The sequence below is a fragment of the Mus caroli genome, chromosome 2 (genome assembly GCF_900094665.2).
Source record: "Mus caroli chromosome 2, CAROLI_EIJ_v1.1, whole genome shotgun sequence".
NCBI lineage: Eukaryota > Metazoa > Chordata > Mammalia > Rodentia > Muridae > Mus > Mus caroli.
The window spans coordinates 87,478,092-87,612,093 of NC_034571.1; the positions used below are offsets into that span (position 1 = coordinate 87,478,092).

At 50.4% G+C, this 134,002-nt stretch overlaps 1 protein-coding gene and 1 long non-coding RNA gene across 2 annotated transcripts; one reads left to right on the forward strand and one right to left on the reverse strand.

Annotated features, from left to right (window-relative positions):
* Positions 1-55,673: 55,673 nt before the first annotated feature.
* Positions 55,674-69,704, forward strand: LOC110307949. The gene is made up of 6 exons (XR_002379487.1): positions 55,674-55,788; positions 55,973-56,159; positions 61,895-61,954; positions 67,677-68,359; positions 69,313-69,462; positions 69,590-69,704. It is a non-coding gene; the product is annotated as an uncharacterized LOC110307949 (long non-coding RNA).
* Positions 69,705-70,958: 1,254 nt separating this feature from the next.
* On the reverse strand, positions 70,959-113,330 carry Cd82 (CD82 molecule). Its single transcript, XM_021184861.2, has 10 exons — positions 113,165-113,330; positions 94,093-94,168; positions 87,999-88,081; positions 84,499-84,571; positions 80,728-80,852; positions 80,542-80,616; positions 73,668-73,769; positions 72,409-72,609; positions 72,096-72,179; positions 70,959-71,797 (listed from the first exon to the last, which is right to left on the reverse strand). The coding sequence occupies exons 3-10, from the start codon at positions 88,059-88,061 to the stop codon at positions 71,720-71,722; spliced, it is 801 nt and encodes a 266-aa protein (XP_021040520.1). The 5' UTR covers positions 88,062-88,081; positions 94,093-94,168; positions 113,165-113,330; the 3' UTR covers positions 70,959-71,719.
* Positions 113,331-134,002: the final 20,672 nt, after the last annotated feature.

Here is a 134,002-nt window from a genome sequence, read left to right on the forward strand (position 1 = left end):
TGAGCCAAGGCATGCAAGCCAAGGTATGTTAAGACACTAGCTTTTATTGCCACCCAGCAACAGTAGTCCATACAGGGTGATGTGTTTAGACTGTCTATTGTTTAGAGGGTGAGACCTATGTCTGGGTGAGAGTAAATGAGTCTCTCTCTCTCTCTCTCTCTCTCTCTCTCTCTTCCCCCTGCCCCATGCCATCTGGATCAGGTCCAAGTCTCCATGTATGCTAACCAATAAATCTATACCACAGAACCATATACCCAGCCCACACAGAGGTTTCTCGATAGAACGCTTTCTCATTAATCAATCCCTCTCTCCGGTGAAGGAGAATCTAAACTTCCTGAACTTGGCCAGGGTGAGGCTGGGGGTTTGTTAAGATCCCAAGCTTAGAAGGGCTAGGCTGAGCACTTGGTTCTGAGGGGATGTTCCTGTCTCCCAGGGTCTCCCACTCACCTTATGTCCTACTGTGTGACGTTTGGTTCATTTTATGTTGCTATACTAGAATGCCTGAAGTTGGGTCATGAGATCAGAGATTGATTTCTTAGGCTGGGGGGGGAGTGTCCAAAGTCAAGATGTGATGAAGACCTCCGTGTTGGGGGGGGGGGGGAAAAGAGAGAATGAGAGAGAGAGAGAGAGAGAGAGAGAGAGAGAGAGAGAGAGAGAGAGAGAGAGAATGAGAATGGAGGGCTTGCACAAGTACACAGGCCAACCTCGTCTTTTGTCAGGACTCCATGTCTCTGAGCTGTAACCCACTCCCACAGTACCTGTGTTAATCCAAGCTCCAGGGCAGACTCATTGTACCTGATCAGTCCACTATGTTTCAGAAATGACATGTCCCCACAAGCTCATGTGTTGAGCATTTTGTCCCCTGAGGGTAGAATTACTTTTAGAGATGGTGAGGACTTGGTGAGATAAGACTGTTATCCAACTTTGGGGGGTCACAACCCGTGTCCAGAGTCAGATCTGACTACCTGTCCTCAATAAGCCAATAAAAAGAGCCAAATTCAAAGTGGGAAGCACCACAAGGAGATTTAGTCAGTGTGGACATGGTGAGAAGAGGGACAAAGAGAGCCAGTGACCTGCTCCAGTCCATTTCCAGGGTTCTGAGGTTAAATCAACGTTTAAATAAAGGGCTCAGAGCACACACATCCAGGTAGGTGATCCTAGTTAAGATGTGGTTTTGACCTCCCCCCCACCCCCTTATCTGGGCTTCAGTCTCATTTTGTAAGATAGCCAATTCAACTTATTTCAGGGAAATAAGTGTCCCTTAAGAATATCTTCACTCCTGGCAGGCTAGTTTCAAGACCTCACAGGAGGAAGTGGGTCACTGCCTTTGTAGACACTGTCAGATACCTTCTTCAATCTCTGTTCCCTATCTACCCTGTGAAGGAACTCTTCAACCCTCTTCTACTGTGCTAGGTCAGAGCGCCAGGAGACCACAGCCTGGACTCTAAAGCTGTGAGCTTTCTAGGGAATTTTATCCCACCCAGTTCCCCAAAAGTCCCCCTGAGGTTAATTCTCCTCTCTCTGAGAACTGAGCTTGCAGACAGCAAAGGGCCCACAAACCAAGGTGAACTTCTACTTGTCTCACGGGAATAACAGTCCGATGGGAAGGAGGGAGAGTCTGAGGCCCCCAGTTACGGCAGGGTGCCACCCGACAGAAGTTTCTAGGACAGCCCCATGTACTCCAGGGGTTTCAGGGTAGAGCAAATGTTGCAGTCTCCTGCAGAATAAGGGTTCAGAAAGCAGGTCACCAACAAGGGTGACAGGAAGCAGCGGCTTCCCTGGCAAGTCTGGAAGGCCAAGGCAGGAATGGCGGATCTCAGAAATGGAGCAACAACTCTCAGGGCAGGAGCAGCAGGAGCTGAGGAAGGGAGTCTGGTGAGTCTCGGGAGCAGCTCTCTAATGGACAGAGCTGGCCGAGAGCTGGACCCTGGCTGCTATCCAGACTGACAAAAATGTTGTGTGCTCCCACATTATATAGAGCCCAGTGGGCTCTGATTGGCTGGGCGTGTGTGCATGCAAATAAGTAGAACGGGATGAATACAAGAGAGATGTCAAAACTGGACAAGAGAAAGCCTCCCAAAACCTGTTTCTTTTCTTTAAAAAAAAAAACATTTTGAACATATAATTATCTTTTTGTTTGTATGTAGGTGTGTGGTGTGATGTGGTGTGGTGTGGTGTGGTTGGTGTGTGTGTGTGTGTAAATGTACACACATTGGATGTGTACACATGTGTGAGGCATCACAGGAAGCTAAAGGGACTAAGTTTCCTGGAACAGGAATTATGGACAGTTGTGAGGTTCCTGGGAACAGAACTCAGGTCCTCTGGAAGAGCGGCACACACACTCTTAACCAATGAGCCATCTCATCAGCCCCTCCCCTACACAACCTGTGCTTTTAGTTAGAGCCACTGCTATCCCAGTGACCTCTCTGACCTTGCAGCAGAAGAGAGGAAAGTGTGAGGAACCCCACATTTCCCTGCTTTCCAACTCCAATTGCCACTGGACAAAGTAGTCTGCTGTCCCGGGACGTGTGGGCTTGGTTTTGGCTGCAAGGACCGACATCATGGCTACCCTGCAGTAGGCTAAGTGCAGCCTACTCCTGCTACCCTGCTTCTACTCTGAGGTTCCCATTGCCTGCTATGGCTCTTCAGGCTGCTGTTGGAAACTCTCTTGCTACTGCCATCAGCCAGGATGACCATTGGGGACCCCCTCTTAGCTTTTTCACCACCTCTTAAGATGCCGAATTTGAGGGCTAAGTTTTGAACTCACGGATTTTAGAGCCTCCAGTTAAGCACAGGAATGACCTTGGGCCAGTTGCATCCCAACTGCACACACAAAGAGACCCTGACAAGGTTTATCCTTGACTTCCCCTCTTTCTGGTCACTCCTCTAGGCTACCCTCCCTCATTTGAGTCACCAGAGGCTCTTGGTGGCTGGCTGGACCACTCCTGTGCACAGCCTGTCTGTGACCATGCTGTCTGTGCCATGCCTGTCTGTGCCCATGCTATCTGTGCTGAGGTGCCCATACTGCCTGTGGTGCCTGATCTTGGAGCCAGATCTGTGTCCAGCACCTTGCCTGCTTGACCCCATTCCCATACCAGTCATGAGTCATCCTTCACAGAAGCCTGTGAGCCGGTGCTCTGGAGGATGCCAGGAGTCAGCTGCCCGCCTTAGGTCTGTCCACTGTCTCAGAGGCAGGATGTGCCTCCTCAAATGCTTCCCGGGTACATATGGGGACAGAGTGTCTCGCCCTCTGTCTGTGACACCTGGTCTCTTCCTCTTCCCTCTGGTTGTGCTCTCTCCTGAGCCCCTCCCCCTTGTCAGGACATGGCTTTAGCTCCATTCTCTCTGCACCGACTCCCATGGTTCCTAGGACATCGGCTTCTCCCACTTCTCAGCCTCCTGCTTTCCTGCTGTGTGGCTGCCCCAGCACCTCTAACCACCTATCCCTCCAAGCTGAAAGCCTATACTCTCACTTTCCAGAAGATTCTTAGCCTGTGTGCTCCTACCCGGCCTCTGCTCCCCACACAGGTAGTGGCAGGCCAAGCTCTGGCAGGTGTTGGATGGGGTGACAACGAGGGCAGAGATACAAAGCAGACCAGATAAGAAAGCCATTTCCAGATGAGGTCACTGAGCACAAACTGTGGGCCAGGCCTGGATCTGGAACATCAGTTTCCAAGGGCAAGGGAGGGCATGAGAATAGGAAGCAGACACTACAGCCAACATTATAGACAGGCAAGGGCTGTGGCCTCCTGACATTGAATCTGAGAGTCAAACAGCTCCCAGGAGTGTTGGCTCTGCTCAATGACCTGAGGAGAGTCAGTGAGAAGACAGGGAAAGGCGTGTTGTGGGAGGCAAGAACAGAGACCGTGAGGAGGTACCGTGGCTATGAAGAGCAGGAACAGTCACTGTGGGCAGATGGTCACTACAGACAAGCGTGTTCTCTATGAGCAGAAATAGACATCATGATCAGGAACACTTGTCATGGGCAGGAACAGTCACCGTGTGCAGGAACAGTCACCATGGGCAGGAACAGTCACTGTGGGCAGGAACACTTGCCATGGGCAGGAACAGTTGCTCTGGGTAGGAACAGTCACAGTGAATAGCGACAGTCTGTGGTTGGAAACACCCATTGTGGGCAGGAATAGTCACCATGGACAAGAACAGTCAGTGTACGCAGGAACAGACACTTTGGGCAGTTCTAGTCAGTGTGGGCAACTAGTTACAGTCAGCGTGCATAGGAAGAGTCATTGTGAACAAGAACCATGAGCATGGGCAGGAATAGTTGGCGTAAACATAAACAGTGTGTGCAGTTAGTTACAGTCAGTGTGGGCAGAAACAGTCACTGTGGGCAGAGACAGTCACTGTAGAAGGATGAGCAGGAACTGTCACATCAGCAGAAACAGTGACTGTGAGCAGGAACAGTTCTTACAAGGAACAGTTGCTGTTAGGGAAACAGTGGAAGTAATCAGAAAACAGCTGTCATGGGCAGGGATGGGCAATGTGGGCAGGGACGGGCACTGTGGGCAAGAAGAGTCGCTGAATTAGAATTAGTCTCTGAGTTCAGGGGTCATCCCTGTGGGCTCAAGAACAGCCCTAGGCAGGGACAGTCAGCATCACAGTAGGCAAGAACTGTTGCTGTGAGCTGCAGGGACAGGTACTTGGGTGGAAGCCTCCCTGTGGGCTGCAGGCACCGTGGCTGTAGGAAGCATCCCTGTTAGAACAGTCATGGGCAGGAACAAACACAGTAGACAGAAGGAACAGCCCCCCATGGAAGCAGAGTACAGCCACTGTGGGCAGGAACAACCACTACAGGCAGTGACAGTTGTTCTTCATGGCCCAAACTATCCGTGTGGGTGGCAGGAATGGCCTTGTGGGGAAGCAGGTAGTCACCAGGGGCATAGAGGCACCAGGGAGGTGGGTTTGGGAGTGACAGAATGAAGAGGACCACGGTTGAGGTATTCAAGGATCTGTGGACGGAGAGACATGACCTGCTTGGTCAACTACAGCCCACAGTTTGAGACCCCATGAGTGCTGCCCCCACCTCACAGAAAGACCCGGTGGCGTCAGGCAGGCCTCCCTGTCTCCAAAAGAGATAGGCCTGTTATTTAGCACCCACAGCCTCCTACTCACAGGTGCAGGCCCTGGCCTCTTCCTGCTTCCTTCTATTCTTCTGGCCTGTCCACACTGCAGCTGCGGCGAGGCTGGAGGCTCAGAGAGTCTGCCCCAGCCTCCCAGCTCCCTTATCTCTCTCCGGCAGCATTTCCTGCTTAGGGAGATAGGGAGAGAAGGTGGGCCCTACCAATGGGGGTGGGGGAAAAGGCATTGGGAACTTGCTCCCTCTGCCACTGTGGAGTGTCCAGGTATGGGGGCGGGGGGGCTGAATAGATATGGTGATGTGAAGATGTGCCTAGCTCTATAGCTCTTACCCTGCTCCACCCATGAAAATGGGACAATGATGGTATTAATCGGAGTTCTTTTGAGGAACTGAACTGACTATAGATAGATAGGTGATAGATAGATAGATAGATAGATAGATAGATAGATAGATAGATAACTGCTTTTGCAGAGGATATGCTGCATGTGCACATGTGTGTGTGTGCGTACGTGTGCGTGCTCGTGCGTGTGTGTAGGGGGAAGGCCAGAGAGAGATAGGGGATTTATTAGAATGGTGTACAGGCTGTGCTGTCTACCAAAAGGAGGTCTAACCTTAGTTGACAACCATGAATAGCCATCACAGTGCCATCACCCAGGGATAGTGGACGTCATAGCCTAACCAAGAGTGACAGATCAGGAGGTGGGCAAGGTCGCAGCAAAGGAAGGCATGGAGGGGCCACCCTCTACTGAGCTCATGCCAGCCACCACAGCAGGATTTCTTGGGAAATTTGTTTCTGGCATCCTGGTGCCTTGGACTTCCAGAAGGATCTGGGCTCTGAGTTCTAAGCTTAAATCCCCCTGAATACACAGGGACAAGGGAACTTCTGTAGAGAAAGGCACAGAAACCTCACAGTCTCTGCCCAAGGCTTTTTGAAGCCTGAAATGTCCCTTCCTAACCAGGTCTCAATGGGGCATGCTAGAGTCTCTTCCCATGACTTTAAAGCGAATCAGCAGGAATGACATCAAGAGGGAGGGGTGGTGGCAAGGGGCCTTTCTGAGTCATCACGGGATAGTTCCTTGATGCATGTACTATCTTATTCAATGAACAGTTTTCAAGCACCAATGTGTGACAAATACAGTTTGAGAGGGCACCGTAGAAAGGAAGGGCCCTGACTGTTAGAGACAATAAAGCCAGCTGGGCAAGATTAATGTGGTTACTGTTTGTGATGGAGGCCACAGAGCTCTGGGAAGGATGGAAGACTAGCTACTCTGAGCAAGGGACCAGGCCGGGGAATGATTGCATGGGAGCACTGTCCTCACATTTGTGTAAAAGATTTACTTTTAGTATCTTCATGTGCTGTGCACATGTGTGCATGACAGCATGTGTGCTCATGTGTGTGTGCATGTGCGTGCGTGCGTGAGTGCGTGCGTGTGTGTGCATGTGTATGTGTGTGTGCGTGTGTGCATGTGTGTATGTGTGTGTGTGTATGTGTGTGAATGTGTATGTGTGCGTGTGTGTGTGTGTATGTGTGTGTGTGCGTGCGTGCGTGCGTGCACAATTTTAAAACAATTTATCATCTTTAGAATCAATATTAGAAACATTACTATCATGTTATGAAGTTTAGCTGCGTGTGTGTGTGAGTGTGCACGCACAGAGGACAAGAGGGCACCAGATCCCTTGAAGCTGGAGTTATAGGTGATTGTGAGCTGCCCTCCATGGATGCTGAGAAAAGAACTCTGCAAGAGCTGCAAACACACTTAACTACTGAGTATCTATCTTTGAATTTTCTGATAACTGTGGTGACTGGTGGCTCAAAAGTCCTCCCATGGCTTCCCATGACCTGCTCAGGGCAAACCACATAGCATCACTGGGCCTTAAGGACACAACAGAACCTACTGCCAGGCCTGTGTCTCCTCCTCCTCTTGCTGAGGTCTCTCGTAGCATTAAACACATCATGCATCACATGGCCTGTCCTCTGCACGCTGGCTCATGCAGTGCCCCCTCCCCCGTCCCCTTCCTCACGCCCCTACATAATGACTATAACGTTACAGTTATCCCTCCACTATGTCCCCAGCACTCTGCCCACTTCTCCGTCCGGGTCCTTGATGTATGGAGATGGGTGCAAGGCCCTGTTGTCCTCAGTGCCAACCAGGTCCGACAGGCAGAAGGAAAGGCAGAGTGGCGGGCTGAATAGGCATCTACTTCAGATTCATTTCTTCTCTTTCTTTAATCGCTTTTCTCTTGTAAGTAACTCGTGATTGTTGTCAAAAGAGCTGCGTATGCACTGGAGCTTGGAATTTCCCGTTCTCTCCCCTGTCTTACATCCAGAGGTAGTATGGCATTGTTAATGACTTTGACTGTGTCTAGCTCTGTGCTTTTGCTCAATGCTGAGCCCACTCACTTTAAATTTTTTTTCCCTCTCTCTCTTTACAAAATCCAGAACACACTGTGTTTGTTCCTGCAAGGTCTGTTTTGACGGTGCGTGGGGCTCAGGGACCGCCTGCCAGCAAGTAGGCTCTTTGAACGGTGCTTTCTCTGTGCATGCACCTTTGTTAATTTGTCTTTAAATGGTTTCATTAAACTGGTTTTTTTTTCTCGTGGAATGAACACATGCATATGGTGAAGACTTAATAAGATGCTAATTTCTCTCTAGCTGCTCAGACGGCCCATGTTCGTTTCTTATTTTTCCAAGTGAAAGTTAGAAAACAAAACAAACAAACAAAAAAAACCTTCCTATGTTTCTGTTTTTGCACTTGAATCAGCGACTCCTGGGGAGTCCTCAAAGGAGGAGAGCTTTGGGCAGTCCCCCATGTTTGTTGCATAGGTGATTTTACTTTAGAGAGCAAAGATTGAGAGCAGCCGCATTTCCTTGTATTGTTACAACAGTAACTGGCTAACACTCAAGAGGCAGAGGCAGACAGATAATGATAAGTTCAAGGCCAGCCTGGTCTACAGAGCAAGTTCCAGGACAGCTAGGGCTACATGAAGAAAACCTGTCTGGGGGAAGGAAAAAATAAGAACCAAACCAAACAACAACAACAAAAAAGAACAGGAAAAAAGAGAAAGTGGATGACAGTTGGTGAAGCACACATCAGCACCAAGCACACCTCAGCACCGCTCAAAGCTCCACACACACCAAGAGACACAGATAGCATCTTGCTTAGTCCTCAGAACGATTCCAGAAAGTGATCCCAGCAGTGACTGTCCTGTTTTACACACCAGGAAACTGAGGCACAGAAAAGGAGAGGAATAAGGTAGTGTGAGGGCTCAGTGAGTGAAGGTGTTGACCGCCAAGCCTGATGGCCTGAGTTCAAGTCCCAAGAACCACATCGTGAAAGGAGAGACCTGACTCCTGCCAGACCCCTGACGACACACACACAGCATGGCATGTGCATGAGCCCCTCTGACAAGATATAATTCAAACAGCAAAGAAAAAAAGCAGGGGCTGGAGAGATGGCTCAGCGGTTAAGAGCACTGATTCCAGAGGTCCTGAGTTCAACTCCCAGCAACCACATGATGGCTCACAACTATCTTCAATGGGATCTGATGCTCCCTCCCTCTTATGGTGTGTCTGAAGACACCTACAGTGTACTCATACAATCAATCAATCAATCAATAAATAAATAAATAGATAATAGATAAATAAATAAGTAAATAGATTTTTTAAAGTGCAAAGGTGTTTACAGGAGAAAGCTTAGCTAATATGTAGCATGGTGGGGACTGGACCCTGGCTGGTCCCATGTTTCTGAACCATTACCCAGGACACATCCTCCATAGCTTGTGCTGTGGGATCCTGGGAGCTTCCCTCCTGTCTGTGTCACCCCGGGAAGTCCCCAGGCCTACCTTACAACCTCTTGACAGCTCTCATTGGTTCAGGAGTCATCACCTGTACTCAGCCTCACTATGAACTGCTTCTCAGCTACTCTCCTCTGCCCAGAGCCTGTGTGTATAGGCAGAAGAGTGCCTGGGCTGGGCTGGGCTCGGCTTGGCTGGGCTGGGCTGGGCTGGGCTGGGCCACTTGCTTTACAACCTGTTCTTTTCTCTCTCCTCTAGGTCTCCCTGCAGGGTGTCCCTGGGCCTTTGTTGCAGGACTCTTGTCTCTGCCTGACTCATTTTCCCTTTGCTTCTCTGAACCTCTGCTGCACTAGCAGCAGAAGACGGATACTGTTGCCCCTCCCACACAGATAAAGAGGAATAAGTGATGAATTCCCGTGGGTCTGGTTAAGAGTGAAGGTGGTGAGCCGGGCATGGTGGCACATGCGCTCGGGAGGCAAAGGCAGGTGGATTTCTGAGTTCGAGGCCAGCCTGGTCTACCGAGTGAGCTCCAGGACAGCCAGGAATACACAGAGAAACCCTGTCTCAAAAAACCAAAAAAAAAAAAAAAAAACAAAAAAACAGTGAAGGTGGTGAGGAGCAGGAAGAAGTGCTGGGGAGGAGTGAGGAGTAGTGGGGAGGAGCAGGGAGGAGTGGGGAAGAGCGCAGATTTGGTGTGAGAAGCTGACCTTCAGATGGGGAAGAGGCTCAGAGGAGTTTAGCTAAATATGTGGCCCTTGTGTTCCTGGGTGTTAGTTCTTACAATTAAGCAGAGAGGAGACCCTGGTTCATGAGCCTCTAGTGAGAAGACATGGTAAACAAGAGTCATCATGGGCACCAAGGACCAAACTAGAGAGAAAGAAAACCACGACTGACCCCTGCTGAGACTGGGGAAAGGGAAGTTGTACTGTCTGAGCTACAGTTAAGACAAGAGTCAGGTGTGGAATGCCTGACCTCCTGAGAAACTAAACAGAGAGATGGCCAGAGGCCAGAACTGAGCCTCAGAGCTCCTGGACCCAGCTGTACCTGAAGCCTGACATGCTGACATTTCCATAGAGCCACCAGGTTTCAGTGGGTGTGTCATAGAGTTGTATCTGTTGCAGAACTGTGGGTGTGTCTATTTGCAGAGCATCCAGGACAGACAGACCTCTAGTGCAGAGGCAGCCTAGGCTGAGTGTGTGGAAGGATAAGGATAAACTGGTCAGTGCATGCAGGTAGAATGGGGCACTTCAGAGGCCAGGGGCGCTGAAGAGGCACGAAGCAACAAGAGGCTAGTCATGTGGGACTTCCTGCAGGTTGCCTGGAAGCAGGTATGACTGGGTCAAGGTAGAGAGCCACAGGGGTGAGAATTAGGGGACTCATCTCCCTATATAATTAGACTTTACCTGGGAGTCCAGGAGTCTATGCCCAATGCTGCAGGTTCCATATAGGGGACTGATCTGAGGATGATCACACAAAAAACGAGAACAAAAGCCCTTCAGAAGAAAAGCAGACAATACACCCTGTGGCTTGGGTCAAGGTCAGTGTCTGAACAAGCAAGGTCCTTGTGTGGTGCGATGAGTCCCTCATGCTGACTCTGAAGAAGACATGTACGTGTGTGGGTTTTTCCCAGCTGGTGTTGGGGAACTTTGTCCAGACCAGAGGCAGGAGAATGACCAGGCTGACCACAGAGGGCCATGGAGTCTTTGGTAGCCACACCAGCCCAGAGCCAGTCACTGGATCGTGGCTAATGCACTAGAAACTCTTACTCTCACTGGGCATTAACTCATTCCTCCAGGTAGTTTATGAGAGGTTTTTGATAGTTTTTACATTTGGCATATGTGGGTGGATATATATATGTGTGTGTATATATACATATATGTATATGTGTGTATGTATATACATATATATACATATATGCATGTGTATGTGTATATGTATATGTATGAGTGTGTGCACTAGCAGGTATGGAGACCATTAGTCAATGTTGTGCATCTTCCCCAAAGTGTCTCCATCTTTCTTTTCTTCTTTTACACTTACTTATTGTGTCTAAGAGTATGAGATGTGCATGCGTGTCCATGCTCTATAGTGAGCCTATGGAGGTCAGAGGACAACTTACAGGAGTCAGCTCTCTCCTGTGACCATGTTGGTCCCGGGAATAGAACTCGGGTCCTCATGGTTGCACAGCACATACTTTGCCTGCTGAGCTTTCTCTCCAACCTGTTTTGTTTTTTACCATGCTCATTGGGTACCGCTATCAGAGAGAGAGAGAGGGAGGGAGGGAGGGAGGGAGGGAGGGAGGGAGGGAAGGGCGGGCCATGGGTGTTTCACCCAGCCTGGCAATGATGCTTCCAGAACCTGGAATATGGGCTTTTATAAGACCCTATTGCACATAGGGAAGCTGGGGTCCAGTGAGATGGGGTGTGCTCTGGCAGCAGGGCTGGATGTGTTCTGTTCCTGGCCCAACTTTCTTGATGTACACATATTGCAAGAGCCAGGGTGCCTGAGCTCCCTGGCAGCCTTGGTGCACACTCAGCACTCAAGAGGATGTCTGCTGTCTGCAACTGGCAACCCCAGGCCCTTGGCTGGAGAGAGAGGGAGGCAACCAATGGGGTCAGGCTTGTCTGTTCTTCTCCATTTGGGTCACCTCATCCCGGTGTGGCTTGGTATTCACTGCTTGCTGTCCCAGCACAAAGAGCATTCCCTGAGCTGCTAGCCAGCCAGCGGGAACCCCACTCTCCACCCTGGCTCCTGCAGTCCCACAACCCCTCTTCAGCCTCTCAATCACCAAGGTAGAACCGACTGCTTTTCCCTCGCCCAGAGGCAGCATGAGAGGTGGTCTTGATGGGGGAAGCAGAGTCTACTGACAAGACTCTAGGGAGGAAGGTGTTGAGTGTGAGGCGTGGCCAGCAGAGTTAATGGCATTAGCAGGCCCCAAGGTAGACAGGGTAAGCTCTTACTCTGGGGCTCAAGGAGGAAACATGTGGGACTAGACGCTGGTCCATAGGCCCCATGGGTTTCTGTCCCTGTCACTCAAGCCACCCAGTATCCTGGGGCAGCAGGGGTGCCTGAGATAGATAGTCCCAAGAGTGTTCACTGCTATCTGATAATGTCACCAGCCTGGTGGCCTCAGACTTTACAGGGACACTCTGATGGAGACAATATGCTGTGTTCATTGTGTCTCCATGGGACCAGGGAGGTCATTTGCCTAAAATCACATAGCATCTCACCAAGGTCTGGGGAATTCCCCAGCTCACTCCTTTAATCTCAGTGGCTATGCAACTCTCCAAGCTCAGCACTGAAGAATTCATTTGTGGTCCTGAAAAAAATGCTTGTTCTTGGCCTGGCCTTGGCCCTCAGAACCATGCTGCAGACAGAGTATGACACAGTGAGGCTCTGGGAGAAGAGGTTTTGACAAGCACCCAGGTCATCCTCATTCTGAGCCTATGCTGTCAGAAGGATCCACTCAGAGCTCTGGAAAGTTCCAAGCTGTGGTTTGTGAATAGTGGGAAGTAGGGGATCTCTATGATGTGAGATTGGGAGAGGAAAACCATCACCCCCACTCCTTTCCCTACACACTCTTTGTCCTGGACCCCCAAAGCAGGCAGGTTCTCAGGGCCCAGTGGATAAAAAGAAGATGTCTGTCAACCCTGTGGATGGAGGTGACAAATGAACCTAAGACTGGGCTACCATGTTTTGGGCTCATTGTTCTCTGCTCCTGTGTGCCCCTTATGGCCCTGACCCTTCCACTCCCCGCTGCCTGGCTCTTCTCGGCAGGACACAGTCCCACCATTCTGATAGACACCAAGTACTCAGTAGCTTCAGGCAGTCGGGAGGGCAGGAGAGCTGCACTATCCCAGGGCCTCCTGCCCTGTAGAGTCTAGTCACACATTGACATAGACTGTCCCAAGGGGGAGCTATCCCCAGTTTGTGGTGGTTTGAATAGGAATGACACCCAGAGACTCAATGCTTCGTCTATAGGGAGTAGCTGTGGCCTTGTTGGGGTCAGAGTGGCACTGTCGGAGTGGGTTTGGCAGTCTCAGAAACTCAAACCAGTCTTCTTCCTTCACCGTCAGATACAGATGTAGAGTTCTCAGCTACCTCTCCAGCACCATGTCTGCCTGATGCTGCCATGCTTCCCGCCATGATGATAGTAGGTTAAACCTCTGAACTGTAAACCAGCTCCAAGTTAAGGTTTTTCTTTTATGAGAGTTGCTGTGATTGAGGTGTCTCTTCACAGCAATAGAAATCCTAAGACACGGTTGCTCCTGGGTGATGGGTGGAGGAACTAATTCAGACTGCAGAGGAGGGAAGGGATAGCCAGGGTCACATGGCTTTCATGCCATGCTAAGTTGACAGGTTCTCAAAACTGGTCCATCAAATACTTGTTCCAAATAATATCATGTGAAGAATATACTACTACTACTACTACTACTATCTGAACACTTTCTAGCAAACCCCTTACCTGAATCATCTGATTTAAACCAGAAAATAATCCTATGAATTCGTAACTTTTATCACAATATTATCATTACCTTAAGGATGCAAAACTATAGCACAACAAATACCAAAATGCTGCTGCCTGGCTCTGGCTCCAGAGGCTACTTGGAACATGGTTTGAAGACCACTAAACTGACCACTAAACGCTGTATTTGCACTCAGATCAGGAAATATCAAGACTCTGGGTCTCACTGTTTAGCCAAGGACAGTTCTTCTTGGGCCTAAGGTTTTCTAGAATTGACCATCTTCCCTCACCCCAAAGTTGCCTCCCCAGCCCACCCTGTAGTCCTACTGAAGAACTGAACCCACCTAGCCTTGACTGGCTTGGGCTGTCCCCACGGTTTTCTGGTGATCCCACCCTCTCCCAAGCTGTCTCTACCTGGTGGCTTCCAGGACCTTGGCTCCACCCTGAGGTCACTGTTTTGGAAGCCCAGTTACTGATCCTAGATGGTTAATTGGCTTCTTTGTCAGGTTTCTCAATCTGGAAAGGAGGAAGGGTCTCTACCTAGTGGTGGTGAGGTGGAGCAGGAGCACAGGCAGTCAGTCTCTCACTAGCGTCCAGGAAGGGAAGGGAAGATGGCCTGCATGAAGAACAGAGATCTGTGCTCATATACCCAGGCTTTCCCAAGCTCAGCTGTTTACTCTTGATGTTGTCCTGGCCAAGGCTGCTCATTTCAATTGCTCTCTAGAAAAGGAGGAAAATCAATCAGTCAACCAATCAGCCAATCAATCAGAGAAGAATAAAGCTACTTGACCAATTGTCTCCTGAAAATTCTTATTTCCTTCTCTCTCTCTTGGCAGTGGCTGTGGTGGTCAGCCAGGCTTCACTGCTTTGGCACAGCACATAGGATGGCAGAGGTTTTGTGGGACTTAGTGGGGTGCCTGGGAAAGGAACCTCATGTTCAAATGGCATGTGAGTCAGGACCTGTGAGGAGTTGCACATCGAGACCCACAATGTCCTGCCTCATACATATTCAATTGTGTGGTCTTGTTTCCCATTGGAGAGAGAGAAGAATGCTGTGTTACACCTACATACCTGTTTCTCCCTTTTTTAAAACAAGGGAGCTTGTATCTTGGTCCATAACAATGGTGACATCTTCCAGCATCCCTTGCAGCTAGGTGTGCTCATGTAGCCAAGTTCTACTCTACAATGTGGGTGGTCCTTGCATCCTCTGTGGTTGTACTCATGAAGGCAGGAGTATGTCTTCCCTTTTCTCTCTCCTCTGGATGACTGGCACACTCACAATGATTTTCTAGCTCCTTTCTTGTGAGTGAGGACAGCAAGATAGAGAGACATTGTCCTGATACCACTGGGCTCCCCTGTTAACAGGCAACTGGCCTTGAGATGGAAAGAGAGGAAAATAAATGTCAGTATTTATCAATCCCACTACTGTTTTGATTTCTGTAACAACAGCTATGTCAGTGTCTGATACAGAGACTTTTATCTTTCTGCTTTAGACCTCACTATGGTGTCTGGAGCTGTAGCAGCCATCTTAAGATTATGAGGGGGAAGCCAAGAGGTAAACTGAAAAGCCAACTAAGAGTCCTCCTTCACTGGGCTCCTGAATTTGCCAACTTGGGACCCATTATTAGGTTATCAGTCATTTTTTGTTGCTGTGATAAGACAAACATCATGATTATAAGCAACTTACAGAAGAAAGAATTTATTTTAGCTTAAAGCTCCAGGAAGGGGGTCCATGATGGCAGAGGACGCCCAGCAGCAGGAGGATGAAGCAAGAAACAGAGAGACCATATCTTCTGCTGCAAAAATGAAGCAGAAAGTGAACTGAAGGCACTGGACGTGGGACAAGGCTATAAATTCCCAAAGCCCTCCCTGAGTGGCATAGCTCCAGCAAAGGCTGCACCCCTAAAAGTTGCAGAACATTCCCAGCCAGGTACTAAGTATTCAAAGACTTAAGCCTTTGGAGACATTCCACATTCAAACCATGCTACACAAGATGATGCCTTTCTCCTTCATCAGGGTTTTCTCACTCGTTTTCTAGTGCTTGCAGACAAGGAGACCGACGAAAGTTTACTCTCAGTCCCATGGACAAGTTGTCTGACGTCACTCAGCAGGGAGAGACAGTGGAACACTATGGCTCTATGGGGAGCTCTGTGGCTGGGGCCCTTGTTCCCTTGTGAGGGTCCTTCAATCAAGCAGCAAGTTCAGGATCAGCTCTGTCCAAAGAGGAGGTCTGTAGTGTATCTTGGCATCTCTGGACTTCCTAACTTGGGCTTCTGTTTCTGCCTATGCTTGCATGTCTGCATGTCTGGGAGGCCAGGGATCCCCTGGGTCAGTTCAGGGTCTGGTGAGGAAGCAGAAGCCCTTTAGCTCAGAGCTTGAGCATAACACAGTGAAAAGGCCACAGACAGGGGAGACTGAGGCACAGTATACAGGCATCAGCACAACAGTGGGAAGCCACAAAGCTCCCAGGTCTGCAAGCACCAGGGGAGCAGTCAGCTAAAGTAGAAAGGCTTGCCCTTTGTCCCCTCTCCTCTCTGGGTCCAGCAGGTAACTCCCAGTCCCCAAACCTAATCTTAATCCTTACAAGTCAACCTCTTGGACAAAAAGGGCAAAGCAAGAAGAGGGTGGGTCTCTAGGTCTGTACCACAGCAGCTCTGGTAACAATGCAGAAGTCAGAAAGCAGCAGCTGGCAATGGGCTGCCCTCCAGGAAAAGTAGGCTTCCCAGGGAGAAGGGAGCTTGGAGCTGCTCCATGCCAGACGCACTCCAAAGGGGTTCACAAGAAGAGCCCATGCAAATCAATGGCAAATGATGCAAAATGCAGACAGATAAATAACTTAAAAGACCAGGCTTGCTGGGAAGGGCTTCTGATCTCAGCCTGGTTGCTGGGCACTGGGGCACACAAGCTCTATTTTTAATGAAGGCCAGTTGGGTGAAACCAGCCAGGTCCTTCAGTAACTTTGAAAGGAGATCCGGCCTCCTGTTTCCTTGCTGAGTTGCCTTACCCTGCCCTGGGGAATCACACTCCAGCATGAGAAATGTCACCAGGAGCCCCTGCTAGGAGGCAGAGGAGACAAGACTCCGGGTTCTAGTCCCTGCTGTCTCGGCCATATGGGAAGCAGTTGCAGGATGTCTACAAACCTGTTACCTCACCTGTGAGATGGGGTACCAGCAAGCCCTGCCCCCACAGTGGGTACTGATGACCTGCAGTCCTTAGCTCAAACTCCTGGCAGGAGAGCGAGGAAGCCGAGCTGAAATTCTAGGGCAGGAAGCCAGACACTCTGATCTGCATGCCGCTTTACCCCTCTAAAAGCCGGTTACCTTGTGGGCAAAATGTATTGACCATGCCCACCACCACAGCGAATGTGATCCAGAAAAATGTCACTCTTGTAGCATTAGCTACGGGGGTGGGGGTGGGGGTGGGGGAAGCTGTGTGGTTACTATTAATTTTTTTCCCACAAGAAGATTGGGAGGAAAGAACAAATAATAGGAGGTCACCACCACAGTGCAACCTTGGGCTAGATCTCTGCCATCTCAATCTCTTATCTGTGGTGGAATAAAGAGTAGAAGAGGAAGACGCCCTCCCCACTCACAAAATACAGTGACAGAGACACTGGCCAGTGGGCATCATGCAGAGCAGTCTGGCCTCGTCTGTCCCCACTGCAGAGTGGTCTCATCCAGTCACCTCTCTGACCCTTGGTGTCTCATTCTGCTCCCCCACACAAGAGCGGCAGAGGATGTGAAGCACTTTACTCTTAATAAGGGATGCTCGTCCATATAGAACCTATCCTTTGGGCAGGATCAAGGTCCCTGGTACCCTGGAGGAAGGGAGCTGAGCAGTTCCACTTCAGTGAAGGCGAAGACATAAGCATGTGATATTCCTACCCAGTGAAAGAGAAATGTTAGATGCGAGGACAGGGTGAGACCAGAACTATGAGACCTTCTGCTTCCTTAGACAGCACTTCCTGGTGGACATCACCACAAGGGGCCCTCTGAATGTTTGGTGCCACTCCCCTGTGGACTCTCCTGGGGTGGAGTATTGAGTCGCTCTTCCCCTCCCCAACCTTAGCCCAACCATGGAGCGGCACATATACAGTTAGTTGTTCTGTCTTCAAACACGGCCACTCCTGTGAGGCACACTCAGGTCAGGACTGCTCCTACCTCCTTATGTCATATTCACATATCACAGTCACAAGAAAGCTGTTCCCAGGTTCAGAGCTAGGACAAGCTAGGCACACTCCACTATGCCTTGGCTCCCAGCTGTCCCTCTGTGATGATGGGGAGGGTTGTGTGATAAATATTTTGAGGGCTTTTCTTGTTCTTGCCTTTATTTGGGGAACCTGTGCTGTGTACGTGGACCCTACCACCAAAATTTCACCCAGTCCTTGAGGCTGGCTGGCTGGCTGGCTGTGGCTGGGACTCACTCTACATACCAGGTTCAAACTCACAGGGATCCACCTGTCTCTGCCACCCAAGTGCTGGGATTAAATGCATTAGCCGCCATGCCAGGGCTCTCCTGGGGAAGCTTTGAAGTGTGACTCCCCCTGATGCAGAGACACACCTTTGGCCACAGAGTCACTAGAACAGAGCGAAGTGACTACAGCGACTGCTTCTCCCACTTCAGAGCTGCACTTCCAGGCCACACTCTACTTCCCATGTTCTTTCCTAGCTCCAAAGCTGAGTTGGGGACCAGGAAACCCATCCTCTGCCAGGATACCAACAACAGTTTCCCTGTCATCCCCCTCCAGTCCTTCCTCCTTTCACCAGACAAAACCAGACAGAAAGAACAGAAAAGGGTGGACACAAGGAAGTGACATCACATAACAGGGACACTGGAACTTGTAGGTCTGTCATGTTCTAGGGGCCCTGCTCCCAGCTGGCTTGAAGCAGCCTTTAGATGTAATTCCACAAAATTTGATCTGACATCAGAATTTCTATATGGAATAGAAAATAGCATTTCTATTCACATGGTACTTACACATAACATAACCACAGCTTATTCATTTTAATTAAGGATCCAAAGGGACCATGCATAGCTAGGACCTGATGTGCAGGTCCTGCAGAACAGGGGCCCTGAGGACTCTTGGCATTCTGGAGAACCCGTGTTTGGTAGCATCACGGTGATAGCAGCTTGTAGCATAGGGAACACAGGATTGTTACTTGGAGTCAGAGTTATGAAAGAGATTAATGAATGGGAGAGCCAAGACTCTGCTTACACTTGCTCATTGCCTTCTTAGGTTTTCAATGTTTTTCTCTATATTGTAGTTTCAAAGAGAAATGGCAGATGGAACAGGGGCACAGCTCACAGGAAGCAGGGGTGTCATGGGGTAAACTTGGTCAAGCAACGGCCTAAGGACCCATCTAGCCTGGTACAAATTCAAAGTCCCCACAGATTAGTGACATGCAAGCCACTTCTTCAGCATGACAGGGAGCCACAGTCAGGGTTTTGCTGACAGCAGGTCTCCTCCATCAGGGCCAAGGCTTCTTCATCTTGGACTCCACCAATGGACAAGGCAACAGGACATTTGCAGCCAAGACCTTAATGCCTCTCTTTCCCAGACTCTCCTTGAGGCCAGCTTTGTACTCCTGCCTGGCCAAATGCATAAAGGCTTGTTAATAATGAATAGGGCCCTGTCTGCCTTACTTAACACTGAAGGTCTGAGCAGATGCGCAGCCCTTTCGAAATGATCCGGTCCAGCTGATGAGGCCCCTTGGGGTGCGTTCCTACAGCCAGCCTCTTGTTCCTCCTAATGGAATCATAATGTTAATGTGATTTCAATTAGGGCTGCGTTACAGAACACAGGTGCTGGAGTGAGCCTGCAGCAGGAAGGCTCCTTGGAGACTCTTTTTTCCTGGGAAAGGTGCCTGTGTTTCCAAAATCGCCTTCAATCCCAAGCAAGAGGCAGCCACTGGGCTGAGTGAGAATTGTGAGGTGCATGCATGCCCCTTCAGAGTCCTGACTTTTGTTTCCCACTCAAACCTGAACAGCAGACCCCACCCCCTTACAGCTGGTAGTATGTCTTAGGGACTCCTGAGGTCAGAAAACCCCATTATGAAAAAATAGTAGCCCAAAAAGTGAACAAAAATCTTACCCTAGGCAACTGTGTTTCTAAAGTGGCAAAGTAGAGTGTTTTTTCAAATGTCCACAGCTTCTCTTTCTCTCTCTCTTTTAAAAATGTATTCTTATTTTATTTTTGAGTATTGGTGTTTTGCCTGCATTGATGTCTATGCACTATTTGTGTATCTGGTGCCCTTGGAGGTCAGAAGAGAGCCTCGAATTCCCCTGGAATTCACTGAGATTACAGATGGTTGTAGGCCACCATGTACATACTGGGAATTGAACCTGGGTCCTCTGGAAAATAATAGTCAGTGCATTTAACTGTTAAGCCATTAATCCAGCCCCCAGCATTTCTTTCTTAAGAAAAAGAAAATTTAAAACCCACGTGTATGTGTGAGCTGTAGCTGCCAGATGCGATCTGAATGCTTACATGAATACATTCATTCCTCAAATTTTATCAAAATGAATGCATGTAAGCATTTGGGGGTAATTTTCAGAGAATGCAAGAGCCTGCAAGAACATACTGCCAGACACCCCACACAAACCCTGAGAAACCTCAGCCTAGGGCTGCAAGGCCAGCTGGGACCCTGGGGGAACGCTGGCCATCTGCTGTTCTACAGATGAGGAAGTCAGAGCCAGACACAGGAAGGGCCTTGCCAAAGGCTGCTGGCAAATCAGGGACCCCAGCGAGATCAGAACTCAGGTTCCTGTCTTCCAGCCCAGCTCCCTTCTCCTCAGATCACTGAAGAGAAATCAGCAGGACAAAGGAAAAGTCACCTCAAATTCCACTACCCAGAAAGCTCTATGGCTATTGTTCTAGAATACTGTTCCAGTCCCCTGTCTATAAACATACATAATGGCAAATAGCTTGGTAATCTAGTACCTTTTTCATTTAAGTATAGCATGGTAGGAACATAGCCCTGGCTATGTATTTGTGAGACGTGTGACATCCCAGTAACCCCACTGGCTGAAGACTGTTTTCTTGAAAGAGATTCCCACAATACCTCCATTCAAGCAGCAGAAATGATTTGACTTCTCAGTCCACACCTGTATGCCGTTGTCTTTGCTGTGACTTCTGCCTCTCAAGCTCTTCTCTGCCTAGCAACTGACTACTCAACACCAATGGCATGTCTGTAGCCAAGCCTTCCCATACAGCTACCCCCACATCACAGCCGGAACCTCCCCCCTCACCCCTCCCCCAAGTACCATTACTAAATTTTGTAAATGATCATGGAATGGATCTTGTAATCTTGCCTATCTATTGTATAGAGTATCTTTTTAAGAAAGTCTAGAAATGCAAGCTAATACACACGATGCTGTCCAGAATATGCTCAATGCATCATATATGTTTATTACTTTTATGCTACCCTCTGTGCTTCTACATGTGATGAATGCTGTGTGCTTTCACAAATCAGTGCACAGAAAGCACACGTTCTCTCTCTCCCCACAGTGAGCACAGAAAGCCAAAGAAATTATGTCAGCTACATATTTTCTCCCCTAGGGAAGTGTTTTGATGGTGCTTTATCTCAGGGTCCTCATCTGTGACATGGGATGTTTTGGATAGACACACACCAGATGAGATTATGCAAACAATCTGCACAAGCTTTCAGGAAATACCGGCTGCTGTAGTTTGTACTCAGATTATCGCTATAATGGTTATTAAGCCTGTGGGTTCTGAAGAAGGGATGTATAGAGTGATGGAAGGTTGACTGAATGAATTGATGATGGATGAATGGGTGATGGGGATATGGGCAGATGATGGATAATGAATGGAAGGCTAAAAGTATGAATGGTGATAAGAAGGGAGTGATGACTAAAGGATGGATGGATGATCTCAGGATAGGTGGATGCATGAATGGATAAGTAGGTATATGATGGGTGGATGATAGATAAATGAGTAAGTAGGTGAGAGAGTGAGTGAGTGTATGAATGCAGGGCATATGTATGTATGAATGATGGATGAATTATAGATGAGTAGATAAGAAGATGGGTGTGCAGTTGTATGGATGGATGGATAGGTAAGTAGATAGGCAAGTGGATGAATGAGAGGGTGGTGGATGGACAGGTAAGTGCATAGATGAAGATGGGTGGATGATAGATGGATGAATGATGAATGTATGGGTGGATGGATGGATAGATGGATGGATGGATGGATGGATGGATGGATGGATGGATGGATGGAGAATAGGTGGGTAGGTGGATGGATGAGGTCCACACATGGGTGGATGGTAAATAGATAAGTGTGCTGCATCCTTGAACGGCTCTAGGGATTGGCTTGACTGGGGCAGTGAAGGAATGAAGAAAAAGCAGACACACAGAGGGACTGGAAATGGATGAACTGGGTTCTCTGATGGAGAAGCTGCAGCACTCCAGAACATCAGACATGCTGATTATATACATGAACAAGGAGAAGGGGTTATTTCATAGCACTAAGTAGGGAGGAAGGGTTTACATTTTAGAGCTGAACAAGAAGGCAGGTGTAGTTCATCTCCGTAGGAACAGTCTCTTCTCTACTAATCTCAGTAGGAGCAGTCTTCTAAATGTGAACAACTGGGGAGAGAAAGCTATGGTGGACATCTTCTATCAACATCTTCTACACTCTATCAACAGACTAGAAGAAGGTTTTGCTATCTCTCTGAGCCTCAACCAGGGAGAAAGCTTCACCAATTTCCTATGGGTCTGAGGCTTTGGTCTTTGATATGTCTAGTTCATATCAGCAACATTCACCCACTCAGGACTTGACACTCTCAAGGCTTCAACAAGGCTCCCAACATCAAGCGACTGGGTAGATGGATATGTAGGTGGATAATGGGCATTGGATAATAAGTGTTTGTGTAGATAGATGTGAGTGGATATATAGGTAAATGGATGGATGCATAGATAGATGGATGAGGTATAAATGGGTTGGTAGATAATAGTATACTTGAGACTGAGTACAGAGATGGGTAGAGTCTCATTGGATAGGCACTGTTTTCTATTCAGTGGCTGCTGGACAGATCCACAAGGGGACTTCAGGAATCTGGAGAAAGCAGCATACCATTATGACACCCAGGAAAGTACCCAGGACATTGAGAGCCTCTCCAGATCTCAATTTCCAGCCTCAGGCCCCATGGCTACTGGAAGAGAGTCTGGCCAAGTCTACCTCTGTCTTTAAGGCCCTGGTTATTATTCCAGGGTCCCTGGCCTAAGGAGGGAACATTTTGTGACTGTAGACTTGAAGGAGCACACAAAATGCCTAGTGGAGATTCATGAAAAGCTGAGGATCCCACACTCCTCTGGTGTGCACAGCATCAAGCTATGCAAAGTTGCTTCCTTCCTTCCATCTCATGGCTCAAAGAAAGAACAGGGACAGGGAAGCTGGAGAAAAAAAAGACCGAGTAGAGACTGGAACATTCTGCATCCCAGGAGGATGGGAATAGGATATCCTCAGTACATAGGATCTACCTGAGGTTGTGTCACCTTCCTCTGAAGATCCATGAATACAAGAATCAGTCTGGAGGGAAGTGCTTTAGGTTTCATAAAGCACTGCTGGGCGACAGTGTATGGGCCTCCTGTGTGGAGGACAGTGTGTGCTTCGGTCTACAGCTCACAGATATCTGAGACAGAGCAGAGACAGCTCCACACCCAAGAGAGCCCAGGTTTGGAGGAGCCTGGCTGATGTCATCTCTCCCTCCCTGGCTCCGGAAATTAGGGAAAGTGAAGCAGAAGAGGCAGGCAGCAAGTTCATCCAGGAGCTCAGCATCCTAGATGGTGACCTTCAGGTCAGCACTCCAGGATGCAGTCCTGGAGCCGGTGGGGGAGGGGGAGGATGCAGTCCTGGAGCCAGCGGGTGTGGGGTGGGGTGGGGTGGGGCTCTGAGGGAAAGGAAGAAGAGGTTTAGAATCAGCATGTTGGAGGGCACCAACCCCCATTCCTCTCTGGATTCCCACACTGTCTCCTTTATGGTCACCCCACAGCAATGGCTGGCCTGGTTCCAAGATGAGTAATCCTCTCTCTCTCTCTCTCTCTCTCTCTCTCTCTCTCTCTCTCACACACACACACACACACACACACACACACACACACACACACACCAAGGACTGGAAGAGAGGCAGGGGAATGGTAGTTGAAGTACAGAACAAGGTACTCCCATGGACAGGACACAAAGAGATGACAGTTGGTCTAACCTCCTTGGTGACCTAACAGATGTGCGGGGTCCATAAGGCGCAGCTAAGATGATATGGGAGGGAAAGCCTGTCACCAGCAATCTAGAAACAAAGGGAAGCAGAAAGAGATGTTTTGAAATGAATGACACATTGAAAATAGAAAATGGTAAGCCTGGAGAGGTGGGTCAATGGGGGAGTATGCTTGCCACCAAACCAAGCCTGAGGACCAGAGTTTGAACTTGGTAACCCACACAGTGGAAGGAGAGAGCCAGCTCCCACAAGCTGTTCTCTGACTACCACATGTGTGCCATGGCACGCGTGTGCGCACACACACACACACACACACTAATGTAATGAAAACTAAACGTAATAAAACAATAAAAAGGCTGGAGAGATGACTCAGTGGTTAAGAGCTCTGGTTGCTCTTCCAAAGGATCCAGGTTCAATTCCCAGCATCCACATGGCAGCTCATTGTTGGTAACTCCAGCTCCAGGATATCTGGTGCCCTCACAAGAACATATATGCAGGCAAACATCAACGCACATAAAAATAAATAAATCTATGAGAGAGAGAGAGAGAGAGAGAGAGAGAGAGAGAGAGAGAGAGAGAGAGAGAGAGACTGACCAGCAAGCCGCAGAGATCTTCTGGTTCCATCCCACCTGAACCCAGTGCTAGGATTCTCAGTGCACACCACTATACCTGGCATTTTCGTGTGAGTTCTAGGGGCTGAACTCTGGTACTCAGACTTCTGGCATCAAGTGCTTTATTGACGGAGCCATCTCCTAACATCTCAAATAGAGATGAGTGTGGCAGTAAGACACAGACTCCAGATCATCAGGATTTAGCACCACATTCTAATGAATATGAGATTGAGGCTAAAGGAGGAATTAGTGAGAGTGCCATGGTAAAACTCAAGTCCCAGGACTGGGGACTCGGGGCTGTGTGTTTTTTTTCTAGAAGCCTATGGTTTGGGGATAATGGGCTACACAAGGCCCAAAGGATAAAAAAAAATGTGAACTAAGAAATTGACCAGATGTGTTCCTTTCAGAGAGACAGGAAACAGGCAATGTTCTAGTTTTGTTTCTGTTGCTGGGATCAAATACCTCAACAAAAAGCAACTCAGAGGATAAGGGTTTATTTCAGCTCACAATTCCAGGTTACAGCCTATCATTGTGGGAGAAGTCAAGGCAGGAATTTTAAACAGTCACATCATACATACAGTCATACATACATACATACATACATACATACATACATACATACACACAAACACATACATATAGTCAAGAGCAAATGAAATAAATGCATACATGCTCACTTGCTTATTTATGCTCACCTCAATCTCTCCACTCATCTGCAGTTCAAGACCCCTTGCCTAGGGGATGGTTCCCCTCACAGTTGGCTGGATCTTCCCACATAAATCATCTTAAGACAACACCCCATAGATATGTTCATGGGCCAATTCAATGGAGACAATTCTTCATCGAGATTCTCTTCTCAGGTGATTCTAGGTTGTGTCAAGTTGATAATTAAAGCTGCCACCATCACAGGCAGATGTGCCCATGAATGAAAATTGTGGGGAAGAAGTGGCACTTTGTCTTTTCACGAACAAATACTATTGAGCAAGAAAATTAAGTTGGCAATGGAATTCGTCAGAACAAATGGTAGAGAATGGGGGAGCTGGGTAACTAACAGTCATAAGTTCAACTTCATCAAATACAGAAGTGACACTGTGAATTTGGTATTTATAACACACCACTAATGTTATAAACATCAACACTGAAAGTCATAGGGGATGTGGTGACTAAGACCCAGGAGACAGATGAGAGGCAAGATACAGTGTGAACCTGCTTATTTCCCTGTTCCTCACAGTGACAGTCTAGCAAAATGATGTCAAGTTGGGAAACATCATGCTGAAAATAACACAATAATTATAATCTCCTAATTCCAATTTTAAGTATTAAATTTCTTAGCTTTAAGGGGCCTGGTAGGAAGTCATGTTGCTTGTGGTGAAAGACTTCTTTTATCAAGTATTTATGTGAAATTTAGCAATTTCTTCCATTAATTTTTTTCTTATGCTTTTGATTCTGAAATAATTTTATTATTGAAGGGCTAAGGAGATGTCTCCATGAGTTAAGTCACTCACTTGCCACTAAGCCTGATGACATGTGTTCAATCCCCGGGGCCCACATGGTAGACATAGAGAACCTATTCAAGTTGTCCTCTGACCTCCAGACAGGTGCTGTGACATACAGTTACCATAATGTAATAATAAAAACCAGTTTAAAAAGAAACACTGAAAATACACCCTGAGCTTGGCTTCCTTAGCCAACCCACTGAAGAGGCTGGTTTTATTGATATTATTGATGAAATCACCACCTTAATTCAGATTTTTCCCTGATCTCCAGTGTGTCGAATCTGGGATGCCACCATATAGTGGGACTTTCGGGACCCACCAGTAATTAAATAAAGACACAGAGACTTATTAATAGTTATCATAGCTTAGGCCCAACCAAATCCACATCCCACTGGTGAATTTCACCTCTCAATTTTCCTCCAGAGTCCTAGTCTCTGCCTGGGAGTTCTGCCCTCCCTTCCTGCTTCAGCTATTAGCCACCCGATTTTTATTATAGAGTCAGCAGGCAAGGAAGAATGAATGTTTACAAAATCTGAGGCCAGTAATGGGTCATAGGAATAACGATACCAAGATCTGACTAGTACTTAGCTCTCTGTTGGTACAGCAATTGACAATTGACAATACAGAAACACACCTTCATACAATGTACCCCAACACCTCGATGCCTTGGAAGTCAAGTCTCCTGAATCTCTTCCAATCTAAGACGGTCTTTTGGTGTCTCCTTGTCTTTTGATGACCTTGGTTTTCTTGAGGACCCCTGGGCAGACATTCTGTAGACTGTCCTGATATTCTCTATGGACTAGAACGAGGTGGGTAGGGAGGAAAACAGTGCAAAGGCAGAAGAGCCCTTCTTGTATCTTATCAGGAGAGACGTGATGTCCATGTGGCCTCTGTGGATGCCTTTAGTCCCTGATCACTTGGTTGTCCTGTAAGATCACTATCTTTCCTCCTCAACACAAACCACATTCTTTAGCTATCTGTCTGTCCTCTCAGCCCCGAATATCTGTAGGTTCTACACTCATGGACTTAACGAAACAGGGATCAAAGATACTCAGAAAGAAGAAATTTGTCTGTATAGATACTTTTCTCTCTTTTTAAAAATGTAGGCTTTTATTTCCCAATTGTTGAGACCTAGGCTTGGCAGACACCACACAGAACTTGGGGTCGGAAGGGCCCACACAGGAGACAGCTCCCAACTTTGTGTGCTTGGTCATATATTGGTTTTAGGGAGAGTTTACTCAGGGATGGTAACACCAAGAGCCAAGTCAAATCTATCAGAGTAGTCAGATGGCTGTCTGGGTGAGACCAATGGATTTCTCTCTCTCTCTTTCTCTCTTTCTCTTTCTTTCTCTCTCTCTCTCTCTCTCTCTCTCTCTCTCTCTCTGGGGATGAAGGCTCTAAGCGCTACCCAGAGAATACAGAGGAGTAAAGTTCCTTATTCTGCCTCCTACAAGGGGCTGAACGCACTGAGTTTTGGCCATTGGTCCCTTCTCTAGCTACTGGAGCCAACTCCAAGCCTGGCCACCAAGAGTTGAGGGACTACACAGGCCTGCAGGCCGGCAACAGCAGCACACCTCAGATCTCCTGGGGTTAGCAGGATGGGGACAGCAGACAAGACAAAGACAGGAAAGCTAAGAGTCAGTGAAGGTCCCTGGTACACGTTCCAAACGTGTTAAAGAGTCATGGTTAGACAGTGACTGATAGAGGCAGAGAGCCTGGCTTAGGGAACAATGGAGCTGGAGGATGACCCAACCTTGGCCTCCCACTGTGCAACCTAACTCAGCCAGGGCAGAGACCAGGTAAGTTGAGCAACCCAAACAGTGTTCCACTCTCATCTAGAAGCTAGGGACCAGCCAGGGCCTGAGGGAGGGAAGGCAGAGGGGCATCAGGACCTGGAGAGACACAGAGTAGGATAGAGGCCTGGGTTGGAACACACCTTTATTCCCCCACACACACCTTTATTTTTCCTCCTCCTCCTCCTCCTCCTCCTCCTCCTCCCCCTCCCCCCCCCCCCCCCCCCCCCCCCCCCCCCCCCCCCCCCCCCCCCCTCCTCCTCTCTCTCTCTCTCTCTCTCTCTCTCTCTCTCTCTCTCTCCATGCATGTTCACGTGGAGGCCAGAGGCTGGCACCAGGTGTCTTCCCGTTGCCCTCCTACTTTCTGAGACATGGTCTCTCACTGAAACTGTGGCTCCCTAATCCAGTAACGCTATCTGCCCACCTCTATCTCCCCAGTACTGAGATTACACCATGCCCAGCTTTTTATCTGGGTGCTAGGGATCCAAACTGAGATTCCCAGGCTTGTTCAGCAGGTCCTTTACCCACTAAACCCTTTTCCTGGCCCCTGTTTTCTTTTGGGGGGCTGGAGAGAGAGAGCACTGTCTACTTTTCCAGAGGACCTACGCTCGATTTCCAGCACTACACAGCAGCTTATAACTCTGTGTAACTCCAGTTCCAGGGACTCTGATGCCCTCTTCTGGTCTCTACAGGCAGCAGGCATGAAAGTGGTGCACAGATATACATTCAGGAAAAGCACCCATACACATAAAATTAGAAATAAGTACACCCATTTAAATTTCTAATTACATCTATGTCTTGTGTGTGTGTGCACATTAATGCACATGTGAGTCCATTGTCAGAGGACAGCTAGTCCCTTCCCTCCTTCGACCAGAGGTCCTGGGATTGAACTCAGGTGGTGAGGCTTCACCTGCTGAGCCATCTCACTGGCCCTCTCAGTGTTTCCTAAACACAGTAATCTAACCAGGATTTATGAGGCACTTGCATTGCATTAGGCGTTAGTAGCATCCTAGGGATAATCCTGCAGGGGGGGTGTGGCTGGTGTGCGGGTTATGTGCAGATGTCAGGGGGTTTTTACAAGGAGCTTCAGTTGAGCATCTGTAGATTTTGGAGCCTGAAGGTTTTTGTATCCGTGACAGGTCCTTGGACTGTTCTCCCAGGGGACAAGAGTGCATTAAAACAGACATGACTTCATCGTGTGCTCATCTAGTGTTCCCGAATTCACCGCAGCTCCGCGCTTACTCGCCGATAGCTTCTTGCTGAGAGAAGCCTGGCTCTCGTTACCCACCATATGGGGACTTATTTGTTCAACCTAGCAGACAAATAGAGTCATTTCAAGATTCCTAACCTGGGCCGGCTGAGAAATGAATTCACGAGCTCAGTGTTTGTGCCTGGTTCTCTTCTTCTTCTTCAGCTTTTTCTGTATCCAGGCAACGCTGCCGACTGGTTTTCAAAGTTCCTTACTTCAGCTCTTTTTCCTCCTCCAGACTGGGTTTTCATGCAGTTTAGAAAGACAGTAAAGGGCTGGCAAGATGGCACAGCAGGCAAAAGTGCTTGCTGCCAAGCTTGACTACCTGGGCTTGATCTCAGGGACCCACAGGATAGAAGGAGGGACTGACACCTCCAAATTAGCTTCTGACATTCACATGTGTGCAGTGTAGTATGAATAGGCCGGCTTAAACTTCCATACACAATGCAAAACATTAAAAATCAATGAAGTTCAATGCAATTATCTCAGTTTTCCACAGGCTATTGTTAGCCCATAATATTATGGCCCAACCCTCTATTTTTCCTACTGTCTGTCTGCCTTTCTTTCTGTACATCTGCCTAAAGCTATATTTAGAAGGGCATCAGTCAAGCATTAGCTGTAGTTCTCCTAGATGAGGAACTTTGGTAAATTACATTGTTCAGGTCCATAGATTATCATTCATTTTGATAACAAACGTATATTTTTACAGAAAACAATACAGCGATTGTTCTCTGTAGAAAGGGAGGAAGTGGCTGGCAGGTGGGAGACTGCTGGGGATTAGAGCAGCTATTGGTCTGAGTGGTGTAGGGGTCATCTTTGGAGCCTGATGGAGCCAGACTGTCCCCTTAAGGGCAGTGGCTAGGGTGGGTACCTCCCCAGGAGTCACAGCATCTTGTCTTTTTTTCTTTTAATGAAATACTGGGCATTTAATCTGGAGCCATAAACGTGCTAGGGATGCTCTCTGCCACAGAGCTATGGCCTCTGCCCTCTTCTTACTTTACATGTGTGGGGGGACACAGACATGTCTCTGTGGAGGGCAGAAATCAGCACTGAGTGTCCATCAGTAGAAAGTGTCTCTCTGAACCCCAAACTCACTGATTTCACTAGACTGGGCAGCCTGCCCTGGGGATGCTTCTGTCTCTGCTCCTCTGGCGCTGAGACTGCAGATGGAACATGCTGCACACCCTGCTTTTTATGCAGGTTCTGGAGAGATTCAAATGCAGATCACATGTTTTGCAAGGCGAGCACTTTACAAGCTGAGTCCTCTCTCTCTCTCTCTCTCTCTCTCTCTCTCTCTCTCTCTCTCTCTCTCTCTCTCCTTTCTTTCCTTTTTCCTTTGAGACAAGGCCTCACAAACTTACCCGACCTGGCCTTGAACTTGCGGTCCTCCTGCCTCTGGCCTCCTGATTTCCTAAGATCCCACACAGCATCTCATTTTGTTCATTCCATCTCACCTCAGCCTTCCCAGAAGTCTGGGAATCACTCAGAGCCTGTTCCAAATGTTTCAGTTTGTTGCTTTTTTACCAAGCCCCCAGATAACACTGGGGCTTCAAGACCTCAGAGGGTACTGAGCAAACCAGAGCTGACTAGTTCCTGCTTGGCTGTGCTGGGAGAAGGCGAGGGCTGCAGCCAAATGGTTCTGTTTTCTTTCAGTGACATACTGGGCATTGACTCTAGGGCCTTGAACATGCTAGACAAGCTCTTCGCCACATTGGGGTTCAATTATCCTTATCATTGTTTGTCTTTTCTGTGTACCTAATAATATATAAGCAGAGAGAGAGAGCGAGAGAGAGCGAGAGAGAGAGAGAGAGAGACAGAGACAGAGACAGAGACAGAGAGAGAGAGAAAACAAACGGAAGAAACATACCATGCTTGGGTAGAGAATTTTAACAGACATCTCCCAGTAACTTACTAAGTACTCCCCTTGCCTCAGTATACACCTCCACCATGCCTGACTTGGCTCCTGCAAGCCCTACTGGGTGACGGTCCCCGAATGGTGTCTTACTTCTGCCTTCCTGGTGTGGCTAAAAGAACCCACACATTTAGGACTGGAATCTAAAATGCAAATGCAAAGGAAGAAAGAGAGGAACTCAGGAAAGTGGGGGTGACCTGAGAGAGGGAGGACAAGTGGAGAAAGAGACCCCCCACCCCTGCCTCACAGAGGGCACTTGGAGCCCAGGGAAACTGTCCTGATTACAAGGTGGCAGCAGCCAGATGCTGGCTGAGAGGGGGGCCTTGGTGACACCAGTGGTCAGGGCCCACTTAAGCTTCGAGGGCTTCCCTGTTACAGAGGGCTGACTGTCTCGGGTCTCAGGGTCAACCCTCCTTGCTCCCCACAACCAGGAAAACAAAATGGGGGACACCCCATGTCAAGAACCTTGTGGCTCAATTCTATTGTCTTTTCCATGTCTGGTTTATTATCCCCTTCCTGCTGACACACACACACACACACACACACACACAATTTGGCCATCTGGCTATGTCTCCAACACCTTGTTAGGCCATTCTGAGAATGAAAGAACTAACCTGTAGATGCTGGAAAGGATGGAGGAGAGGCAAAGGGATCAGAGGATGGGTGGGTGGGTGGGGTCTCAGAGTGTAAAGCCAGGTCCTCCACTCTCCCAGCCTGGCCATTTCTTTTTTTTTTTTTTTGGTTTTTCGAGACAGGGTTTCTCTGTGTAGTCCTGGCTGTCCTGGAACTCACTTTGTAGACCAGGCTGGCCTCGAACTCAGAAATCCACCTGCCTCTGCCTCCCAAGTGCTGGGATTAAAGGCATTCGCCACCATGCCCGGCTGGCCATTTCTGACTAGCCCACCACAAGGGAAACTAACAGGCCAGAGAGATCAGAAAACCAGCCCAGGGCCACACAACAGATCAACCCTAGGGACTGCATCTTCAAAAAGATCAAGGAAGAGAAAATGGAATGGCTGGGAGGAAGCCCTGTACCTAGTTCCTGCAGTGGGTGGGTCAGATGGGTAGGTGGGGCAGGGGAATACTCCGGAACATTTGGTAGCCTGTTAATTTAATCCTCACCAGGATGGGGGCTGGCCTGTCACCTAGTTTCCCATTTCCCTTTCCTGACCAACCTTTCTAGGCTCTGGGGAAACAGCTGGGCAGGCCCAGCTGTGTTTTCCTCCTTTCTCTCTGCCCCGCCCCCACCCCAGCAAGGAAAAGGAAGAGGACAATTAAGAGGAAATCCAGGGAAGGCAGTTTTACAAAGCCAGATCAGGGGCAGCCCTGAGAGTGGGAGATGAGAGGAAGTCCTACAAGAGGGATGTTTATTTTAATGAGAGGTTGAAGAGACCAAGTGAGGCTTGGGAGTGGGTGGGCAGACATGAGGGGTACTATGAGGTCTGTGCTCACCTGTTAGGGTTACCGTTGCCAGTGAGACGTTTTCAAGACCAGGATGTACAAGGCACAGGCTTGGTACTGAGGCAGCCATCTGAAAATGTGATGGCAGGGGACCACGGCTGTGTAGGTTGCCAGAGAACCAGGGCCAACACCCCAGTGCGCATACATACAACAGTTGCATCTACCCACCTGGCCAGATGGCCTATTCACTCGCTCATGAAAGTATTCACTCACTCACTCACTCACTCACTCACTCACTCACTCACTCATGTATTCATTCATTCACTCATTCATTATTCATTCATTCATCCATTCATTCATTAATTCATTCATTCATCTGACCACCTATTTACCCACCCACATTGTCTTCCTAACTCTTCACCCAGCTGACCCTTTACCCTTTAACCTACAAAGCCCCTGAATCCTAGATACCCATTCAGCCAGGCAAGCAATGATTAAGCAGCCTACTCCCTTCCCAGGGAAACAACACAAGGCTCAGCTGCTCAGACACATGGAACTCTGCTCTCAGACCCTCTGTCCTTTCCTGAATCTGGTTCAGGGGTTCTTGCCACCCTTGGTAGAAGTGGGAACTCTCTTCATAAGCAGCCAGAGCTAGACACACTTGAAGGAAACACACATTCATCCTCCTTTCAATTAACCCACTGCCCCTCATGGACCCTGGAGGCCAGCTCTAAGGTGAAAGCCAAGCTGCTACAATCCCTCCCTCACTGGTTGCTTTTTTCATTCATTCAACAAACTCACAGTTTCTCCTGTGTTGGACACTGTGCTAGCTACTGTGCCAGGTCCTGGGGATTTGTAGTGAGCAAGAGCATGGGAAACCTTCTTCCCAGGAATGTGCACAGAGAGATGAGGACAGGAATTGAGTGTGACGTGGCTCAGTTGGCAGACTGCCTGCCTAGCATGCACAAAGCTGTGGGTTTGATCCCCAGACCTATAGAAACTGAATGTAATCCTAGCGCCCTGGAGATGGAGGCAGGAAGATCAGAAGTTCAAGGTCATCCTAGGCTACATAGTAGGTTTGATGCCATCCTTGAATATATGAGAGCTGGTCCTGAAGCTCACAGTGTCACACTAACAGGCTATTGGGAAGAAGGAGGCTGGGGGAGCTGAGGGGACAGTCCCAGCAATCTTACTCGTACTAAACCTTATTGAGTGGTGCACCAGATGCCAGCCTCCCACAGGTTTGCCCCTACTTTAGCTTGCTGGTCACCTTAAGCTGGCTCTATGGCCCCTCCAGCTCTGTGGATTACAACAAAAGGGCCATCTAAAGAAGAGCCATACTTGCCAACAATGACAAGCCAGTCGGAGTACAGCCAAAGCTCAGGCTCCACCTACCAAGGAAAGAAGTTTCCCCTGCCACCAGGAACCACCCATGAGTCCCTGCCTCAATTCTGACCCTTGCTGATTGAAGCCTTGTCTTAGGAGGGCTCCAAGATTGCCCTTGTTCCAGGCTTCTTGCTGTGTGCTCAGGAGAAAATACACTGCATGGTGACCAAAAAGTGAGACTCCGGGCTCCACCCTGCCCAAGTGGATAGGTGAGGATGCTGACGGTCACCTCTTAGCCTCTTACCCTCCCTAACCCTGGGGGTTAGTCAAGGCAATCCCCATAGCCCCTGAGTGTTTATAGCACAGTGTCCCGTCAACATGGGATATCCTGGGGACAGCAGACGATGGTGGCTTCTCCTGGAAGAGAGAACAGCGAAGTGGACACTCTCCTGAGGCTGTCCTCGGACTTACACACACACACACACACACACACACACACACACGCACACACACCTGCATGCATTCACACATCTAATCCCTTCCACATTTCCTTTAGTTCCATGAATCTGCTTAGTAAGTCTGAGATGCCTCTCTTGATCTGGAGCCTGTCACACTGGTGACAAGGGCTCAGGGCCTGGTGTGTACTCCAGTGAATGTTCCCCCAACCTGCTTCCAGCAGGTTCTGTGGAGCATAGAGGACTCTTCTAGATTCATTCAGAGAGCCCTCACCCAACCCTAGGTGCATAGACAGGCATTCACATAAACACACATGTGTGTACACACAGAGAGATGGACACAAACAGAAATTCACAGACAAACACACAGGCACACACCCTCATCCTCTGGGGCACATTACGAATCCCTTAGCCAGCGATTAGGACATATTTGCTAAATAATAAATGAATTTAAACTCTCATATCCAGGAAACCAGAGAGCAGGGCTGGGGTCTGTCTGTCTGCAGTGGCCCTGCTACCCAGGCTGCCTACTGTCAGCTCCGGGGTTGTGGGTGTGTGTGGGGGGCAGCTGAGTCCAGCTGGAACAGGGGAAACTGCTGAGCTGGCCCAGCTCCCATGGGGTGTGGGTATTTCTCTGCAAGTTGCTGAGAATGGCTGGTCTTAGAGAAGGGGGACTAGAAGGAAGCCCCTGAGGTGATAAGCTGGCCTGGCCTGGGAAGCCTCTGTCCCATATATCACCCTCCAAGGGGCTCTACATGTGTCTTTTGGGCCTACAGGGCCTCAGTAGATGGAAGGGTGTTCCCAATCAGTCTTCCACATGTGTGAACATTCTCAGCTGTTAGTCTTGTCTTCTGTGGCCTGACCCACCCATCCCAGTGGAGTCTGAACTTAAGCTTGAGTCTCTCCAGACACTGAAGGCTCCCAGAACCCATTGGCAGCCCATGCTGTCTTGTATGGAGCTCCCTGGGGTATCCTTATGTGGCTGGCTGAAAGATCCCTGAGAAAGTAGACATTGTTAGTTGAGCTGAGGACAGAGGAAAGACAGATCATCAAATGCAGGTTGAGGCACTGCTTGTGGGGCAAGGGACCATCCTGGGCCTGAGAGGACTCTGCCTGCACCCACATCCTTAGGGTACAGATACCTCTTGGGACAGTGAGTAAACCCAAGAAGGACACAGTAGCCACCAGGTTTCCATCAGAGATGTGGGGAGGGAAAGGAGTCTGGGCTCCGCCTAAGACAGGGACTTCTACCTCTCTCTGAAAGGCCTTTTAGAATTGGCTTGTATAGGACTTCATAAACTTAGGTTCTTTGTACCAGTCACAATTTACAAAAAGAGAGCAGGAGAGCAAGCTCAGTGGGCAGCATGCTTGCCACACAAGCATAAAGATCTGTAGCTTCCATGTAACAAGCTAGACATGGCAGCGTGGATCTGAAATCCTAGCATTAGGAAGGCAGAGACAGAAGGATCCCAGAGCCTTGCCAGACAGCCAGGACAGCCAAATCCGGACACTTCAGGTTCAGTGAGAGACTTAGTCTCAAAATAATAATAATAATAATAATAATAATAATAATAATTAATAATAATGTGAAGAGTTGATGGCTCAGCAGGTAACAAAGCTTGCTGCTACCAACTTGGAAACCTGAGTTCAATTCCTGGAACCCACTTATCAGAGAGAGAGAGAGAATTGATTTCCCAAAGTTGACCCCTGACCTTTATATTATGGTGCATTGTGCCCACTACCATAATCAATAACTAAATATTTTTAAAAGTAAGATGGAGAAAAATTGATGAAGATGTCTGAACTCGACCTCTGACTTCAACATGCATGTGTGTATGTGTGCACACACAAATTAACGTAGACACAGAGAGAGAGAGAGAGAGAGAGAGAGAGAGAGAGAGAGAGAGAGAACCATCTTCCAGCCATCCCCTTTCACAGAAGCACAGAGCACTGGCTGTTTAGAGCATCAGTCCTGCAAGAGGAGAGCAGTGGTCCACACTGAGCACCTTGGCTTTCTGGGCTGTCTAATGTTCCATGCCTGGTGCTGTGCTAAGAACCTCACTACCATCAGCTTTCCCGGGCAGCATAGTAGTTGGAACAATATGGAAACTGCAGAAGGCCTGGAAAGAAGAAGGCTTTGGAGGCTGCATAGCATAGCCGTGGTAACTAGGGATGAGGGTCAGATCTCTGCACCCCAAATCATCTTTCTTTTCCTTGGGCTTGATGAGGGAGCTAGTGGGAAAGAGGACCCTGTAAGTGATAAAAACCTGACCCTGCTGGTGGTCCCGGGACTCTGTCATTCCCCAGTCACTTTGGTGACTGGGCTGAGGGCATCCTAGTGATGTTTGGCTTAGCCCACAGCCCTGTGGACAGACAAGCCTAGACCCCTTTTCTTCTCAGCTCAGCTTCCTGCATGCCCCACCCTACAGCCAGGCTCCAGGCTGTCACTTCAATGCTGCCTTCTGCCTGCCTGCCTGCCAGTTCCCTCTGGGAACGCTCTGTGCCCTCAGCTGCCAGCATCTCCGGCACGACAATTCTCTGATGCCAGAAAGAGAGGGTCACATGTTCCCCATATGCCACTGGGATGGAAAGTTTGGACCAAACAGCTGAGCTGGCCTCTCCTCCTCCTCCCCAGATGGAAACCCCCCTACTCTTCTCTTTGTCTTTCCCAAGAGACCTTCTACTCTGACCAAGCAGGAGACACAATGTGGGATTGGGTCATGGCACACGCCATGCTGGCTAGCACTGGTTTCAGTCAATAGCTGTGCTCAGGAATCACGCTAAGCATCAGGCACCTCCAGTCAGAACTGGTGGGCCAGGGGATGCTGCTCTGAGGGGTGGGAGTTAGCAATTTTCTCTCTCTGGGCTATACCCACCTACCCATCTTTCACTGTTAGCCCTTCTCATGGATTTCTTCATCTGTCTTCCCCCCAGCATCCTGCCTCCTCTCTCTGCCTCTCCATCTTTCCCCAGGTTCTCCATTGGCTTTGTCTGATTGTGCCCTCTGACATCAAGTTCCTGTGTTGGGGACTCTATCCCCAAGACTGTTAGTATTGGGAAGTGGTTAGGTGGGAGCTCCGGAGAGCTGTCATGGATGGGCCGATGTGAACTCACTGTAAAGGATGGCCAGCGTCTCTTGCTCTCTCTTGCCTTGTGAACTCCCTTCCCTGTTAGGACACATCAGGAAGGCCCTGCCTGGACATCTTCTCCATATTAAGTCAAATACATATCCTATCTGCTCATTATAAATGAGCAGCCATTTCTTACAGCAGCATGAACTGACTTCACTCTGCACCCTCTATCCGCCTCTCAATATCTTAATCTGTCCATCTTTCTTAATCTCTCTTTCTGTCCTTCCAACCACTGCTTCCTCAAGCCTCTACCCATTATCGTAACCATTATCCAGCCACAAGCTTTCCCTCCAGCACCCCATATTACAACCATGCAATCAACCATCCACCCACTTGACCATCCATCCATGGATGTCCATAGCTTCATCTCTCCCTGAACCTCTCTATCCCTCTATTAGCCCACCCAGCTTCTACCCTGCCCTGTCTTCATTCACCTCTCTTGTTCCATCCACCCCTCTCTCCATTCCTCCCTCTTTCCATATTTTTCATTTTCCTTCCACCTCTCTCTCTCCATCCCTTTACCTTTCATGCAGCAAGTAAGCTGTGTGACCATCACCTCTGTCTCTCATCACCCTCATCTCTCATACACAACAGAAGCAACTGAAGGGAGGAAAGATCTAAGGGAGTTCATGGTTTCAGGTGATTTCAGTGCAACATGGCAGGTGAGGTGTGGTGGAATGGCTCTCCATCTGTGCTTCAGAAACACATGGCTGGGCTCCTTGCATGGTGACTGGGCTAGGAAGCAGAGAGCTAGACTAGAACCAGAGGCAGGAATAACCTTCCCACCCACCCACCTCCCCCCATGTCTCTGTCCACTTAACGAGAGTTCTTCCTGGCCTCGAATCAGCATTGTCTCTTCTCAGACCAGCAAGCTTCACACAGTGGTGTGTCATCGTGTTTCTCTGATTGGACTCCATGGTGCTGCGGCCTCCCAGAGCTTCTGCAGCAGGGAGAGTTCAGCCTGCTGGCGAGTTCGGCGTCACCAGTTAGAATAGGGCCTGTGCTTGGGGAGCAGCTGGACAGCAGAGAAATACCAGGGTGCAGACCCAGCTGCTGTGAGCACATACAAGGAACTGGATGTCTCACCCAGCTCTGCCTTTCCCTGTGAAGCTGTAAGGAAACTCTGGTTTGTTCCATTTAGTCACTGAAGTACAAGAGCAGAGGCCCTGGCATGGTGGGGGGTATGTGAGTGGGCCTCTGCCCTCCCAGAGCCCCACTCAGAACAGATTTTTGTCAGTTACTATGCTAGTGTCTCAGACAATACACCTGACATCCTTACGAGGGCACTTATTCAGCCCCCCCACATTTCTGAAGGCTTTGCATGAGAGGATGGCTGTCTACCTTACCAAGGAAGCCCATGGCAGGGCTTCTCACATGGTGAATAGGCCAGGAAGCAGTGAGTGACATCGGAACCCCCCAAGTTGCACCCTAGTGGGTCACATCTACAGCTAAGCTTAATATGCCAAGGGTTTCATAGCCTCCCAGTATAGCACAGACCAAGTGTTTAAGCACGAGAATGTTTAAAGTCAAAGCGTACAGGGGTTCTAACAAATGAAGTCGCTAGTTTCACCTTTGACCTCTCCTCCAGCAAACAGCCCTGCCTGCACCTATGTCTCCCACCACTTCCCCCAATCTGAAGTGCCCCAGTCTTCTCCAGCACACCTCTCTAGAGACTCTGTCCCTGAGTTCTCCTCAGATTGCTCACCCCTGTCAACTCCAGAAAGGGCCCCTTATTTTGAGAACTCATACAGTGTGTTTAACTTCCCTCATACATGGCTCCTTCTCTGTCTTACCTGCAGATATATTAAGTGAGAATATATGGTCTCTTTCTAAGCAACACCAACAGGGTGTGGCTTCTCTGTCAACCACCAGTCCCCTCACATATGCAGTCTGGAGCCAGAATGTACTAGTGGACAAAACAATGACAAATACAGTGAGCTAGATTTATAGCTGGGAGGGTATTAACAATGTCTACCAGCCAGCAAAGCATGGACCAGGAAGGACATGGAGAAAGGGCCAGATGGACAGTGTCCCTGACTGCGAGTCTCCCATCCAAATACTAACCCATCCTGACTCTGCTTAGCTTCTACTACCAAGACCCAAGCCTGCTTAGCTTCTGAGATCAGATAAGATCAGGCTTGTTTAGGGCAGTGTGACCATAGATCCTGTCTGCAATTCTCAAAGTGCACCAAGCTTGCTCCCAGCCCCTCCTGACCTGACACCTGCTCACTGTATAGGTATTTCCTCTGAAATTCCATTAAGGCTCAGGATCAAACCAAACTTCTGTTATCTGAAACTTCAAAGATTCCCAAGACCCCCTCCCAAAAGTTGTAATAAGTAGTAAGGGCTGCTGGGGAGAGGGGCCTCCGAGGAGCTGCTAAAAGTCATCTAGGAGACCCAAGTTTGCTGCTTTGTAAGTCTCTATGCTGGGGTGTATAGTGTACTATCAGTATACTGGCTTTGGCTCCTAGCACTGGCTGAGCTCCCAGGCACCTGCCCAGGAGCTCTTTGGATTCTTGAATGAAAGACACACACACACACACCACACCATATACACACACACCACACACACACCATATACACATACACCACACACACACCATATACACACACCCCACACATGTCAATTTTTGACATACTGTGACTAGCTCAAAGGTTGGGTACTCCTAAACCTTTCCCCTGCTAGCAAATGCTCCCCTCTGGTACCCCTGTGATTCCTAAACTTTCCCCTGCTACCCCAGGCCCAGTTGGGGAAGTGGCCACTTACCCGAATTCTTGCCTGACTGGTTGGCTTTCTCTCCAGCATCTCTTATGTCCTATTCTTCTCCCCTGAGTCACAGTGATTCTCTCTCCTTCCTCTCTTCACAGTTCCTACTCTGAGCAAATCTAAAGGACCCGCCTCAGTCTACCTGCCCAGCCATTGGTTGTTGACTCTATTGATCAATCAAAAACCAATTAGGAACAAGGACCTTCAGCGTTTGGACACACAGATCCTTGATTTTGGAGAGCAGATTAATTCAAAGCATTAGAACCAATTCCCCAACAGGGGTGTGAGAGAGTGATGCAGCTGTCTTTGAGTGTCCCATGTTCCTGTTAGTGACCCTTCACTTCCTGTGAATCACCTCTCACCATGTTCTGATTATCAACCACTCACCCGAACACCTGTATATAACCTTCTCCTCCACTCCTATAAGTAACCCCAATAAATTCACTGGCTCACTGAGCTAGGCTTAGGTGAAATCACTTCTTCATCTCTATTTCACATCTCCAGTACAGCTGGTGGTTTTTCGTATCTGGGGAGGTCAACAACTGAGTGGCCACATTATCCTGGCTCTGAACTTGATCTGACCATCTCAGCCTTTCTTGTCTTGTCTTTCTTACCCCTGCCCAGCTCTGTCCAAACTCAGGAGCAGTCTGGAGAAGGGTGTAGGGAACCCAGAAACCATATGATGAGCTGATGTCAAGTCAGGGGTCAAGTGTGCCCTCAATGTGGAGATGACCTGACCCGTATAAGTCCCATGCTGCAGATGAGGAAAGTGGAGTCTAAGATGAAAGGATTTCCCAAGACTCCCTAGCCAGTACAAGGTCAGGACTGGAATGTGTAGATTCTCAGGATAAGCAGCAGCCAGCCACACCCCACGCACACTTTATTCTTGAAAGAACCTTCCTAACCCTAAGCGATGGGTGTGGCCTCCTGGAGCTGGGTGCCAGGCACAGGGTGATCGATCACTCCTGGTTGTGGAGTTTGTGGGAGCTGAGATGGCTAAGGCTGTTTGGAGAAGAAGCCCTTGTAGTTTGCAGAGCCTGACCTTGACAACAGTGGGCCAATGATGGCATCACTTCCCTCCCCTGCCCCCGTTTCTGACTGTAAGGTAGGTGTAATGATATTTTCACTTGTTGAGAGGATAGTGTGTGACCAAGCTCTTGCTGGGACATAGAAGGATCACAATGACCCCAACCCTTGGCCTTCTGCCTCCTGGGCAGCCAGGCTGGGTGGACAACTGAAGCTGTAAATCCGACTTCAGTCCAGTGTGCCTAGCAAGGTAACCTCACCCTGTGAGGTCCTTGGTTGGCTGGAAGGGGCAGAGACAGCAACAATCCACTGTGTCCTAGATTAGGTGATGGGCAATGTGTTGCCCCTGGTGCCTGGAAGGCAGCTTTCCTCAGGGGCCTGGTACATGGTACATCCTGGGTCTGCCCAAGTGCCCAGGTGCCCACTGCCTGAGGAGGGGAAGAAAGCTTTGCAAACCATCCAAGGGACAGTGGGACACAGAGATGGAGAAGTAGTTGAACCCCGCCCCCTGAGTTTCAGAGCTAGCCCAGGCTCCAGCTAAGATCCTGTGGATCTCACAAGCAAAAAAGACAGAGAGAGCAAAACTGCCTGAGAATGAAGAGGGGAAGGGGGCCCCACACCGCTCACTCTGATTCAATCACGAGCAAAAAGGACACCATCAGCAAAATCCTGCCCCTGGCCTCTACCATGCAGTGCCTCTTCCCCACCCGTCCTAGTCCTAGTTTCAGGCTGTGTACACCTTCATGGATAGAGCTTAGTGCTCAGCATGGGCCTTTCTCTAGGAAACTCTCTCTCTCTTTCTCTCTCTCTCTCTCTCTCTCTCTCTCTCTCTCTCTCTCTCTCTATAATTTTGTCAGCAGATTGCCCTAGGCTGGTATGGAGACATGAAAGAGCTGGCCTTCTGTAAGCCCTTCTTGTGACAAGTACTGAGTGCTTTTTTAGGTCTATATGGTAGCATGTGGGTGAGAGACCCCCAGACCTTTTACAGATGCCAGGACCCAGACAGGAGTACCCAGCCAAGGTGGGTAAGTTGTACCTGCACTCGTACTTAAATGCATGCCCCTAATTAGCCTGCACAAAGCTGTGTGTGTGTGTGCGTGTGTGTGTGTGCACCTGCATGTGCTCGAGCACATGCACAGATGCACATGCACACACACTGGAATATGCAATGTGTGTTCATGCTGCCCTCTTTGTACTTTCCAGGTGCTGTCTGCTCTTGACCCTGCAAGGGTTAAGCGAGTTTGATAGCCCACCTTTGAAAGTCCGCACCTCACCCCAGTGGAGTTCACCAGCACCCACCCTGGTCCTGTACTGCACAGGCGGCCTAAGCAGACACTCCTGAGTTCAGCAACTGCCTAGCCGTGAACTACAGGCTAGACTCCAGGGTCCCTGGTTATTGGCCACAAGGGGAAGGAAGGCTCAGACTGACCACACATAGGCATGTTTTCCCTGTTACACATCCTGCCATGAGCAGACTGAGCAGAAGAGGCTGGTGCTGGACATGTGAGATGCCACAGTGTCACTGTCAGGTGGACATTTCTATAACCACACAAGGGAACTCGTGCTTTGTTGTTGATGTTTGTTTATTTGTTTCTGGAGATGTGACTTGTTTGGCTTAGGGATGCTCATTCAGTTAGCCCACAGCCTTCAGGGCCCTTACTCTTCTCCCAGGCTTGTTGTAATGAGTTGGCTAGGAGGCAGGTAGCCTAGTTCCCCGCACACCCCCACTGTGTGTCTGTGTCCTTTGTTCAGCAGGGGTCCTCTGTACGCTCCACATTAGCCATGACTTCCGATAGACTTGAGTATCTGGGTTTAGGGCTGGGCTGGGTCCCTGAGCTCACCTCAGTCCTCTGCACCACAGCTCTGCCTGTTTTGCAATTCTGTCTGTGTCACTCTCCTGCCAGAGTGCATTCAGAGCCCAAGCGGTAAGTGCACTCAGGAGAAAACACAAAGCACAATTTATTCCTGTTCTGACAAATCCCCACCAACGGACTCCCAGGCAGCCAGGACCCCAGCGTAGGACAGGACAGGATGGGCATCTAAGCCCTGGAAGCTGGGAGGGGAGAGGGGAATGGCCAACCCACCCCAGCTGTTCAAACATCCAGGCCCCCTTCCCTCTTCCTTCCCAAATCCCCAGTCAGCACTCCAGCCTGGCTCAGGGCCACCCTGGCGCCCCTGGTCTCTACAGTAAACACCTTGTAGAGATTTCCTCCAGACAGAAGAGGTCTCTAAGCCCCCACCCTCAAGGCCAGAAAACCACCACTCCAGTGGGGAATGGCAGAGGGGGAGGTACCAGGTCATCAGAGCAGAGAACAGATAGGATGTCTCTCCTGAGCTCTGAGGCCAGCATAGGGTGTGTGAACCATGAGAGAGCAGGATGCTGCTGCCCCAGACTCTATCCTGTGCTCCCCCACCTGTGTGGTGCATCCCATCATCCGTGACGGTCCCTTTGGTGCAGACATTCCTCTTCCTTACACTCAGCTGTGGTGGGTACCAGCCCCTTCCTTCCCTAACCATTCGCCTACAGCCCCAGCTGTAGACCCAGTGCACTTGCATGGAGACCCTCTAGCCTCACCACCCATCAAAGGCCCAGGAACGAGTGTCAAGTGACGGGTTCACCACTTATGCTTTCTGCTGCCATCGGGTCATTGCGTTATGTGATGATGTCTATGGGAGGCTTCTACCTATGCTCCTGGAATCTCTGGGACCCAGGGACCTGAGCTTGACTGGGTGGTCCCTCACGGGGTTGAACCCAGTAGACACCTCTGATGAACCGACCACTCTACTCTTGGGACAGTTTACTTTCCTATTCTGTTTGATGGTCACATGGCCCGGGAGGTAGGCATTGCCATTAAGTCTATGGAGAGGCAGCCACTGTAAGCATTCTGTGCTCTCCCAGAGTCTCACTCTTGGTACTGAGGCTTACAAATAAGGCTGTGTTAATTCCACTATCCTTTGTGCTCTTTAAAAAGAGAACCGGGGGAGGGGAGCTGGAGAGATGGCTCAGCAGTTAAGGGCACTGGCTGCTCTTGCAGCTGACACCCTTTCTGCTCTTAGCATCCACACGATGGCTCACAACTGTCTGAAACCCTAATACCAGGGACACCCGACATTCTCTTCCGGCCTTTGAGGGCAGTGCACATGTGTGCACACATATATACATGCAGATAAAACATTTATACATCTAAAATTAAAATAAAGCAGTCTTAAGATTTTTAGTGGGTTTTTTGTTTGTTTGTTTGTTTGTTTGATGTGTGTGTGTGTGTGTATACATATATGAAAGAAAGTCCACTCTTCCAGGAGTCAGTTCTTCCTTCTGTCTTGTTTTTTGAGCAGAGAATCTGCTCTTGTTTCTGCTGGGCTAGCTGCTCTATAAGCTTCCGGCAATTCTGTCTCCACTTCCCATCTCACCTTAGGACTGCTGGGATTACAGATGCATGTCCCTGTATCAGGCTACACTCGGGTCCTGGGGATTGAACTTGTGTTGTCAGGGTTTGACCAGCTAGCGTGTTTACCCACTGAACCACCTCCCTGGCTCTTACATTATTTTTTAACCCTAACCATACACTATGGATATGAATTGTTCGTGTAGTCAATCATGTTTACAAATCAGATTTTTTTTTCCTTTCCAGTCTTCTGCTGTGATTACTCTACAGTATCAGACCTGGAGTGAAAGAAGTCAGTCTTTTGTCCCAAAGTCAAAGTAGCCTTTCGTTCCTGGGCTTTCATGAATTCCAAAATTCACTTGGTCTACACCTTGCCCAGAATATTGTGTCAATTTTGGAAAAACAAAGAAGGGTGTATGTGTCCTTTCCATGCTTGTGGCTTGGGTGTCAGGGTTATACTAAATTCAGCACCGTGCGCTGCCGGGTCGCCTCTTCTATTCTGACCTCTTTAATGTGCTCAGTGTGCTATGTAACATTGGGATCACCTGGAGCTGGAGTGCTTGGGCAGAAGTTGTCTGTGAAGGTGTCTGAGTGGCCTACCCAATTGTGGAAATTTGAAACTTCTGACCTGAGATCATTGAGTCAGGGCTCCTGATGGGGCCTCCTTAGGGGGTACTTTTATATTATATTAAGTTTTACATTTATTTTTAAATTTTAATTGAATTATTATTTTATTTATTTAGTTAGTTAGTTAGTTTTTTTGAGACAGGCTTTCTCTATGTAGCCCTGGCTATCCAGGAACTCACTTTGCAAAACAGGCTGGTCAAAAACTCAGAGATCTGCCTGCCTCTGCCTACTGAGTGTTGGGATTAAAGATGTGCACCACCACACCAAACAACTAATTTTTTAATGTGCAAAAATGTTTACCTACGTGTAAGTCTCTGTACCTCCTATTTGCCTTGTGCCTAAGGAGACAAGGCATTGGATTCCCTGGAACTAGAGTTACAGGCAGTTGTGAGCCATTCTGAAGATGCTGGGAACTGAACCTGGATCCCCTGAGAGCAGAAAATGCTCTTAGCTACTGAGCCATCACTCTAGAATCTTTTTTTAAATTTAGTTAAATTGTATCTGGGGGTGTTCGTGCCCCAGCAAGTGTGTGGAGATTTGAAAGTAACTTTTAAGAGTCAGCCCCTCTCCTTCTTCCATGTGCATCATGGGGATTGAACCCAGGTCCTTGGCTTGGTGGCAGGTGTATGACCCACTGAACCAAGCTGCTAGTCTTAAGTTTTATATGTCTAAAAATTCATGGATGTCACATACTTTGAAATGCATGTTTGGATAAAGTTAATAAAGTCCTGATTATTTTAACAGCTCAAACAACAAACCCCATGCTCCCTTGTGTTTCTCTGCCTCCTATTTCTCTAGGCCACCCTTCTAGCCTTCAATCCTTTCCCTGTGGCTTGCATTTTCCAGACTTACATAAAATATATCCATATAACTCTCTGCGTCAGGCCAGCCTAGTTCCCTCCTTCTGTTCTAATCTATCCTGTTATCTTATTCTACCCTGAGGCCTTTTCTACAGAGTGGATGCTGGATTTGACAAACACTTTTCCTATACTCGTCCGTATGGTCCAATGGCATCTATTTTTAATCTGTTAGTTCAGTGGGTTCTTTTGATGGATTTTGTGTGGTGAGCTAACTTTACATTCTGTAAGAGAATCACTTGGTCACAAGGCACCATCAATCCTGTGGTCTTGTCACTGTTTTCTTTGGTGAGACTTTAGTTAAGGCTTTTGTACCTGTGTGCATGAGGCCATTTGCCTGTATCCTGGCTGTAAGCTGATTCTCTTATGTCATTGGGTTCCAGTAGCCTCAGAGTAAAACCAACACACCAGAATGAGTTGAGAAGCTCATTAGTGTGTGTGTTTGTAAGAGTATGTGTATTATTAATAATATTTTTCATTTTAAAGTTTTAGTAGAATTCCCCTGTGAAGCTATCTGAACCTGACACTTCCTTGTGGAGCATTTTAAATATGCATCCTTTTTGTTGTTGTGGTGGTTAGAATTTGATTTATTCAAGTCATTTTTTTCTTGAGTGAGCTTTGATAGTTTGTGTCTTTGAATGGATATCATTTAATTAAAGTTGCCAAACATATTGGTGTAAGGTTTATAATATTCTTCTGTTATGTTGGTAGCCGAGGACCTTAAAGCGATGCGTCTTCTCTCTGTCTTCTCTGGTTCTCCCTGGGTGGAAGGTTATTGATTTGTTTTGTCTTCTCCCTGACTCAGCTTTGATGTCACTCTTCCCTGTGTGCTTTTTCTACTTTTAATTGTTATCACTTTCCCCTCCAGTCTTTATTATTTCATTTCTTTTACTTTAAGTTTAATTTTCTTTCTGTTTCAATGTTCTTAGGGTAAAAACAGTGGTAATTTATGTCAGACTCATTTTACCTCGTATCTGTACTTAATAGTATAAACAAGTGCTCTGACTTCTGTTTTGCAAGCATCATAAAATATTTATCATCTTATTTAAATATTTATTCAATTCAAAGTAATTTCTAGTCCTCTTTTTTAAAAAAAAATGCCTATTATACTTTTTAAATTCTGTGGAAGCATGTGTATCTGTGAAGGGTTATATGAATGAGTGCAGGCGCATACAGCGGCCAGAAGAGGATGTCAGATCCTTTGGAGTTAAAATTACAGGCAGTTGTGAGCCAACTGTTATGGGTACCTCAGAGTGAAGTCCATTAGAAGAGCAGTTGGTGTCCTTAACCACTGAGCCATCTCTCCAGCCTCTACCCTCCCTTTTTGATAAAGGGTTGTACAGAGCCTAGGCTGGTCTACATGCTATGTACCTGAAGATAGCCTAGAGCTTCTGATCCTCTTGCTTCCAACTCTAGAATATTTGGATTTCAGGTATGTGCTGCTATACCTGGTTTATGCAGTTGTCTTAGTCAGGGTTTATATTCCTGCACAAAACATCATGACCAAGAAGCAAGTTGGGGAGGAAAAGGTTTATTCAGCTTACACTTCCTCATTGCTGTTTATCACCAAAGGAAGTCAGGACTGGAACTCAAGCAGGTCAGGAAGCAGGAGCATGAAGAGGCCATGGAGGGATGTTACTTACTGGCTTGTCTCCCATGGCTTGCTCAGCCTGCTCTCTTATAGAACCCAGGACTACCAGTCCAGGGATGGCACCATCCACAATAAGCCCTCCCACCCTTGATCACTAATTGATCAAATTAAATTGATTAAAATGCCTTATAGCTGGATCTCATGGAGGCATTTCCTCAAGGGAGGCTCCTTTCTCTGTAATAACTCCAGGTTGTGTCAAGTTGACACACAAAACCAGCCAGTATAGCAGTTCTGGGGATTTTACTCAGGACTTAATGCATGTTAGGTAAACACTCTACCAACTGAGCTATAGCACCCTACCTTAACACCTTTGGAAATTCTCATTATAAATTCATAAACATTTTGAATTACCTTTTTTGAACAATTGAATTCCTTATTGTTATAAAATTATAATGTTACACAAGACTCATGTATGGTCTTTGTTCCAAAATATACTTTAAATTAGTATATTCATTCTAGTTTTCTTTTAATTAATATTACCTAGCTTTCCCATACTTTAAATCTATTAGTATATTTACATTTATAGGCAATGTGTTATTGGGTCTTGATTGCCTCTCCAGTCTCTTAATGTCTTCATTCCTTTTAACAGGGATGTTGTTACAGGAGTTTTTGGCTGCCCACTCTGTGTGCCAGTTATTCTTAAAATACATCTGCTAACTCAATGAGTGGGCACTCCTAAATCTTTCCCTGCTATCCCAGGCCTAGTCAGGGAAGTGGTCAGAGGCAACTTACTGGAAACTCATGGCTGGTTGTAAGCAACTCTGGGTGTCCTGCCTCGTGCCCAGTAACTGGCTATTGGCATCTTTATTGATTGATCAAAATCCAATTGGGGGCAAGGACCTTCAGTGTCAGTCAACACAGATTCCTGATCAAAGCATCAGAACCACTCTCTACAGGATATTTAAGCCATTTACATTTAATGTAATTATTGATGTATATATTAGAGTTCTCCAGAAAAACGCACCCAATGGAACTATCTATCTATCTATCTATCTATCTATCTATCTATCTATCTATTTATCTCTATCTCTGACTCTATTCGTCTACTTACTAAAGGATTTACCAGATTAGCTTACAAGATCAGAGGCTCAATAGTCTACAGGAACATCCATCTGTCAGTAGTTACTCAGGCCAAGAAGCTTGAAGCCTCCAGGTCAGAATGAGGAGTGTGATACATTCCATCTTGGCTGAAATTCTCCTGCAGAGCCACCAGTACACATATATTTTTCAAGGCTGAATGTCCTGATGTGTATGATCAGCAGCAGAAACCTTACCTGCCCAAGCAGGAATTGCATGTTCCTGTGAGTGTTTTCCCTTCTGACTCTTCATCCCAACACCTACTCATGGGCTCACAGTCGGGATGGGTGTTTCTCAATTCAGTTCACAGACCCGTATGTCTTATCTGGAAATACCCTAATATAGAATTCAGAAGTACATTAGATTGACAGCCAAAGTAGCCATCACAATAAGTTTTAAATAGCATCATCTTTATTTTCTGAATATCTTCTCTTTTATGTTTTTATTCTCTTGCTTTTCTGTCTTTTTGGATTATGTTTATCTTATTTGTTGAACTTATTCAATATAACCCTTTGTCTCATTATTTAATATTTTCTATATTTGTGTGTATGTGTTCATGCATACACATATGCACTCGTGCCATGGCATGTGTGTAAAACTCAAAAAATAATCCATGAAGGTCTGTTCTCATCTACAATGTGGATTCTGAGGAATAAACTCAGAAATTTGTCCTCTGATCTTCAAATGTAAACTGTGGCATAAATACATGTACACAAACACACACATAAATAAATAAAATATAAATTTATTTAAAAAGAAACAGATAGAAAAGACAAGCAGGTGGGCTCAAAGATCAAACCAAACTAGCTGTCCAGGTATGGTGGTGCACTCCTTTAAACCCTGCACTGGAGAGAGACAGGCAAGTGGATCACTGTGATGTCCAGTCCACCTTGGTTCATATAACAAGTTCCAGGCCAACTGCAGACACATAATGAGACTCTGCCATAATAATAATAATAATAATAATAATAATAATAATAATAATGAAATAAACCAAACAAACTAGCTTAGGACTGGGTATTTGTATTGAATGGATTCATCCTGTCTGAAAAGCACACTAAAGGAATGCACAGCCCACAGAGTAAAGGGCCATGTTGGCCAATGATGCTCAGTGATGTAACAGCAGTCATGGCCATCTGGCCTGAGCAAGCACTTGTCCCATGAGGCTCGTTGTAGGCTTGGATGGCCGGTATCAAGGTCGGAACTTGCATGTGCTCAATTTCTTTCGCTCCCTAATGACTAACAGTTTTCTTTCTTCTGCGTGGCCTTTTCATTGCTGTCTTTAATATCTCTCTATTATTACCCAACAAGGTTGAGGTCAACATCAGTTTACTCGTCTGCTAAACAGTGTGAAGAGCTCCTGGCCTCTCATTCCACACATTCTACTTCTAACATCCGTGCATCTCTCACCCAGTTCTTCCCTTCTCCTTTATTAGTCAGTCCCTCAGCAGCCATTATGAATGTGGGGTAGGCAGCCGTTGTTTGTTTGGATCTTAACCACATGTGTACCGTTACATTTCCCCCACCATCCTCTTGCCTCTCAAGCCTTCCAAATGAAATGTTTCCCTTCCTTTGTGAAGTACAAAATAAATGCTTTAAAAAGCCAATGATTTTATTTCTCTATCATTTTATATTCATGAAATCCATGCATTTAAATGGCACGGTTCAGTGGCTTTTACACATAATAGCCAACCTATGTTTTCATCATCTGCCGACCAACTACAAAACCATTAGTTGTTCCACACTGCTTCCGAAATCCCTCAGCCCCTTGCAGCCAATAACTACTTTGTCTTCTATGTTCACAGATTTGCCTGTTTTAATCATACAATCTATGGTGAAATCATACGGTGTATAGTTTTTAGAGGCAGTGGCCCACTCTAGTAGTCAATCCCTATAATCATAGCAATCTGGAGGTAGAGACAAGATAATTAGAGTTCAAGGCCATAATCAGTTATGTCATGAGTTCAAGGTCAGCCTGGGTCACATGAGACCCTGCCTAAAACAAAATAAGGCTCATTATCTTGTCCCATGTAACTACCCCTATATTCCTCTTATTACCAAATAGTATTCCACTGTATGAATATACCATTTATTATTATTACTTAATCATTTTTCAACTAGTGTTCAGGTGTCTGTTAAGAGTAAGGCTGTTGTGAACATTTGTGTACCAAATCTGTCTTAGCTGGTGTTACGATTGCTGCGATGAAACACCGTGACCAAAGCAACTTGAGGAGAAAAGGTTTTATTTGGCTTACTCTCCTTCATCACAGTTCAACATGAAAGGACATCAGGATAAGAACTCAAGCGTGGTAACGAAACCTGGAGGCAGGAGCTGAGACAGAGGCCATGGAGGGGTGCTGCCTACTGGCTTGCTTCACATGACTTGCTCAGTCTGTTTCCCTATAGAACCCAGGACCACCTGCCTAGGGATGGCACCACTCATAGTGGGCTGGGCCCTCTCCCATCACTAATGGTGGAAATGCACTACAGGCTTGCCTACAGCTGGATCCTATGGAGGCAGTTTCTCAATTGAGGGTCTCTCCTTTCAGATGACGCTAGCTTGTTGTCAAGTTGACATAAAACCAGCCAGGACATAATGTTTATGTGGTTGTGATTCTCATTTAAATGAAATTTATATCCAGTAATCCAATCGCTATATCATGCGATAAATTCTTGTTTAATGTTTTGAGAAATTGCCAAACTGCTTTCCAAAGTGGCTGCATAATTTTGTGTTACCACCAGTAGTGTGCGAGCTCTCCTGTTTCTCCAGATCTTTGCTAATAATGTATTTCCTGCTCCTCCTCCCCTCCTTCTCTGTCCTAGTCACCTTTCTATTCCTGTGACAAAACACCATGACCAAGGCAACTTACAAAAGAAAGCATTTAATCTGGGGATTCGTGGTTCCAGAGGGCTAGAATCTGTGACCACCATGATGGGAAGCATGGCAGTAGGCAGGCATAGCCCCTGAGCTGTAGCTGAGAGCTTTCCATCTAACCCACAGGAAGCAGGACAGATGGAGAGACAACTGAACTGCCATGTATTTTTTGAAACATTAATGCCCACCCCCGTGACACTCCTCTTCCAACAGGGCCACACCTCCTAATCCTTCCCAAAGAGTTCCACCAACTGGGGGACAAGTATTCAAATATATGAGTCTATGGGACCCATTACACCACAGCCTCCTCTCTCTCTTCCCTCCCTTCTCCCGATCCTCTTCCTTTCATCCTCCTTCCTTCCTTCCTTCCTTCCTTCCTTCCTCCCTCCCTCCCTCCCTCCCTCCCTCCCTCCCTTTTACAGCCATCTTACCAGGTGTGAAGTAATAACATCTCATATTAGTGTTGATTTGTATTTCCCTAATAGCTAAGCCCCTTCCCCACGTGCCCATTGGATATTCATATAGCTTGGTCAAAGAAAGGCCTTTTCAAACCTTTTGCATGGTCTTCCAGTACACTACCCCGAATACAACTGTCAGTCCCTCTGCCTGCTTTACAGTTTAGGGGTCCTTCTCCCTGCAGTCTCCTGTTGTGTGTCTGCAGACACATGCTCAGGGGCTGCAGTCCTTTGAACTATCCTAGTGTCTGTCACAGTGCGGACATTTTTTGTCTACTTTTCATTTCGATGTGCTTTTGAGGTTGAGGTCCTCTTAGGATTTCATCTGCACTCCTACCCATTCTGAGGAGTGTTAACATTTTTCAGTTCTTTGATACAGGCTTGTGATCGATCTTCAGATAATTTTAGTACTCGGTGTGAGGAAAGAGCCCGACTCCATTCTTCTGTGTGTTGATAGTCAGTTGCTTGAGAACCATTTGTTGAAAAGAATATTCTTTGCCCACCGAATTGTCTTGGCACCTTTTCCGTTCCTGTCGGGTTTATTTCTAGGATCTCGGTGCTGTTCCATTGATCCAGGCACTGCCAAAGTCACATTGTCTTCATTACTTAAAAGTGTGTGGTTGGTTTAAACTCAGGGAGTGCCAAGCCTCCAACTTTGTTCTTTTTCAAGTTTGTTTTAGTTCTTCTTTTTTCCCCTAAATTTCCATACTCATTTTAGGATGAGCCTGTCACTTTCTGTAAAAACAGCCTGCTGGAATTTTGATAGGAATTGCACTGAGTGTGCAAATCAATTTGGACTGCATTGCCATCTGAACAATGTGAAATCTCCCAGAGGATGAGGAGGAGAGATTTCCATCTATTTATGCTTCCCTTAATTTATGTCAGTAATAACTGATGGTCTTTAGGAAGAAATCTTTGCCTTTCTTTTGTTAACTCTATTCCTGAGTACTACTCATATTGATGTCACTGAAAATGGAGCTGTTATCTTAAGTCCATCAGGGTTAGTGCTAGAGAAACAAGAGGGGGTTTGTACGCTGATCTTAGCCCCGGCATCCTTAATGAACATATTTACTCTTCTGAAACATTTTAAACTTTCTTATAAAAGGCTAGCAAAGGTAAAAACATCACACACTGGAGTCAACCGGACTCAGAGTCTATATATATATCTCAATGAGCATCTAAACAGTTAAGAGTAGCCATGTGGAATGGGAGCTGTAACACTGCACACTGTATTTTACACTCTCACTACTGAACGTATTTTATGGACTTATCCACAACCAACACAAAACGCCAAAACACCAAAAATCCCAAAGCAGACTAGAGCTAGGAAAACAATGCACCCAGAGATCACGGATCCCCAACAGAGAGGCATTGGCCACCTCAGGTTTGTGGCTGCCACCTTCACAACAGCCAAGAACTGGAATCAACCTTGCTGTCCACCATTAATTTTTCAGGAACTAAGTAATTAAGTGAGTCACATAATCTCAAAAGCAAACCACATACCTTCCCTCATATGTAGAATCTAGACAATAATATGTGGAGATGTGTAAACAAATGTGCTGGTCAGCACAGCAAGACATGTACAAAAGAGAGCCAGAAAGGCCAGATATCAGGGGATAGCAAAGAAACGAATATAGGAATAAGCATACATGATTTATGAAAAAAAGATATAAAACTAATTATTTATTAGTTCTTTTCTTTTATTTGAGACAGGGTTTTTCTGTGTGTGTGCTGCTTGTCCTAGAACTTGCTGTAGAGCAAGCTGGCCTTAAACTCACAGAGATCCATCTGCCTTTGTCTCCTGCATGCTGGAATTGAAAGAGTGAACCACTGCCACCCACCCTATTAGTACTTTTTAATATGCTATTGTTTTTATTTTTATTTTTATTTTTTTAGAGACAGGGTTTCTCTGTGTAGCCCTGGCTGTCCTGGAACTCACTCTGTAGACCAGGCTGGCCTCGAACTCAGAAATCAGAAATCCACGTGCCTCTGCCTCCCAAGTTTAATATGCTATTTCACACACACACACACACACACACACACACACACACACACACACACGCACGTGCGCGCGCACACACACAAGCACACTGCTTGCATGCAGCTAACAGTGGAGGCCAGAAGATGGCATCAGATCCCCTGAAGCTGGAGTTACAGGTGAAGCCACCATGTGGGTTACTGGGAATTGAACCCATGCCCTCTGCAGCCATGGTCAGCACTCTTAGCTGCAGAGCTACTGAGCTGTCCAAGTGCCCGGAACCCAGTCTAGTAGTTCTAAGCTAATCCTTCTGCTTTTCTGCCAGTGTCAACGGGACAGCTACAAATACAGCCATCTTCCTCTTTTCAGTGTAGAGTCTCTCATTTTTTCTTCTTACTTGACTGCCTTGGCTAGAACGCCCAATGAATGGTAAGTAGGTCAGGACTATGGGCATCCTGGTCTCACCTTGGCCTTATCAAGAATAGCTATGTCCTCAGAGTGCCTGTCTGTCTCCTCACTACACCTCGACACCATAAACCTGGGTTCCCGAGATAGCAGCTTCTAGATTAATAACTATGTTCTTTTAGCTACACCAGTTCCAGATATGTTAAAACACCACCCCTCTGTCTTCTAGATTGAACTGAGCTGTTGAAAAAGAACCAGCTGCCTACCAGCTGTTGGGTGATGAGACGGATGGCTCTGGCCACTCCCACCAGCTCTGTCCCGACTGTGTTGTCCATTGGGCTGTGATATCTACACACATCCATATGTGTAGATGCAGTTTTGTTGATGTTCGTTTGCTTGCTTGTTTACGACTTTCTGTCCTTTTTTTCTCTCTTTCAAGATTTGTTTAAATTAATTTTATTTTATGTGCACTGATGTTGTTTATTGCTGTGAAGAGATACCATGATCTCCACAACCTTTATAAAGAAAAGCATTTAGTTGGGGCTGCAGTTTCAGAGGTTGAGTCCACCGTCATCACGGTGGAGAGCATTGTGCCACATAAGCAGACAAGGTGCAGGAAAGATAGCTAAAAGTTCTATGTCTGGCTCTGCAAACAGCAAGAAGAGAGACGCGGGACCAGGAATAGTATTTTGGCGATCTCAGAGTTTACCCCCAAGTGACAGTTTCTCCAAGGCTACACCTCCTAATTCTTTCAAATAGAGCCACTCCCTGGTGACCAAGCATTCAAATCTAGGAGCTTATGGGGACCATTCTTTTTCATGTGTGTTTGTCATGTGTGTCTGGGTGAGGGTGTTGGGTCCCTGGAACTGGAGTGTCAGACGATTGTAAGCGGTTGTGTGGATGCTGGGGACTGAACCTGGGTCCTTTGGAACAACATTTAGTGTTCTAACTCATGAGCTCCCTCTCCCCTGCCCCAGTTTTGTGTTCTTTGTTTGTTGTTTTGTTGGCTCTTGTTTGTTTTGAGATGGTCTCACTGCTCGGGCCTAGCTGGGCTGGAACTTACCATGAAGATCAGGCTGGACTCAGGGTCATAGGGATCCCCTTGCCTCTGCCTCCTGAGCGCTGGGTGGGTAACCTGCTCTAAGAAGCGTTGGGTTTTCCGGGTCTAAGGTCTGATGCTTTTCTCCGTTGTCATCTCTTCGGGTACCGCCTGCTCCCTGGGCCCCCCCCTGCTGTCTTCTCGGGGTCCCTTACTGCTCTCCTCCTTTCCATGGTCAGCACAGCTTTGTTTTCAGCATTACCTGATCCTTTGTTCCACACTCTGAATCCTGACAATGAAAAGATCTCATTCTCAGAAGCTCCGGTTCCCAGGCCATTTTGTTACATTCTCATTGCCTTGTGACATGCTCATTTTCCAAGTCTCACTTATTTTTTTTTTTTCAAGAAAACCCTGAGCTGGGCCCAGGGGTGCCCACTTGTAATCACAGCACAGTGGGAGTGGAAGTAGGAGGGTCAAGAGTTCAAGGTCAGCCTGGGCTGTGGGAGACAGTATCTCAAAACACTACAACTCTGCCAGTTCTGCCTCTGAATCTAACCACAGTGCTATTGGAGGGCCCAGGTCAGCTTCGGCTACCCATGCTGCTTCTGGGTTGGTTTGGACTATTTTCTCCGTGTGTTTTGTGTTTTGTTTTTTTAGCAGGATATCATATTTCTTGGCACACTCTCTGTGAGAATCTTTAATGTTATATTCTTCTAGAGGAATTGTTTCTGGTTTCGTTGTTGGTTTTATTGTTTTGTTTTGTTTTGTTTTGTTTTTCCAGTACTGGGATTGAACCCAGGGTCTCATGCATGCTAGACAAGCACTCCACCCCTGAGGTTTAACCCTAACCCTCTTTGTTTTGTTTTCCTAGGTTTGTTTGTTTGTTTATTTGTTTTCCAGGAAGTCACATTTGAGCATTACCAGTGTCGGATCACATGCTCCTGGCATCTCTGCTAAAGCTCATGGTCCAGTGGCTGCATCCATGCAAAGTATCCTCACCACAGGCTGGCATGTGCTTCCACATGCTCCTTTCCCCTTCCCATGATTCTGTGCTTAAGGTGAGCATACGTCCTCGTTTCCCCTTAGTGTGGTGGGATGTCTGTCAACTGCCCTTACACGAAGGGGTGAATCTTGTGAGACACCCCCATGCCAGACTGCTTCATGGGCATGTTCCCTAACAGACCCCCCATCTTGGGTATTTGAGAACCCACACATTCTACTTTTGGTACTGCCCGTGAGGATAGTGTTTGCACTGTGACATGCTTTACTGCAGCAGAATTCTGGCCGTGACACCTGAGAGAATCGGCAGCTGCAGGGCAGCCCCAGTGATCATCCCATAGGGATGTGGACTGAGCACTCCAGCAGGAGCCACTCCTGTTCTGGTCTCCTGCTCAAATGAAGGCTGACTTCTGCACACGGCCAGCCTTCTGTGCTCTCAGACTCCAGGTGGCAGGGGATGAGGTGAAGAGCCTGCTTAAATTCTGGGGCTGATCCTCCATAAACCTTGACCCAGAAAAATTTTTGGCTGAAAGGAAGAAGAGCCCATGATGGGAGTTGGGGTGGGAGCTATTGACTATACTGAGAGTACAGGGATGATGCTGCGAGTTTTCATGTGGTGTCCTGGGACCCCCTTCCAAGCTGTACCCCACAATAGGGGATGGCCTTGATGGTCCCTGGAAGCCAGTGCTGCCCTTGCATGGTAAGCACATTGCTGAATGGTCCCTTCCCTCCAGCAAGCACGACAGCAGTGAGAAGACAGGAATGAGCATCTCACAGGCAATCAAAGTAAACAGAGGCTCCATGTACAAGTAGGGGCAGAAGCTAGACTCGCTCTTATCGGCCTGGTACCCACCCAGTGGAGGACCTATGACTGTTCCCTGTTATATGAGCTCAGGAGGTAAAGTCACCCACCCCAGCCACCCAGCTGGTAAGTGAAGGCATCCTACTTTGCATTTGGACTGGATATGATGGCTGGAGCCTAGCACCTCCACTGAAAGGAGGCAGCCTTTGGTCTGCATGTGCTGAGCTGAGAGAGGGGACCTTCTGTGAATGTCCTAGGGGGAGAGATGGCCCCTCCCCCACATGGGATGTGTCATCCTCATAGGGTCAGCCAAGAGTGAAGGGTAAGCTATAAGGGCTGTGGGAAGAGAGAAAGATGACGTCATCACAGCTTAGTAATTCTTTGGCAGAGCCTGGGATCCCACCTTGGGAGGGGGAGGGAGGAGGAGGGGCAGTTTGTAAGCTTCAGCCAGGAGGCTGCCAAGTCCGAGTCCTCAGACATGGCTGGGCACCCAGCCAGGACTACCTCAGACCCTAGGGACGTCCTAGTGAGGGAGTGAAGCGGTGCTCCAGAGAGGACAGTCCCCCTGGTGTCTTGGGAGGGGACTCTGGGGAAAGGTGACAAGATCATACAATGTAGAGAGTGATACTCAGACTGTCTGACTGCCTGACTGGCAAGGCTAGTGGCCAGCCATGTCCTAATCGATGCCCGACTGACTGTCTGACTGTCTGACAGTCTGTTAGTTCATTCCCTCATGGCCTCAAACACTGTCTCACTGAGTTACGTGATTGACACATGGAGATGCCAGAAAGGATGGGTTGAAAGCTTGTTCTGTCTGAGATCTTGGGCTTCTCCTGACCCTCAAGCTATCTCCTCAGAAAATCCAGGGTCAAGTGGAAGGCAGGGAGATCATGAATCTGGCCCTGGTCCCTAGGAAAGCACACTCTGGCTGTTAAGACACTCACATGCCATCACTGAGTTGGGTTGTGTTGGGTAAGCTGGACGTGCAAGCAGCTGGGGAAAGTCACACTGCTTTCCAGTGTCACTTTACAAGTCCACCTCGGGAAGCTTTCACCCTTGCTCAGGTCGGAAGTCAGCAGTCCCAAGACATTTCTAACCCATCACTGTGAGATGACCAAACATCTTAGGTGGCTCTCAGTTGCAAACACTGGCTGACGATGAAAAGTGTCTGACTGGTCCCAGAGGATGGGTACAGCGCCAGCACTTGCTGCCTCTGCTGTCCTCTTTAGGCACCCATCTGGAAGTGATGGCCCTGGTAGTGATGGATGGTCTTTGCTCCTCTTCCTGAGGTCACTAGTTTCATGGGGAAGGCTGCCTCAGTTCTTCTGGGTCTAGAAATATTGGGCTATATTCGTCCCTCTGAGGACCATGTGTGACTCCCCCAGGAGCTGCTCCCCCACCCCTGGGCTTCCCACAGCCACCCTGCAAATATGCTGTCATGGTGCCCTCATGTATGCTTCATGATGGAACTCTAGGGGTATGGGGGAAGTAGAGAGAAAGGAAAAGGGAGAGGAAAAAGGAAAAGGATGAAGAGGAGGAGGAAGATGAGAAGGAGGGGCTGTGTTTGGGGAAACAACATGGCTCATCTTTGAGCCACAGAAAACCATCCATGTCTTGTACTCTAATGAGCCCCTGGGGTCCTAGTCCACCCTCCCTTTGGAGCCACTTTCTGGTCCTGCGTCTGTTATGGGTCTGATGTTGCAAACAGGTACCATATCTGTCCATTCCACCATGTCCTCAACCTGCTGACACCACATGCTGTCATCTCCTATGGTTCATGGGAAAACTTGGCCAAATCCAACAGCAGGACAGGCACTCAGGTGACTCCCTCTTAATGGGGCTGGACACTACTCACTTCCTGGGGTACCGCAGTTCCCCCCTCATAAATATCCTTCTGACCAACCTTCCTTTCCTCTTCACAAGCCACTGGCCCCATACACGTGCCCCCAGAGCTCACTACACAGCCTCTCAACCCAGCTTCTCTGGGCTCCTGTGTCACATGGTCTCCTATCTGCCAGCAGCTGTGCTCTTCCTTAAGGGTCGGCCAAGCCTAAAGGAGTCCAAACACTGCTCCAACTGGAACCTGGAAGCATCCTCAGACCCCTGCTCTCTCACCCATGACCCTCCTTCCTTGATAGATTCGTTTAGTTAGCATCCCCATCCCATCGCATGAATCAGGTTTTAGTGGTGACACAGGATAAGGAATCCCTGTTCCCAGCAGGGGCATAGCTTGCTGTCCTACTCCGTCTCCTCAGCAGCAACTGTGCCATGTGTGCTGGCCTTGAAACTAAACTCCCTGCCCTGACTCAAGCCCCTCCAGTAATCACGACACAAAGACGCTAACTGTCCCCCTCGCCCATGCCTGCCCACACTCACCCACACCTCTGAGCTCTTTTCCTCCGCAACTAGCTTCTATTCCTCCTGCTTTGGGCGCACTTGCAGGAATGGGTCCCAGAATTCTCTTCACCTCCAGGGTCTCCTGATACTGCTCCTTACCCTCGGGAACCCTGGTCAGTGCAGAGCAGCTGTGGTCACCTTCCTCTCTGATCGTGAGCTAGGGGTAAGCGTGGTTCAGTGCAGAGCCCTGAGGCTCTCGGTGAGTCCTCAAGACCCAGGAGTCAGACAGTTCTGTGCGATGCACTGGAATTCACTCAGCATCTACTTTAAGTTGGGGCTCTGACAGGCACTCATCACACAGAAGTATCAACTTTCTACATAGATTAAAGAGTCCTGTAACACACAGTCTCGGGCTCATGAGTACAACACACACACACACACACACACACACACACACACACACGAGACTCTACTTTGGAGATGTTTTCCTAGATGCTCTGCTTTGTGACACCCAGGTTGACAAGGGATATCTAACTCTCCAACACTTCTCCCACTTCCACATAGGCAGCCTCTTTCCTTTCTGGGGTCTCAAGGGACCTTCACTGAATTATAGCTCTAAGCCTGGCCTGTAACCCCATCTGTGGCTTAGCCGAACAGCTGTCTCGCTAGACCTCAGAGGCCTCCTACATGGCAGACCCGGGCTGCTCACAGGTCATGACTCTGCCCTAAGCTGCGTTATTTTGGAAAGAGTTGCCCTCTGCTGTCCAAGAGCAGGGCAGACCTAGGGTCTGGTTTAGGGTTCCCCTTGGGCCACCCCAATACACAAGACCCTAAACCTCCCTCTCCTCCATCTCTTCACTCCTAGCAGACTGACACCTCTCCTCAAGGCTGACCCCATGACAATCCTTGAGAAAATCTCCAGGTCTCTCTCCTGGCCTCCCATTCAGGCAGGAGGGCGTGTGGGCACCAAGCCTAGATAGTGGACAGAGCCCAGGGCCTCTCACATGTCAGGCAACTGTTCTACCACTGAGCTACCTACACCCTTGGCCATTTAAACATTTTATATATATATAATTTTGAGATACTCTGACCAAGTCCTATAACCCCCCTGCCTTAGCCTCTAAGTAGGTTAGCTGAGTTTACAGGCTTAAGCCACCAGATCTATATGGTGGCATGTCTTATGTTACCTGTGTGCCTATACTGACAGATGCTTATTAAAGGCTAGATTCTTTGAACCCTTCAGTCAAGGACCCAGGTCTCTAAGAAGAGGCTGAAGGGTGACTAGGCCAAGTACAGGACTGTCCACAAGAATTCCCTGTGCCTTTGCTCTTTCTGAAGCACCTTATTTCCCTCTGAAACACAGTTCCTCCCTCCTCCCTCCCTCTCTCCCTCCCTCCCTCCCTCTCTCCGTCCCTTAACTCTACAATGTATATTAAATGCTCACTACATGTCAGTCCCTGTGCTACAAGCTCGGTCAGGGCATAATGAAAAGCACAAGCCCTTTTAGCCTCCAGGGAATCTAGATTCCAGCAGAGGGTACAATCTCCAGGGCAAGGCAGGAGGCGAGCATGATTGGCTGGTTCTGCCCTGAGCGGCTCTTCTGGACCTCTCTTAGCCAGGAAGCTCGGGAACTCACAGTGTCCTGTGGTAGCTCCGAAGAACAGGGCCAGCACTAGGCCCAGTTTTGAGAGGAGAAACCAACAAGCAGAGCAGAGCTTGTATTTGAACCCGTGGCCCACTGGGCAGACAGACTGAAGGCACTCACCATAGGGAGGCCAGGCCAGGCTGCTTGCATATTCAGGGGTAGACAGGAGTTCCTCAAGGCTAACCTGTAAGAAGGAAACTGAGGAAGATTTCTATGGAGCCAGTGCTTGACATGTGGCCCAGGACAGCAGGAAGCAAGGCAGACTTGAGCACTGGCTGCCCATTTACAAATGTGGCCCATTGGGGACGGGAGGCTGGCAGGTACAGGGTTTAGACACTGAAGGGGGTCAGGATGGAGGAGTCCAGAGTCTGAGGGTATGAACTGAGCTGTGAAACCTTGCTCTCTCACCCGGAAGAAGTGAAGGTTGTCCAGAACCATGCAGGAGCAGATGAAGCTGTCATGGGGGAGGAGCTATGGTAGTGTGCACAGTGCACACTGGTAGTGCCTGCTGTGTACCAGGAGTGGGAGTTTAAAGATAAGCTAGCTGGGTGGGGTGGCTCACATCTCTAAGCCAGCATTCAAAGGCAGAAGGAGGAAGACTGGTATGGAGGATTTGAGGGCAGCCTAGATGTATAACAAAGTACTAAGCCAGCCTGGGCTACACAGTAAGAGCCTGGTGGTGGAGCTATTTCTTACTCTTGCTCAGCCATGGAACTCTTCTGCAGCACCCTGCAAGTCAGCAGTTTGATAGATCTCCAGCGGCACATGAGGTCAGAAGACCCTGTCCAACAATGTGTTCTCTCAGCCTACCAGCCCGCTTTCTGCAACACACACAGAACCTGGGGAAGTTTCTCTCTCTCTCTCTCTCTCTCTCTCTCTCTCTCTCTCTCTCTCTCTCTCTCTCTCTCTCTCTGACATAGGGTTTCATGTAGCCCAGGCTAGCCTTGAACTTGCTATTGTAGGCAAGCTTAACTTTAACTATCTGATTTTCCTGCCTCTATTTCCCACAGGTATGCTATCATGCCATCATGCCCAGCTTATACAGTTCTGGGGATCACACCTGGGGCTAGGTAAGCCATTTACCATATGAGCTACATCTGAGGTACAATTTAAAAACCACAACTATGATGGCCAGGGGGAAAGATACCTGCCTGAACTCAACCAAGCTGGAGGTAGAGCGTGGAATAGCCACTCTTTTTTATTGGATATTTTATGTATTTACATTTCAAATGTTATCCCCTTTCCTGGTTTCCCCTCCGGAACCCCCTCTCCCATCCCCATCTCCCTGCTTCTATGAGGATGCTCCCTCTCCAACCCACCCACTCCCACCTCACTTCCCTGGCATTCCCCTATACTGGGGAATTGAGCCTTCACAGGACCAAGGATCTCCCCTCCTATTGACAATGCCATTCTCTGCTACATATGTATCTGGAGCTATGGAGCCCTCCATGTGTACTCCTTGGTTGGTGGTTTAGTCCCTGGGAACTCTAGGGGATCTGGTTGGTTGATACTGTTTTCTTCCTATGGGGTTGCAATCCCCTTCAGCTCCTTTAATCCTTTCTCTAACTCCTCCATTGGGGACCCCGTGCTAAGTTCAATGGTTGGCTGTGAGGCAATGATACGTTCTGTACCTCTCTGGAGCATCCCTTTTCTTATATGTAGAGTGATCCTAGCCCACCCAGCCTGGCTGGGAGGACTTCAGGGATGAGAGAGGGCTTGGCACATAATAGGAACACAGAAAACCCATCACTAAAGAAGGAGTTGAGATTGCTCCAGTCTCAACTGGGCCTAGTGCTCCATCCTACAATTCTGTAGCTGGTGGAGGTGGAGGCAGGATAATCACCACCAGTGTGAGGTCAGCCTGGATTACATAGTTTCAGGCCAGCCAGGGCTACATAGTTAAGACCTTGTCTCAACTCTCCTCCTCCACCTTCCCCCTCCCCTAGAAAAATTAAAAGATAAAATAAAAGCCATTCTAGCAATGAGCCTTTAGGAGCCCATGGATAAATATCTGCTGATCAAATAGAAAGGAAGCAAATGCCCTATGTCAGCCAAGCTTCCCCATGACATTAGAGGCCCAGGCTGGCCACTGGAGTGCTGAAGGAGACTCGGAGTGGCTGGGGAGCGGGAGACTGAGAACATTCCAAATGACGTCAGCTCCCGTGTCCAGAATGCATCCACTCCCACAGCGCTGACATTAAGTCTTGTCAGGCAGGAGACAGACAGTGAGTCTGTAAGGATGGGTGTCTCAGTTCCACGCTGCCTCCAGCTGTCCCTCAGTCTTGCCCTGGACCACTGTCTGCTGCCTCAGTCCTGCCTTTCTGATGATTAACTGAGAGGATGTGCCTGCAAAGCTGAGATGAGGTCCCATCTGTCAAGGGCTCAAAAGCAACTGTCAGTACTGTTATATGTTGTATGAGGTCACCGTCAGATTGGCTAGTGACCAAGGTGGAGTAATTGACATTCAGGTTCTAGGCACAAAAGAACTACGGTTTATGCAAATCAGCTACAGGCTTTGCTGGCTTTCACTTGCTCCTGTGGCTGGCACAAGCGGCTATGAGAGAGCATGAGTGGGTAGCTCTGCTGGGGTGGGATGTTGCTGCCTGGATCGGGTGATGGGTACCCTACCTCTAATCTTCCTTCATGATGACCTGGGCTTCATATTAAAGTGCCTGGTGTGTGTGTGTGTGTGTGTGTGTGTGTGTGTGTGTGTAATATCTTTCTGTCTGTCACTGTGTCTCTGACTCTGTCTCTGTGTGTGTGTGCATGCGTGTGCGTGAGTGCATGTGTTCACAACCACTTGAAACTCTGGCTTAGGGTTGGCATACTGTCTCTTCCCCATATCCTGCTAGCCAAATCAAGTAACAGACCCAGCGAAGTCCCTGAGGAGCTGGCCAGAGTCATCATGTTGATCGGAAATGCAGAACAGTGTAATTTTTCCCAACAGCTGAGCACAGTACCCAGACACAGGGTAAAACCCTGCAGTCTACCCTGAAACTACCCTCTGCCCCTCCTCTCCACCTCCAGTAGAGCCCTTCTAGTGCCTTCCTCCATAGGAGATGGAAAGCAGATAATGTCACAGGGCAGGCACAAACATCCCCAGTGCAGTCGTGGGGACAGGGTGACCTCATCCCTCATCAGTCAACCCGAGCTCAAATCCTCAGAAGCAGGATGTCCTCACAGCACACCTGGATGACCCTTGTCCCTAGGTGCTGGATAAGTAAACCATTAACCCATCCTGAACTAAGCAGTTCTGCCCATCTAAGCTGCAGACAGTTCCCCTGGCCTCTTGAGGAAGGTCTTCCTGCCAGGTGCACAGAGGGGAAGCCCAAATCGGGACCCAGCTGGGGCATGGGAGCAGGGAGCTGGGGGAAGCAGTAGGAAGTTTCTCATTTGCATTCGCGTTCTGATTGGTGCACGCTCCCCCTCTCCCCATCTTGATAAAGTAGCCTGTAATGTCCTAGGCCATGGGGCAGTCAGGTGAGAGCAGCCAGTCCAGGGACTGGCTTCTTCCATTTATCATGTGCACTTACAGTCAGGGAAAGATGGGAGTTCTAATTCCCAATGCTGCCTTATGTGTCCTGAACACATAGGCATTTCCCAGTTTGTGTTTGCACTCCTCCTCCTATCCCTGGCCCCACAGACTGGGCCTGGGCTCCCTCCAGGCTGGATATAAGTAGGCACGTGACAATAGTTACTGCAGGAGTCCATGCTTCCATGGACCTTACTGGGTGTGCTGCCTCAGAAATGGCCTAGCTTCTCCATCCTTTTTCTGAATGAGGTCTTTAATTCTTGCTGGACTTGAGGACTCATGGAAAGGGCACTGACCCTGAGTCAGTCCCCCGGAGTCAGTCTAGCTTCGATGGTGGGTATGGTGCTATCACATACCGAATTATGGCTCCTCCGGTCCCCATCTTCCACCCACCCTGCTCCTGGGCTTCAGACTTTAGCTGCTCTTTCTCCCTGGTGTCTTGCAGAAAGGTCTATCCTGCTCCAGACATAGGCTGTTGCCTGAGGCATTTGAGGTGACATGGGAAGGAGGACTCTGTTCCATCAGATTCCTTTGTCTCTGGGACCAGAGCTTCGTCTCCTGAAGGTCCACAGCTCCATCTTCTTCCTGTAGACCTTGTTCAGTCATGGGAGGGCCACTTGCAGACGATGAGCCGCTGGTGCTGAGGTCACCATGGGGCTCTTAGGAAGCATGCATGGGACCTCATGTGCTCCCCCAGTCACAATGGGTTACAGCTGCTTTCCTTACAAGACCTAAGCAAAATGTTTATCCTGAGAGCTCTGGGAACAGGGGCACTTTGGACCCAACCGACTTGATTTCAGTGCAGGGACAGCAGAACTCCTGCTTCCTGCTTGCAGCTATTCCCCATTCTTCTATTTCCTTCCCCAGGATGCCCTGGGGTGTCCCACTGTGCACTTGGCTTAGCTTGTGCTCACAGCAGTTGGCCGTTGCATGCTGAGGTGTGACATGTGTGCATGTGCTTGCCTAGGTGTGCATGTCACGCTCCTGTGGTCAGGACAGGCCATGTGGGCTGGAGTAGGACTTTTTGCGTCTGTGGTTTGTTATTTTGTGGAGTGCTGGGAGTGGAGCCCAGAGCCTCCTGCAAGGCAAGTGCTATCACTCTACAGCCCCTGTCTCATCTCATAGCACAGTTTTAAAATTATTTTATTAGTTTTTCATGTGTCTTGCCTGCATGTATGTCTCTGCATCTTATACGTGCAGTGCCCTCAGAGGCCAGAAGGTGGCACTGGATCCCTTTGCTACTAGAACTGCGGACAGACTGAGCCACCATGTGGATCTAGACAAGCAGCCGGTGCTTCCCCCATCCCCCAACACATTTTTATTGATTATTTGAGAATCTTACATCATGCACCCAGATCACACTCACTTCCCAGTGCTCCCAGGTCTGCTCCCAACCTTATGACCCACAAAAAGGAGAAAAAACAAACAAGTCTAATTTATGTTGCCCACACACTCACTGGAGCATGGTCAAACTCCCAGTGGCCAGCCACTTAAAGACAACTGAGCCTTTCCCTGTCTGCACTCGCCCTCAGAAGCCGTAAGTTACAGAGAGTTATACTCCAGCATCCTTATCACAGGTTTTAAGAGACCTCTTCAATGGCTTCCTGTCTAGGCTGTTACTTTGGTGGGGGAGGAAGGGAGGGGTTGTCACAGAAGCCTTCAATGTCCCTTTCTCAACTCTGAGTCTACAGTGACCAATACCACTGCATAAGTAGCTTCATTGCCTTTTACAGTCAGCAGGAGCAGGGATCATGGTCCCAGGTGGCAGCTCGGCCCATGGCCATCAACATGACCGGCAGCTGCACAGAGCACAGGCACGGGTCCCCCGTGACATCACAGGCCATGGACATCAATATGGCTTCCAGCAGCAGCACAGACTATAGACACCTGCATGAGCAGCCAGTTTTGTTAACCACTGAGCCATCTCTCCAACTCTTGTCGTTTTTTGTTTTTTTTTTTTTTTAATGTATTATCAGTGTGTGGGGCATGCACACAAGGTAGCGTACATGAGGCCAGAGTTCACCTTTATGGAGGGATTTTATGCTTTCTACTTTTGTGCGAGTTTCCAGGGATCAAACACAGGACAGAGTATTTGTTCAGAAACAGCATTTATGTGCTGAGACTTCTTGCTATTCCCATGGCTGTATTCTTAAGAGACTCGAAATTCTATTAGTTTCCAGAAAGCACTCATGGGATGAATGGATTCGCCTTAGTTCGTGGGTTTGGAAAACCTCCAAAGAACAGCCAGACACTCCTGAGGCAGGAAGAGGTGCCAGCTTTAGCCAGGAGATGACCTAGGACCTATGTCCCACACACACCCTGTCATCTCTCTGTGGCAGTGACTGCCTGCCTGAAGGATCCCCAATCTAGAAGAGTCTGGGAACAGACTCAGTATCTGGAATACTCCTCTTTGATGGGGCCCTCCCGCCACAGTTCACAGCCTGCAAGGTCGGCGGCTGTGACTTCACCTAGCCGAGAAAAAAACTGAGCTCTTGGGGGAATCCAAGGGTCTGGCATCCAAGTGTGGTGTGTGTGCACGCACATACCCTGGCCTGATATTTTGAACAACTCTTCCCCACTGACCACAGCAGTTAGTCAAACTGAAATAACCTAACACTGGCCACTGAAATCCCCCAACACCCTCTCTCAGCCCCTGCATCTCTCTCCCTGTATATGGGTTATATACAAGACCCAATCCTAGCTTAAGCCTTCCCTTCCCATTGGTCATCGTCTATGCCTATCATCATCTTCCTGCACTGTCATTGGCTTCCTCAGGGGCTGAAAGGCACAATCCTGCCTGGCCCAGACACTACTGGGCACTACCAAGGACACCTTTCTTCCTTCAGCCCATGTGACAATCTTCTGCCCAGCATGTTCCTAGCCTGCACCATGGCGGGAGGGACAGCAGCCGGTAGGTGGCGCTGGTGCCCACTGAAGACCCCACAGGAGCAGCCCAGTGCCCTAGGAAGGGAGCAACTCAGGATTTAGGGGTTCAAGGCCAGGTCCTTCCTGACAGATTTTCACAGACCTGGAAGGAAGGGAAGAAGGTGGGGCAGGGAAGGGAGTTCACTGTGTCCCCCTCACACCTGAGAGGCTCATATAGCTCAACAGCATGACATAGTCTGAAGGGTTTTCCAGGCTCAGAACAACCCAAGATTTCCTCCTGGGAGGCAGAGCTGTGGGGCTGAGGTGGATGGAAAGAGAGCCAGTATCTGTCTGGAGCCTGCTCAAGCCACTTATACCCACTTTCCTATTTCCAGGGTCCTCTATGGAGTCATTCCCCCAGAGTACAGCAGAGTATACAGAAAACATATGGCCCTGGGTCTCCAACTACCAACCAGGTCATCTCTTGGACTGTCACCTCCTTCCCTGACAGGGGCAGAGGCCCAAGTGGCCTTTGAAGCCGGAAGTATGGGCTTCAGTCCTTGCTCTGGTGTCCTCTAGTCACCAGGCTTTAGGTAAAGGAGGCAGGTAAGAGCTACCAGCCTGGACTGAACCCCATCCTGTGACCTTAGCATATTCTTTAGTGTTTTTCAGTGTGTATAATCTACAGTGGCTCTCAGTTCCATGCTAGCTAACAGTGGCCACTCCTGTGTATGCTTGAGTGGGCAGGTATGGGTATAGGGTTGTCTTGCCTCCCTAGTCCCATTCTTATACTTTCTCTACACTCTACACTCGGGCTAAGAAGAAATTACAGCAGGGAGCAAGAGACCCACCCAGTGTACCCAGTGTAACCTCAGGGGACCAAGGGAGCCCTGGCAAAGACCCCGACATGGAAGTCTTTCCTTCCCACAGGCACTGTGAGTACAAAACTCTGCCTACCTGGCAGCCACCTTCTAGTCACCCCCACAGACCCCAGCAACTGCTGCGCCCTGCCTCCCACAGACTGGACTGGTCTGTTCAGTCTGCGGCACTGCAGGATGGGGGGAGCCAAGAGAAATGGGTACATCCTCTGACTGGGGTTGCCAAGTGACAAGCACCCCACTGAGGGCCTCACACCACCCTGCTAAATCCAAAGCTTCAGGGGGAAAAGGAGAAAACCCCCAAGAACCGTGCCAGGGTCCTGTAGCCTCCCCTGAGTTCAGTCAGCCATTTGTCACGTTAGCAGTGGCTCTTTCTCTGAGGGGGGACGGGCTACCTCCAGCCTCCCAGAGACCTCTAAGTGGATCGGACCCTTTCCAGGCCCCACACAGACCTGAGATCAGCTTAACCCTCAGTTCTGCACATGTGATGCAGGTCCCTGATGCATGCAGCTCAGGACTAACCGTGTGTAGCTGGAACTCCCATCATGCCCTGCATGCTCACTTACAGAATGGCCAGTGGACAGGAGCCAGGCCCCAGCCACTTTGTGATTAGCCTTCTCTCACCGCTTACAAGGGACAAGGCTAGGTGTCCTTGGCATAACTTCACCATTCATCAATGCCATCAAAAGCTCCTGCTCCGTGCTCAGGCAGGAGGCTGAGCTACTCCCCTCAAGCTCCCCAGTATCTGTGAAGCAGGGCTCCAGGCTCGTGCTCTTTCAATACTAACTGCTGAGTAAAACTGGGACCCCATTGCATCAGCCACTGGCCTTCCTTGCATCCTTTCATCCTTGGCAAAGAGCAACGCTCTTGTGCCTGCTGCCAGTGGGGCGCGCACAGGCTCCTTGTTTGCTTTTTTTGGCCCGGTGACAGAAAAGTTGTCCCCGGTTGGGGATTAGCAGGGAGTAGCCTTGAGTTCTGGAGTCCAGGAAGTCACCTTTCCTATCACTAAGGACAGGGTCAAGAAGGGTTATCCCTGAAATTGACAAAGCCTCCCCTTTAGCTTTCCACTGAGAAGCATAGAGGTAGAGCTTCATGGTTTGTCACAACCCTGAGAGCTTAAAAGATGATGACTGTTTTCACTGAGTTCCAACAGATTGATTCAGAGTGCTGAGTTGAGAAATCTAAGGTCACAATGAGTAATGAAGACCATTAAGTCCATCCAAAGAGCAGCTAGGCCAAGAAAATGCGATTGGTGATTGATTGGTGATGTCTGCTGAGGACGGAGCTATGTAGAGTGGTCTAGGTATGCTGTATGCATTTGCTACCTGATGAGCCACTTAGGCTGTTTATTTCACTCCAGTGCACACTTCCTCAAGATTTATTTTTCTTGTAATGTTTTATGGTTTCTGTTTGTTTTGTTTTTGAGACAGGGTCCTACTATGTAGCCCTAGCTGTCTTGGAACTTGCTACGTAGATCAGTCTGCTTTCAAGCTCAGAGATTCTCTTGCCTCTGCCTCTAGAGTGCTGGAATTAAAGGTGTGCAACGATGCCCAACTTTATATTTTAGTATGACACTTTCTAGGGCAGCCAAGGTTATCAGTGGAAAAAGCTGGGCCAGTATTACTTCGAGACACCAGCCCTGGAACAGGGCAAGTGCTCACTTCAGGTCTCTGACAGGGCCTCACGCTGCCTGGCTAAACCCCTAGCTTGAAGGAGGAGGAGGAGGAAGGGGAAGAAAAAGGAGGAGGGGGAGGGAGAAGGGGAAAGAAGAGGAAGAAAAGGAGGAGAGGAGAGGGGAGGGAGGGAGAGGGAGAGGAGTCCTAGTGGTTGATATTGTCAGGGAACCCAGGCTTCCTGGGGCCCCAGTCTGGCACAGGGTGCTATGGTGGGTCTAGCAGTGAGCTTGCATGGATGGCCTCTGACCACAGAAAGTCTCTTGACCTTCTGTCCCAGGACTAGGCTTTCTGGCTGAGTCCTATTCATTCTTCTCTCTTTGGCTCACACCCTGGCTCAGTGTCACCAAATCCTGTTAATCTAAGTCAACTCAATTCAGGAATCACTCCCTGGTTTGCACGAATGCAGATTCCTGGTCCCCTCCAGCTCTGCAGCTTCAGCCCCAGCCCCAGCCCCTACCATGCTCTTGACCTCTGGAGTTTGCATCCTCTGAAGTGTCCCCCCTGACTGAGACTTGCAGCAGGCCAGGTACCTGCAGGAAACAGGAACCATTGGTTCCCTGAGCTCCTACAATGGGGCAGCAGTGCCCCCTGGTGGGTACTGCCTGAAGCATTTCTCTTCCACAGCCGAGCCACTCACTAGGAGGGAAGAGAAGGGAGGTCTTCCCAGTCTTCCAGGGCCCTACAAGTGAATGGGAGAAGTCCCCACCAGGCCATCCCTCCCAGCTTCCGCCTGCTCCTGTGTGGGCACTCCTCATCATGTTGTTTGGCTCTGCGTTTGTCTGGGCTGAGTGTGCAGAGGCTGCGAGGGATGATCCATTTCAAAAGCCCTCAGGCTGCACAGTCTACCTGCCTGGCTTCTTATGAAAAGGTTTCCTCCTGTGAGTCTTAACGGAAGCTTGATGTTCCAGGAAGAGGCCACAAGCACTGTGGCTTCCTGGCTCTCTACAGCCCCCTTCCAAGCACCTGTACCCAGGTGTTTGAGGAGGAAGGACAGCGAGAATGAACTGGTGTCAGCTGTGACACTGTGACACAGGAACCCCACGTCATGCTTTCAGGTTCATCCCATGGCTCCCTCCTGTCACCGCCACATCCTCTTCACACCATAGTTCAGGATACTGCCTCCTCAGGCTGGATCATTATAAACCCTCCTTTAATAATTGATTCCAGAGATGAGTGTATGGAACCCCTCCCCCACCCTGCAAGGCACAGCCTCACCCACCCTTAGCCCAGAGGACAGGGGACAGCTGCCAAGAAACACCAGTCCAGATCCTCCTCTCATCCAGGGTCTTGTGCCAGACCTGAGGGACCCACACCCCTAAGTTTTCAGGTCCCTCACCAAGAGGAGCGCACCAGAGGCTACCTGGGCCAGTCCTCCAGGAGGTCCCTCAGTTCAGTTCCCTGCTGAACTGATCTTGGGGGTGGGGTGGGGGGAGAGTGCTCCAAGTGTGTGGAAGACCGCCTACCCTGTCTCCCACAGAAACATGGAAAACCCATGAAGAAAGTGTGACAGTGGGGAAAACCCCACCAACCTTTCCTGTGGCCTTTCCCTGGGCAGCTACGGGTGCTACACCCACCCTCCCTGGTTTTTAATACAATACAATATGACTTCAGGGTGGAGACCCAGCTATCCTGTGTACAGTAATACTGGGAGCCATTTCGAGCTGTTAAAATATCCCAGGCAGTAGGAAGAAAGGCCACAGAATAGCCAGGGCCCCATATTGGTGGCAGAAGGACAGGGAGAAGGGCCCAGGCCCAGAAAGCTCCCAATACAACCTTTCCAGGATGGGCCAGAGGCCTCAGTGGTGGATGGAGCAGGGCCCATGTGAGAAAAAGCTAGAGAGGCCCCGTGGGTGGAGAAATAGGACGGTGGGGACATCAGCAGCCTCAGTACTTGGGGACCTTGCTGTAGTCTTCAGAATGAATGTACCGGCACAAACATATGGACAGGAACAACCCCAGCAGCTGTGAAGGACAGAGCAAAGTCAGGAAGGCCCGCCAGGGTCCCAGGACCCTGCCCTCCAGCTCCATACTGGGTTCCAGTCACAACCACCCTGAGGCAGACAGGCAAGCTGCTGAAGGAGGCCCAGAGAGGGATAGTACCCAATCTGACGTCACACAGACAGATGGGCTGGGGTCAGGGCAGCTCTAGAAGCACATGGACCACTCAGTTCACAGGAAGCAGCAATGCAAGGGCACGGGGGCAGGGGGGCTTATTCGAGACAGAACCCAGGGCACAGCTGCATGGGAGAGAGGGACAGACCTCAATGACAGCAACACCAGCACACACGCCCAGAAGGATGCCGAAGTTCTCCTGAAGCCACGCCTGTGCCTTCTCCATGCAGCCCTGTGGAAAGACTCATGTCAGCCTCTGCACACAGCTGCAGCAGGCCTGCCCAGGACCGGCTCGTGAGCAGGTCCCTCATGGCACCTGTATACTATGGTGTGAGCAGATTGGGAGGAGGGGACTAACGAGGGAAGGAGGCTGAGTGACGGCCCTGGGCACGTCCAGGAGCTGGGATACCTGTCCCTCAGGGTGGCAGAGTCCAGCCCCTGGCTGCCAGCCCCACACATACCTCAGTGTTCACAGGCCAATCCTCAGGGTTGTTTTCGCTCACAGTGCTGTTGTCAGCCTCGCAGAATCCTTTCTTCACAATGAGCTGGTTGTCCTCTTCCTTGATCTTCTCGCAGGAGCATGGGTAAGTGGTCTTGGTAAAGCCCATGAGCTCCTCGTTCTCTGTCCAGTTGTAGTAGCTGACCCAGCCACAGCACTTGACCTGCGCAGTGGTGACACAACAGGTTGCTTGATTGGCCACTCAGCCCATCCTAAGCAGCCCACCTCCAGATGGAGACTCAGACTGGCCACTTCTGTGCCTCCTGGGGTGGCAGCTGTGTCCCACTCCCAGGGTGCTGGAGATGCATAGCACCCAAGGGCTGAACTTCAGTGCTGTGCATCAGAAGAGACTTCAAGAGGCCTCCGAGAAACAGTACAAACTACCAACACAGTGGAGAGCCACAGTCGGAAGCTGTTAGCATATGCATGGAGCAGAGGAGGTGAGTTCAAGTGAAACACCAGTCAGCACAAGTGGAATGCGTGCAAGGCTGTCAGTCAGGTGGCAAAGGTTGAACATGGGGCTCTCGGGTCATGGGTTCAAACCCCAGTTCTGTCATTTCAAGCTGAGCTGAGCTTTCCACAATGAAGACTAAGAACTAAGGTCGCTAATGGAGTGAGGGGTGAGGCAGACAATGTGCCACATGCTTCCAGAGAGCCCAGTGACAGACCAGTCAAGGCCAAGGCTACCTGCCAGTGTTAAACACAGGCACTTGAGATCTGGGGCGGAGCTTCCTGGTCACTAACATGAGAAAAGAGACAAGATCAATTCCATTGTTTCCAAAGACAAAATGCTCTATCCAGAGGGCAAGGCTTTCTGGGATGGAAGCTAACACTGTTCTCAGTGGATTCCTTGGAAATCAAATCCCAGGTGGGAGGGAGGATAAGCTATCTCCTGTGCCCAAGCTCTCATCTGAAACAGCCAGAAGGGGGCACTCCAAGCAAGTGTAGGGAAGCTGAGCTCTAGGCTATTCCCAAGCTGGCAAGAGTTCTGACAGAAAGGCAGAAGGGTAGGTACCACCGGCTCTGCCTCAGTGAGCGGACAGGCAGGCCTCACTTGTTCTATGACACCAGGAAGGGACAACCTTTCCAGGGTCAACAAAGAAGAGGCAGATCTGTGAACCCAGGAGCCGTCTCCAAGACTTAGGGGCCAAGAGCACTTGTGTCCTCTCTCCAAGAGTAACACAGTCACACCACATCACTGTCACTAAGACTCATCCTCACCTGCGCCTGCACGTAGTCCCAGGCCTCTTCGCGGCTGCTGGTGGCATTGGCAGTGTAGTTGCGAATGATGTCCATCACTGTGTTCCCCATCTCCTTCTTCAGCTGCAGAGGGAGTGTGAGCGTCAGGGCTGGACTTGAACCTGGGCCTCGGGGATGCTCACGCTCACACCCTGCCTCCTCCACCACAGCAATCCCAGGCCACGCTCATGGCTGCAGAACATCCACTGTCCTGGTAATCCCTAGTGCCCATTCGCTCAGTGCCAACCCTGTCAGCCACGGCCTACCCTTCAGCAGGCATTTTTCCTTTTGACGCTGAAAAGCCTCCCGTGGCCTCCCACAACTTTCCAGAGACATATCAATGCCCTTCAATGTCCTCTCAGAATTTACAAAGTCCCACGCCGTTTGCCCAGGCCTCCCCAGCCCTGGTTCCCTGCTCTTCTGTGCTGTGTGCCATTACACGAGGCCTCGTGCTGCCTCTGTGCTTCCCCTGCTGCTCAGAATGCTGTCCCCTGGATGTGAACATGGTGAGCTCCCCTGGCAAACTGCATCTCCTCAGACAGGCTCTACAGAACAGTGTGTCTCCTACCCCTCTGTCACCTTTCCCTGGCCATCCTTGTCCAGGGCTAAATGATGGTGTCACAGCTCATTCTCTATTTGGGCTTAGGGCAACTTTTCCCAGCTGCGGTGTGGGTGTCGGCTGGGGGCAGCTAGGTGTGGGTACAGATAATAAACCCACTTGCCCCATGGTTAGTCGTCACAGGGGCTGGGCAGAAGACCCGTCTCCTAGGAACAGTGAAAGTAAGAGGCACAGCATGTCCAATTTCTTGCTTTTGTGGAATGGGCTGCAGTCTCTCAGGAAAGGCCTGAGACTGCAGGCAAGCAGCCCAGGAACCCCAACCAGAAGACCCCCTAAGCCTCAGCCAGAGCCTCAGCCATGTGACCAAGCTGGCCTTCCCTACAGCCAGTGGCACCACGTGAGGCTGAGGTACTCACAACTGATAGAGGGGGCAGGGCGAGGATCTGTGGGGCCCTTCCATGGCTGCCCTCCCTGGGACTTCACAGTCCATATCCTGACTAGTAGTAGTAGTCCCCACCAGCTAGGGAATCCTAAATCCTGTGCTATCTGAGGGCTTCAGAGATAAGAGGCCATGGCCTCCTAGCTTCTCACCAACAGCCAGCTGTGAGGAGGGGAAAGATCTGCAGCTAGCTCCAGAGCGAGGTGAAACCCACAAAGGTGGGAATGTGGCCTCCAAGGCACTTAGTTCCTGCTGACCTCCCTCTAACACACAGCCCAGACAAGCAGGCTGCCATCTCCTGCTTACCCATGAGAGAACCAGAAAGATCACTGTGTAGTGCAACCCAGTACCTCTTGACTCAGCAGGTGGAGGAAAAGTTCAATGTCATCTTTGACTATCTAGGCATCACGAGACCCTGACTGAAAAACAAACCCAAAACACCTAAGCCAACAAAAACCAAGAAAAGATAAAGCAAAGAAAAGACATCGTAGAATTCTACAGCTTCCAGATCTTTCCAATCCACAGCTCAGCAGTGGCTGACTTTCACAGAATGCCCTTACTGAGATCTTTCAACTGACCCTCCCACCTGACCTGCGGCCCAGGGACTGGCCCTGTTTCCCCACCACAGGCCTAGAGAGACTTGTGAACTTAGGCAAGCCACACAACCATGTGCAAGAACTGAAGTTTGGACTTGAGCTTGTCTGCTCAAAGAACCCAGACCGCCAACCACCTGCAACGCTCCCGCTGCATTCAACCACATGCCAGAGAAGCTCCTGTGGTTTGTGCACCCCACAACTGGGCTGTCTGCCTGCAGGTCTTGAGTCTGGCTGTCCTGACCATCTGGGCCTAGCTTCTAGTCTCTAGTAACCAGGTAATCCCCAGGCCTAGTCACATCTCCCCATCACTTCCACATCCGCCCCTGTTAGTAGGTCCCCCCTTCGTAGCCACAGGGTTCTGTATTTTACCAGTGTGATTGTCATGGCAGCCGGACTTCCCTACCTCCTCCACAACTCTGCCACAGATGCTAACAGGTGATAGAGGCCCTGGGTGATTTCCACCAGGGTGGGTGATTTCCATGGAAATCACTCAGCATCCTGTAGTCCAGGATGTGGCTAACACAGCTAGGGTCAGAGCCCCAGGCTGCTACCTGGTGCTGTACAGCCATGTATGGGGGCCTCTGTGTTAGTGCAGTGGGTTGACAAGCTCCCTAAGAGACAAGCCACCTGAGGGGGAAAACCAACAGAGGAGTGGAGCTGAATTCGGTCAGAGCTTTAGAGACTGAGATTCATGACTGAGTCTCTTTGTCCCCTTGGTCGGTCTCTGGGATGGTGTCAACCCCTCTACCCTCCCGAACTTGTCAAATTATCCTTCCTTAGAGACCTCAAAGGGCAATGTCCCTGGCTCACATCTTCCCAGGGCATCAGACCAACCACAGGCCATCTAAGGTCAGAGCCTGTATGACTCCACAGGTTCCCCACGTCTTAGGAGAGCAAGCCTCCTGGTCACACAGCCAGCAGCAGATTCCAGAATCCAGTTCTGTGCAGTCCCCAGGGTCCTGGAGGCCTCCTGCTCTGTCCCCACCTCACCAGAGACTGTCTTCCCCCAAAGCCTACACTGTTATTTTCTATGGCTGAATGCTGTTTCAGAGTGTGAACGGCCCAGGACCTTCAAGGACAACACTGCACCCAACTTAAGACTTTCCCACACTTTCTTGTCCTCTGCTTAGATGCTACCTGTCATGGGGAGTGCAGAACCCCACAAAAGCATTCCACAGGGTGGAGTCTCTCAATGCAAGTAGCTTACCATAGCTTATTAGTCCCCACTGTCTCACTGGCATTGGTCCCCTGAAGTCCAAGCTTGGACTACACAGGAGCAATTAAGTCCTTTCCTGGGCCAAAGATTGCTGATGCCCTCTGCCCTCCTTCCCGAGGTCCTTCTGCAGGTTCCGCAGGACATGCACCGTCTTCTCTAAAGTGTCAAAACAGCCAAGCACTGCTCCCATTCAAGATGCTGCCTCTGATCCTCTAAGAGCTTTCTAGAAATGAGGCCCTCTACTTGGGGCCATGGGCAGGGCATGTCACCTCTCATCACCACCCCAAGTGATTCTAGAAGTCCACTGCTCCACAGTCTGCAGGAGTGTGTCATGCACCCAGCCACCACAGGCTGACAGTAAGTTTGTATCCCTATGCAGAGCACAGGGGCTCTAGGACTCTTGGATCTCTGGTGAGACTCCACCCACATTTCTATGACCCTGGGCAACCAACAGCCAGATGCTTTCTCTGTTCACAGCTGGGAAGAAAGGGCCATCTGTCCTAGGACTGAGACATTCCCTCCCAGAAGAGCGGACCATTCACAGGGAAGGTTTTGTCTCTGGGAACCTGGCCTACCACCTCTGCCACACACGACTGAGCACACTCGTGACTTCAGGCTTTCTGGAGTTGGGAGGGGTCCAGCTCCCTTAACGCCATCTTTGGAGCAATGTGCTCTCACCCTACCCCCACACGAAGCCCTTCTGCTTCAGGTTGTAGCTCCAGGCCCTGCACTCCAACCCAATCCAGGTTCTTAATACTTCTGTATCTGTTAATGGGAAGCTATCACTTGGCTGTCATTTGGCAGCCAAACCAGCCTGTCAACAGGGAAGCAGGAGACCTCATTTCTTTCCTGGCCCCCTCACTCTCTGCTGCCTTAGGAAGTATCAGCAGAATCCTTCCTAGACATCTACACAGCTCGGAGGGTGTGCATAACTTCACCTAGGCCACACAGCAGCCAACACAAGAGCTTACCAAGGAGCAGGACCCCAGAACGTCAGACCTGGTCTCTGCTCCCACACTGGCTGGGTGACTGCAGCCAGCAGCCCATAGATGAAGCCCCTGTGACTTCACCCTGAGTCCTGCTCACTCAGCCTGGCCTATCTTAACACTGGCCACGGTGGGTGCAGCTACCCACCATGCTTACCTGTTCGCCCAGACCCAGCAAAGTCTCCACAGCAGTGATGCCACGATGCCTGCTGACCAGCCAAGGGCCCTGGGCCTTGCAGCCTCTACCCTACCACTCTCCACCCGGCAGTGGGAGGAGGCCTTTGGGGGTTCTGACCCCTAGAAGCATTCAGATCTTACAGAGGGACTGGGAAGGTTGTGGATGTGGCTTGGTGAATCAGTGCTTTCCTGACACCCAAAACCCCTTATTCCAACTGAATAAAACTTGGGGCTGGGGGTTGGGAAATGAGGGGTGGTAATGGCTGTACTCCGAGCACTTGGGAGGGGCAGTACGGAGTATCCTAAGTTCCAGATCATCCTTGGTGACATCATAACTCCAAGGCCAGCCTGGAGTACATGAAACCTAGTCTCAGAACAACCAGAAAAGGTTGGTGACATCACAGCCCAGAAGGGTCTGGGGTGTGATTATACGCACTGACTTCCCCAGGGACACTGTCTGTGGGGCACAGGGGGCCTGATGTCTTGCTTGTAGCCTACACTGTCACTGAATGGCTGCAGCTGCTGTCTCAGAGGACATTTCTGCTACAGAGACCCACAAGGGAGAGAGGTCTGAAGTATCACTCCAGAAGAGGAAGCTGAGGCAGAAAGAGACTGCCTGCCCCGGGCCTCAGAACCAATGCTGAGTGGGCCTTTGACGAGCCGCCAGCCATCTTTTAGAAGGCCTCTTCCTCTGCCCTGAGAAGCCCTGCCCACCCCTGCCCCACTCCAAGCTGCACAGGAATAAATACCAGCAAGGGGTGTTTAATCTCCTGCTGTGATTTACAAAGTGGCTGGGGGGGTCGTTATGCTCCTTCCAATTTAGGGGTGAAGGTGCAGAACTTCACCCACCACAGGGGATTCCCCATTCTGTGCAGGAAGGAGTGGGGTGTGGAGCCTGAGGTAGTAGGGTGGCAGAGGGAAGCCCTGCGGGGCACACAGCATTGCAAAGAGCCCGACTCTTCAGACAGTCCTGAGGCACCCAGAGGCTGGACTCCTGAGCTTCTACCACAGATGAGCAGCAGCAAGCAGAACGACCGTGGGGAAATCGCTCTGAGGCTGCTCTGAATGTGTGATTGTGGCCAAAGTCACTTGGCTCTTGTGAGTTTCTGTTTCTTGAGTGGAAAAATGTACATCTCAAACAGGTTATGTTTAAGCTTGGCCTCTAATATGGGGTTGAAGTCAATCCAGAGGGTGCCGCTGTCCTCACCAAGGGATGGTGGCTCCACTAGGGGTGGGGGCGGGGTGACTCAGACCCCCTGCGAAGGCCACCAGCTTCCTACCTAATGACATTGCCAGGTACCCTGACTCAGTCAGTCCCCAGAAAAGTCACCAGGGAGAAATGAGTACCTGACCCTAGACCAGGCTAGGTAAGGAGTTTCCCTCCCCTAACCACAGGCTTCCTGCCGACATCCAGGCGAGCCTCCTTTCATCTAGCAACTCCACCATTTCCTCTCGCCTTGGCCACCTGGAGGCTCAGGCTCAGGTCAGCCCTCAGTTGTCAGGGTTCAGCTGTTATGGCCACCCTGCTCCTGGCACAGGCTCTCTTCTCATTTGGATTGCAGCTGCCCTATGCTCTCGGGCTGGGAGCCAGCCCAGCTCACCTGGAGAACAGGCTGGGTGTGCATTACAAAACCAAAGCAGCCTCAGGCAAGGGACCACTACATCGAAAGAACGTCTTATCAGCATGACCACTAAGCCAGGATGCCTGGGTTCCCATTCTGCCTCTGCTGCTCATTGGCTGTGTGAACACGAGTAAGCTGTTCAACCTCTCTGTGCTTCAGCGCCCACATCAGAAAATGAGACTCCTCCCCTCTCCCATCTCCAGCATGGTTTCAAGAAATGACCAGACTCGGTGTGTGACTAGCACAGCACCAGGCTCCTCAGTTCTTCCGAGGGCTAGCTGATGTTAGACCAAAGTTCTCTGCTTCCAAGAGGGACCGCTAGCTGATGTTAGACCAAAGTTCTCTGCTTCCAAGAGGGACCTATGGCTACACGGCAAGTCCTTGCCCCATGCTGCACAGCAGGATGGGAGAGAGGCCCCAGGGCTCAGCTGGTTCCCAGTGGGGCCTCTGAGGGCAGCAGGGGAGCCTGGGCCTCCCTGATTCCTCCACCAGCAAGATGAAGGCCTGGGTATGATCCTGCCTCTCACATGACACCGCTGGTGACAGGGTGAGCATGGAGCTTGGTCTGTGGCCTGTGTGGACCCAGCAACAGAGACGCTGGGGTCCAGGTGACAGTGACCGATGCTCTTCCTCAGCATCTACTTCTTCAGACATGCTGGCACACGCCTCTAATCCCAGCACTCAGGAAGCAGAGGCGGGTGGATCTCTGAGTTTTCGGCCAGCCAGGGCTACATAATGAGCCCGTCTCAATAACAAGCATTTGCCTTCCCCTGTCCACAGGGGACTCACCCTACAAGGCTAGTCTACATGAAGCTTCTAGACGGTGCCGATAGCATTTGACACACACTCAAGAGCTTTAATGACAAAAAAAATGCCTCAAGTGGATCAGCTGCTCACCTAGCGATGCACTGGTGGGTCCCAGAGTCCTCCTCGTTTACCGAGGGTAAGGCAGGTTCAGAGAGGGAAGTGGTCAGTCTAAGGCCACACAGCAATCCGAGTTCCATCTCAAGCTCTAGCCCTTTCTCTATTGGTCCCATTTTCAATTACAAGTGCCACAAGGGTCACCCCCCTCCCCCAGCCTGCCCCTCACTAGGGAGGACAACTCTGGCTGGCCACTCTCCAAACCTTGGACACCTTGGTGTCCTTGTGCAGGGGGCTTCCCATGACCTCCTGGGCCACCTGTGACAACCAAATGGATTCCTGCCAAAGGAACCTGTCTCAGCAGCCCTCACCTGCCGGAAGCAGGAGAAAGGGTGCTTACCTTGTCAGCGTTGAAGTAGAAGAGGACCCCTACGGTCACCTGTGCGATGAGGATCAGCAGAAGGAAGACGAAGTACTGGGGACAAAGGCTCAGAGTCAGCTATATCCCATGGGTATCTGCCCCATCCCAGGAAGAACTCCCTACCCTGGGGACCTGGGCCAGCACAGGTTCAGGGCCCTGACTCACCAGACCCAGCAGGCAGCGGACCTCATTGACAGCACCGATACAGCCCAGGAAGCCCATCACTATGGTGATGGCGCCCACACCAATGAAGACGTAAGCCCCCACCTGCAGTGAGCTGGATGAGGTTTCTAAAGGAGAAGAGCACACACCCAGTGAGACATGAACCACAGGGCAAAGGCAGTCTGGGTCCAGGTCTACTGTCTGGCTCCCCACGGCTGGGGTTGGGGCAGCCATGTTCCTACCCTCACCCGTCCTGCTGTTCCACTCCCGTGCAGCCAAGAGTTCTTATTACTCCTTTTGTTCTCAGCACCTCTCATCTGATTTTCCCTGAGATTGAATGCAGGAGGGTGGGGCTGGGTTGAATTTCCTAGGGGACCCTGCAAACCAGGCCTGGGTCAGGAGGCAGACACCATACAGGTTCTGTTGAGGACCCTGAAGACCTACAGGTGCCTATGCAGGCCAGGACATGGGCTAGGGGGAGGCTGTAGCGTGAGAAAACATCAGCTAGTGCAGGGTCTGGCTTGCTTTTAGGAAGCAGAAGCTACAGTGGGTACAAAGGCAAGAGAAGGAGGAAGGTCTAGAAGGCTGGGCCGGTGGGGGAAATTTGGACCTACCAGGGAATGGCTCTGGGGTGAGGGAGATGGGCAGACCTCATAAGGGAAGGTGGGGTCTGTGGTCAGAGGGTGGAGGGCAACGGTAATAGAGGATTTTTGTTTTTGAGATGGAGTCTTTCTTATATAGCCCTGGCTATCCTGGAACACACCATGTAGACCAGGCTGGCCTCCAACTCAGAGCTCAGCCTGCCTCTGCTGGGATTAAAGGTGTGCCACCCTGCTCACCAAAACAGAGGGTACTCTTAGTTTTGTTTTCTGAGAGAAGGTCTTACTAAAGCCTAGGCTAGCTTAACCTTATCATTCTAGTGCTGGCACACGCTAGAACCTCTCAGAGATCTCAGAGACCAGGGCCTTTGGGGCCAAGCTCTGCTGGAGGGAAAGTGAATCCTTCATTTGTTCCCCAGGGACGAGGCCAGCCAGGGCCAACTTGGGCCCTTCAGGTGGGGTGACACAGGCCTGCTTGCTCATTCCCACTGCTTGCTCACCAAGGTGGTGGCTGTGGGGTGGGGTGGGTGGGCTGTGTCTTTGAATAGACACAGAAGGGAGGTGGATGGCAGGAGGCCCTGTTCCAGAACTCAGAGAGACTCAGGCCTACAGTCCTTGCTGCCAGGCTCCCAGGAACTTTCCTGCTCTGCTCAGAATCTCCGGGAAAGTGCCCTGAGATGAGTGCCCTGAGCTCCTCACAATGGCCTCACATTCTGGGGGTTGAGGCAAGGCCAGACGCTCCAGTCTGGGCTCCAGAAGACACAAAGGGCCCTAGACAAAAAGGGTGCCATATACCAGCCCTGATTGAGGCCCTTGGACTAAAGCCTTTTGCACACCCTGACACTCTCTGGATTCATAGCCAGGTCTCCCTAGGGGTTTTCCTGAGACTTAGGGAGGCTGTGGTGCAGGGAGCCTGCCCTGTGAGACCCCAAGACCAGCTGTCCCCACTCAGCCTCAGGGTGCCTGACTCTGCCACTGAATAGTGCCTGTCCTAGGGTGTCCCCTGCACTGTCCACAGCAGCAGAGTGTGTCTGACTCAGCTAGCAGGGGAGCCAGGAGGTAGAAAGCAGCCCACAGGTACTGAAGGGACCCCAGTCAGGTGACCAAGCTCTATCAGCCTGCCACAACCAGTGGCAAGCCACTTCCTCCTTCCTCCTCTGGAAAATAGGACTTTGTGCAGTGGCTCATGGTCAAAGGGATTAAACTGTAATTCACCCAGAGCGGTCCTAAAAGCCTCACTAAGAAATGAGAGTTTCTGTCTGGTATGCTTGTTTGAGACAGGGTCTCATGTAGCTCAGGCTGGCCCCAAACTTTCTCTGTAGCAGTGGATGGTCTTGAACTTCCGGTCCTCCTGCTTCTAACTCCTAAATGGCTGCGATGACAGGTGTGTAACCTCTGTGCCTCACACAGAAGTGGGCCTCTCTGGTCTCAGTCTCCTGAGGTACACAGTACAGAGACCGAAAGTAACATCCTGAGGACCACACAGCTGGCAAGCAGCAGACCCGTGACCACTGACACCCCTCCCCCAAGCTCCCAGACCCAGAGCTCCCTCTTAACCAAGCTTGTCTGTTTTCTCTTCTTCTGAAGATCCCACCTTGAGGGACACAGGAGCCACGTGGTGCAAGAGCCAGGACTCGGGATCCCACCTCCCCCTCCCTTACCTTCTGTGTGCCCTCGGGCAGGTTACCCCACCTCCTTATGCCTGGGGGTTTCTCCTCTGTAAAGGGGGATGATGATGGAGGGAAGAGTGGAGCCCAGTACCAGGGACTCAAAGGTGCCTATCTAGTAAGGGGCAGTTACAGCATACAGCAGGTCCTGGGTCCCACTCTGACCCTCCCTTGCAAACAGTACCTCAATCAGCCTCAGTTTTCCAAGTGCCTAGGGAAGGTTTCTTTTCTTTGTATTATGACCTAGATTTCTGTTTTGCTGGTATGAAATCAAGTTTCACCCTGTATCCCATGCTGGCCTAGATGTCATAGCAGTTCACCTGCTCTAGCCTCCTGGATCCATGTTTCTGGGCCCTGGCTGCCTGGGAGCTCCTAGAGGCTGCTGTAAACAGAGAACAACCACTGGGTGTGTGATGGGTGCGACCTGGGCCTGGAATTTACAGAGCTCCTAAGAGTCAGAGCCTTTACAGCTTGCCTGCACAGGGCAGGGTACGGGCAGGAATGAGGTGTCCGGCAGACTTTGTGCCCAGGCATGGTGCCTGCTGGATGTCGGCTGGACTCATCAAGCCAGAGATAGTCCTAAGGAGGGCATGTCCCTGTTGGAGGGCACTGGAGTGTCAGGATGGGCACAGAAAACCCACCCAACCATGACTGGGACACTGAGAGCTCATGGCAGGGTCATCCCTGCTTTACCTGCCCTGGAGCCTGGCCCTGGGGACCTGGACAACAGCTGTAGACCCTCTCTCTATGTCCCAGCCAGGTTCTGTCTTATTTAAATTGAGCAGCTGTCAAAATGGCCAGAGTCCAATCCAGCTGCTTGGGACAGCTGCTGGAAATGAAGAGGGCCAGGGCCTGCCACTCACTGGGGGATGGCTGGCACAGAGTGCTCCTGGCATGTTACTATACTCCTCCCCACCCAGAACAGGGATGGGAGGCCAGTCAGGGAGGAGGCAAGGAGGTTAGGCCCTATGCCCTCCCTCAGACCATGCTGGTCACCTCTTCTTCTGAAGAACAGAAGAGGTCTTAAATGGAAGCTCATCCCACCCTGTGCTGCAGCCAGGACCAGACCTCCTGAGGATGGGTCTTACAATTTAGAATCGAGGAACTGTGTGAACTACAACCAGCATCTTAATGGCTCTGTTCCTTCACTGGTACAAGAGGAACCGAACAGGGCTACTGGGATCAGGGCCCGATGTGCACCTGACTGTCCATCATCCCTGGCTCCCTCCTATGGCCCTCTGACGTGGGAAGCAGCTTCAGCCTGCATTTCACTGCACACTCAAATGCGGGAACAGAGGATGTGAGACATTTTTCTATGTGTGAAGAGAATGAGTCCCTCCACCCCCATCTCAGTCACCCAAGGATCTGCAGACAATGGTGGCTTTGTCTCTGGGCAAGAATGTGTCCTGGAACCCTGTCAAGGGCCCCCGGTGCAGCAGTCAGCAAGGGGAGCTGGCCATGTCCCTTCCTTCAAGAGCAGGCTATCTGTGGGGCAGGGGGTGCCTTACGTAGGACGGAAATGAAGCTGTTCTTGTCTGCAAGAATCCACACCCCGAAGCCCAGGATCACAGCACCCAGGATCTGCAAGGAAAGAGGTGGTCAGCGGGAGCCCAGGAACAGGTGGGTCAGAAAGCTACCTGGGGCCCAAGCAACCGAGGGAAGGGTAGGAGGACACATAGGTGTTACCTCTGTCTAGAGAATGTCCAGTGAAACCCCACTGCTACACACACACACACACACACACACAGCTTACTGCCCCCATTAGTACCCTTCTTTCTGTGAGTACACTGGGCTAAAGTGCCTCCAAGTTTAGTTAAGCATCGAGAACTGTGGTCGTGGAGAGTTGGAATGTTACAGGTTAAGAGTCAATTACTGTGTTGTCTTTAGACCTCTATAAACATCCCTTTATTGCATACCTTGTGTGTCACCTAACATTCTTGTGACTTTTAGGAAAATCTCTTTGGAGCATATAAAGACTAGTTTCCACCAACGCAAACACTAAGAATGTATCAGATAGCATCTGAGGCCTACAACAGAGATCCCCACCTCTGATTTGCTGTAACCCACCTACCAGATGTTTCTACCAATGTATTTGAAAAGTTTCCTGAGACTGCCTCATGTCTGCTGCTCCAGGCTCCCCGCCCCGCCCCCCTGCCAATCAGCACTCTAAAAGCTCTTTGTATAGAAGTCTCTGAATACCAAACCTGGACTGACCTTGGGTACTGTGGTCTTTCTGACCTCAAACTGACCTCTTGACGATGTTTTAGAATGTAAAGGAAGGAATGGATTGGGATGAGTTTGGACATGTGTCCTAGCTGTGTCCTAGTTAGTGCTGTCAGCGTGACACAGCCTAGACTCATCTGAAAGGAAAGCCCTACTGGAGGAATGGCCTAGATCAGATTGGTCTGTGGTCACGTGGGCGAGGTTGTCTTGGTTGTTAACTGATGCAGGAGCGCTCTGCCCACTGTGGGCAGCCCCATTCCCCAGGCAGAGTATAAGAACGCTCAATGAGCACGGTCCTATGAGTAAGCTCGCAAGCGGTATTCCTCTATGGCATCTGTTTTCCATTCTTTCCTTGAGTTTGTGTCCTGGATTCCTTCAGTGATGGATGTGACCTGAAGGTGTAAGGAATAAGAACCCGGTCCTCTCCTGGGTTGCTTTTTGTTTGGTCACAGTGTTTATTAGCAAACTTGTTCCTCATTCTAATGTGCCCATGCATAATTGCAATATGGCCACTGTGTGCACAGAATTTCCCACGTCAAGGGTCAAGCATGACAGGCCATCTAGGGGTGATTTAAAGTGTAGGGGTGCCTGGGGTCACTGTGTGCATGCGCCACATGGTGACCACAGCTGCTCATCTGGACCTGCTAGTCTTTTGCTGTGAATATTCCAGAAAACTTCTATATTAGGTCAGAATTTGCTTTTTATATCATTAAATGAAGAAATAAAAATACTTGGGATTTCTTTTAAAAAATATGCTTAAATGTATGATTTTCTTTGATCTTTTACTACAAGAACCTCCTGAGGGTTTGGGAGGACGAATCAGTGGGTAGGTGAGCTTGTTCTGTAAGGCGAGGACCTGAGTTCAAATCCTCAGCACACACATAAAATAAATCTGTGCTGCAAGCCCAGCATTTGGAGGCAGTCATAGGGAGATCACGAAAGCTTTCCAGCACAGCGGAAACTAAGCTTTTCGGTCCATTAGAGACCCTCTCTATCCAGCTACACGTGCCCACAGCCTGGCTCACCTTCCCTTTCCTTTTGGCCTGCTCTTTTGTGGTTAGGACCCGGCACTCTACCAACCAAGCCCAACCCCAGCCTCAACCCTACACCCTCAGCGGCCTCTGGATACCCTGTAATGCTTGACCCTTGACATGGGAATGCTGTGCACATGCCATATTGCAGTATCTAGGGGACAGTGAGAAACAGTGGCCTGCACATGCTCAGTAAGGACACAGCATTTTGGAGGTATTTTTTTACCTGCCCTGGGTGAAGGTCACCAACACAGAACCCCGTGGCCCTGTGCTGGAGAAGGAACGAATAAACACAGTCTCCATCCACTTCCCCTGTCTGTCTGTCTGTCTGGCTACCTGGACCAATAAACAGGCAGTGAGCCTCTGCTGGGTCAGGTCCCTGGCCTCTGGTTCTATGAGTCAGCCGAGAGAAGCACAGGAGAGATACCCAGGCCAAGCCATCCACCCTCTTCTCATTTCTACGAGCTCATGGCCCTTTTCCATTGTTACCTCCCCGACTGCATAGAAGGTTCTGCCACCTCACTAAGCATGAACCCTGGCTCCTTTTCTAGTGTCCAAGGCTTGCTTGGGATATGGCAATGGCATGCTGGACTTAGCCTGCAGTCCCTTTCAGCTGGGCCTTGGCCCAGGAGCCCGGGCTCCTCCTGCTATGTCTACCTGGGCAGTTGTTCCCTAGAAGCCAGAAAGGAGGGATTTACATGCCAGGCTGGGGAGGGCTGCACCATGCTCTGTGTGCTCAGCACAGGTGGGCTCTGAGGCCGATGCCCTCATTGCAGGGCCTCAGGTCTGGTGGAACCAGCATGGTGGTCCTAGGTCCTTGCAGAGACCTAGGGTGGGGCATGCCAGGACGATCCACTTGTGTGTGCACACATATATGTGTTTGTATCATGAATTCTTCTGTAAGTACCATGTTCTGGGCTAAAGTTTTGAATGGGAATTTAGAATTATTCTTTTCAAATATTCCAAGTTCCTATAATCCTACGCACTTATGTGAAACTCCCCCCTATAAGCAACTTGTTTATACTTCAGAGAGACCCCAACACAAGCAGTGAGAGGATTATCCCTTGCCTCTCAGAGATACTCGTGTCTAGACACTATAAAACATGAAACGCAGTTGTGCCAAGTCCCTGCTATATAATCTATGTCTTAAAACTATTTAGGGTGAATCAGAACAGAGAAGCCACAGCCCTAATAGCACTCTGGGACAATGGAAACCCATTCAGGCTGCTCACACCCCTATCATATACAAGCATGCACACACACAAGCATACACCCATGCACATACTCTCAAGCACACACTCATGTATACATGAGCACACCAGGGGTTTGGCAACACCAAGGCAGGATTGTCAGTTCCAGGCCAGAGGGGAAGCCTGGGGCCCCAGGAAAACCAGCTGCAGATGTGCCACGGAGCTCACATCTGGGCAGCCCTGGGGTGGGGGAAAGACTTAGTCTGTAGGGGGTTGTGGGGGAAGAATGTCCCCTGTGGCCTCTGAGAGTTCATAGTAGGGTGTTGGGGGCCTGTTCAAACTGGAGGGGGGTGTGGCAAGGGGAACAAAGTAGAGACACGGAGGGGCTGTCCTTGGCCACACCCAGCCAGGCAGAGGGCTCTGGGGAGGAACTTTTGCTTTGTCACAGAACCTGCTGGGAGAGGTGACTTCATTCCACTAGCCCTGGTCCTTTTAGGGTCTGTGGCAGCCACAGCTAGAGCCTCTGAGCTAGAGAGGCTGGAGCCCTGGGGGTCGCATACTTACAAAGAACAGCAAGTTGAAGAGGAAGAGGAAGTACTTGGTGACTTTGACACAGCCTGCCCCCATTCTGCAGATCCTGGAGCAACCTGGGGAGAGAGGGAAGGGAGAACAGATGAGGGAGACAGGGACTGGTGGAGGGCACAGCGGGTTGAGAGCCAGGGCCCACTCACAAGGAGCAGCTGGCACTGTGCCTGTCTTCCATGGTGCTGAGGCACCGGGAGGTTGCAGGCCTAGCACAAAGTCTCAGTCAGGAGGTGTGATTCTCTGGTCCAGAGAGATGTTACTACACAGGACAGGCAGCCTTCACCTCCATACTCCCAGGATCGAGGTCTCACACGGGAAGCAATGGCAGAAGTTACAGGGCCAAGAAATCAGGGAGTGGCTGACAGACCAGACTAAGATTGGGGCTAGCTCCCCAACTTGGTGCACCTCTCTAGGACCAAGGTTGGGACTTTTAGGGACCAAGGCTGAAACTTTTAAAAACACTGAAGCTGAAAAGGTCTTGGCTTCTCACAAATGTAAAAAATATACATCACTAAGTATCAAACAAATGCAGACTAGCACAAATATCAACCATAGATCTTTCTCCTGTTGCCCCATAGCAACTGCCACCATCTTAAACAGCTACTTCCTGTGTGTGCTTTGTAGCAAAACTGTGTTCATGCCAGGGAGGGGGTTGTTGCATAATCTCTGCAAGACAGCATTCGTCCAAAACACAAAGACAACTGAAGATGTCTCGTAGGAGTCCATGCTAGTGAGCAGTACCTATTCATATTTGGGGGTTATACATCCCTCCTGAGAATTCATTTATGTGTAGGTAGTATTTTTAGAATTTGTTTGGGGGAGGTTTATGGATCCCAGGAAAATCAAGAGTTCCCTTGATACTTCATTGCAAGCCCTAGCCCATGAAGCACATGGTTGGCAGGCCACACTGGGATGCCCAGGTTGTTGCCTACTGTTCACAGTGGTCACTCTGACCCAAGCCACACTTCTGAAGTGCAGAAGCCAGTGCAAGGTACCATGTCTCTCCACAGCAGAGCCCCCCAACTCCTTGAGAGCTGGAGGGCTCAGCTAGAGGCAGGAAGCTGGCTTCTCCCCAATCTCCCCCCCCCCCCGCCATCACCAAGCAGGTGATGCAGGGAGCCATCACCAAGCAGCTGGGCCAGGACAGCTGGGCCGGGACAACTGCATGGGTAGAGCCAGGCTGGGGGGCGGCAGTATAGGTCGACTGTGCTCCTGTGGTCCTGGGGAGGGAGAGGAGGCAGACCCAGGGTAGAAGGAAAGAGGGAGTAGAGGCTGCTCACACCCTTTCTCCTCGGAATCTCCACGTGCACACACAGGTCCCGATTCTTTTCTGGACATTTTCACACTCTACCCTCCTTGCTGAGTGGAGCCCCACTTCTTCCCTGCACAGTTACAGAGACTGGAGATGGGACTGGCGCGTGGTCTCCCAAGAGAACCCCGTCAGCCTTGTGACAGCTCTGTTAAGAGAAGGTTTAGATGCCCTTTTGATTTTTTTGTTTGTTTGGTTTGGTTTGGTTTGGTTTGGGTTTTGGTTTTGGTTGTTTTGTTTGGTTTTGTTTTGTTTTGAGAAAGGGTTTCTCTGTATAGCTCTGGCTGTCCTGGAACTCACTTTGTAGACCAGGCTGGCCTTGAACTCAGAAATCTACCTGCCTCTGCCTCCCAAGTGCTGGGATTAAAGGCATGTGCCACCACTGCACAGCTAGATGCCCTTTTGAAAGGGCAACTTTGGGCACAACTTGAAGCAACACCATCCAAGGCTGCTTGAGGGTGGTGGTCTCCCATCTCAGGTGGCCCGCAAACAGTGGAAATTCATGCTCACAGGGACTTAGGGACTGACTATAGGGAAGATGACAGGAAATGGTTGTCCCTGACTACAATGTCAGGCCTGGGTGTGAGAACTACAGAGGAGCAGGAACCTTCCACTGTGAGGTGCTTCTGGTCTCAGCAGCTCCCACACAGTCTCCACAAGAGGAAAAACAAACTTTGCACGCATCAGAGAGCTGGAGTCTGCAATGCCCCAGCCCAGGCCTGGCCCAGGGAAGGTCTGCGCGGACACTACAAGGGCAGTTATTGTTTCTCCTTCCCCCAGGCCTCAGGACAGCCTGCCACCTCCACAAACACGCTATAAATTGCAGGATAAACAGCCCAAGAGGAAAGCTAGCTCCCACCAGAGCAAGGAGCTGTTCTCATGGATCTGGGAACTGCTTTTTGCTCAGGCCTGCCTATGTTTCCTTCCCGGCACATTCCTAGCAACAGCTAGACCCAGGCAGGCCAGAGGCAGTCCTTCCGCAACAGGAAAAAATGTAATGCAATTGTGTGCAGAAAGCTAAGTGTCAGGAGCTGGTACCCACTGCCTGTTAGGACATTCCCAGCGGGCACCCCTGAGGTGGGTCTGCAGTGCAATTCAAGAGTCTAGATTGGCTTCTGTACTGTTTGGCTCTAACATGGTGTAAGTAGGTGGGGTCTCCAAGACAGGCTTCCAGGGAGCAAGAGTGGGATCCAAACAAAGGGGCCTGCTAAGGGACTAGGCGTGGCCACAGTACATAGCACCTGCTATGGACAGTCACCCTCGGTTCTCATACCCTTTAATCCTCCCAACAAGCCCTGGAGAACCTGGGTCAGGCAAGCTGTGACTGGCCCAATGCCCAGGACTGAGTGAGAAGTGAGCTCCTCCCACCCAGAAGCGCTCCCTTGGGGAGGAGCTCACTAAAGAATTAGTTCTCACACTCAAAGCATTCACCTGCCCCTACCTCCGGGCATTAAAGATAAAAGTCTATACAGCAATTCCCAAGCTAGTCAGAAGTGCATTCTTCCCCCAAAACAACCAAATAAAAATAAGAACACTCAAGACAAAAAAAAAATACACAGTTTCATGTGTGACAGACTTCACACAAGCAAAGACTGGAATCTGTGGGCAGACAGGGCAGCTGGGCTGAGTCCAATGACTGTCATGATAGTGGCAAGCCTGGCTGAGAACCACCCGGTGCCCCATTAGCCTGTCGTGGAACCACATCACCATAGGAAGCTCGCTCCAGGCCCAGGCAGAGCTAGGACAAAAACACTGGCACTTTTGAGTTCCATGCAGAGTAGAAAGCTCTGGAGCTCTGAGAGCCTCCTCCCTCTCCAAACGTTCACCCAGAGGAGATGGCCTCTACCCTCAGGTGTCTGCCTCTGCCACCCACCACGTGGGCACATTTGCTTGGCCTCTTTTTCAATGGCCTCTGCCTTTAGAGCTGGTCCAGGTCTGACTGCTCCTTATGGGATCATCCAGGTGGTGACAGGTGGTGACAATCCAGGGTAGCTGCTCGAAGGAGTTCTGGTTGAGAGACCAGGAAGAGACCTCAGACTTGGAAGCACAGGACCACCCGAGGCAGGAGGCTGGCTGGCATTCCCCTGACATCGAGGCCTTAGAAACTGTGGCTGGTCTCTTGGGTCCTCACCCAGATCCTATCACACACTGGGCTAAGTCTTTCAGTTCTCTTCAAATAAACTGAGACCCAAAGAAGCAAAGTGCCACGGCCAAGGTCTCCAAGAGCACACAGGCAAGGACAGAATTCACCTGGAGGCAGGGGCTTCCTATCCTGAAACAAGAGCCAGGCAGTGCCTGAGTGGCAGGCAGCTCAAACAATTGGGATTTGGGAATCACCTTAGGAAGTATAGAAACTGAGAAGCAGCTTTGGAGCAGAGGGTGTTGGGTGGCCCCAGCATAGCTGTCCCAGGTCCAGGCCACAGGTCTTTGTGCCTGTGTAGCCGGCAGTAAGCAAGATCATTTTCATTCTGTGCACAAGACAGTGAGTCTCCATGAGAACACACAAGCCGGTCGGCTCTGGCTGGGGACTTGAGCAGGTGGCCCCGTGATGGGAAGTGGCTAGCAGCTTTAGAGAACTCACAATCACCATCAGACCGAAAGGAGGCCCAGTGTCTCAATGGTGGCACAGGGTTCTGTCTGGAACGGCCTTGCCATCTGAAAGGGAAAGATGCAGTTCTTGCCCATTAGACAGAAATGAGGGCTGGTGGCAGGCAAGGCCTGAGCAATCCCTGCCTATCCCCCTCACAGCTGGGTGCTAAGTACAGACTGACTTCCTTAGAATAGTTAAAAGAAAAAACAAACTGGGATATAGTTTACCTGGTAGAGTGCTTGCTCAGAACATCAGCAACACAGGAGGTTTGAGGCTAGCCTGAACTTGAGGAGACCATGTCTCAACAGAACAAAAAGAAAAACAAAACAAAACAACACACACATACACACACACACACACACACACACACACACACACACAGACAGACATTTTGCAGTACACAAAAATGACATGAAATTCAAATTCACACCCACCAGCCCAGAACACAATTTCTGGCCCAGCCTGGCCAGAAGATCAAAGCAAGGGTCTGCAGGAGGCAGCAAGGGAGCATGGCTGGCCTTAGCTGAGATCTTAGATAGAAAGGCAGCAGTGGGCTGGGGCCAGGGTCAGATCCTGGCTCTGCCAGCAGTCATCGGGAGGGGCTTCCTGGGGGTGGGCTTCCCTCTGTGCAGTGGGCCCTTCAGGGCATGTCTGACAGGAAAAGAGGAAATAGGGGCCTGGCGGCCCTGAGGCTGGCACTCTGGATACCAGGAATGGACTCTGTGTGAAGAAGTCAACGTGAAAGTCACTTCCCAAATGGACTGGGCTCATAGCTCACCCCCTGGATTAGATGCGCTTCCAAATCCTTCTTATAAACACCTTCCCACCTGGGTGTGTTAAACAGGAGTGACCAAGCTGTGAGCGAGCACACCTTACAAGAAAGTTCTGGAATGGTTGTGGGAAGCCATGCCAAGACCAGTGGCAGGCCCGTTGGCCATTTCTAAGCAGGTATAATTTAAACTGATGGAATGCACGGTTTTCTATCAAGTCAGTTTATACAACAAAATGAACACACCAATATTTTTTCCCTTCTGCTGTCTTGTGGTACTCATTTAGGCCTGTCCAAGACACTCCTGCAAACATCCCCTCACCACCTCCAACCCTCAGCCTAAGACTCATCTCGGCTGGGGACATCATTCCTGAAGAACTGGATAATAGAGAAGCTCCCAGAAGGGGGGTTGTAGCATCAGACCATCTAGGTTTGAATTCAGTTCTATCATCTCCTAGCTGTGTGCCCCTGGATAAGTGATTTAACCTCTCTGGCTTCACTCTACTCCTGTGAAATGGGGAAGATAAAACCTGTTTGGGGGGTTGTTTATTTGCTTTTGTTTTTTAATTTGTTTCCCAGAAGCTAATGTAGATAAAATGGTTGGTATGTGTGGGCTCTCAAACAAAGCTGCTGTCACGTAGTGGTCTGTCTCCCTGTGAAGTATGACGACCTGAGGAGAAGACCCAGTTTTCTTTATGAGTAGGCACCCCAGAGATGTACCTGGAAGGCAGTGAGACTGGATATACAGATGAATGATGAAGGGGGTGGTTTTGGATGGATGATGGATGGGAGGGAGGGAGGGAGGGGAGGAGGAAGGGATGAGTATATGGGTGGATAGATGGATGGGTAGATGATGGATGGATGATGGGTGGTTATGAATAGATGATGGATGAAATTGATGGACAGACAGACAGACGGACTATGAAGAAGAAAGGACTGCCACAAAGAGTACACAACCTCAAGTGGCCAACCACCTGGAAAGTGTCTGAGATCTACTCTGCCAGAGTCACCTACTTTCACACACAGCCTGTGTCTTTGCCCCTGATGTACGGGAAGGCATGCCTGATGGGCAGTCTGAGCCTGCTCTGAGTATGTGCCATGCTGCCCATCCTCTCTACCTTCCCTGGAACCCCTAGTGTAGTAGTGGGGCAAGGGAAGGATAGTGTCTCCAAGAGGACATTTCTGGGGAGGGAGGGGTGTTGTCACACACTGGGGCACAGGAATGTTGCCCTCCAGCCTGACCCCGGGCCCATATCCGTGTTCCTGAGTAGTTCTGGGGAGACCAAGGGTATAGGAACCACAGAGCTTTCTGGTCCAGTGCTGGGAGACTGAGTTCCAGGGTTCCACAGGCCAGGTCATGCATGACCTGCATAGGAGGCTGCCCAACCCCCCACTTCCTCCTCACCTGTTCAGTGTCCAGCCTGGAGCAGAGAAGCAATTCCTGTGGCAGTTTTTCAGATGAGTTCTGGACAATGGACACACTGTGAAGAACAAACAGCTCTGCTGTTACCTGGCCTGACATCACAGAGTCTCCTCCCAAGACTCACCGTGCACTCACAACCCATCTCAGTTCCCACGATGCACAGCGATAAACACCTCCAGCTGAATCACTCTCAACTTCCATGAAACCCCTTCCATTTAATGGCTCTGTATGCCATGTGCACACCTCTCGGGAGTACTGAGCTGTAATCTCAGCTTTCCTTTCCCAGGTCCCTTTGGGGGCACACTCCTGGCTGTAAGTGCTGTGGAATGGAGAGAAGAGGAAATGGCCCCTCATGGAACGCCTAAGAGACACACAGTCTCCTGCTACCCTGCAGCTTCCCACTGTCCCCAACCCTCCTGCCCGGGCCAGTCCAGAACTGAGCTGGGACCAGCCCCACTCAGCGTGAGCTTATCCACACTGCAGAGCGACTGATAGCAGAGAAACACAGCAAGAACACTGTCCTGTGCAGCCAGCACTCCCACTGACACACTGGCTAGAAAATCCAGATGATGTGCATGTCCTGTCCCTGTTCGGTTGCTCTGCCTTCCTCTTGTCACCCTGATCTTTCCCACATGCTTCTCTGATCTCTTTACTGTTGCCCCTGTACTCTCAGGCCCTGTCTACACTAGGGCCTTTGCACATATAGTTTCTGTTAAAATTCCTCTTTTCAGAAATTCCTAATGTGGATTTCTGAGACTTTCCCTCTGTAGTCTCTTTTCTAGTGCACTGCACAGCCAGCCATAGCCAATGCCCATGCCCAGCACTGCCCAGTTTGCACCAACAGAGGCTCGAGGGTGAGCTTGGGCCCCCAGCTTACTCAGGAACAGCCAAGTTCTACACCCAAGTATGTCACAGGCTCTCCCCACCACAGCTTCCCCCCTCACATCCTCCCTAAAACGCAGGGTCCTTCAGGGTTATCCTGAAGTTAACATTTTCTGTCCATGACTCTAGAAATGCCCAGGACGCAGTGAGCTCGTGGCACATGATCATGAGAACAAGGTAAGAGCTGGGTGTCTGCAGAGCTCAGGAAGGTCCCTTAGAGAGACACTGGTTCTGCAGAGGAGGCCACTGAACACCAGAAATGATGTCACTGAAGCTAGCTAGGATTGGACACAAGCCAGAGATCCTGATGAGTTGCTCAGAGGGAAGCCAGGAACTAGGATTTTAGGCTCTCGGGATGGAACATGTTGAGATGTACGCCAGGGTCCAGCACAGATGCTCTGCTTCTTGTGATTCAGCCCTGACTTTCCAGTGCCTCAGTGCTCAGACAGGAGCAGGTGACCAGAAACCAGTGTCATGTGATCCTCCCACTCCTTGACTATTCCATACCCTTCCAGAAATTCATTCCCCTCCTGTTACCTACCCCAGAGCACTGTCATGAGGGTCACCTAAGAGATCACTGTCTTCAGAGAGGCCAGACAGAGTAAGAGGCAACCATACAAACACAAGTCTACACCTGAATAGGCCGCATGGACCACCTCCAGCCAGCTATGTAGCCTGGAGCCATGCCTTGCTTCTGCTGTAGCTTTCCCTGTGAAATTAGCCGACTAGTGGGTTCCCAGGAAGGAGCTAGGTGAGGTGCCTGACACCTGGCAGGATTCTGCCCAGTGGTCCTGGCCTACACTGAAGCAAGGTGATGGGGGAAAGGCTGGCCTCTGGGGAGGGGCACCTCTGTCAATGAGGCCAGGCCATGAGTGTCACCTTGAGGCAGGAGGCACCTGGAGGCTGGGAAGTCTGGCAGCCATGGCAGGTAAGAGTGGCTTGTCACACATGGCAGGATGTGGAGAGAGAACTTCAAGGCTCTGGAGACCACCTGGCCCAGCCTGGTCCAACGGGCTGGCGTATGACACAGATCTCCAGCTTCTGGACTTTGCCCTGAACATCCATAAAAGGAGGCTGGTCATGGTGGCTGCTTGTACTCTCCTGTGTTGTAACCTTCTGTGACAGCTGACTTGGGGACTGCTGGATTCTTGACCTCACACTATCTTATTTTCAATCTCGGCTTGTACTTTCAGTTTGTTGTCACTGTTGTTAAAATAAGAGAGGGAAAAACAAGCAAACAAACACACATTCCCCTGGCAACAGGAGAAGCGTGGGGCCATGGAGCAGCCTGGGAGTTCAAGGTTCCCTGGGAGACCTCTTGGGAGTCCTGCTCTGCTTCTAGCTGTGGTGTGACCTTGAGCAAGAGAGTTAGCTAATGTCTCTGAGCCCCCACGGGCCTCACCTCCAGCACAGCAGGGCTGGTGGGAGCCTGTCCATTGAACCGCTGGAGGACTGACACAGCCGGAGCCTGAACACAAGCTGCTGCCCCACTCTAGCATCCCACATGTTTAGTCACAGGATTTCAAAGCACAGTCACATGACCCCATGAGCTGGGTCGACAGGTTCTCACTCTCTTGCACCTCAACACTGTAGCTAGGAGGTGACAAGCTTTAGCCTGTCATCTTTCATCACCCACAAAATTTCTCTTCTCATTGAGGCTCTTAAACAAGCTCCTAGATAAAGCACTGTCCCCATTGAGCAGATGGAAAAACTGAGGCTCAGAGGTTCAGTGACTTGCCTAAAACCAATCCAGTAAATAACCAGTGTTCTTTCCTTACCTCATGCTAAGCAACACCTTAGTGGAGGCTACCCACCCAATCTCCCTCACCAGGCTTCCTCACTAGACCCTTTTTGTCCTGACCCAGCTCTCAAGATGTGACTCTTGGCTTCCTGTCAGGGAAGGAGACCAGATCCTCTGGTCCTGGCCAGGATCTCCCTTCAATCCCTTTAATTTAGCCGATGTGGCTTAGATAGGTTTCCCTTCTTACATTCTGCTCTGAAGCCCAAGGGACATCACTGGAGGGCCATTGACTGAACAAGAGGCCACCGTGTAAGAAGTACCAGATGAGCAGCACAGACACCGGGGCCCGCCTTCCCGCCTGCCCCAGGCACCACAGAAGCTGAGCTATGGCCCCTGAGCTCCCAGCCTTCTGCAGCTCCCACACTCAGATGCACTGTGCTAGGGACACCCCAGACATCCTACCTCAGTCTCCATCTCCCAGTGAAGAGCCTGAGGCCCAGATGTTGTGAATGTTGAGGTGTATGCTGGGGCTGGGGCTGGGGCTGGGGCTGGGGCTGGCTAAAGTGGTCAGTGCTCTGGGTGGCTTCAGACCCTTACGAATGGGGTGAAGCGTTCACATTTGTCCATCACATTGGGATGTGCAAACTGCTAGGCTTGGCCTCAAACGTCCAGCCCAGGGCTCTGCCCCATCTCAACCTAACTGTAGCTTAAGTGGAAAATCAGATAAGACACTGTAAGTCTGAGGGACACTTAAGAGACTCTAGGACCAGCTATTCAGAAGTCGCAGACTCTGGGGCCTCATGTCAGGACCTAGACTCCCAAGAGATGTCTCAGGAAGCAGGTTTTAAGAACCTCTCCTCACCCCAGTAAACCAGGTCCCAGCGTAGATTCTGAATTGAGAGAGGCTTAATTGTAGTCTCACTACTCAGAGCTGTGTGACCTTTGGCACACAGCTTGCCTGCTCTGGGCCTTAGTGCTCTCTGTAAAGTGGACTATCACGAATGTCCAGGAAGAAGCCAGTCCTGAATTGCTGACACTCTAGGAGATCCCTTGGTTCCTTGAGAGGTGGGACAGGCCTGGGGTTCCTGTAGATGGGCCCAGAAAGGTCATGGTCACTAAGTCCTTGGAATGAAGTCTGGCAAAGAGCAGCATGAGGGACAAAGGGAATGTGCTCACTGCCCAACCCCCTCATCCAACCTCTAAACCTAAGCAGGACGATGCGGGCTCAGGAGGGAGGCGGGCAGCACTTGCCCTGGTCACACAGGGATAGGGTCCTGCACACTTTATGATGGGAAGTCAGGATAGCAGGGGTAAGCGGGCCCTGAACCCCTAGACTCTGAGCAGATGGGAGTGATGCCCAGTATCTTCAGGGGCAATGGCACAGCCCTGCCTGCCCTGCCCCCAACACATGACACACGGGGCTTGCTAAAACCCCAGCATAAGGCTCAGAGGTGAAAGGCTCAGGGCCCCAAAGGCAGTGAACCCCAAGTGACTTCCATCCTGAGCCCCTGGAGTCTACCAAGACCCCACCATGGGCTAACCTCAAGCTGGACACAGGACACAGATGGGTGGAGCCCCTCCTTGCCCACAGGAGCTCACAAGACAATGAACCATTAAGTAACAGGCTGTGCCTTTGTCCCAGCGGCCCTGTTCCCTCTGAGGGACAGCTGGCTGTGGGAACACAGACTACGGTACTAACTGATCACAGGTGGAGCATCTGCAGTTATCCTTGGTGGAGACACTTGCTACCCCCTTCCCATGACACAGCTGGCAGACTGTACCCCAAGGGCTGATCCAGACCCCCTCCCTGTGCTAACAGCCATGTTTCATGGCCAGCAGAAACCGCTTTTTTTTTTTTCACAATAAAATAATCCAACCAAGGCCAAGTCTAGCTAGGGCTGTAGCCCTGGCACAAAACCTAACCAGCAGTGGATGATACAACGGATACTGAAGTCCGGGGAGGAGACTCACCCACCCATGCATATGGCTGGCAAACTCGCTGGGCCAGGGCCAGGGTTCCTAAGACAGAAACCGGGTGTGGACCCTGAGTGGGTGATTAGGGGGAGGGAGGGGACTGTAATCAGGGATCCCACATGGCAACAGCCAGCAGGCTCAGGCAGCTCCACTGTCCCCTCCCCAGGCTGAGCTTAGGTGGGAGGGGAGGTACAGCTGCAAGGCCACTTCTTGCAGGCAGCCCTCCCAGATCCCTCCGGCGCAGCCCTGCCACCTCCACAAGGGTTCAGATAGGCTCAAACCTGCTCCTTTTGCACTTCCCAAATGCTGTTTAAAAAACAAAACAAAAAGAAACAAAAACAAACAAACAAACAAACAAAACCTCAACAGGTTCTCATGATCTGAGCCCTGCTGTCTCCAAACTTACTCTGTAGCCAGGGATGGCCTTGAACTTGATCCTTCACCTTCTGTGTGCTGGGATTCCAGGCTGGTGCTACCACACCTGGCATCCCTGGTGTTAGAGGCCCTACAAGACTCTGTGCACACTATGCCACAACTGAGCCACACCCCCAGTCCCCTCGACTTACTTTCCTGAGTCTCGGCTTCCACCCCTGGAAATGGCCCAGATTACCTGCTTCCCCTCCCTTTAAGAGGTGTTTGGCCTGTTGGGTGGGGACACAGCATCACACACAGGAAGCTGGGGTGAAGGCAGATGCACTACTTAGAGAGGATCTTCCTGACATCTAGCTCCAAGCACTAGCCCAGGATGGGGGAAGAGGAGAAGATGAAGCCCGCTCACCTCCCCCACCCCCTGAAGCTAGCACACACCTGCCTATGGTCCTTTGAGCCTCCTCCACTCCTTGCCTCTGGGGCCACCTCTCTGGCAACCCCCAAGCAAGCCTGTGAACACATGGGTCAACAGCCACCTCACCTAGCAGATACCTCAGACACCAGCCATGTCAGTTCTCTGCGGGGTGGGCACCAGGCAGTGGCCCTAGACATCTGAGACCTGGGTGAGGGCTGTGTCCCCTCCCCCAGCTGCCAGCAAGCAGTGACAACTGACACAGCACAAGCAATCAGCTGTTAAGGCACAAACACATCCTCTGAGGAAGCTAGAGCTTTCTGCACTTCCCCACTGGGACCCCCTTGGGCTTCTGGGCTCTGTGGGATGGCTGAGGTGCTAAGGTCATGAGACTTAGCAAGAGTGGCTGTAGGGTTAGCCAAGAGAGCTGGGCACAGACACTCTGCTCACACAGGTACAGAGGAGTCACCACTGGGGACTAACAGGGAAAATGAGGGGAAACGAAGGAGAGGTGTGAGGAGGGGAGAGTGGGGAGGAAGAGGGAGGGGGGAGAAGACAGACAGACATCAAGGTGACAAGAGCCTCCTCTATCAGACTTCAGGTACTCTCTGGTCCCTGCAGGTATCCAACCCCAGGCCCAGCTGATCTACCAGGAGTCAGACCCCAGGCCTTGAATTTCTGCTTGTGACATGTCTTGTAAAGAGGGGCCTGTGTCCCCTTGGGCTCCTAAGGGCATCGTGCCCCTCCGGCTCTGCCTTTCCTCTGCTCTACCTGCACCCCAGCTTGTTCTCCCGTATCCAGGCTGTACCCTCTCCAGACTCCTGAGAAATCCTCTTGGTGAGTCTTTATCACCAGACAGGAGGGGAGCCTGGAGCCAGGCCACCTACCACATCCAAAGTAAGGAGAAACAAACAATGAGAAGGAAATGTTGGGGGGTGGGGTCAGGAAGTTAAGACAGGGTCTTGTTAGATGGCCAAGGCTAGCCTCAGACTTGTGGCAATCCTCCTGCCTCAGCCTTCCAGATGCTGTGCTTCCAGATTACAAGCCTTCCAGAATACAAGCTTGTGCCATGATCCTGTGAAGGAGCCCCGTGTCAGCCAGACAACAGGAAAGCCACAGAAACACCAAGTCCCACAGAGCCTGTGGTCAGGACTCCAGAGAGGAAGAAAAGACCAGAAACCAGCTGGACCAGCTCTTTCCTTCATCACTTCTGGTCCCAAACCTCAACTTACCAGTGTGTGACACCTCCTACCAAACTCCTAGAGTTGGGGCAGTGGGGAGGGGAGTCTGGGCCCTCCACCCTCCACATCCATGCCTGGTGGCTTCCTCTGTCCTCACAAGACCACCGCTTCTCTCCCGCCCCTGGTGGAGGGCAGGCCAGGCCTCTGGGATGCAGATGCTGGCAAGGCTTGAGGTAGTGTGAGGGTGAAGCTGGTAGGTCCCAGCTGTGTAGCAAGGCCCTGTGCTGCCAGGGTGGCTGTGCTCACTCCTGCGGTAACAAAGTCTGGGGAGCGAAGGGACCATACTGACTAGCATGGACAAGAACTCATCCTTTCAGCCTGAGAACCCCCCACTCAGGTCTGGAAACTGAGGCCTGGGAGGTCAGGACTCAACCTACCTAACTCCCAGGTTAGAACTGGCAATGCCTACACACAGCTGTAGTGCTAGCATTCACCTTGTCCTTCTGTCCCTGTCCTGGTCGCAGCACCAGGGAAGAACATCCTATCCTAGGGTAAATGCAGGGTGGGGAGCCACTGGTGTTTCCAGAGAGCCGGGACAACTCAGGGGTGGTTAGTATTCATCACCCGCCAGGGGCCTGCAAGTCACTGTGGGAAAACATCCTCTTCCTTGAAAGATAAGCGATCGCTCAAGGTTAAGACTTAAGAGTCACAAGTCTGAAGCACAAAGACCCAACCAAACACTCTGAGCCCCAGGCCCTGGCCCAACATCTGCTCTAATGCTGTGCTCAGGCCTGGCTGGAGAGGCCACTTAGGCCACCAAGTAGCCGGGCTAGCCTTGTCACCAGCTACGCACACTTGAGATTAGAAGCTTATGCCACCATGCCCAGTGAGGAGAAGAAATTCAGTTGTCAGCCTAGAGCAGGGACATTATAACAAGACCAGGTCCTAAGCTGTGGACTCTCCTCCGCTCGGCTTCCAGGGCCCTAGGGAGGAGGAACAGAAACCAGTTGGACCGGCTGCCTGGTCCGAGGAACAAGTTTTCCTCCAGTGGCCTAGAAGGAGGAGGACAAGAAATGGCAGACATTCAGGCAGAGCAGTAGGCCCCAAACCCTGATGTGTGAAAAGTCTGCAAAATCCTGTTCACAGGACACACAGGTTCTAGGAAAAGCCAGGGGTAGAGGGTGCCCAGAATCCCTCCCCTCCCCTGCCCCCACCCTGTTTCTCCCATGGCAGAGCTGGAGACAGCCTGGACCTTCCCACCACATGGGCTCCACACCAAATGAAGATCCTAGTCTGGTTCTTCATGGGGTATTAGCTCCCTCACATCCAGGCCCAGAGTCCTCCCTTCTTCAGGAGCCAGTGGGGGGCGTTAGGAGGGAGGACAGGTACCAAATGGGGTTGACAGCACAGCCAAGACTCCTGAGCTGTGGTATCTGGGCAGCTGGCTCAGCACCCTGTCACTGTGAGAACTATGTAACACCTCACCTCTCTGCCAGGCTCCCAGGGAGCCTGAGGGAGTGTGTGAGAAACTATCTGTGGTCAGCAGCTATAATGCACAGGGTGTCATTATAAGAAAGGAGGAGTGGGCACCCCAAGGGAAGTGTGGGCTTGGAGTGCCCCGCCCTGCCCTCTCCAGTTGGTCACCTGAGCAGGCCCTCCCACTCTTCTCTCTCAATTTCTTTTTGGAGAAATGGGCACTGATGACCTCTACCTGGGAGGCTGATCTGGTACAAGAATTTCCTAAAACCAGCCCCAGGCAGGCCTAGCTCACACCAGATGCTTACAGAAGCCCAAAGCATCCCCCTTCTGCTGCACGTGACTGGCAGAGCCCAGCTGAGGGAAAGTTTCTGGCTTCCAGAGCACATACTGGCTGGGGAAACAAGAGACATGGACTCAGATCACATTACTGAGGAGTCAGTGGGGAAGCAGAACAGGGCCCTGCCTTAGGAACAGCGGGAAGACTCCGGGAGACTTTTCCAGGCATCTCTGGGGATCTCCCTGGGTAGGCAGTGCTGGGGAAGGTATGGCAGCTTCCCTACCCAGAAGGAAGGTGGGGTGAGGGGGATGACAGGGGCTAAAGGGTGCTGTAAGCCAGTATTCAGCTAGTTTGTGTCCTCACACAGGGACCCCACCAGCTCAGTGCTGAGCACTGGGCTCTCTGTGGCTGAAAGGAGAGGGCCTGCACCAAAGCCTCACTTCTCCATTCTGTAAAATGAGGGCTCTCCTGTGTATAAAATTCCCCACTCGCACGGTGTCTATATGGGATGGGAGGGGCAGTCATTAGGCGTCACTGGGTGGGCTTTTATTAAACTGTACATAGCCCTGCCTCCATACCACTACAGCTGGCTTCACCAAGGGCTGCCCTGCTTAATCTCCTGGGTAGACGGTGTGTCAGGAATGTGTCAGGTGCCAGCACACTTGTTGGGTGTGTGCAAGTGCCTGGGTTCAATCTCCAATGTGAAAAGGGGAGGGGGAGCCAGAAATGCACATTCTCCGCCCAGCAAGTGATAAGGTTCAGCAAGTGACGCCATGCAGCCAGGCTCCATGTGCTGGAAGGAGAAAAAGGATTCCCACAACGTATCCTCCGACCTCCACACACATCCTCCCAGCCCTCATGCATATACTAACACACAAATTATAAAAATGTAATAAAAAATACAATGTACACTCACAGACCATGTCCCCTGCCCCCTCCTCAGCCACCAGAAATCCTGGATCCTCTCCCAAACCTTCCAATGACTGGCATGCATACCAGTCACGCTGTGAGAACTACAGCCCACCTCCCTCTCCCAAGACATCCTGCCAAGGACCCACTTCTCAGAGCCCTTGTTTCCAGAAGGAGACAGGCAGGAAGAGTTGCCACAGGGACAGGGCATTAAATAGTAAAATGATCCCATGACTAGTTAATGATACCACAGGCTCCATGGGGGGTGGGGGTCCAAAGTCACACTGAAGAGAGACCTGCCTGCCTCTTGTGGTCTTAGACTCTTTTCCAAACACAACAAACTCACCGCCACACAATGCCCTTCCTGTGACCTTGAATCCAGAGACCATCAGGCCCAAAAGCCACCTGGAGGATTTCACTACTGTCTCTGTGGTGGTCAGAAGCGCTGAGAGCAGGATGCAGGTAAGGGCGAGGTGACTACTTCAGCCTCTGAGGTCATTATGAAATATTCAACTGGGGCAGGCAGGGGCTCAACAGGGGAGGAAAGTGTCTCCTCTTCTCACTTCCCAGAGCTGGAAGCCAAGCTATGGCAAGCCTCTTCTAAGCCTCAGGAAGCAGGGGTCCAGGCTCACAGGAAGCCAGTCTGATGGCACAACCCCAATCTCAGGGTGTAAACACATCTTTTATGGTTTGTTTTTAAAAGCCGAAATTGTTCACAGTGGTTATCTCTGAGTAATTATTTCCTTTAAGCATATGGTTCTGTGCACTGCCATCTTTTTCCACAAAACCACTCTTCAGTAATTAGAAAAGTTTTCCATTTGGTTTGGATGGAAACAAAGTTTTTGGGTTGTTTGTTTTGGGGGATTTTTTTGCCACTGTTGTTTTGTGGACGTATAGGTGTATATGTTGGCCTGTGTGTATGTGTGTTCACATGTTTATGGGCACACGTGCAGCTGAAGTCCGGTGTCTTTCTGAGTCACTCTCTACTTTATTTACTGAGCCGGATTCTCGCTGAGCCTGGAACTCCTCCTGTCCAGCTAGTCTAAGTCTATGCAGGCAGCTCACCCCAGGGACGCTGTCTCTGCCTCCAAGTGCTGTGGTTATAGGCAGCTGCGATACCTGCCTGGTTTTCATATGGGTCCTGGGAATCCTCACTCGTACAGGGCCCCATGCGTTCTCCACTGAACCATCTCCTCAGCCCATGAGGCTGATTTGCTTTGGTTTTTAAGTCTAGGCAATCACCCCCACCCCTTTTTAATGTTAGAATAATTACTGGGGTCCTCTCCACAGCTGAGTCCAGGCTGGGCTTACTCAATCTAAACACTGAGTCCACAAAGGTTCAAATCCCCAGCTGACCCTTGCCACTTCCAGCAGCCCTAGCAAGTACCCACCCTCCAGCTCAGGGCTGCCGGGTTCAGCTCTCATTTGCCACTATCACCACACTTACTAGCTGCTGGCTTCATGAGGGTGGGCTCTTCTTGCCACTGGGCATGTCTTCACTTGGCCCACATGGAAGCCAAGGCTGAGAAAGTGCTAGAAGGCAGGCTGGGTGTGAGAGGCCAAGGCAGGTGGATCTCTGTAAGTCTGAGACCAGCCCTGTCTACACAGTAATCCAGGACAGCCAGAGCTATGTAGAGAGACTCTGTCTCAAAAACAAACAAACGAACAAATAACCCAACCAATCAATCAATCAATCAGTCTGGCTAACGTGTGCAGTTCTGGGGTCTGGAAGACTCACGGTATGGGGAGCCCCTAGTAGTTCTCTGCTTACTGTTTACAATGTACACAAAGCAAAGAACCAGGCACCATGGGATACTGCTTCCTGGCAAAAAAAGTGGGTCTGCTGCTCTACTCTGCCAGTGATGGTTCAGCAGAGAAACTGGGCTTGGGGATCTTTTGGACAGATTAGAGCAGAACACACATCCACCTTGCCTTGGCTAGTGTGCATGTGCACACACACACACACACACACACACCTAGAGGCCAGGGTTCAGAGAGGAAGACTGTCTACATGACAGAGCATGACTCAAGGCCTAAACACCTACTCACTCGTTCTATGACTTCAAAGACCTGCTCTTCCAATGAGTCTGCCGTGTTTCTCTGTCCTCTATAGTGAAGCCTCGTCCGTCTCCCTGCAGGCACACTAATAATCCATCTCCCGAGACAGCCAGCGGGAAAGGTTTTGCTCCCCGTACATGTGCAACTGCTAACTGTTGTTACTATCAACACGTGGTGGATATGTATGCACTAAGTGCTTACTACACACCAGGGATTGTTTTGAAGGGCCGCACATGCACGTGTGTGGGAACACATACTCTTCTCTCCACTTGTTTCACTGTGGAGGGACCTCTATTGAGTACACACTTTCAGCCTTGCCCCCACCCCCACTCTTCTTCACTCCCTGCCCCAGATCCAAGGGTCACTTATCTGATGGGCTCCTCTAGGAGCCACACTAGGCTTGCTAGGCCAGGCTCCACCTGGTGCAGAGCCAGGCTGCCTGCAGAAAGCTGCCATCCAGCTGTTGTCGGCTCTTACCACCTGGTCCTGCAGCCAGGCAGGATCTGGCCAAGTGCCATCTGTGTTCAAACAAGTGACTCCACCAATTCCATAACCGACAGTGTGCAAGGCCCTTGCCCAGATCTGAAGCTAGTCCTGCCACAGGCTTGCACACCTGTGAAGCTCACTGAGCCCTCACCTGATGCCCTGGTATAAGCTTTATCAGTCCCATCCCCATTCCACAAGTGAGCGTGTTGAGGCTTAGACAGGCAGTTAAGCTGCCCTGGTGACCATGACAAGCTCCAGGAACTGCACCTAACTCCTTGGTGGGTCACACCTATACTACCTAAGACACTGTCACATATCTGGTGTTGGCTGCCCAAGCGGGCTGTGACCCAGGCACTCCCAGGGAGTCTCCTGGGCCTTGACAAGCTGATATGGACTTCAAACGAACACTCCACCCTTCCTCTGAAAGCATGGGATTGATTAACAACCAAAACCTCAATGTGACCTCAAGCTCACATAATCCATTTTCTTCAAATATGTTTCTTTTATAACACTGTTGTGTGAGTACGCTCCCTTTTCAAATTAAGTATCAAAATAATATGGGCTTCTGGCATAAAGTTCAGAAAAATAAAACTTTAAAAGGCAAAAAAATGTCTCTCATCTGCACATCTGATTATAGTAATGCACGTATCTATTTACTTGGGGAATTTATTTAGTTATTTATGTGCTTGAACGTTTTGCCTCTATGCCTAGAAATGTACTGTGTGTTGTTTGATGCCCACAGGAGCCAGAAGACGATGTCAGAACCCCTTGGAACTGGAGTTACAGACAGGTACAACCTACCTTGTGGGTTCTGGAAACCAAACCTAGGTCCTCTGAGAGAGGAGTGGGTGCTCCTAACTGCAGAGCCGGCTCTCTAGTCCCTGGTTGGTGGTTTCTTCTTGTTATTGTCACATCAATCTATCCATCCATCCATCCATCCATCCATCCATCCACCTGCCCACCCACTGTGTGTCATTCTACCATGTAGTTCCTGGGGCTTGAACTCATATCGTGAAGCTTAGAAGTGAGCGCCCTTACAGGCTGAGCCACCTCTGGATCCTACTGAACATATTTAAACAGGTGTTTATCTGCACTGGGGCCTTGGTGAGGAGTCACAGAGAGCAGCCCCTACCATTCTGTGCCTACAGAACCTCCTGGCAGCTGCTGGGAACTGGCAATCCCCACCTTCCTCCTGGGCTGGCTTGATATGGGGTAAGGCCAGCACCCAGATGTCCTCTCCTTGGGAAAAGCCCTGATCTGCCCATGTGCCTGGATGACAAAGCCACACACAGCAGCTGCAGGATAACAGTTACAGCTCTGCAGTCTGGGAAGGGCTGTGACCGTCTGAGGTTTCACAACAGGGTCTGAAAGGCAAGCTGAAGTATGAACCCAGATGCCTAGACTTGAGGTTCAGAGCAGCCTCAAGGCTCCAGTCTCCCAGGGACTTAAAGCCTGTTTCTTGTCAACAACATTGCCCAGAAGCAGCTCGTATGCAGACTGCACGTATACAGGTGCCCAGGACAGTCAGACTCTTTCACAAACATGAGTGCCTGTGTCATTGTCAAACAGCACGGCGGTCCCTTAGTGCCTAGAAAGGATGTCAAACCTGGGGATGCCCAGAGTCCCTTATGAACAGCAGTGTAATGTATGAACTATCTAAGTATTTCCGGTATTCTTTGTCATTTCTAGTTGTCACTCTGTGTCATTAGGAACTAATGACAGCTCCATAAAGCCTTCCCACACGACAGTTTCCTCCAAACACACTGGGTCTACAGCTCACTGACTGCAGATGTGGAACGCCTACTTGTGGGATGGTTAATCCTAGCTGCGAATGAGACATTATCTAGGTCACCTAGGAGACCAGCCTCTGGGTGTACCTGTGAGGCATTATCTAGACTAGGCTAATCAAAGGGAGAAAATGCACCCAGTAGGCAGCACCAATAGATGGCCTGGGTTACCACTGTAGGAAAGGAGAAAGCTAGCTGCGCACAAGCAATCCTCTCTCTGATTCCCAACTATACATACAATGTAACCAGCCACCTTAAGCTTCTGTCCTCACAGTGGCCCCTACCATGGCAGGCCGTGCCCCTTCAAACTGTGAGCCAAAATACACCCCCCAACACACACACACACACACACACACACACACACACACACACACACTGCTGCTTATCAAGTATTCTGCCTTTGCAATGAGAAAATAATGGACACACTGTGGACAAGGAGACCAGCTCTGTCTGTCCTCCCACAGGAACTGACACTGGCACTAGGGGCTATAGATGCTTGTCCAACGTGGCATTCAGCTGGCAAGCAGGGGCAGTGGCAAGCATGCTGGGGAGGTTTACGTCCATAGTCTCTGACCTGGCCTGGGGTCCCTGCACTCCCCTAGGGGCTTGGGAAGCTTCCAGAGCATGGGCTGCCTGAAGTAAAGAAATCAGCCATAGGTCTTCTCCCTGCCCCAGGTTCCTCAAGAGTTCCATAGCAGAGCTAGGATCTAAACCTAGGCCCAAAGGTCCACCCTCCAGCACCCTGTCTAGAGATTCCAGGCTCAGAACTCAGAGCTGCTCCATGGTGGGACTCCAAGCTTAACAAGGAGAGTTGGGCTAGGGCCCAAAGACACAGAAGCTGCAGCACAGGCCAAGAATTCGGGGGGTAGCACTTTCCAAACTGCCCGGGTGACCTGTGGATAATGTCCGGTCTAAGCATCCTGGAGGGCACCTCTGCCTCCCCCTAGCCCAGACACATACACAGTAACTGCCAGCTGCTTCCAGGAAAGTGTCTATGGCTTAGTGAGGGTTCACTGAGGGATACAGAGGTCCCTCACTAGGCTGGGACTGTAGGAAGTCCTCATTCCCCTCTCTGTAGAGTAAAGACCAGACTTCATGGGGAAGCAGAAGCCCTGTGTAAAACCATGAGAGCCCAGGCAGCCTACTTCCCTCCTGGTGTAGGTTCCAGGCCCTGCTTCCTCAATGTGTGGTTTCTCAAAGGAGTCACTAAGGATCTCACAGGGAGCTGAATCCAACTGAAATGCTCCCCCAAACCCCTTTATTCTGTTAGCTTCATTTCCTGAGGGTCCACAGTAGGCCCAGACACATAAATGGACAAGGTAGTCCCCTCCCAAGAGGCCTCTTTTTACCACAAACCAGCAGGACCAAAGGGAAGTTAAGTCACGGGGAGACCCAGGTAGAAGAGCCCAGAAGCACCCGGCACTTAGAAATGACTAGCGTTGTGGACATCTCATGGATGAATAATGAAGGGGCACAGAAGGCAGGGCAGAGGGCACACTGAGGAAATGTCCCTGGTAGAGCTGGAGCAAACCAGCCAGATACAGACCCTAACCACAGTTCTCAGCCACTGAGCATCTGCACTGTGCTGGGTCATCACCACCATTTTCCCGATTCACACACAGTCTCAGAAACAGTTACAGAGCTAGGAAATGAAACTCTAGAGTGTAGTGTTGGGCTATATGCCATATTATGTGCTGGGCCATGTGCCATACTATGTGCTCAAGCTCCATCGGGCAGAATAAAGGGACAGAATAAGAAAGAGTACAGTTACTCACACTGAGGGCCTTGCTCAGTCCACTGCTAAGTTCTGGGTGTGCATGTGTGTGTCACCTGAACACCAAGGAAAGGCTGGTTAGCAGCAGAGCCAGGAAGGGACTCCCAGAGAGAAGTGGGAACTTATCTACATTCACACAGTGGACAAACTACCAGAGCTGGACTTTGTGACAAGACCAGAACGCAGGCCTCTGATCCTCTCAGCTGCTTTTACATGTCTGTCCTGTGTGTCTGTCATCTGCTAACAGGAAACACACTGTGGTGCAGGGGAATCCCAGGAGTGAGTCAGGAGTAAGTCAACTGGACAAATCCCAGCTGGACCCTGCAGGCCACTGGCTTCGGGGTTGACTCTCTCAGTAAGACAACATCAGTGGCTAAGGGGAGGAGAGGAACAAACATATCCTGACCACTGGGCCCTGTTTACCTCTGGGCTTTCCCTTTTGGCTTCTCAGACCCAGGCTGGCTCTTTCCTGCTGAGATTAAACAGGTCACAACCCCATCCTGTCCCACAGAGGGGTCCAGGCTGAGCAGCCTGGGGTCTACCCACCCTTCCCGCCAGTGGCCTCTTGCAGAGCCAAGTCCTGACTGTTTGATGCTACTGATTATATCACAGCTACAACCCAGCTTCCCACAGAGGAAGTGGGCATAATGGTTTAGAGCAGAGGTCTAGGCTAAACCTCTCGACACAGGAGAACCAGCAGGCCTCAGACCCTTTAAATCCAAAACCATGCTCAGGGCTTATGCTGCTGGGTCAGGTGCCACTCCCCCCACCCAATGTATGATGATCTGACCCTGTTTGGCCCTCTAGGGAAAATGGATTGGTCCCCACGGTGGAGGGAGTTGCCAACCAGTGGGAACTTCCACTTCTAAAATAAGGGGCTCTCCTGCATGTCAAACTTCAGAGCAGCCTCGGGGAACCAAAATCTACCCCTTGTGGGAATCTTCTGCCCAAATGACTGATCCTTTACTCCTGCCTTTTCTGGGCTGAACAGGGAAGCCTAGGTACTTTTCCTTCCCATCCTGATCACCGCTAACTGGCACAGGCTCCCTGACTGGTCCCAGACTCCACTCCTTCATGGGTGAACATAGGATGTTCTTGGAGGCTACATCCTGTCACTTAACAGCATTCACCCTCCCTGTGACTACCACCCACTTAGTGTGGTTGCCTTCTGAGCCCTGACTGTGCCCCATGGGCAGGGCATAGCTGGATTCCACCACTTTGGGCTGTTTGCCATTCCTAACCTGTGGCCTCCTCTCACCAAAAGTCCCTTAGACTTCCCAGGTCCTCTACCCCTGCATATCTAGCACACACAGTGTCAAGATTTGGATCACTCCCCTGCCCTAAAACCTTCAAGGCGCCTCACTTCCCAAGACACAAGGCCAAGCTTTTCTCACTGGCATTCAGAGCCCATCTGGAGTTTATCCTTCCTACCGTTTCTACTTTAATACTTGGAGAGCCCAGCCTTAGCTAGACCAGTGGCTCTCAACCTGTAGGCTTGACCCCTTTGGGGTTAAAAGACCTTTCACAGAGGTTGCCCATGGGCATTGGAAAACACAGACACTTACATTACACTTAAAAGTAGTAGAAGTGTAGATATGAAGTAGCAATAAAAATCATTTAATGGTCGAGGGTCACCATGACATGAGGAATTGTATTAAAAAGTTGCAGCCAACTGTAGCAACCACCGAGCCAGACCAGTAACCCAACCATTTCTCAAGATCTCCATTAAGAAGCTGACCCTGCTTTTGAGCATCTCCCTTTGTTCAAAAGACCTTCTGGCCCACCTTTCTGGTCCTTAAGGCCCCAAAGGTTCCTCTCATCCTTCCTTCAAATATCTTCTGTCACATCCTTGACTCAAGCCCCTTTCCAGACGCTGAGTGACCGAAGGGTATGGGCCATTGTTGTGCCATTACTTGGCATTTCACATCACAGAATGGGAGTAGTGGGGGGAGGGTGCTGTACACACCAGGCACCGTTGGTGCTGAATGTCTTCTTCTCCTACGGGTGCACCCTTCCTCACTGCAGCAAAGTCTCATCTAATGCCACCAAAAGGCTGACAGCCATGGAGCAGGCAGTGTGCAGGTCAAAGATTAATCAGGACTGGGGAGTCCAGGCAGAAAGTCCTGCTCAACTCTAAACCCCATCCCTGCTACCCACTCTGATTCCCCAGAGATTCCTCACATATTCTGTGCCCCCCACCACCACACACAGTCTTTTCCACGTGGCCCGGCCTTCAGACAGGCTTTCCAGAGTACTTTCCAGCTGACTCTACAGCAGGGGCTCATCTCCCACCAAAATGCAAGGATTTCCCATGGGGCACCTTCCAAGTCTTCTGTGCCCAGCCCTGCTCATGCAGACCATGTGCCCTTCCTACCCTAAACGGAGCTTGCAGTGAAACTAAAGCCTCATAGACTACTGGGACTTCCCCTGAGCTAGCCCAAGCTGTGAGAGAAACTTCCCCAGGAGGGAGACGGGTTGGGGAGCCTCATAGCACCTCAGGATGAGGGTAATGCTAGGCCCATGGACTCATTAAGCAGTTTTTTTTTACAAGGGGGTGGGGGTCGTTTAAATTCAATACCCATCATCTCCAAGCTATGTTAGGGACTCAGGCCCTCCTTTGTCTAGGTAACACATTTCCTGACCCACAAAAGAACAAGATGACGTTGACGGCTGGTGTCAGTTTCTGACTCTGATGAGGTCAGGGATGGGACAGCTGCAGCTACCCACAAGCCTTCCAAACCAAGCCAAACCCCAAAGATGTGTTCATTTCCCAGAAGGAAGACAGCACACCACCTGCTCACTGACATCACAGGAGCTTTGAAGTGAGGCTTCTGGGCACCCAATGGCCTGTCAGGCACAGTACACATAGTTTCACTTAATTCTTGCTACTACTGTTTGGCCATTGCTCCCCAAGTTACAGATGAGGAAACTAAGGTTTGGAGGGGAGTGGAATTCAATTAGTCTGAATCCAACAGCCTAAATCCTTGGCACAGCCAGGACCCAGGACACACCCCACTATCAGAAGTGGAGCCCCTTCTGCACAAATACCTAATCCCTGGCACAGCAAGGAGCTCTCTTGGGTTTGGCTTGATTCTGAGCAGGTTTGGAAGGGTTTCCCCTTCTTCTCCCCATGCACCCCAAGAGAGAGTTTCTTCTGATGCTATCCCTCCAGGCTCCTCTTCCAAACCAGCTCACCTGGAAAAGTTTGGCTAGGTTTCCACTCTTAAGTCCACCCAGTTCAGTGGTGCGCTCAGAACGTGGAAGGAGGAAAAGAACGGAAACTGCCTTGCTTTGGATTTTGAGTTCCTTCCAATAACCCAGGGCAACTTAAATCGTTTCTCTCAGTGACATTTTGCGGAAGTCGCTGAGGTCTAGCTACGCAATCTGAAAGCGAGTGTACTCACACACCACTGTGACTGTCACCTGTTAGCCCTCACATTCCGCTCGGAAGCTCAACTCAATCAACTTCCTCCTTCTGGAACCCGAGGAGCTCTGGACTAGGGGCAGGGACAGGCCCGGGGCCACAGGGCTGGTGTGTGGAGCAGCCAGAACTAGGGAGTTCGGGACTCGGAGGTGAACGACCCTTTTCAGCTACTAAGTGCTCCAGCCTGTTACCTGTTGCCAAGCGGGCCCCACGGGCTTGGCGGAATGGGTCCTGCTAGGAAATCCGGGCAAAGCTAAGTTTGCTTCCGATTATCCTGTCCCCTCCCCCAGGCTTCTCTTACCTGGTGCCTGGGTTCTGGCTTTAAGTCCCGCGTCTTCAGCTGGCGCCCCAACCCGAGTCTGACTGCGCAACTTGGCTCTGTCCCTCGGTTTTCCCCCGCCACCCCCTCCCGAAGTCAGTCCAGAAGCTCAACGGCCTTGTCAGGCCACGCCACGCTCCCCGAGACCACGCCCTCGACACGCCCCCTATACAGCTCCCCTCTGGGCCCTGCGGGAGGTAGCACCGGGCTCCGCCCACCACAGCCTCCTGGTTCAATCAAACAGCCACGCCCCTTACACAACACAGGGCTGCCCTTTGCCAACCCTCCAGCTCTGCCCAGCCCTGCAGCCTGGTTCCAGCTCAAGTTTAGAGGCGAGGCCACGTACGCGCCTTGGTCCGCCTGCTTTGGGCCTCCAAGGGATAAGGCTGACCTGGGACCCCAAGTCTCTGCCGCTCCAGTCTCTTCCAGCTTTGCGGAGTCTCACCCCCTATGGTCTCCCTCATCCTTCCCACTTCCCAACTACGCCGCTGGCGGTCCTCCGAAGCCCTTCACCCCTTTGCGTCCATCACTTTCCCCAGGGGCTCACCCTTAGGCCTCCAACTGGGAGGCAACTCCCTGGCTCCGCCCTTCCCGGGGGATTCTCTGCTCCGCCCCGAGCCTGTTCCCCTTAGCAACCTGGCTCAGGGCTATAAGCCTTGGGGCCCCGACGTTGGCATTCTAGGACGGGCGTTTCCTGGTGCAACCCGGGAATGGCGTGGGAGCGTTCGCGTTCCAAGACCAGGTCTCCGTCCATGTGGAGGCGGCTGGAGCCAAGCACTTTCTGAAAATACTAACAGCTACCAGTGGTTGAATTTTTGCTAGAAGACAGGATGAAAGCCAACAGCTGTTAAAACTCTGATCTTCAGTCCCTACCACTCCTGGGCTACTTTATTTGTACCCATTTTATTATTTGCTCCCATTTTACAGATGCATAGCCCAAGCTTTAGAGAGGGGAAGTCGTGGGCTAGAGTCTAACAGCAGGGTCGTTCATGAACCATTCCAACATCTCGAATCATACTTAATACTTGTCCTAGCTTGTCTGGATTTTGGCCCTTGAAGAAGTGGCCCAGACCAGCCAGCTGTGGTACAACAGGCTGATGAAGGGGTGGCAGGAGAGGGCAGAGGGCCTGAGACCTCCATGGCTGGCTTCTTCCTTGAGAAAGTGGACTGCCAAAGATCTCCAGATGTCTGACACACCACCCTGCACTTCAGACCGAGGATCTGCCTCAGGCAGTTTACCAGGTTAACAACCAGGGCCAATAACCTGTGAACTGCTGAAGTTCTTTAGCAACACATCTCACTGGCATAGCAGCGCAAGCCACTGAGGGGAGGGTGTGAATGTGCTTGCTTTGCCAGTGGGGCGCTGGATGCAAGGCTGCCCAGTGGTTCTCAAAGCTGATCTCACCCTAGAAGCCCCATCACTGCCTGGGAACTTGTTAGGTTCATGTTTGGGGTTTGAGGCACCCAGAAACAACTCGGTGGGACACTGCAGTGGTTTGCTTTCACAAGGGTCCCAGGTGATTTCGAGTCAGCTTCGTGGTTGAGAGCCACTGTTGGGAATTGGGTCGGCTGAGACTCACTCACAGGGCCTAGGCGGACCTAGCATCTGTGTTACCCAGGGCAAAGTAAGCGCTCTTAAGAAGGGACCCACAAAACCAAAGCCAAAGCAAACAAAACCCTAATCTAATAAAAACACATTATTGATTTATGAGAGACAGACAGACAGACAGACAGACTGGCATGATGGATCAGGAGTTTGAGGCCAACTTTGGCTAAACAAGTTTGAAGCCAACTTGGGCTGCATGAAAAGGAAACAAACAAACAAACAAACAAATAAACAAAGATTAATAACAAAAAATATTGTGACGGTGGCCATTGAAAATAACTTTTTATTTACTTTTGGTCTCATGTAGCCCAGGTTGTCCTCTATTTCCTGCTGCTGCTGCTGCTGCTGCTCCAACTTTCTGAGTGTGGAGATGAGAAGAAATTGTATTTACCAAGAGCTCAGCCTAGTGAGGGACTAAGTCTGGGATGATGCTAAAAACGGAAGTCCCTGCACTTGGGAGGTAAAGGTGAAAAGATTGGGAGTTCAAGGTCATCCTTGAAAATGGGTTTTCCACCAGTGCAATGTAGGCCAGATTAGACCAGATTAAAATAGATAAAGGCTACTCCTACGCAGGTTCACCCTATCCCAAGGAAGTGGACCAGGGAAGTCACGAAGCAGGGCTCACACAAGGGGCTTTATAGGTCTTAGGTGACAGATGATGATGCGTCAGCTAGGAGCTGGGATCAAGCCCATATATGGTCAAAAGCTGAGCTCCTGGGTGGGGCACTCTTGGGTGGGTTGCCAGAAATGAAGAGCTGAGGGGTGATGAATTACGCCAGAATTTTCTCCGATCAGGTGGGGTTAAGGAACGAGAGCAGATGGGCCAGGGTGAGCAAGGGTTCCAACCACACAGTTAGCGATAGTCCCAGGTAATGAATTAATCAAACAATTTATATACTAAGCTTAGGAAACAGGCTAGAGAGATGGCTCATGGGACAGGAGTACTTGCTGCTCTTCCAGAGGCCCGGAGTTTGTTCCCAGGACCTAAGTTGGGAGGCTCAGGACAGCTTGCAATTCCAGCTAAGTTTAGGGAACATAAACTGCCCTTCTCAGATGACTGCCATTTATTCCATAAGATGCCAAGATGCCAACCTTGTTCCCTGACACTATGGATGCTCGAGCCACAGAGGCACAGTGAGAGAACAGGGTGCTGTGGTGTCCTGGCCTGGGTGCTAGATCTTGACCTTGTCTAACTTTTGCCAAGCGGCCATAAAATGCCTTCCTCCCCACCCTTCTCTGAGACCTCCTTGACCCCCAAGCTAGGATGTTTGCGATGGTGACTCACAGATGGCTCTTTGTGTGACAAGACTTGTCCTGAAGGGCTTCAACGTACACATCAATTCTCCCCAGGTAGGGAACCCACAACAGACCAAAGCATGGATACAACCCAAGTCCAACGTGGTGAACCAATGAATCTCCAAAGCACAACCCAGACACAGGTGACATCTCTGGGAACCTGAGCATAAGACACAGCTTCAGCGAGCTCAGCAGGTTGATGAGTGTCCAAGTGATTTAGTGGTCTAAATCCCTTCCAGGTATCTCAGCCTGTTTCTTGGTCTGAGTCTTCTTCTCCTTTGTAGTTAACTTGTCTGAAACTCTTTGCAGCTTTATTGCTTACTCTGAGAGGAAGGGGCTTAGTGAATCTGGTCAGTTTCAGGGACTTCCTGAAGCTATTTTGAGTTGTTTGCCTTCTTGCTTAACTTGATTCCCTGAAAGATGGGATGTTTCAACCTGAGAGGAAAATGGTACCCAATAGACCAAAGACCTAGGTCCTATCAGTCCCTCCCTAGCCCAGATAGCTCCTCCATTACCAATTTGCCCCTCCTATTTAAATCTTGTTGGCAACCCTTTCCTGTTAAGGCCACTCTAGACTAGAGATGGGGGCAGTCTAGAGTGTCCTGTGGGAAATAGGGAAGTAGATGTGCAGCTTCTGGAATTCCTGCCACACAAGGTGCACTGTCTTCTGCACTCCTGCTGAGGTTTTCTCCAAAGGCACTGACATCCTGGGGTTCTGGTCCTAGTGTGAAGGCCTCATTTAGCACAAGAAACCCAAGCTTAGAGTACAGTTTCAAAAGCATCCTCTTATGCTGAGCAGGTCACAGACCAGACAACAAAAGGTTCATCCTCCTGCCTGATCATCATCCATCCATCAGCAAGACCATGCTCCAGTTTGGACTTCCTGGATTCTGCGCTTCATGCAGGAGTTAGAGCATGTGAGGAGATCAGCTCAGGTCCATAGCTGGGTCCACCTGACTGCTTCTCTTCCTGTCCTCAGTGTCACAACAATACAGGATTCAGTCGTGAGGATACCCCAGCCCATCTGCCCATTGCTCCACACAGCTACTGCCTCCAGGAATTGAACACCTGTGACAGAGCCAATTATCTAGGGATAGAGAAGTCAGGAGGCTTGGGTTGCCCTTGAGGCTGTATTTGGGCCAGCTGAACAGAGACTCCCCCGTGTTTCTACACAGAGGCATGGTCAAGATGATCCTGTAGACATAGTTACCCCTCTTATCTGAGTCTGTATCCTTGTCCCTTAGAACTTGTGCACAGTATCTGGGACTGTAAGGGCTGGGCCTGGGTGGATATAAACCCAGCTACGCATTAGCTAAAATGGATGGATGTCCCAGTAATGTCGACTCCCTTTCTTCCAGCCTTACCTGGGGGCATTTTGCCAGGAAGATAAACAGACTTCTAGTGAGAGACTCCCATCTGGTATGAAATCCTTAGGCCATTCCAGAGGCAAAGCCAAGGAGGCTTAGAAAGCTTAGCAGAAGATCTCAAATGGCCGATTGGAGGGTGTGGGGTGGTGACTAAACTTTTAAAGAAGTATGGCCTTAGAAGAGTCCACTGTCCCCAAGATGGTCTGAAGTCACTGACAAGAGTGTGGGTATCAGGTTCTCGTCTGTGCCTGGATTCATTAAAGACCCCCAAACTTCTGCACAGCTCAAATACGAGAGGAAGAGAGTATTTTTCTCTCACTGTTATTATATTCACCCATTTTGTATTATTATAACACAATACCCGAGGCCAGGAGACTTATAAAGAACTCTGTTTCGAAACCACATCTGGTGATGTTGATTTTTGACAGGGTCTCTACCAGCACAGGGCAGCACAGGGCAGGGCAGGGCAGGAAATGCACAGTGTGTTGTCTTGGTCAGTGTTCTAAATGTGAAGAGACACCACAGCCATGGCAGCTCTTAGGAAAGCATTTGCTTGGAAATTGCTTTCAGTTTCAGAAGTTTAGTCCATTATCAAAATGGCACGGAGTATGAAGGCACACAGGCAGACAGGATGCTGGAGAAGGAGAGCTCTGTATCTGGATCTGTGGACAGCAGGAGAGACACTGGGACTGGCTTGGATTTTTGAAACATCAAAGGTCAGTCACTCCAGTGAGACACACTTTCCCCAACAAAGCCATACCTCCTAATCCCTCTTAAATAGAGCTGCTCCCTGTTGACTGAGCATTTAAATCTATGAGCCTATGGGGGGCCGTGCTCATTCAAACCACAGCAGTACACTTCCCTGTAGTCATAGAACTCAGGAGGTGGAAGAGAGAGCTTGAGGAGGTCAGGGTCAGGGTCAAGAAAGGTGGGAAGGGGAAGAGAGGAAAGAAGGAAGGGAGAGAGGAAGGGAGGGGGAGAGGAAGGGATAGGACAGTCACAGTGCTGAGCACAGGCCTCCCTTCCTGTCCCTGAGGCCTCCAGGCAGTTTGGTTTTCTCATAGCAAGGCTTCTGGTTTCTGAACACTTGGAGGGTGATGTTAAAGCTGCGATGTCTTGATCCAGCCTTGGAAGTCAGGTTGTGTCTTTCTTCTCATTCCATAGTGGAGATCATGCAGGAGCACTGTGCTCAAAGGAGAAAATGGTGGAGCCTCCTCTGAGAAGACCGAGTTCTCTCGGGGGTCCTCAAAGACATGGGGTGGAATTCCCTTTGACGAGAACTGGGAATCTAAATGAAAGTGTTTTAGAGCAAGAACAAACAGTCTTTTAGAATTTTCTAGACAGTGGAAACCCTTCCTGCCCCTTGGCCAGCCCTGTTTCCTCGGCATTGTGAACGTGAACAGATTTTTTTTTCAATCACCCTAATAATGTTCATTCTTAGGATGCCTGCTTCCCACGTGTGGGGACAGAGGTGCAGAAAAGCATTTGCCTGATATCAAGATGACAACATGACCAACACTGTAGCATCTCACAGATGATTTCTACCAGCCTTAGCTACAGAAACCGCACTCCAAGAAGAGCTTTGAATTAGCCATATCCAGAGACCTGATTCTGCGCATCCAGCACAGAACAAACACCCTTTCCCCAGAGGTCCACTCTGGATGAGAGAGCTTCCCCAGGGTGTGCTAGCCACACCTAACCAGCATCATAAAGGATGCTGGCCCCAGAGCTCACAACACACCTCCATTGCACCTCTGTGCCTGCCCCATGTCTGAGCCCATGAGTTCTCATCAGTATTGCCTCCAGTCTTTTGGGCCTGCCTGGGACCTTTACTTTCTTGGGCTGTGGAACCATAATGTACTGACCTCGAAACCCATCCTGGCTGGGTTACAGCCAGGACAACAAACTTGTTTCCACTGGAGAGCCTGGGTGCATTCTAGTAGCAGTGATTTAATCAAAGATCATCCAGACCTGATTTTACTCACTGCCCCTTGCTACCTCTGAAGGTCTGGGGGAAACACCCACCTTGGCCTGAGGTGTGTGGCTATTAGCCTTTCCAGCAAAGTGACGGTGGCAACCTTGGTTATAAAAGTGACCAGTTACAGAACCTAGCAGCCTTGCCTTCTGTCTGTGCAAGGGTGGAAGCCAGCGGCCCGAGCCGACCAGAAGATCGCCTGAGCCGAGCAGATGAGCCAGAGCCAATCAGAGGAGCACCTGACTCCCAGCTTTATATTACCAGTTTTTCCTTTTAATTTCTTCTTCTCACATATATTACATCCTGACCACAGTTTCCCCTTCCTCCCCTCCCCCTAGTCTCTTCTCCTTTCACCTTTGCTCAGAAAAGAGCACACCACTCCGGAACATCAACCAGACATGGCACAACAAGCTACAGTAAGACAGACCAGTCACATATTCTCACATTGAGGCTGGGCAAGGCCACCCAGTAGGAGGAAATGAGCCCCAAAGGCAGACAGAAGAGCCAGAGAGAGCCCCTGTTCCCACTCTTAGGACAAGACCTAGCTTAGACCCCTGCAGGCTCCCTGATTTCTGTGAGCCAGCCCCATGAGTCCTGGTCAGTTGATTCTGTGGGCCCTGTTTGTGTGGTGTCCTTGATCCCTGCGGCTACTCCAGCCCTTCTTCCCCCTCCTCTGCAGGACCCCCGAGCTCCGCCTAGCGTTTGGCTGTGGGACAGTGCACCTGTTCCCATCAGTTGCTTCATGAAGTCTCTCTGGTCTCTCTGGGGACAATAATGCCAGGCTCTGGTCCCAGCACATGCTGCAGGAATGACAAACCTTAGGTCAGGGGTTTTGTGGCTGGGTTCGTGTCCCAGTCCCTCCACTTGAGGCCTTGGTTGGTTGCAGAGGAAGCCAGTTCTGGCTCTGTGTCCCCCATCACTGGGAATCTTCTCTGGCGTCACCCTTGTAGATTCTATGGGGTTCCATTGTACTAGGCTTCCACTTCACTCCAGAAATGTCCCCCAATTCCAGTCATACTTTCCACTACTCTCTCCCTCCCCGCCCCAACCTGATCCCTCCTGTTCCCATCCCCACCCACCCCCAGTCCACCCTGAAGTCTGTTTCCTCTTCCCAGGAAGATCCTTGCATCCCCCACGAAGCTCTCCGAGTTTAGTTTCTCTATCTGTGGATTATAGCACGACGGTCCTTTACTTTGCAGATAAAATCCACTTGTGAGTGAGTGCAGTCCGTGTCCGTGTTTCCCACCAGGGTCTCTTATGCCTAAAAAAAGAGACAAGTGTAAGCATGTCAACTAATTTAATAACGGGATGCTACACTCTGCATTTCATGAAGTGTGTTCATTATTTGATGATCTCTGCACCTGGGTCACTAGTCACCTGGGTCACTAGTCACCTGGGTCACTAGTCCATCAATGCCTTCATTCACAGTTTCCTGTCAAAACTGCTTTTTTTCCCTTCGCAGGCATCAGCTGGTCCCCAAGGTGGGGTCTAGGCACTCCAAACCTTCATGAACCCACACCTTAGTAGCTGTGAGTTTATTTATTCTTTTTGTTTGTCTTGAGACTGGCTCTCTTTATTGTGTCGCTCCGGCTGTCCTGGAACTCACTATGTTAAGCAGAGTGGCCTCACAGAAATCCACCTACATCTAGCTTCTAAATGCTATCCTTTAAAAAAAAAACATATTTATCCATTTATTTATTTTGAGACAGACCGCACTACATGGACAGAGTGCTGGGATTAAAGATGTGTGTCACCATGCCTGAACAAGATCTGTTTCTATGATTTTTATTTAATGTGTGTGTGTGTGTGTGTGTGTGTGTGTGTGTGTATGAATACCGTTAAGTGTGTGGGCTCCCAAGGAAGCTAGAAGAGGGTGTGTGATCCCTTGAACTGCAGTTTTAGACTGTTGTGAGCTGTTACCGTGGGTGCTGGGAACTGAACCGGGGTCTTCTGCGTGAGCAGTACAAGGTTTGAACCCAGTAGAGCACGCCGGAAGCCACAACCCATGGCCCTCACGTTTCCTTGTGAGGGCTGCTGGGGTAGCAAAGCTGACACAGAGGAGCCCCTGCTTTGTGGCTTTTTGTGGGCACATGTGAGCAAACATCTGTTCACCTTAGCGTGGGCACACACAATACCAGATCAAAGAAACAGATCCAGCCAGGAGTTACTCCAGGGAGCAGGAGTGACTCTTAGGCAGCTGTAGCAGCAACAGAAGCCCTTCTCAGCAGGGGCGGAGTCTCAGGAAGGCTGCCTCCTAGAGCTCCTAACACACAAGCAACTTTACTGGAGTCTCCTCTTCCTGGCAAAGATACTTTATAACTGCGGGGAGGAAGGGGCCTTGGGAATCCTGCATCCCGCAGAGCATCAAGAGCCTGGATCGCCTCCTTAGCAGTCTGAATCTTCCCAGCCTCCTTCCTCCCAGTGGGAGGGGATGTTTCAGTTCAGAGGAAGCAGCTGCACAAAGCTCCCTTAAATAATTTCATGCCCAGTCCCAGTCCACCCAGAGGTAGATGAGAAGGTGTAGGAGAGGAAGAAGCAGGAAAGACAGCCCCTGCTCCCCCCAAACACCTGAGCTGGGGGTGGGTGCGCACAGCAGGAGAGCTTTCCCCAAGCCAAACCCAGGGTCAAACAAAACACCCTCAGCCTCCAGCTGGTACTCGCTAATCCCCGTGATCCAGAGAAGGCAGGCCAGCCTGGTCTACGTCGGTAGTGTCAGTAGCCCCAAAGCCTATGGTGGGGCCACATAGACCCCCGAGACTTGAGTTGGGAAAGTTTTGAGTCTGTTGCCAGCATTTGAAAACTGGGAGATTTCACATTAATATTCAACTGTATGTTTTCTGCTGTGGGAAAAAAGAAAAGGAAAAAAAAAAGGAAAAGAAAGAAAGAAAAAAAGGACTCTCTTGATGTGAGCTGGGACTGGGTAACAGCTGCAACCTCTTGGTAGACCCAGGCTACTGCTGGACAGACAGACCTGGGCTACAGACAGACAGAGGGGGCTGCTGCAGTTGGCCCACTCCAGTTGCAACATCCGGGGTCCAGATGGCCACAGCTTCTGAGCCTCTCTCACTCACTCCAACCATGTCTCCTTTCTGTCACCTGCAGGGTTCCTATGGGACATGAGTTCCTAGAGGAATCCATAGATACTGGTTACTCTACATACTGTGTCATGCAGAGTTCTGGTGTGGGATGGCTCTCACCCAGGCTGTTTTCTTACCATGTTACTCCGCACTGGCCCCTCTGTGCTGGTTTCCTCACCCTGAGCTCTTGCCCTTTACAGGAAATATGAGGGAAACAGCTCCTTGCTCTAAAACGAGGTCATCTACCTCCCCCTAGTGTCCACAGTTGTCAGTGCAGCCAATCTTCTGGCCTGTATCTCTATCATCAGGGTGTTTGTGTGTGTGTGTGTGTGTGTGTGTGTGTGTGTGTGTGTGTGTGTGTGTTTGTATGTCTTTTGTGAGAGACAGACAGGGAGACATAAAGGGATAAAGACAGAGTTTGTGTTTCTGAATGTGTTGTCATCTCCTTCAACCAGTTAGGGTCTCATATTAACTCCGTATGGCTGAGAACCAGAAGAAAGAATTTGGACCCCACCTAAGGCTCCAACTGCAGACATTCTCCCTGTCTCAGATCTTGGTCACACAGGTCAGTGCTGGTCTGTGCACAGCACAGTGCCCTGTGCCTGGGGGTGATCACAGCAAGAAAAATGCAGTTACAGAATAATTGCAGACACATTTGAGTCATTGAGGGGAGAAGCGGACCTGGGTAGGAGAGCTAGGTTCAAGCCTAGGGTAGAGGAGGAAGTCCTCAACCACAAGATAACAGTGCAGAGCAGATGTGACAGGTGTGTCACTGTGCCTATCCTCTGTCAGGAGCCTCGGGAGGGGAGAGTGTGGCATGACCATTGCCTGGCACAGCCAGTAGGGCCTAGGAAGCCCTCTGAAGACCCAGTTTCTTCGTGACATTCCCTTCTAGATCCCAGCCTGGGCGGTGGGTCTGTGGGGCGGGGGAAGCCTGCACTACTGCATCCACATGGCTCTCTAGAAGGCCTAGAACTCGTTAGTCTCCTGCCTCAGTCTTCCATGTGCTAAGGTGACAGAGTTAAGCCTCCATGGCTAGTTAGATCCATATTTAAGGACCTTCCTTGCTTTGCAGAGGAGAAAACAGAAGGGGGAAGAAGTCCAAGTCTCTGACGGGGTTAAGACACTTGGCTCCACTGGAGGTGGTGTTCAAGTCCAGTTACCTTGATTCCAGGAGCTGTCAGCCATGTCTGGTCAACCAGTCAGTACCCTCGGTGGCTGGTGTCTGACAACTTCTGGGTCCCCAGAGAGGAGATGTGTGCAGGACTAAACAGCAAGCCATGAAATCCCAAAACTGTTGAATAAATAGATCTTTTTCTCTTTAGGGAGAACTTCATCTCAGGTGTTTTGTCTGAGAGCCAGGAAGCTGACTAACACGGCAGGCTCCAGTCCTCAGAAGGCCTGAACCAAAAGCTCGGCCATGCACGCCATGCGCAATGGTCTCTTTCCATTCAAGGAGCCTCCTCTTTGAGCTCCAGACTTCTTGTAAAGCAGTGTCATATGTGGGGCTTTACTGCTGTGAACAGACACCATGACCAAGGCAGCTCTTTTTTTTTTTTCCCTTGGTTTTTCGAGACAGGGTTTCTCTGTGTAGCCCTGGCTGTCCTGGAACTCACTCTGTAGACCAGGCTGGCCTCGAACTCAGAAATCTGCCTGCCTCTGCCTCCCAAGTTCTGGGATTAAAGGCGTGCGCCACCAACGCCCGGCCCAAGGCAGCTCTTATAAGGACAACATCTAATTGGGGCTGGCTTACAGGTTCAGAGGTCCAATCCATTATCGTCAAGGCAAGAAGCATGGAGCATACAGGCAGGCATGGCACAGGGGTAGCTGAGAGGTCTACATCTTCCAAAGGCAGCTAAGGGAAAACTGGCTTCTGGGCAGCTAGGATGAGGGTCTTAAAGCCCACACCCACCGTGACACACCCACTCCAACAAGGCCACACCCACTCCAACAAGGCCACACCCACTCCAACGAACTCCCGGCACTGGCATCTTGAGGAAGACTTCACTTTGGCTCACAGTTTGAGAGCACAGCATGGAGGCACAGGTGTCAGGCTCTCTCTCAGGGCTGTTGTGTGCCCTATACCTGGGGAACCTGTCTGTGGGCTTGGTACTGTCCACGGCCAGAGAGGGGCTTCCTTTCTCAGTTAAGCCGTTCTGGAAGCACCCTCACAGACCTGTCCAGATTACGTTTCTCATCAAGCCGATGAAGAAACGCAAGCGGCAGGTGCTTATGACATTCTTGGGTCATTTGCCGCCCTCACCCCACACCGTCTCTCATCCCTCCTCCCACCGGTTCCTTTTGTCTTTCAAGATAGCCTCCTGTGTTTCGTGGATTTTGTTTGGTTGTTTGTTTGGTTGGTTGTTTGTTGTTGTTTTAATTAAGATGGGATTTCATTATGGAGCCCTGGCTGTCCTGGAACTGGCTGTATAGGCCCAGCTAGCCTCAAACTCACAGAGATCAGACTGCCTCTGCCTCTTGAGTGCTGGGATTAAAGGTGAGCACTCCCACGCTCAGCCTGTTTTCATGGTTTTCAAAGCTTTATTTCACATATGAGAGAAAATCAGTGGTGCTTGTTTTTCTGAATCTGAAATTTGCACAGCGTGATGATCTCTATTCTTCGAGGCCAAATATAAACTCCATTGTGTTTCTGAACCAATTCTTTTCAGCCCTTAAGCCTTTGCACTTCATAGTCTATTTATCCCCGAAGGGACTGAGGTTAAGAGGGAGGGAGGAACGGAGGGCCGGCCTAGCATCTTTCCGGCAGCCCACAAAACCGTGTTATGCTCATATGATACCACGAGGTGGCGCCCAAGCCCTTACAAAACACACGTGATCCAGGCTGCAGAGACCGTGCTGGGATTATTGCCAGCTCTGCACCAGAACTTTGCGATAGAGCTGCGGAGGGCTCCTCCACACAGGGGCAGTCAGTCACACAGGGACTTTCAGTACTCAGGTGTGGGTTCTGGTCCTAGCTGTGAGACCAGCACAATCCATTCAGGTATCTGAGCCTCAGGTGAGTCTCCATCACTCTGGGACAGGAAGTAGGTGAGCTGCCTGGCTTAGGCCTGAGAGTCCATGGAGTTTGATTCAGCTTCTCAGTTCGTACTCTGTTTTGAGTTGACACCAATTGCTAGGAAAGCCTGGAGCCTTGACAGAGATCCCTGCTTCACAGATTCTGTCTCTCTGGGTGGAAAGGAAAGGAGATGGGGAACTCTTCAAACTTGCATCTAGAAAGTAGACTCCAGGACTGTTGGGCAATCAAGGCAGTGCCAATTCTTAGAGAAGATGCCCTAGGGATATCTCCCCCTCCTTCCTAACCCTCCCACCTCTCTCTCTCAGCCCACCTACCCCTACCTCCAGCTACCCCTAGCCTTGCACCTTGAACTTCTCTAATCCTGCTTCCATCTCCCAAGTGATTAGATTTTTCCCCAGGATTCTCCCCAGGGCTGGGGATGGAGCCAGGGCTTACTTTGTGCATGGCAGGCAAGCACTCTGCTGGTGGAATCCCACCCCAGCATCAAGTCTGGCTTCTGAAGAGGCACCCAGAGCTACAGGGATAAAGGGTACGGGCCCCTGAACCTCTCTCACCTCTGTTCCTGAGCCTTCTCAGCTGTACAACCCAGGGAAGCACCCACACACACCCCCACCTCACCCCGTCCCTCCCGGGCTCTATGACACTGCTACAACCTAGGTAAGTCTCCTCAATGTGGAATGGGAAAAGGCCAAGACCAGGCCTCTGCAGGATGACCTATAGCCATATCCTCTACTGCCTCCCCCATTGTACATAGGAGCTGGAAATGGAAGTAGATAATGCAAAGTCTGTCCTGGGTGGGGGACAAAGACCCCCGTCTCAGTGAGGCCCTCCTGGCTGGGATCCATAGCCTGTCCAATAGCTGCTGAGCTGGGCTGCTGCTCTGGGTCCTGACCAAATGCAAGTCTTGTTGACCCTAAATCTCTACTGTCCTTACACACCCCAGCCTCCCCTTACACACACACACACACACACACACACACACACTCCCATCCCTCTGACCTTGGAAGGGATTCCAAGAGGATTCTGTAAGCTCTGTCCATCCCCATCACAGATGGGCAATATGGGTGACAGGAGCCAATGGGCTGGTCCTAGATCCTTAGGCTGTCCACCTGTCTGTAGCCAACCTCCACCCAACTCAGAGCCACTCCCTAGTTTCCTGAGAGTGGACCAGATGTCTGTGAGGGGACACTAGCCTGAACCCCAAGGTCATCACTCTCAAACTGTCCTCCCACTGGTAATTAACTCTGGGCCAGGCCTCCGTGGCTCCCAGGACACGCAAGCTGGGACCTCGCCCAATGTCCAGATTCCAGAAGAGAAGTGAAGCCAAGCCCCTGAGGTCATTGCCGCCTGTGCTGGTCAGCTCTGCTCCCACACACTCTCTTCCTAGGTCCTCATCCTATGGAGAAGGAGCTGGAAGCCTCAGAAGGTCTACATCTGCTGCTGTCAGCTTTCAGCGGTATGGCCTAGAGAAAGCCGCTTCCTCTTTGACCTTCAGACCCCTTTCCCCTGAGACCCCTGACTCTTTATCGAGATAGCATTCATGAGTGCCTGTCCTTATGTGTCATCGATAGATTCTGCTGTTCTTTCAAGTGTTCCCAAAGAAAGAAACAGACACTTCTTTTTCTGGAGCCCCAGGTTCCTCAATCTGATTTAGACTCTCCTGGGTCTGGCTCCTCTGCTCTTCTCGGTGTGATACCATAGTCCCCACCTCTGTCTGCCCCTCCTTCCTCAGCTGTTCTTCCAGCTCCAGGAGGTGAGTGGTCTTCATCCAGGATCACTCCTGTGTGCTGCAGTGTCCAGATCAGGGCTGGGCACGGGTGACCTCCACCTCCCGTGCTGGCTCTGGCTGTGCCTTGCTCTTTCTCTGCTGCGTTTCCCTGGCTTAGATTCCTTTTCCCGTCGAGAGGCAATAAGACCTTGTGATAACTGAGAGCCCAATCTACACACTCAGGGTGTCAGCTTTTTAAAGTCTATCCACCAACCCTATAAGGTTGTATGTGGATGGGGACATTGAGGCCTGAGGAAACGTAAGTAGGTTTAAGGTCATGCTACTAGCCGGTGGTGAAGCCAAAGCAGATATTGGGTGTGGTGGTAGACACCTGTAAGGCACACTTGAGAAACTGAGTCAGGTTTGAGGCCAGTCTGCTCTACACAGCCAGATCCTGACTAACACACGGACAGCTACGCATATGGTAAAATCTAAAAGTCCAAGGATAACGAAAGTTTCAGGGATCCATCTTAATAGATCAGTCCTCACTTCCTGGTGGTCAGTGCTACCAGGCTGACCAGGGACCATCACTCATGTAGGCTGTCGCTCAAGGAACCCAGCACTGAGCCAAGGCTGCCTGGAGCTAGGACAGCTGCTGGGGTTCTGCCACCTGGCGGTCACATTGGGAATTTCACCACTTCAGCTTGGTCACCTTTTTTTTTTTTATTTTGTTTTGTTTTGTGGTTGCACCACCAGGCCTGATCTCAGAAAATTAAGATTTAACTACACCACTGAGGCACCAGACTCCCTGACAACCCATCCACAAGAATGCAGGCGATCATGACTCGCGTTCCATCGTTCCATCCTTTGCACGTCTCCAGCCCAGACACCTGCCCAGTTCTCTTGAGCATCTGGAACATCTGCTGAGGGTTGAGACACAGTTCTGTTCTACCTATAGGCTTTCTGGCCCAGGTTGACCCTGTTCACTTGGGTTGGGACTGCTCCCTTCACCCCATTGGCAACTCCTCCTCTCTCCTTACTGACCACAGCCCAGGAGCTCTGAACTTACCTCTGTGTCTCACATGAACCAGGTTGGTGCCAGCCCCAGGGCCCTTGCACTGCCTGTAGTATCTCCTCTCTAAAAGGACATACATTAGGGTGTCTTCTCCAATACCCCTTCATGTATGTATGTGTGCGTTTGTGCGTGTGTGTGGGTATGTATGTGTATGTGTGTGTGGGTGTGTGCATGTGTACCCAGGCATGCCACAGTTCATATACAAAGGTCAGAGGACGACAGTTCTCTCCTTCCACCATGCAGATCAAGCTCAGGTTATTAGGCTCAGCCACAAGCACAGTTAGCAGCCGGCCATCTCACAGGCACTCCAGTGACCTCTCTGTGTTTACCTATCTGCTGCCCTTACCTCTTCACCACTATAAAAACTCTATAAGTGCATGGCTGCCACTGCCTCCTTTGGTTGGTGTTGAACCTGGCAATCTACACACTCATGGCCCAACCTCAACGACCACCTGGCAACATCTGTTAATTATCTAGATGGAAAGAAGAAAGAGACGAAGGGAAGGAACAAAGAAGCAGCCAAGGAAAGGAAGGATGGGGGAGAGGGATGGAAGGGAGGGAGATAGAGGGGAGGGAAGGAAGGGGAAGAAGACAGAAGAGAGAGAGGGAGGGGAGGGGGGCTGCCTCATAAGATTTGGTGTCATTAGAAGGGTCTTGCTCCCTTGGGTTGGTGGTCTTGGACATGAGCTCAGACTCAGAGGAACCGACCCTGTTGCCGTGACCACACCTTGCTAGAGGACGGGGAGCTGGGTAAGCCAGTCCCACATCCCACACTGGGCCTGCAGCTCCTTTGTTTGCTGACTTGAGAACTAGAGATTCCTGTGTGTGGGCTGGGCCTTTAGTCTCACCCTGGCTTGTGGCTGAGTTGTCAGTGAAGGACTGTGGGCTGGACTAGGCCCCCGTTTCCCCCTTTGCAGAATGGGCTGGGCTCTGTAAAGCCAAAGATCAGTTCTAGGTTCCTGTGATCTCTTAGCTGTCACATGCAGCCTCTTCCTGGGGACACCCGAGGATGGGGACGCTGTTCTTGCCCACCTGGAAGCTTGGGAGATGGGGCTATAACCTTGAGTTTCTGTGGAAACGTGGGCCATTTTCAGGGCTTGCTGTGGGAGGATTTAGTCTGGCTCAGAAGGGTCAGCTGCCAAATGTGCAGAGTTTGCTAAGAGTCTGGAGGTGTCGGGAATGCGCTGGGCAGCAGAAGGGGCTGCTGGACCCTTGTGTGGGTGGAGCTCTCTTATGAGGCTACAGACCTGCAATGGCGAGCGCTGGGGAGAAGCTGTGCTTTGGGGTCCTTCCACTTCCTCTGCCCTCCCTAGGGTCTCAGAGCTCTGTGACAGCTGAGTGCTTGTTCCCAGGCAGTGGCCACCAGCACCTTCTCTATGGTTTCTGGAATGACAGGAGAGGTGTCTGTTATGGAAAAGACACTGCCCCTGTTTATGTGGAGGATCAGGGATAGCAATGTGGTCAACGGCAGCTGGAGAGAAGGCTCAGCAGGTAAGAACACCTGTTGCTCTTGCAGAGGGACCCGAGTTCAGTTCCCTGCACCCACATGAAGGCTTGTCTAGTCTACAACTCCAGTTCCATGGGGCCCAATGGCCTATTCTGGCCTCCTTAGGCACCAGGCACACATGTTATACATATATATGCAGATAAAACCCACACACACATAAGTAAATATTTAAAAAGTGTGTGGTGACCAGGCCTGGAACCACAGACTGGATACACAGGGCATTCTGCAAGCGTCCTGAACACAAGGATGGCCCTGTCAGTCACTTAGATCTTGAACAAAGCTAGGCACAGTTGAGGAGGGTAGCACCATGGCTCAGCTTCTGCAAAGCGAGGGGAGGCCTGTCTCAGGAGGAGTGGACCTTTGGGCACACGGGTATGATGGTTCTTAGGTCAATGGGAATCTCTGCATAGCAAGCCTGCAGCTCACCAGAGGGACTTATTACTGCTTTCTTAGGGAAAGATGATCTGGATGGAGCTGGGGTGTCATTAGGGTCTGTTCTTCTCTACCCAGAGAAGGGCTACAGTTTGTGGAAGCAGCTGGTGTGGGCTCACAGACATCAAGCCCTGTCTCTGACTGTCTCAGACTTCGTGGGTGGAGAGAGAAGGTGGTTGTGAACTCTAAGTCACCCTGCCCTGGCTAACATGCAGTCTTGGACTGTCCCCTCCCCACCCCAGCCTTACCATCTTATCTGTCTCTGACCCGGCCAGTCCTCTTCTCCAGGAGCCCTGCCTCTTGTACCCAGAGCACAGTGCAGACAGGGTGTCTGTGAGGAACCCCTCATGTATGTCCTAAAGAGGGCAAATGGACACAGGATTCAGGGGTGGAGGGGTCAGCACAGGTGTTGGATGCCTTAAAGATCTACCAGGTGAAGAGAGATGGGTTTGGAATCCAGTAATCAAAATCATGTAAGCAAAATCATAGACAAGACATGTCCAGGACACACATGGGAGAGGGTTGCTGCCTGGTCATGCTTGCTACTGCTGTGTGCAGTTTCCTGATGTCTGGCCTCTGCCTTGAGCTTTCTGTCTTCCCCTAGGCAGCCCGAGGATTCTTCCTGGATATTCATCCCAGGAGAAGATCTGTCTCTCAGCCCTGCCGGTCCACCAGTGCACATGAGTCTTTTGTTTCTGATTCAGGAAGTGTTCTCACAATAAAGTCATCATTGACATATTAAATTGCCTCTTCAGGATTTTCAAGTGTCTTCTGGGAAGAGATTTGGCTCTGGCTGTCCCTGCTATTATGGTTGAGCGTTGAGAAAGGGGAGAGACAGTGGAAATCTCCCAGACCAGCGGTCAGCTTCAGCTACTGGGTGGTGCTTTCTCTCCAGTGAAGGCAACAATGCCAGGCAGTGGTTCTCAGCCTTGAGAATCTTTGGGGGTTAAGCAATCCTTTCACAGGGTTCACATATCAGGCACCCTGCATATCAGATATCATGATTCATAGCAGAGGCAAAATTACAGTTATGAATTAGTAACAAAAGTAATTTTATGGTTGGGGTCACCACAACATGAGGAACTGTCTTATAGGGTCATAGCACTGGGAGAGTTAATACCCACTGTGCCAGGCACAGGCTTTGGGCACACTTTTAACTGATGCCAACCCCATGGAAAGACAATCCAGGCCAAACTCCAAGTCCCAGAGGTCCAGGAAAAGACTTAATCTACAAGAGGAGCCCAGGCTAGAGCTTAAAGGTAGGACCCAGAGCTCTCCACCCAGTTCAGGCTTTATAACATCCATTGGAGGAAGGAGGACCCCCTACATTTATGCATAAAAGTTAAAGTCGGGAGAGGTGATGTCACATAGCCAGAAGGTGTCAATCAGGGTGAGGTCCCAAGGGCTCTGATCCAAACTTCTTTGCAGAGAAGAAGGAAGTGGAAGCCAACAGAGAGGATCAGAGGCCTCCACCCAAGCCAACCTTCCCCATCACCTCCTGATTCAAAGACTAATCCACTCTCCCATCCTCTGTTTCCAGCAGATGCTCATGAAGAATCTTCTAGAAGATTCTCTAGGGCTGCTGAGATGGTGCCCCAGCCACCAAACTGGATGCCCTGAGTTCAAGCCCTGGGACCTTCAAGGTGGAAGAAGGGAACAGGTTCCTTCAAGTTGTCTCCTCCACATATACACAGTGATGCACACGAGCATGTATGTACACGGGCACGTGTGCGAGCACACACATGTGCCCTCCCCCCACAAACAATGTAACTCAGAAAATTCTCAGAGGCTTGTGTTAGTAAAACAGGGTAATGAAGGTGACATGCATGGGGGGAAAAAAGGCAGGTCCCCTCCTTGAGGACTTTTGGGAGTCCACTACTTTCTCTGTCACCCCAGGGCTCTGCCTCCCTAGAGAAAGGCCAGTTTCAGCCATGCTCAGCCTCAAATTAATTTCCACCCACCAAACACAGCCCCAGACAGGGCTGGGGTCTGCAGTTGAGCCCTTCCTTCCCTGCCTGCCTCTCCCCAGCCCTGGCCTCTGGCCTCCATCCTCCTGGTCCCAGCCCATCAGGGACAGGCCAGGGTAAGGGAGCCCCCAGGTCAGCTTGAGGAAGGGGCGGGGTGGGGGTGGATCGGGTACTGCAGAGGTGTGTTTTGAAATCTGTTTCCTCTTGGCCACGCTTGAACTTCTAAGCTGCTGGGTTTGACTGACAGGCAGGAAAGGAGCCTCAGGGCAGAGATGGAGGGGCTCTGCAGGGGCTGTGCTTGTGGCTGCATCCCTGCCTTCCTGGCCTCCAGCTCCGGCTTGTGGAGGGGGCCTGGGTTTTAACTCACCCTGCGGAGGGAGGGCAAAGTGGGGTGTGGCTCTTAGAATCAGAAGCAGAAGATCTTGGAATCATAGTGGGTCTCGGCCCCTTGGGGCCCTTCTGAAGGCCAAGCCCTCCGCACCATCCCTGCAAGAGCAGGCAGCTTTTATTGTGTTCCCATCTGTTCTACAAATATGTCTGAGCAATGAGCTAATCTTTGCAAGAAGCACACAGCAGAGGTCCTTACCCGTTAAATACCCCGTACCCTTCTCAAATCAGTGCCTAGGTGAGCTCAGGACCTGCCTTTTGACAATGTCAGCTCTTCTCTGGCCCTGCAAGATAGCTCAGGGTCACCCCTACTAAACTGCACTTCCTAGGCTCCCTGCCCACCACTTCCAATCAGCCTTGGCCAATGGGAAGAACTGGTCTGAGATTATGGGCAGGAAGAAAGAGGGCCCTAGGGTCCTTCCTCTCCTATCCCTGGGGCATGGAGGGGACACCTCCACTCTCCAGCTCCCCAAAGCAGCCTGTGCCTGACAGAGACTCCAGCTTCCCATCTGTCTGACTCCTGGGCTGCCTTGTGGAAGTTACTGGGCAGCGCTACAGCTGGTCCCCAGCTGCCCTACCATCCCAAACAGACCACCTCGGCTTTTGTGGACCAGATCCCCTCGTCAGACTCCGTGGAGACCCCTGATGTGATGATCTCTGCTTTCCTCATTGCTTCCTAACATCTAAGACTGCGACTCTGAGCCAGACTCCGACCCCTGCCTCCAAGGCTGTGTGTCCTTTAATGGTCTAGGAGGACAACAGTCAGATCAGAGACCTCCTAACCATTCCTCTCTCCTCCTCCCTCCCCAGATGCTTCCCATGGTACCCTCTACCTGGTTTTCTTGCCTCAAGCTCTGTCTGCATCTCTCTGGGCTTTAAAGGGAAAACTTCCTTTCTCTTAGGGCCTGGTCTTGCTGCCTATGACAGGATTGCTGTCTCCATTAACTGCTCTCCTATCTTAGGCCTGGCCACGCCCCCCACAGGTGTGACCTCTTCCTTTCTAAAGGCCTGTTCCTTGTTACCTCCTTTCCCGAACTTGCAGATCTTGGTCCTAAGTCATCAAGTTACAGCATGTACCCAGAGGAGCACTAATGGCAGCAGGTGCTGGGCACAATCCTGTGAGCACACACACCTGTGTGAGGGCCTCTGTGAGCGCACCTGTGTTGTGAATGGGCCTGGTGCTATTCTTGTGAACCAGTCCCCTAATGAATAAAGGAGCCAATCACTGGGCAAGTAGGAGGGACTTCCAGGTTGGAAAGGGGAAGAGAGGAAGCAGGAGAGAGTTAGGTCTTTTTGGATGGGGCTAGTGTGAGGACAAGATGTAATTACGAGGATCCACCACTGAAGGATTTAATTTTTTTTTTTTTTTTTTTTTTTTTTTTTTTT

What these genes read in the sequence shown, in the direction of transcription:
- Cd82 (XM_021184861.2), bottom strand. Translation starts at nt 88,061, where the DNA reads ATGGGGGCAGGCTGTGTCAAAGTCACCAAGTACTTCCTCTTCCTCTTC. An exon ending in CAGCTTCATTTCCGTCCTAC is followed by an intron (nt 80,853 to 84,498) that starts GTAAGGCACCCC and finishes CTTCTCCTTTAG; the next exon opens with AAACCTCATCCAGCTCACTG. An exon ending in ATTGGCCTGTGAACACTGAG is followed by an intron (nt 72,180 to 72,408) that starts GTATGTGTGGGG and finishes GTCTTTCCACAG; the next exon opens with GGCTGCATGGAGAAGGCACA.